General features: G+C 43.9%; 1 protein-coding gene across 1 annotated transcript; it reads right to left on the bottom strand.

The window, feature by feature from the left end:
* Window positions 1–53,604: 53,604 nt before the first annotated feature.
* TRPC6 (transient receptor potential cation channel subfamily C member 6) lies at window positions 53,605–123,814 on the bottom strand. Its single transcript, XM_083609673.1, has 12 exons — window positions 122,545–123,814; window positions 76,680–77,454; window positions 75,453–75,632; window positions 74,108–74,272; window positions 67,938–68,151; window positions 65,278–65,511; window positions 62,311–62,575; window positions 60,563–60,758; window positions 59,731–59,934; window positions 56,087–56,170; window positions 55,477–55,552; window positions 53,605–55,054 (listed from the first exon to the last, which is right to left on the bottom strand). Exons 1-12 carry the CDS (start codon window positions 122,688–122,690, stop codon window positions 54,900–54,902), a joined length of 2,694 nt encoding a protein of 897 aa, XP_083465799.1. The 5' UTR covers window positions 122,691–123,814; the 3' UTR covers window positions 53,605–54,899.
* Between the last annotated feature and the right edge of the window lie 20,365 nt (window positions 123,815–144,179).

Here is a 144,179-nt window from a genome sequence, read left to right as displayed (position 1 = left end):
CATCTTGCTTCCAGATCCCTGGAAAAAGCCCTTCAGGTGACTAATGCCTCAAAGATTATTGTGTTTTTCGAAGTGGTTTAATGTCACTGTGCTCCCAACCTCTTGATGCCTACTACAACTGTTCGTCGGTGAACCATCTTCAGTGTTCCCTTTCATTCCATGCCTTTCAAGCTCCACAGGCCGAATTTTACTTTATTAACTCATTTACAACACAATCCTGCACATATCTGCTCAGAAGAAAACCTCCCTGTGTTCAATGGGGCTTGCTCCCAAGCAGAGCGCAGTCCGACTGCTGCCCCAAAGTGGTGATTTTTTAATTTTTTTAAAAAAAAGACCAATCATGTTTTCCTCAGATGGGCCTTGCTAAACAAGAAAACTAAAAAAAAACACAAGTCTAGCCTAAAGTATTATGTTGCCTAGCAACGATCATCCTGGCCTAGCGAAGTAGCTGCGCTTACAACTGAGGATCAAAGTGTCCCAGGAAAGATGACTGAAAACAATTCAGAGACAAAAGTTCTGCAGCGTTTCGCTGGGCAAAGCAAGAGCAGCATTTTGAAAATTACGGGGCCGCAGCTGCCACAGAATTTCATTTAAAGCCATCCTTTTAAAGGGAGATTTGTAGGCCCATGCTCTCAAGAGGGACTGTCGGAGGAGGTTTGAAGGAAGAAGGGGAGAGACTAGAGTTTCAGCAAAAATAGTGAAATATTCTTCACCATGCCATTATTATTATTATTATTATTATTATTATTATTATTATTATTAAAATCTGTTAGTCTCTTTATCTTACCCAGTGTAACCCAAATATTCTTCACCATGCCATTATTATTATTATTTAATAAATCTGTTAGTCTCTTTATCTTACCCAGCATAACCCAAAGCCACTTACTAACAAACAGACAAAAATCCCCACACGGATGCATCAAAACCAAGAGGAAAAATAAATGGTTGTTGGTATTTCTCTGTCTCAGAAGACAATGAAGGAATGCACCTTTGGGGGGGTGAACCTCTATTGCTATGACAGTAGAGACTGGTACAGGAGAGACGTGTTGTATTGCATCTGGGGAAGATGAAGGCATCTGGTGTGATGCTGAAGATGCACCATTGTGTGTCCACCATTGAGGGCACAAGGAGAAGGGGACGACAGAGGACGAGATGGTTGGACAGTGTTCTCGAAGCTACCAACATGAATTTAACGAAACTGTGGGAGGCAGTGGAAGACAGGAGTGCCTGGCGTGCGCTGGTCCATGGGGTCACGAAGAGTCAGACACAACTAAACGACTAAACAACAATTGTAACATAGAGTTGGTCTGCCAATTGGCCTGGTACCTGAAGCTAGCTCCTTGTACTTCACGTCTTTGGGGATCCTGCCATCTTCCATTCTGTGGACATGACCAAGGGAACATGGTTGTCGCTGAGACAGGAGTGAGAACACGTTGGAGATGTGGGCTTGGGAGGACACCTTTGTTTGAGAATCTCTTCCTCCACGTGGTGCTCAAAATGTTCCTATCGCAGCGCAAGCGGAAGGTGTGGCTTCTAATGGTTGTAAATTGCCCACAACTCACTTCCATAAAGCAGTGTGCTCAACAAAGGTGTAGCATGGAGGGGTCTGTGGGGGTCCATGAACCCAGGTGCAATTTTGTGAGGGGGTGCAAACAGGTGCTTCCGCAGCAGGTTCCTTCATCGGAGCCTGGCTCCACGCAAGAAGGAGCTGCGCCTTGGTTGTGGCGCTCATGCCTGACCTGGGGGAGGGGAGAAGGTGAGTGGCAGCACTGCCTCCCACCCTCCTCAGCTGTGATGCACCTCATGTCCAGCCACAGCAGCTCTCCTGCCAGGTAACGTCTCATTATGTCAGCCACATTCTTACCACAGCGTCACAGAGGTGCCTGGTTAATTAGGGCAAATGGGGCAGTGCCCCACCAACCTCACTTTGCCTTCAGTTAATAATAATAGTAGTAGTAGTAGTAGTAGTAGTAGTAGTAGTTTTATTATTTATACCACGCCCATCTGGCTGGGTTTCCCCAGCCACTCTGGGTGGCTCCTAACAGAATTTAAAGCACAATAAAACATCAAACATTAAAAACTTCCCTAAAGAGGGCTGCCTTCAGATGTCTCAGCTAGTCCTCATCTGCCAACCTTCTAACTCACAACCAGACCAAAGGGTGGTCTCTGTGTTGCCCTTGTAGAACGCAGCAGGGAGCGGGAGGGGGACAAAATTAAAATTCGATGGCTTTTACTTCCATTATCCCTGGCTTCAAATGTTGGTCTTCCTGCCATCTACTCTATCAGTCCTAGTAGGCACCAGCCACTGTTATCAGGGCTGCTCCAAATGACCTATTCATGCTGGTTTGCTTGCACAAAGCTTAAACGGAAGTTAGATTATACGCAGTCTTTACTGAGCGATCATTCAGAGTATTTGGCATTTGATGGGTTTCACAACTTGCTTTTAAGCTCATTGGACCAAAAATGTCACACACACACACACACTGACCTTATGGCGGCAAATTGTAGCTAATGCGAGATCTGATTTGGTATTGTTTTTTGTTAATTGATATAGATTTTGTCATAGTAAAGAGTTAAACATTTTCCTAAATACAATAAAACATATATTGGTGCTGATGGCACAACATCAGACCATGATGAACACAGCTTTACAATTCTATGAACATTCTCCCAGATCAGCTGATTATTTAAACAAACAGTTCACTAACGCGCTCTCTCTCTCTCTCTCTCTCTCTCTCTCTCTCTCTCTGTGTGTGTGTGTGTGTCTGTGTGTGACATTTATGGTCCAATGAGCTTAAAAGCAATTTTTGTTTTTGTGTGCCAACATTTTTAAAATCTTTATTATGACTCGAGGCCTTGCTGGACCTCTGAGAGAGCATGACTGAGTCCAACACACATCATGGCCGCTGAGTCATATATGCACTCTATTAAGATCGACAGTGATTGAGCAAAGAGATTCTTAAAACTGATTTTGCTCCATGTCACATACTAAATAGCCATCAAACGTCTGACAAGGTGTTGGCGAAGATGGAGGGATCGATTGACCATCTAGCATTCTAGCATTCTGACTTGCCTTCAAATAACGTGGGGGCAACTGTGAAACTACCAGATTGCTCAACAGAGGAAAGCAAAGTGAAAAGAGCAGGTAAAAAAGCCCATATCCAAGTTGTCTGACAAACATCTGACAAGCAGCTGTTTGGAAACAAGTTTTTGAAGCCCCCAGTGGTCAATGCATTCATACTCTCTTTATCCTTCATTGCTATGGGGTTGGTATGTTTGCAGGGAGAGGTGATGAATCGAGTAAACAAGGGAACAGGCCTGGGCGGAGTGTAAAACCATTACATTGCCACAAAAATGCACAGAGCCAGGACTTGAGAAAACCCCACTTGCCTGCTGCCATAAAGAGCCATATGGAGCTCTCTCTATGAGTGCAGACCTATGTAAGCGATAGCACATTCTACTGCACTGAAAGAAGCAAAATTTTGCAGCAGCTGCTGAAAAATCGAATGGTGCATCTGCATAAATAATACAAAGAAGGCCCCGCCCTGCCTCTCTCCACCTGGCTTGGGGCGGGGCCTAGAGGGCTGCTGCTGCTGCTCCACAGAGATGGCTCCTTTTTCAAATTGTTTTTGTTTTTTATCAATGTCATTTTAAATTGTTATTGATATTAAGTTTGTATTTTTTAGTTTTAGATTTTAGGATTTATGTGGGAGTTGTTTTCCGTTTGGTTGTGTCCCTTTTGATGTGCTTTATTTATTGTTTATTATTTAGTGTTTATGGGACGCGGGTGGCGCTGTGGGTTAAACCACAGAGCCTAGGACTTGCCGATCAGAAGGTCAGCGGTTCGAATCCCCGCGACAGGGTGAGCTCCCGTTGCTCGGTCCCTGCTCCTGCCAACCTAGCAGTTCGAAAGCATGTCAACATGCAAGTAGATAAATAGGTACCGCTCCAGCGGGAAGATAAACGGCGTTTCTGTGTGCTGCTCTGGTTCGCCAGAAGCGGCTTAGTCATGACCCGGAAGCTGTACGCCGGCTCCCTCGGCCAGTAAAGCAAGATGAGCACCGCAACCCCAGAGTCGGTCACGACTGGACCTAATGGTCAGGGGTCCCTTTACCTTTACTAAAGCCTACACAAATGAGTGGAGTCTCTAAGACAGTTGGATGGTGCCTTGTACGCTACCTTCCAGCAACTCTTGCAGCCAAACTGGTGCCAAATATATTGCTCTGCTTTCCTTTGGACCATATCAGTGAGGCCAAGAAAGTGGTCTTGTCATCTAGGCAGCCCAGGCTTGCGCCCCAGAGAGGTCACTTTGGTGCTGCTAACACAGCAGTTAGACTTCACCCACAGAGGCGCAGTCCACTGCCTCTCGAGAAAGATTGAAGCCATGGACTATGCAGAATTAGATCAATTAACAGGAAGGATTCGAAACCTGCGGGACCAGAGATTCTTAGAAGACTGGAGTAAATATATGAATTATTTGAAAAGCAATTGTAATGAACAGATTATGCTGGTAGGACTGCAAGAAGTTCTGTAAGGAGGACTATTGGAAATAATACAAGAAAGACTATGAAGAGAACTATTAGTTAATGATAATTAAGAGTAATAGAGAAAATAAGGAATGCAGAATAAGTGATAAAGAACGGAAAATCATCAGAGGTGGTTGATGGAAGTCTAAAATATTGTATAAGATAAGAAGTTACTGTATTTTTCACTCTATAGGACGCACCGGACCATAGGAGGGGGAGAATAGGGGGGGGGAGTTTTTTTCCTTGTTCTCTTTTCTTTTCTTTTCTTATTTTTTTTCTCCCCCTCTAAAACAAGGTGCGTTCAAGGTGCATTCACCCAAAGCCTCCGGAGCGCAGCGGGAGTTCCCACTGCGCTCTGGGGGCTTCAGGCATCTACCTTGGAAGCCTGGAGAGCGAGAGGGGTCAGTGCGCACTGACCCCTCTCGCTCTCCAGGCTTCAGTGAAGGCAACCCGAAGCCTCTGGAGCACTGGGGGGAGTTCCTGCTGGGCTCCAGAGGCTTCAGGTTCCTTTCGTCCTGCTCTTTGGGGCTGGTGGGGGGGGGAAGCGCTGCTTTCCCCCACCGCCAGCCTCAAAGATCCCTGAAGCCTTTGGAGCGCAGCGCGAGGTCCCGCTGTGCTCCAAAGGCTTCAGGGATAGCTTTGCGCAGCCATCCCCAAGCTAGAAGAATGAGACGGAGCCCTCCATCTCACTGTTCTGGCTTGGGAACAGACTTTCTAGCCTCTGCAGGGCAGCGGGGTGAAGGCACACCTCTGCCCTGCAGAGGCTTTGCGCGCAGCCATCCCCAAGCTGGAAGAGTGAGATGGAGCGCTCCGCAGCACTCCGTCTCCCTGTTCTGGCTTTGGGCTTAGCCGCGCAGCCTGCATTCGCTCTACAGGACGCACACACATTTCCCCTTCATTTTTGGAGGGGAAAAGGTGCGTCCTATAGAGCGAAAAATACGGTATGTTAAATGATTGTTGGAAATGATATGCAAAACCCCCCAATAAAAATGTATATATAAAAAAAGAGAAAGATGGAAGCCATCCAGCATGTGCCCCTCCTTATGTCATTTATTTGCATTTGTTTTAGTCTGGATTTATCTTCCTAGGCAAGTTTTCTTTTCGTTGCTGTTGTTGTTCTTTTGCAGCATGATAATTGATGAAGAGCCATAGTCCATTATAGATTTTACAGTTATAGCTTTTGGCACAGCTTAGCAGATGTGAGTCAGCTTGTCGCTCTGGCCAAATCACTCGATATGGCTGATCAACCTCCATGAATGACACTTTGCATTTTAAGTGGCCAATATCTTCCAGCACCAGTGTCTGCAAAGCCCTGTTTCAAACTGCAAATAATCCAATAAGTTGGTAAGTATGGTATTTTTTTAAATGTCAGGTGTTAAACCTTAATAGTTAGTCCCTTTACTCTGGAATGGTGGTAATTTGCCAGTGGTATGCAGCCACGATTCTGTTCCGCAGGAGAGAGTCTCACTATTATGAAAGCCATCTATTTCATTTAAGGAAGGAAAAAAACTTAGCACAAAGGCTCTCAACTTCCTCTGACCCCTTTTTCCTGTTCCCAAAGTGGAACTTTAGCATAGAGATTTTCCTAAGAGCTAAGATTTATGGTAGGGTTTAATTAAAACAACAACAACAAGGCATTGAAAAAATCAATAACAGCATCCCTGTGGGTCTTTGAAGTTCATGTCTTCTTCTTTTTTTGTAGCAGCAGTGACAGCACATAACTTGGAATCATAGAAATGGGAGGTCCTTCATAGCATAGGCCATCTCATTCGACCCCTGGCCAATGGAGGAAATCTGCTTTTAAACACCCATGGCAGGGAGCCAGCCTCTCTTTGCTTAAAAATCTCCGATGAAGGAGAGTCTACCACCTTCCAAGTCACTGTGTTTGAGGGATGGGGAGGAAATTCAATCCAATTCATCTTTTAAAAGTGAATCTACTTGATCCCCATTTTCTGAAACAATACGCAAAATGAAACACAACCATCCTTCTGAATTTTGCAATGTAGTTCTCCAGCCGAGCAAATGCATTCCAAAAACATATATTGGGGAAGGCAATATACAAAAAAAAAACACCCCAAAACAAACCCATTATATTAAGGGAAATTGCTTTGCAGAAGTGAGCATCAGGGAAAACTGCATGCAAAACGTGTAAATTAGAAGAAATCTACGCAAAAATGTTGATGGATTTTCCTTTCTTCTTCTTCTTTTAATTGCAAGCTGATGTGCAAATGTGGGGCACCGAGTTTAAGGGTGGGGAAATGGGGAAATGAGAGAAACTGAAATGGACAGATTTGTCTGGTCCTAGTCTGTTCCACTGCCAAACAGCTCATGTCATCAGCAAGTTGTTGTTGTTTTCTTAAAAAAATGTAAGATAAGAAGGATATTGGTTTCCATAACATTTGCACATGCCACTGTATATGTCTAGATGCAGATTTTAAAATAACAGTTATAATTTAGATAGAAAGATAATACATCTCACCATAAAGATAGTGGTAAGGTGAGTTGGCTCAGTCTGCTCTCCAAGTGCTGCTGTCGTTGGGCAACTTCAAAGCTCACCTACTCTCCTTTCTACTGCTTTTTTAAAAAAAAAATACATTTAATCTAGACTTTGACCAGTCAGATCAAACACCCATGGCAGGGAGCCAGCCTCTTTTTGCTTAAAAATCTCCGATGAAGGAGAGTCTACCACCTTCCAAGTCACTGTGTTTGAGGGATGGGGAGGAAATTCAATCCAATTCATCTTTTAAAAGTGAATCTACTTGATCCCCATTTTCTGAAACAATACGCAAAATGACTTTGACCAGTCAGATCATTCAGAGAACATCTTCAAACAGAGGACTGTCCTCATCCTCCGAGAGCAGCAGCCAGTTAGGATGGCTATGTGTCTCTGCAAATGATGATCCTCTGTTTAGACTGTCCTCTGCAAATTAAGACACACACAGAGTCATATACTAATGAAACACCCACCAAATGTTAATGGAAATGTGTCCACAAAGTGGCAAGGCAGATGAATCAGTGTAGGTGGAGGAAAAGCCTCAAGGAAATTCATCAGAATTTTAGTGCATATTTATTTAGTTTATTTAGCGTATTTACTTAGCACGTATTTTTCCTAATATGCCCAATATTTGCAGGCACTTTTTCCTTTTTCCTTTGGCAAGCAGCATTACCCTAACAGAATGCATTTTTCTAATTTATCTTCACTAATATGTGCGTTTCTGCACACAATTCCCCCCGGTATGTGCCTTTTTGTACACATTATACGGTTAGAAAGCTGCATTGCGAAATTTGGAGAATCAAAAGATTCAGTTTGCACACTGTTTTAGGAATTGCAAATGAGGTAGATCCATCTTTAAATGAGAACCGAATCATATTTGTTCTCCATCCTTAGCTCTGAGCAATTTTGCACTGGAGGCTGCATCTTCATTCCCGGAAACACACAGGCCTTTTCTGGAGCTCAGAATTTCCAGGAAGGCTATCTAATAGAGAGAGGGTCAGTACACTCTTGTTTATTTTCATACCTGCCCATCTCGATAGGCTTGGCCAAATGTTTGTTCTGGCAATGCCTAGCTGTAATATGTCACATTGTCCCTTCTCCGCACACATAGAGCCTGCATGGTAATTTTACAGATCCGCTTGGAAATGGCTCCTTTACAAAGAAAGCATTAGTCAAAACAAACAGCAAACCTATAGGTCTCTTCCATGTAAGAAGTGTTCAGGTCCTGACCAGACCAACAAATTGCTAATATACAAATAAATACAGTGGTACCTCAGGTTACATACGCTTCAGGTTATAGACTCCGCTAACCCAGAAATAGTACCTCAGGTTAAGAACTTTGCTTCAGGATGAGAACAGAAATTGTGCAGCGGCGTTGCAGCAGCAGCAGGAGGCCCCATTAGCTAAAGTGGCGCTTCAGGTTAAGAACAGTTTCAGGTTCAGAACGGACCTCCGGAACAAATTAAGTGCGTAACCCGAGGTACCACTGTACCACATTAGTTCTTCTATGGATTGTGGCATTTTATGTTTCTGCTATGAAGTTTTTCCAAGTCTGTGGTTTCCATGCTTTCCAGCTTTGGGAAAGGCTTTCCGCACTAACTCACCTGCTGAGAAGACCCACTGCCCTTGCAACAGAACTGCTCTGCATTGCAAAGGATTCTGGGAAGTGTTCTACAAGACTTGGGCCCTGCAGAGGACAAACCAGGCCTATATGGCCTCCCCTCGCTTAGGAACTGAGGTAAAAGGTAAAAAAGGTGAAGGACCCCTGGATGGTTAAGTCCAGTCAAAGGCGACTATGGGGTTGTGGCGCTCATCTCGCTTTCAGGCCAAGGAAGCCAGCGTTTATCCACAGACAGCTTTCTGGGTCATGTGGCCAGCATGACTAAACTGCTTCTGGCGCAACGGAACACCTTGACGGAAGCCAGAGCACACGAAAACGCCATTTACCTTCCCACCACAGTGGTCCCTATTTATCTACTTGCACTGGTGTGCTTTTGAACAGCTAGGTTGGCAGGAGCTGGGACAGAGCAACAGGAGCTCACTCCATCGCAGGGATTCAAACCTCCAACCTTCTGATCAGCAAGCCCAAGAGGCTCAGTGGTTTAGACCACAACGCCACCCGCGTCTCTATGAACTGAGCAGTGTGTGCAGGTGCATTGCAGCAAATGGAACAATGACCCACCATGCTCAGTCTGCCCCCAGCCAGCCCCTCACTTGCCTGCCTTTCTTCCTTCACAGGAAAGCATCATTGCTGTCCTCTGCTTCAGAGAACCATCAGTGGCACTGTGACATTACTCAAGAAAACCATTACTGCTGGAAATGTAAAGAAAAAGAAGGTACCTTCTTTGGTGGCTGTGTAAGGTAATAAAAGCATTCTGGGAAATGATATATAATGAATTGGGTAAAAAATGTTTAAAATAACCTTTGCTAAAAACAACAACCAGAAGCATTTTTTATTAAGGAGCAGAAAAGACTTTTTATGTATGCAACAGCCACACAGATGCTACTAGCCCAGAGATGGAAAGAAAACAAGGGTCCCTGCCAGGAGGAATGACAAACCAAGCTGTTGGAATACACTGAAATGGCAAAGCTGACCGGAAAGCTCAGGAACCAAGAAGACAAAAACTTCAAGAAAAAATGGGGAAATTTTATAATTTATTTAGGAGACCACTGTAAGCAGATGAAAAAAATTAGCAGGATTCTAATAACACTATGGACAATATGGAGAGATACAAAATATGGATTATGAAGTAATATGCAGTTGAAAATGTTGACAGTAGGACCCACGGAAGGGAGGGTGGGAAGTCTGGAGATTCAGAGAAATCTCTATACATGGATATGTCCTTGCTATTGTTATAACCTTATGCTTGTGAAATCAAATAAAAATTATTTCAGAAAAAAAGAAAGAAAACCATTACTCTAAACCCCACTCTCCTCAGGCCTGTTTGCATGCCCAGCACCTAATACATCTGCTACTAAGGAAAGGGGCAAGTCTGCAAGTAGAAGGTGAATAATGAACGTGGGCATAGAGAAGTGGGCAACTATCAGCTTTTATCCATCTGTCTTGCCAGCATCTGGACACATTTCCATTTCCATTTGGTGGGTGTTTCATTAGTATATGGCAATACCTAAGATTTCCCTCCTTTTATTCTGTTCCAAGGTTTGGGGCCTTGATTAAAAGGTCCTAGAGGATGAAAATCAGACTGGTTCTTACTAGCCCCAGCGTATTTCTGTGTTTTTATTTGAGGGGCCAAATAAAAAAGTACTGTGACTCAGTTCATAAAAACAAGCTTAGTTTTAGATTCTGTAATTGGGAATGGATTCAGGCCTAATATCCATAGTTAAAGCTTGAAAGATAACAAACTGGACCCAAAGTGCTTTATAAAGTTTATTTTATTGCCACTGATATAGGAAATCGGTGGTGTATGATTAAACAATTCTCATTATGTTGTGGGTTTTTTTTTTAAGCAAGCCAAAATTGCTGTTAAGATGCGACGCAGCTGATACATCAAAGATTCACAAAGATTACATCCCTAACTCATCCAAATGGTTTGGGGTGCTTCCAAGCTTTTAGGACAATCAGAAGACTGAATAAACAGGAGTGTTGTGGACGTGGGGTTAGGATGACATGTGTGCATTACGCAAACATTTCATCATTTTAGTGGTGCCCAAAAGCTTTGGTAATGATACAGATGTTTTCTGCTGTAAGATTCCGGGTGCGTTAGTGGCTTAAACCAAGCCCCCCAGCAGGTAAACTTTAAGATTCCTTCTGTGCTTGGGGTTGTGTCCATGCAACTGCTTGTGCATGTAATTAAACTGTAAGGGGGGAAGCATAAACTGAAAACTGTGGATGTGGCAAGTGCATCAAAAATGAACCAATTTTTTTTAAAAAAAAAACCTCCTAAAAACAGTTCTTCTGAAAACAATATCTCAGTGTTGCCAGGAAAAGTATCTTTCGGCTGTCAAATGCCAGGGTAAACAGGAATGTTATGAAATTTCTCCTGAAAGTCAGAGGATGACAGATGCATAGCTGTCAACTTTTCCCTTTTCTTGCGAGGAATCCTATTCAGAATAAGGCAATTTCCCTTTAAAAAAGGGAAATGTTGACAGCTATGGACAGATGCATCACACCAGGAAGGACGTTCCACAAATAAGGGGCCACGACTGAAATGACCCTGTCATGGGTCAATGCCAACCAGGCAGCCCCCAGAAAATTGCAGACATGCTAGTTCAAACCTTAATTTTATATATTTTTCATGTTGGGCCAAAAGGCAGGCAGAGCAGATTATGTAGGATATGAACCCTAGTCTCCCAGATCCTAGTTCAATGGAAGGGGACTAGTTCATGCCTTGTTATTATTGACCTCCAGTAACAGAACCTAAATTCCCCCTACATAGCATGCTTCCAAATTTGTGCATGAAAATTGTACAAAACGTACACTTTTGTACATTTCTGAGGAGGAGGGATGGGACAAATATATCTTCACCATGTTAAGAAGTCACCAGGCTGGAATGCTTTTTTTCTTCCAATTAAGTCTGCTGGCCTTCCCTGCGGAGTTCAGAGACTAGTGCAGCCTAAGGGAATAAATGAAATATAGACTCTGTCACGGAAGGTTTAGAGCACAAAACTCTTGGGAATTTTATTGCCTCTTTGAAACAAGACAGACAAGTTTAAACCAAGAAATTCTCAGTTCCACCTAGATGCAACTAAGCCAACTGCCATCCTAGTGTCTAAATCATATAATCCACATAAATCGTGCACATTTCATTTCCATTAGTGTTGAAATTGCTTGATCTCGTTCTTCCACACAGCCTCCCCCACTTCACACTGCTGGATCACCTCGTGAAATTTAAGTATTTGTTGAACTGGCCAGAAACCTGGAAGGTGGGTCGTGGGACAGGGAAGCCACTTTTTCCGACTGTACAGCAAACTTGAGCCTACAATGGTCAGATGAAAAACAATTAAAGTGGTTGCTGGACCACTAATTGTTGGGAGTCAAGCAACAACAACCCTTTCAATAAGCTGGAAGGAAGGAAATAACCCTCCTTAACCCAGGAGTGTCAACTCCTAGAGGCTGAGCTCTTTTGCTCGCTGCCCCCATGTTGAGAACAAGGGGGGAAAGGAGATTGAGCACAGAGCCAGGTGTGGCGTGGCTTCAATGGCTGGCTCCTCCTGCTGCTGCATCCTTTGCTCAGATGCACCTACCTGAACCTTAAGATCCTCATCTAAGGCCCTGTTCTGAGAGCCCCTGCCAAATGAAGCAAAGCAGGTAACCACAAGAGACTGGACCTTTTCCCTAGTGACATCACATTATGGAATAGTTTTGCCAGAGAAGTTCAGTTGGTATCACCCAAATGGTGTGGGGTTTTTATTTTGTTTTTGGCCTTTCTTGACCTTTTAAACAACTTGCACCTCGCATTCGGGGCCTCTCAGTTTTAGACAGAGGGGTTTTTTAAAACAAAAAACAAAAACACCCGTATTTTAATTGTGTTTGTTTAAAAATGTAATAAATCCTATTGTTTTATGCTGCACAGGCAATGCACGTTCAATTTGTGCGCAACTGTGAACCTGGAAGTGACCAAGGGCAGAAAAAGCCCTAAAAGAGCACAGAGGGGCAATCCCACAAGCATTTGCAAGTGCAATCCCAGAAGCCCTTGCAACCAACCATTGTGGAAAGTTGGAGTTTGAGCAAGGATATTTGGAGGGAGTGATTGTGGTGTTTGCAGGCTTTTTCGATGGGGTTCCCAATATACATGATTTAACTTAAACGCACGGTGCCTCAGAACGTAAATGAGGAATTGACTATATCTTGTTATTATGAATTACTGTTGTTATTTAGCTTTGTGAGCACACCAGAACTGTTGAAGAGGCTCATGTCTGGGCAGGACTCATATATCTCTCCAGGCTTGCAGTTTCATTCCTTGATGCAGCTAATCCATTTGCTTAGCTTGGTGCAAGCTGAGGAGTTATCTTTGTTTAACCACCAGAGAGATAAGCACCACAACAATGTCAAAAGTACTTGAAACGCAGAACACTGGCGTTCATACTATAGAGACTGTAGCAACTGGGCAAATCCTACATCATCCACAAGAGAGATATTTTATCAATGGATCAAGGAAAGCACCAATCGCCATTATGCAATATCATCATGCATGTACCTATCCCTTCTAGACCATTGTCTCAGACTTCCTGTCTCAGCGGGAAGTAGACATATGATTGTTTTTTGAAAAGTAAATAGCAGCCATGGAAGGGGTGAGTTTGATCTGCAACAGTGAATGATTTAATCCTTTTGCTCCTGCTTCAGTCCTGATCCAAATCACTTCACCTTGCAGCTGCTGTCTACCTTATTTCAAAGAACAGCACAACTGCTAACTGGGTGATGACCACCATCTACTTTTGCCTCCACCCTTGCTTATATGCGTGTTCTAAAACTACAGGGGTTTTAGTTCATACCTTCTTGACCTTGCCATCCATTACTTCTCAAGGCCACATCACATGTTACACATTCCCTATGCAAGAAAGCACTCCCATGTAGAAAACAAAGTGTAATTATGTGTGGGTTGCAAGATATGAGAATTGCACATTCATGTACATTGCACATCTGTGTGCACTGTGAAACATTACAAAGCACCACATTTTAAGAATGGCATAGAGTGAATACAGAGGCAACTTACCAGGATGGTGGAGCATCTGGGAACCAAGACCTATGAAGGATAGTTGAAAGGGCTGGCCCGGAGTTTGTCCCAGAGAAGAGGAAACTAGGGGGAGCATGACAGCTGACTTAAAATATCTAAAGGATTCCCCATGCAGAAAGTGCAGCAGGCTTGTTCTCGGTTGCTCCCAGAGAGCAGGAAATTGCAGGAAGCAGATTTTGGCTAAAGATTACAGGGAACTGCCTGGTGGGAAGAGATGTCTGGCAGCAGAACAGATTGCCTTCAGAAGTGATGGATTGTTTTCATGGGAGATTTTAAGCAGAGGATGGAAGCCCATCTGCCAGCAATGCTACATGGTTGCATCCTGCATTGAAGAATGGTTGAGCTCAATGACCACCAAGGTGGCTCCCTGCCAACTTTACAATTCTGTGAAATACAGGCAGTTACAAGAGTCACGAGAGCAGGAAATGTGTAACTTGTGAAATGGCCCTTATTGCACACCATGAAGTAGGCTGGTGAGGGAGTAGCCAGTGTGGTGCTCTACAGAAATTGCTGGAATGTAGGGCTGCCATATGTCTGGATTTTCCTGGACATTACCGGGACTTCAAAGGTGGAATTGATGTCCAGCGGGGAATTTCCGAAAGATGGCGCTTCATCCTGGATCAACCACTTTTGAGGTGTCCTGGTTTTTACTTTTGGAAATATGGCAACTCTTTGAATGTGGCTACCATCATCCCTGACTACTGACCACCCTGGAGGGGGCTGATGGGAGTTTGTCCCAGGAACATCTGGAGAACATAAGAATATAAGACAAGCCTGCTGGATCAGGACCATCTAATCCAGAATCCTCGTCCAACCAACCAGATTCCTGTGGGAAACCCACAAGGTGTACATAAGGACAACAGCATTCTGTTTACCCATGATTCCCAGCGGCTGGAATTCGGAGGCATAATGCCTCTCACCATGGAGACAGAGCCTAACCATTGTGGCTAGTAACCTTCAATAGCCCTCTCCTCCAAGAACTTGCCTAATTCTCTTTTAAAGCCATCCAAGTTGGTGGCCATCAACGCCGCCTTGGGGAGCAAGTTCCATAGTTTAAGTATGAAGAAATGCCACCTTCATTGCCCCTGGGCTACTGCCTGCTAAGGCCACAGCATGTCAGTGAGTTTCTAAGATACCTCTACATATTGTTACAGAAGTTGGGTGTTGACCCCACTCTCTGCCAAGTGGTAGCAAAATTCCAGGGGATTCCAGGCGCTCACCCAGGGTTTGTGCTTCTTGGGAGAATGGAAGATGCAGTTGTTATGGCTTGGGTTTCTAAATATGGCCAAACCTGGCCCATTCCAAACTAGGCTTGAGTTGCAAGCAGGCCCCAATACTGCCTCACATCATGTATCGGAGGAGGTGGCCGTCCATGGAAGAATAAGGCAGGAGACCCAACAGCTGGACCTGCACTTCCAGAAGGCAGTGCAACATTTTTATACTGCAGCTTATTGACCCTACATACTCATATTTGCAAGTCAGTTTAATAAGTGTTTCTCAATAGCTCGTGTTTGTGCTGCAAGGCAAATGGGTTAACAAGACTATAACATTTAAAGTGGGACAGCTATAAAAATGATGATGTATTCTTTGGATTGTTCTTAAGAACAATGAAAAGAAAGAAGTACAAGGAGAGCCCTCCTGGATCATCAGACTAAGGCTACACCCATCCCAGAATTCTGCTTCCTGTGTTGGCCAATCAGAGACCTCTGGCAAGCAGGTTGTGAAGGCAGTAACCATCCCCTGCTGTCCATAGCAGCTGGTATTCAGCGGTATTATTCAGCCTCTGAAACGGGAAGCTCCATACAGTCTTCATGACTACTAGCCTTTTGTCTGATCACCATTGTCAAGCCATCGGAGGAGTCCATGGCGAGTGTCATCTCCTCCAGTGAGTTACCATCCGTGGTGCAGAATTCCAGAGCTTGCTTTCTCCCCACCCCCCCAAAAAAGCCGGAGCGATGACATCATCTGTCAGAGCACCAAAGTTATTAAGGGACCTTTCTTGCTTGGCAAGTGAATCAGAATCAGGAGTTCATCTGTGGCAAGTTATTATAAAGGAGGCTAGGTACCTCTTTCCATTTTTTTAAATGGGGTACCTACGTCAAGCTAACAGTTTACATGGTAACACTTCTTGAACATATAGTTTGCATTTCCAATTAGAGGCCAAAGGCTGCATTTCAGATTTTTTGTCAAAGCTCAGTGTGTTTTACAACTCGAATGTTTGCAGCCAGAAGTAAGAACCACTGGCTTAAATGAAACTTACTCCCAGCAAACCATGCCTAGGTTTGCCGTTACAGTGGAAACTCGGTTTTTGAACGTAATTCGTTCCAGAAGTCTGTCCGACTTACGAAACGTTCGAAAACCGGAAATCAAAGGGATGTTGGCAAAGCGAATGGTTAAAATGGAAAAACGTGCAGTGGAAGCCGTTCAACTTCCGAGACACATTCGAAAATGGAAGCATTCACTTCCTGGTTTTTGGCATTCGGCTTCCGAATCGTTTGGCAGCCAAGACATTAAAAAAAAATGAGGTTCCACTGTATGCTGATCCTAATGAATGAGACATTGTGCTATGTGCTATTTCCAGAGCTTTTTTTCCAGCTGGAACTCACCGGAACTCAGTCCCGGCACCTCTCAGGTGGGTGCCACTGCCATTATAAGAGAACAAGGTAGTTCATGATGAATTCTGACACTTCTTTTTCTAGCAAAATAACATGGATTTCTTTCTTTCTCTCTCTCTCTTTCTCTTTCTCTCTCTCTCTTTCTCGTTACATAACTGGGGGTGGAGGGTGGGGTGTCCCCCTAAACACAAAAATTTATAAATTCTAGGATTTGGGGTTATTTGTGATATGAAGGGAGAATATAAGCTGCAAAGGACTTCCTGGGTAGTTTGGCCAAACGAAGGCCATTAGGAGAGCCATTGTGGGTCGTTAACAAGACAATGGAATTTCTTGTCCCAGGCAGGACCAGAGCCTGGAGAATTGAAAGGTTGACAAGGTAACTGCTCTGGGCGAGGGCATGGGGCTTCTGGGAAGAAGAAAGGGGAAGAAAGGCTGAGAAGGCAAGGGAGAAGGAAAGACTGCTTGCAATGTTTTGGGCCATGCTGTAAGATCTGGACCCCCTCCATGGTGTAAATAGCCAAATAAACCCTATTTCTTAAAGCACAATAGCCTCTGCCATGACTTCTATTCTCAGATCCTGTGTGGGCTCCTGAGATCCCATGCCACAGCTTGGCAGAGAGAGGGGCAGGTGCCAGGTTTTTGTAACAGTATTATAATTTCTCAACACATCTGTCTGTATCTTTGGACTTGCCTTAACGGGCCTGCCATGATTAGTCCCCATACTTCCAAAGTGAATGTTTATGCACACCACTTTGTGACTATTTTTCCCTCTTGATTAGTGTAGAAATGTATGGATAAATAAATAAAATAAAAATTTGCTACGACACCCCTGCACTCATATTTAATTTAATTAAGCCTAGAGCTGCATACGTCAGCAACCCTGACGGCAGTCACCTTTGCGTTATTTGTACAAGATGTGCTGTTCTTATCATGGAAAACAAGGTGTTTTGATGACGATGATCTGCTTTTCTTTCTCATAGGCCTTGAGAATTAATCCCCATTTGCTGACCTTGCTTCCTCGGGGAGCTGAGATCATCCCAAATGCATTGACTTTCATATTCCACTCACTTGGCTGCTGGATTGTTCTGCTTGGAAACTGTTATCTCCAGGGTTAGACTACTCGACACCCACACAGAAGGGTTGAGGAAGGGGCACCCCTTGGCTGTTCACTGCCAGCCAATTTTTGCTCTTTTCTGGAGCACTTAAGAGAGGAAATTCCTGCAATTGCATGGAAGTCTTTTTATAACTCCGGCTCAAATTATTTAATGCTGAAAACTCTGGCATTTGCTATTGTCCTCTGGTCTTCCACCCATATAAATTCCAGAAGGGCTATGATTTTTAACTACAGTGGTACCTCAGGTTACATATGCTTCAGGTTACATACGCTTCAGGTTACAGACTCCACTAACCCAGAAATATTACCTTGGGTTAAGAACTTTGCTTCAGGATGAGAATAGAAATCGTGCTCCGGCGGCGTGGCAGCAGCAGGAGGCCCCATTAGCTAAAGTGGTGCTTCAGGTTAAGAACAGTTTCAGGTTAAGAACGGACCTCCGGAATGAATTAAGTACTTAACCCAAGGTTCCACTGTACTGGAGCCAAAATATAGACATCTACTCAGAAGTAGATTTAGGTAGGTAGCCGTGTTGGTCTGATGCAGTTGAACCAAGTGTGAAGAAGTGTGCATGCACACGAAAGCTTATACCAAGAACAAACTTAGTTGGTCTCGGGACACGGACACAGGTGGCACTGTGGGTTAAACCACAGAGCCTAGGACTTGCCAATCAGAAGGTCGGTGGTTCGAATCCCCACGACGGAGTGAGCTCCCATTACTCAGTCCCTGCTCCTGCCAACCTAGCAGTTTGAAAGCAGATGAAAGTGCAAGTAGATAAATAGGTACCGCTCCAGCGGGAAGGTAAACAGTGTTTCCGTGTGCTGCTCTGGTTCACCAGAAGCGGCTTAGTCATGCTGGTCACATGACCCGGAAGCTGTACGCCGGCTCCCATGGCCAATAAAGCGAGATGAGCGCCGCAACCCCAGAGTCGGCCATGACTGGACCTAATGGTCAGGGGTCCCTTTACCTAAGGTGCTACTGGACAATATTTTTTATTTTTATATATATTTCTACTCAGAAGTAATTATGTTGAGAAGTAATTCTATTGAATTCAATGAGACTTACTCCTAGATAAGTGTGCCTTAAAGGCAGGGGCATTACTCAGAAGGGTGGTGGGAATGGGTGGTTGGCGACTGTTAACAACTGCAATTGTTCATACAGGAAAAAGCAAGGGGTGAGATGGCTAAAAATATTTTTTCCTGTAAGACCAATTGCAGTTGTTAACAGTCGTCAACAGGTTTACCACACCTATCAGCCAATCACCCATTCCCACCACCCTTCTGAGTAATACCCCTCCCCACCCTCTCACTATATATAAGGGTCTGGTGGCTTCTGTTTCAGTGTATCTGAAGAAGTGTGCATGCACACGAAAGCTCATACCAATAACCAACTCAGGTGGTCTCTAAGGTGCTACTGGAAGGATTTTTTTAAAATTTTGTTTTGCCTTCTGGAGGGTCACTCTTGTCCTATAGCAGAAGAAAAGCAGGACTCCCAAAAAAAAAAAGAAAAAGAAAGACCCAGTACATTTGGATATAAAAAGGTACAGGATCTCAGCAGGAAACTATAGGACATGGGCCAAATGGAAACAAATCACCCCAAAACTCTTGCAGGCATAAAAAGCATTGAAAGCTTCCCCGATACCATCATGAGACAAATTGTCACGAATGCACGATAAAAAGGACATTGTAGGGGGCCCTTTGACTATGTATTATTTTAACACATTATTTTGAAAACATTAATGCATATTTTATTATTGCGTTTGTGGAATGCTCTCCCCGGGGGGGGGGGGAGGGTGTTGGCTGGCGCCTCCGTTGTGCATCTTTATGCGCCATGCAAAAACATTCCTCTTTAACCAGGCCTTTGGCCGATTGACGTCTAATGTCCTTTTAAATTGTGTTACGGAAGGAGGGATTATCGGCTTGTTTTTGTTTTTCTTATGCATTTTTGGGGGGTGGGTATTTTCTATTGTAATTTTATATTGTGAACCACCCTGAGATCTATAGATATAGGGCAGTATACAAATGTAATTAATTAATTAATATAGTACTGTAAGCTGCCTATTGAAGGGCATTTTGAACAAAATAAGCACGTTTTTGCTCCAGAGATATAATAATAATAATAATAATAATAATAATAATAATAATAATAATAATAATAATTTATTATTTATACCCTGCCCATCTGGCTGGGTTTCCCCAGCCACTCTGGGCGGCTTCCAACAAAATATTAAAATACAATAGTCCGTCAAACATTAAAAGCTTGCCTAAACAGTGTTTCTGATGAAGGATTTCGAAAGCTCCGAAGACTCGCAGATTGCTTTATATTTGCATTTTCCCAACGAAAAGATACCGTGTTTGCTAGTTCTATTTTCTGCACCCTGAGAAAGTGGCATGTCAAACGTGTGTGTGTGCGCGCGCACACATACACACACGTCTGAGAACGGAAGAGACACGGGAAGAGTTCCCTGCAAAACGCTCATAAAAGTTGCAGTAATAGGATCCGATCCAGATTGTTTATCTATAAGCAGCAGCCAATGTTTTATTGCTGGGAGGGGAAAGTTATAGTGACAGTGGCAGTCTATTTACAATACAGGGAATTTGTACCTGATTTTATTGCTAACTGAATTATGGCTATAAACCTTTAAGGTCATGCTGTTCCATGCGTTTCCTCTGGGAATCACATGCTGGTCATTCGTAGCCAGCTCTTCATATAGCTTCCTAAAAAGACATGCTCATTTTTAGGAATCAACACAGAACCTCCTTAAAACTCCAGTCTTTTGTATTTTGAAACTTGTTCTGTTCCATCCATTCCACTGAATTTAAAACAAAGAGTAGAAGGCAGAGAATCCATGCATTATTTTAAAGAAAATGATTATGGATAATTTTAATGTTGTGAACTGCCGTAAGATCTATGGATGAAGGGCGGAATTCAAATTGAATAAATAAATAATAAATAAACTCATTAAAAGTGTGGTTAACAGAATAAAGCAATGAGAAATCTGTTTATTTCTAGCAGGGAAATGAAAACCATGCCCGTCTTCTCCACTATACAGAGAAGTTTAAATTCATAGAATCACAGAATTGTAGAGTTGAAAGGGGACCCCAAAGGTTCTCTAGTCCAACCCCCTGCAATGCAGGAATCTCAGCAGGCAAACTCCCATCCTATTTTAAACCATATCGGACCCTGTTTAGCTTTGCAAATTACATTAGTTTATTTCCGATTTTGCATCTATACATATAAACTACCGGATGAAAGTTCTGTGTGCGTTCTGATTTTGCTTTACTGACACAATTCCTTCTTTCTTTTCGAGTTGGGTGGGTGAGGTATAAACTGTCATCCTCAGGCTTGCTTAGGAGACACTGGCCAGGCCACAAGACAAACAAACACTTCTGGCTCCCAAAACCTTCACAGCCATGCTGCTTGTTCCCACAAGCTCTACTCATGCAGCTGCCGGGAGTCCAGAGGCCTGCTAGATACCTTCCCAGGTAAGAATGGACAGAACGGTCAATCTCAGTTGCTCGCAGTTTCTCATTTTTCCAATCTTATGTTAAGTGCCCTGAATTTCTACAGCCGTTTGCAGTCTAGTGGTCTGTTCCACCATGCCCAATTTTCCCAGTACAGTGGTACCTCAGGTTACAGACACTTCAGGTTACAGACGCTTCAGGTTACAGACTCCGCTAACCCAGAAATAGTACCTCGGGTTAAGAACTTTGTTTCAGGATAAGAACAGAAATCGCGTGGCAGCAGCGGGAGGCCCCATTAGCTAAAGTGGTACCTCACGTTAAGAACAGTTTCAGGTTAAGAACGGACCTCCAGAACAAATTAAGTTCTTAACCTGAGGTACCACTGTACAACTTCTGATTTGATCCTGGAATGTCCTGGGGTGGGGGGAGCCGCCGGCCCAGATGTTTGCAGCAATGCTGTGCTCTTGCCCGAGGCAGCTGACTTGTGCGGCCCCAAAAGATGCACATCTTGATTTTCATCAGGGGAACGTTGGAGGGCATGGTTCCACGTCGGATGGACTGCAGGGGGAGGGGCAGCACTGACATGATTGAACATTCCCACCTGGAATGATCTCTGGCAGGCAAGCAAGCCCTGGTAAGAAGTAATGACTCTCCGGCAATTTATGTAGGTTTATAAAAAGACACATCCAGAGCCTGGCTTCTCACCTGCTCGCATTTACGTTTGTTGGTCAGTCTGAAGTTTCACCCCTCCCACAGCAGGAAGGACGCCAGACTCCCACCTTTCCCCTCCTGCCCTTCCGTTGCCCCCTGATTTTATCCAGATGCCTAGAATGGGGACTGAGAGGCTGACCTCCCCCCTCCTCCTCACTAGACCCAGACTCAGACCTCTGCTTATCTGCTGATTGCCTAGCAACGCTCTGGCTGCTTTCCAGCTCTTCCTCTTCTTGAGAGCTAATAGAGTCTTCCCTGGGGAGGGGGGGGGGTCAAACTGCCGTTTCCTGATTCTGTCAGCCAGTTCTCATCTGTCAGCCAGAGCCGGTCCCTCATTCACTTAGTTCAATCTCTGAGTCTAACTCATTGCCTGAGCTCGGGGGGGGGGGGCACGTTCCTGACACTACCTTTAAAAGAGATGTAAGTCCCTGGACTGTATATAGTCCAGTGCTCAAATCACAGGGCAGGTCAGACAGTTGGATTTGATGGCCTGTAAGTCTCCCTAAAATTGCATTATTCTGCATGCCCAGCATTATTAACTGATTGATTGATTTGACTGATTGAATGGATTTATCAAATTTGCATTCTGCCCTCCTTCCAGGTCAGCAAACACATGCACATTTTTTTTAAAAACCACCATTCTTTTTCAAATTAATAATGTTTATTCATTTTAGTATAGCTCTGTAATAATAAAATGGAGAAGGGGAAATGAGTAGCAAAGTCGTATTAGGAAGAGAGGGGAAAGACCAGATAGAAATAACACATTGCAATAGAAAATTAAATGCATGTAAATATGTTATATGGAGCTATATCATCTGCCACTTTGTTGTTCCAGAATTGTCTGGGCACAGACCTTCTGATAAATTTGTTTTGATATTATTTTTTAAAAAAAGATTCCTGTTTTATGTTCGCTTTATCTGCAAGACCGTTACCCTGGTTTTCTTCAGCCGTTCTGTAATTGTTGAGGGATTTGTACATTTCGAAGAATAGGCAATACAGAATGTTGCTGTCGTCATTAGAGTTTGCATTAGTCATAATACAAAAAAGCCTGCTAAAACATTTAAAATATTATACAAAGTGTTGCATATAAAATACATTATTTCAGCCAGTTGACACCACTGTTCATTCATAGACATCAGTGCCCTGTGGTCTCAGAGCAATGGTGTTTTGCTCCATTAATAACCAGCCCTTGTGGATGAGGAAAATTGTGCAAAGTGCAAAATACAGGCAAGCAGGAAAATGATTTTAGACACAATGCTTCTGAGGATCAAGCCTCTCAGATTTAAATACGAGACTGTTGTGTGCCATTTCTGACATTAAAGCCTGTTTTAATGACATCGTTAATGTTATAGGGTTCATTTGTTTTCCTAGTGGCGTCCCATTTATCTGGTTTATCAGGGACATAAAAAGCAGGAAAAGAGTGTCTAGTAAACAGGTTCCTCTGTATGTAGTGAGGATGCCATCTGCAATCAACAATTTCCCATTGCAGCAACAATCCCATAATGATTTATCTTGCTGGAAGGATGTCCTTGATATGGCCAATCACTCTCTCTCTCTAAGCCAGAGGTGGGGGAATCTTTTTCAGCCTGAGGGCCACATTCTATCATGGCCAACCTTCCAGGGGCCACATGCCAATGGTGAGTGTGATCAGAGGCACAATTGGTGCCATGGACTGGTTGGACGCAGAGGAATGGTGGGAGGAACCAGCTGGGGTACTGCTGAAGGGAAGAAGGCTCAGAACCCAAGGAACAACAGTGAGTGGTCAGAAGGAGAAGAGGGGGAAGGCAGAGAAGAGGGGGTGTCGGAAGTTGAGGAGGTAATAGGGCCTAGTGTGCTGGGAGAGTCTGTGCCAGAGAGAAGTCCAGAATCAGAGGCAGAAGCAGAAGCAGGAAGGTGGAAGGAGGGAAGCCAAGAGGCAGAGATGAGTCAGGCTGGTGGAGACTCACCTGAGTCTCCCCCTTCTGCTGCAACAAGATCTCCTCCCCCTTTGTCTCCCAGAACCAGGAGAGCCATGAAAAGGGTGGAGAGGAGATGGGTGATGCGCAGATGCAGCCTCCAATTGCTGGGGGGGACGACCCTGGAGAAGATGGGACATAGACAGCTGTGGGAAGGCGGGGACCTTCAGATTCAGCAACTGCTTCATGGGGGCAAGATGTACCAGGGATGAGTTGCTGCGCTCATTAGCTCCTGTGCAGCTTGTGTTTTTGCTAGTAACGAGTTAACTCCAGCTTGCATGTTGTGATTTACTGAGGCTCGTTTCTGACAAATGGTGAGAGGAACGGGTGTGGCTTTTCTCTTTGTACTTTAGGCTACATTCCAGCCATTCAAAAGTCAGAGGTTTCTACACACTCACACCCAAGTCTCCATCAGCCTTCAGCCAAGCAAGCAACAAACAATGTAACACTTCAAACACACATTCCAACAGGGCAGAAGCACTTAAGGTTGTGGAGCAGGATCAGTGAGGAGTGTGACCTAAGGAAGGAGGTGTGGCCTGGGGAGGGCCCTGGGGGCCAGAGAGAAGGCTTGGGGGCCACATTTTAGTCCCAGGCCTGAGGATCTCCACTCCTGGTCGAAAAAGAGCTTCTGCAGAAGGAGGGAGAGTTATAGAATCACACCAAATCATTCTAAGCCTATCCCTTTGCTCATCCAACAAGAACTTTGATCTAGTAATACTTGACTCTCACTCCCTAATTCCCTAACAATCCCCAGCATGACATTGCATTGGCATGATAACCAGACTTTCAGTAGCCTGCGTGCTGGGCACTTGGCTTGATCAACTGGCAATTCAAAGGCTGGATACATATAAACTATTATCCAAAGAGCAGGTTGGTGCATAGCCTGGACCTCTCTTTCCTGCAGCAATAAATGCGCACAAGATGACATTGACATCACCCTGTTTGGCTGACTGGTGGCTACGAATTTCTCTTGCACGAGACTTCCAACCCAGTCATTCGTCAGCTTGTGAGCATTATATAACACAAAGAGTCTTACTAGTCTTCATGGAAGAAACACTTCGTTTCTGCAAAGCCCAAGAAAGCATTTCCAAGAAACCGAAGGCACATTGTTATCATTCTTCTTAAGGCTGAACAATACAGTCTCCTGGAACAAGTAGCATCCTCCCCCCGCCCCCCCCCCCCCGCCAACCAGCAGAGGTTTTCAAATCACTAGAGCAAGGCTACCCAAAAAGCAGTCGGGAAAATGAAGCCAAACTTAAGACAGTAGAGTAGACCAGCTGCTAACATATCCTGTCTGGAGATTGCTTCAGGAGGCAAAACAAGACATGAGAAAAACTTAGCATGCTCAGATGCTGTTAATCTTTAGCTGGGCATCACAGGGCATGTGTTTGTGTGAATCCCTCTGCAATACAAAGTATAGAATTTACACACAGGTCCCGCTTTACAGAAGTTCGCCATGCGAAAATTCACTTACCCAGACATGAGCCAATTCATCTAATTCACAACTTCTGTGGATTGAAACAAAGCCGTCTTTTGAAAATCACACTCCACCAGATTTTGGAATACAGTTCTCCAGCCAAGCAGGAAAATGCATGTTATTGGGTAAGTTTGCCTAAGAATGAATATATGAAAATAACATGCAAAAGTGCATTATACCAAGTGGAAATTGCTTTGCCAAAATGTGTGCATTAGGCGAAATTGCGTATTGAATTATGTATATTATGAGAAAACTGCACTAACATGCTGATAAATTTTTATGAGGACTTTAAAAAAAAAAAAGGCAAAGTGAGATGGAAATGTGGAGACCCACATTTAAGACTAGGGAACTGAGAAACTTAGAGAAACTGAAACGGACAGATTTGCCCATCCATTCCTGGTGATTAATTTCCCTTCCCCCTTTTCCTCTTTAGCAACACATAAGTGGCCACTCAAGCCCCTGACCCCTTGTTTCCTATGTGTTGGCAAGGCATTGCTCTGTTGCCCTGCCAATGAAGTATTTTGAAGAGGTCAAAACCGAAAGAGGGCAAAAGCTATAACATTCCAACAGATTTCAGCAGAGTGATTCATGCAGGCAAGGAGTATTGAATGTAGAAGAGAGTGGAAAGGAAGAGCAGGGTAGGAAATCTTAATGTTCGCCACTAGACACCACCTCTTTTGCAGATGAGGGTGCAGTCGAGAGACCTTGTTTCATGAGGGCAGAAGAGTGCTGGACTTCTGTTTCTTAAAAAGCAGGGTCTTCCCTTCCCCACATGCTCAACAGCTTTTGAAATGGTGGGCAACTTCAAGAGCAGTTTGTGATGCTGTGCGAGAGAGGAGGAGGAGGAGGAGAAAGCTAGACAGAGCAGAAGAAAAATGTGACTTCCTGCTGGATGCTCAGAGCACAGGGAATAATCAGTCCATAGCCCACCCAAATGGAAGGAGTCAGTAAGCAGTGGGAAAGAGTAAGAATGAATGGGAGACAAGGAGTTTCATAAAGGGTGTGCGCAATCAATACCAATCCTTTGCACAAGGAAAGCAGGACTGCAGGACAAGGAGAGTTGGTTCAATAGCTGCAATGTATGACAGAATAAAGGGACACGGGTGGCACTGCGGGTTAAACCACAGAGCCTAGGGCTTGCTGATCAGAAGGTCGGTGGTTCGAATCCCCGCGATGGGGTGAGCTCCCATTGTTCGGTCCCAGCTCCTGCCCACCTAGCAGTTTGAAAGCATGCCAGTGCAAGTAGATAAATAGGTACCGCTCCGGTGGGAAGGTAAACGGCGTTTCCATGTGCTGTTCTGGTTCACCAGAAGCGGCTTAGTCATGCTGGCCACATGACCCGGAAGCTGTACGCCAGCTCCCTTGGCCAGTAAAGCGAGATGAGTGCCACAACCCCAGAGTCGGCCACGACTGGACTTAATGGTCAGGGTTACCTTATGACAGAATAACATTAGATGACTTTGCCATGTGAGAGCCAGGACATTAGTGTGTGTGTGTGGAAGCTCCATCTGTGTATATCTGAAGAGGAGGAGGATAGAATAGCTTTAACATAAAGTGGGGGGATGGAGGGGACACCAACCCTATCCCAGAAAGCCCAACAAGTGCAGACATTTTTTGCAGGGTGTGTCCATTTTCCTTCCTGCAGCCAAATTCCAATGATTTTGAGGAAATAAAATGTCCCGTGTCGTGTCCAGAAGTAGAGCACTTAAGTCTGCTTCCCTGGTTTAGCATTTAATTTTAAGGAAACCTGGGACAAATCTTTATCCCAATACTTTACACTGACTGGGAATAAAAAGGATATCTAGGATATTTTATGTCGGGGACATTTGTTTGCTTTTTTTACAAACAGAAAACTGTAGTTGGAGCCAAACTACATGTGACCTTAGCCACAAAGTTCTTTCCTTGAGTGCAAGAAATTTTTCTGCCACCCTCTCCCCACAAATTGTCAATGTGGGGCCCCCTATTCCAGATTCGGACCCTAGTGTTTCGGGGGTGTATCTTTACAGCTATATCAGACCCCTCTGAGCTTGCCATCTGAATTTTTAAAAATAGAAGTATGCCATTAATTTCAGGCTCCAAACTTGAATTCAGTCTCCCACATTTCCACATCCGTATGTGAGCTGTTTATTTATTCCTCTATTTATTAAAATGCCTCCTGGAAAGTCATTTGCATTTTGGTGTGAATTTCTCTTAACACAGACATAGCGCTTGAGTTCTGAATCCTCTTTAGAATCTCTAACGGCTAATAAAAAGCGAACGGATAAAACTGCAGAAATGTAAACACTCTCCTTTGCCTTAGTAGCTGATGACGACTTGGAAGACAGCTTGATGCAAGCCAAGTATTTCATCACCCTGGTTACAAGCCACTGTTGAGACAGGGAGAGGGGAGAAGCAGCGATAAGTGCTGAAAGTCTCGTTCGTACATCTGAAACCTTGGCAAAGAAGGTAATCCCAGATGTTTTTCTTTAAGATAAGATTCCCTTCACTTAACATGCAGCGGGGGCGGGGAGCGGATATATTGCAATGCAAATTCTTGCGCTTGAATTGCATCACGCAAATCTGACATCTGAAATGACAATATCTGTACATTTCTAGCTATCAGACTGCTTTGTCAATGATCTTAAGCTCTCCATATTTTCAATGTTCATCTCCGGTGTGCAAGTCACAATTAGTCAAGATGTTCAACGCGATTTATAGAGATAATGTTGTCCTTTCCCACTACAAATGTTACTTGTTTATAAAGGATGCACAGTACCTGGAGCTGTGTCCTGCTCCCATTGCTCACTGTTTGAGCTAGATGGACCAAGGATCATCTACCAAAGTTCAAGATGATGTATTCAAGAAAAGAATTAATTTCACACCACAGTGACTACCATAGTATATTTTTATCTCATGCTGAACACAAGGAGAACTATGGTACTTAGACTTCATTGAAGTGCCAGGGAAGTAAAGTGATTGATGTTCCTCCTGGATTGATTCTGCTAGTACAGGGGTAGCCACTGTGGTCTCCTTCGGATACAGCTCCCATCATCCCTGACCTTTGGCTATGTTGGCTGGGTTTGTTGGGGGTTGTAGTCCAAAACCATTTCTCCAGCTTAGTTAATGAATACTTGTGTTGAATTCTATTTGATTTTCTTCCCCTTCATAAATATTTACAGTGTTTCCCAGATGTTGGCTTTCCACATAGATTACAGCGATCTGGTGTGCATCTGGCACATTGATTCAGGAAGCTGGATGCTGCAAATCAGAGAGAGACTGTGGCAATATCCATGTTGATCATTGCTCAACTAAACGTTCTGGCACTGTGGAAAGTCTCCCATCCAAGTACTAGCCAGGCCTGATCCTGCTTAGCTTCCAAGATCAGATGAGATCAGGTGTGTTCAGGGTAGTAATGCCATACACTGGCACAGTGGTAGGTAATGTTCTTAGTCAAGAAGCCCTCTGTAGTTATTGCAAAAGTGGTTTCTTTGCAAATCGATCTCATTAGGCCCAATGGAAAATCACTTGTCCACCAACCAAAGTTCAGCTCATCACCTTTGAAGAAGACATTCCCAGTCCAGAACAGTGAAGCTGGCAACATTTCCTTTGTATTCACTCAGCCTGTGGGAAAAGTTTGTAGCTGGCAGCTCCCAGCTGACTGCAAGCAGGCGTGAACTATATCTCCATCTCTCATGAGATGCTATCTTGGCTGATTTAACACCTTGTCAGAGTGGAATGGCCAGCTGGATGAAAGCAGTTGTGAATGTAAGACTGAATGGAGGAGGGATCATGGCCACCTTTGTGGAGGCAGTTATTAGACCACTCCTAAAGAAACTCATTGGACCACATTTGACTGCAATGACAGCTAACTAGTTAATGGTCTCCATTTTCTGGCCAAGGTGCTCAAGTGGGAAGTGGTGGCCTGACGCCAAACATTCCAGGTTGACGCAGAAGATCTGGATTCATTTCAATCCAGCTTCTGACCTGGTTTTGACTAGAGCTCTACGTAAATATAGCACACCGAACTTCTCTTACTGGAAGATTTCCTCTTGACATGAAGAGATGCTGGCCAAACTGAGAACTGAGTTTGGTGGCCATAGCATGCTGATTGATGGTTGTCGTTTAAATTTTTATTATTTTCCATGAAAGAGAAAAAAGACAAAGAAGAAAAAAGCAAACAAAGAATAAACAAAATTAAATAAAAAGGATATAAACATAAAATTACACCTGTGTGTCTTCCCTCCACCTCAATTCGACATTCTTTATATCATAAAAGCTTGTTATCACTGCGTCCTATACATGATGATTCATCCCAACCGAAGTTTAATTTCCCCAGTTATACTTTAGAGTCAACTTTACATACTTAGTTGACTGTTGTTGCTGTTGGAGAAGTAATGGAATGGGAGGGAATATCCTGGGAAAGGTTATGACTGGCTGGCTGGAAATCTGAACACAAAATCACTCCATATGGCAATATTCTTTTGCAGGGCTTTTGCATTCTGTTCCATACGTACAGCTGTTTTATGATTAAACTGTTGCAAGTGGTTTTTGGGGAGGGAACATGTTTTTAGAATAAATATGTCTATAAATAAAGGCTTGACATTTAATCCACATTTATGTATATTGTTTGCAATTTTACTTTTTTTATTTATGGAAGCCAAAGAGAGAGAGGAGGACAGAAAATCTATTTGGTTTGATTCATTAATCTGAAAGGGTGTGTTGCTTTTCATTTTCATAATTCAACAGGAATTTTAGTCCAATATCTTTATACATCATAAATACATATCTCTCAGGAAAATTGCTGCAGCCATCACTTTTAGACTTTACAGCACCAGAGGGCAAAACGTAATTCCATTTGTGATAGACTTGCATCTCACACAAATACATCTTAATGAACCTTGCTGGATTTGATGTTGAGCCATTCAAAGTTAGTTCTATCACTCACAAAGTTTTATTCCAAACACACACAAAGGCCACCTTTAAACAAAACATCTTAAACTCACATTTAATTGTCATTTGATTAACAGTTTCAAAGTACAGTGGTACCTCGGGTTACATACGCTTCAGGTTACATACGCTTCAGGTTACAGACTCCACTAACCCAGAAATAGTGCTTCAGGTTAAGAACTTTGCTTCAGAATGAGAACAGAAATTGTGCTCCGGCAGCGCTGTGGCAGCAGGAGGCCCCATTAGCTAAAGTGGTGCTTCAGGTTAAGAACAGTTTCAGGTTAAGAACGGACCTCCGGAACGAATTAAGTACTTAACCCGAGGTACCACTGTAGTTCTATAACAACAACAGTAACAATAAATACAAACAGTGTTATTTTTCTAGAGAAAGAGGTCTGGAACTCGTTCACTTACCACAGCAATGGTGCCCACCTGAGAGGTGCCGGAACTGAGTTCCGGTGAGTTCCAACTGGGGGGAAAAGCCCTAGATACAAACATATTAACAACATTCTTCAACCTCAACCAGCATGGTCAATGGTCAGGGATGATAGGACCTGCAGTCTGGCAACATCTGGAGGGCTAAAGTAGTAGACGAAATGTGGAAATATATTGTGTTGAACACAGTTGTAGAAAGCCTTTGAAGCAAATAAGTGTTAGTTACTTAGTAACATTTTGTTCCTTCTGGAATGACTGCCATGTGCAAATTGAAATTCTAGCAGCCATGAACAATGGAGTTTTCTCTCAGGCTTTGTATCCTAAAATGCTCCATATATGTTACCTTGATGCTGCTTCAGTGAGGCCCTCTAAAATTAAACCAGCTCTGAATGGTTACCTGTATTCAGATGGAAAAGCAAAGTCTAGGAACTAGGAAGAACTCATGAAGGCAGAGATGTGATCATGGTTCCACCTGCTGATGTGCTAAATTCAACCCAGCACCTCGCAGGAGAGAGTGAATCTCAAAGAAGATGGAGCGTCAGATGTAGAGAGTCCACATTTTTCACCTTGGGAAATCAAGCCACAAGCTTTGCGGAAGGAAAGGGAGATAAGAATTCTAAGCATTCCGTAGTAACTCACCTCATTTCCTCGAAAAGGTTGACACTGAGAGAAGCCCAGCAGGATTAGAAGGAGGAGACAGAAACAGGGGTAACCAACATGGTTGTTCTGATGCTGCTGGACCCCATCTCCCATCAGCCCCAGTTGGCCCAGCCAATGGTCAAAGTTGATGGCAGTTGCAGTCCAACAACATATGGATGGTGCCATGCTGGGTGCCTAAGCTGGAAGGAGATGGCACAGGTATCTTGGTTGGGAGTTCTGCAGGGCGGCTAGCCTTTTAGGCCAGCCCTCGGGGGGGGGTCACATGCCAGCAGTGGGTGTGGCCCCTGCCAAAGTTGGGGGGTCTTGGGAAGGCCAGAAAAAAATGCTTCTGGGGAGCCTGGGTGTGTAGCAGCCCCTGATGAAACGTGAGAAGGGAGGGGTGGAATTAATGACCTAAAAGGAGGAGAATTCTGGCCCAGAAATGGAAGCAAGAAGAAATACCGACGAAAGAAGAATGGCAGACAAAATTAATGGACTGCGCAGAATTGGATTAAATGACAGGAAGGATTCGAAATCTGCGGGACCAGAGATTTACAGAAGATTGGAAGAAATATACGAACTATTTGAAGAGCAACTGTAACCAACAAATTACGCTAGTAGGACTGCAAGAAGTTTTGTAAGGAGAAATATATGAAATATTGCAACGAAGAGAAAGAAGAGAGACATTACTTATGATATTTAAATGTAATAGGGAAAGTAAGAAATGTAAATTAAGTGAAAAGATTGGAAAAAAATTCAGATGTGATTGATGGAAGTAAAAAAAATTGTATAAGATATAAAAGTTTGTTTAATAATTGTTGAAAATGATATGTTAAAAAACTAATAAAAAATATATTAAAAAAATAAATAAAAGGAGGAGAATTCAGGTATTAACTATTTCAACCCAGTCCTGTGAACTGAATTCAGAAAGGGCTGCCTAAAGTCAAGGGGCATGCTTAAAATGGCAAAGAGGCTAAACTCCTGGCTAAGTATCCATTTCCTTGTAGTACATCCCATGCCAATAAGGTATGTGTGTATAAATATATCAACCATATGAGCCAGGGAAATTTCACAAGCCTTTCATACCCAGTTGTTGCCCAACCAAGAGGAAGTACTACAATTGGGCTGGAAACACACACACACACACACACACACACACACACACACACACTGTCTGTGTAGGTACTTTACTCATAGATTTGACCAGGGGGGAGTTGCTCCCATCCAATGAATGTGAAAGTCACCACAATCTCTCTGCGTCCAGATTCTTCTCTTGTCCTATAATTGTACCACAATTTTAGAGGACACAATCAGTCAGGTGCTCATTGGTTCTGTGCAATGCCACAATCTCCCTGCTTTCTGTGGTGTGAGCTTAGCTCAGCAGTACATCATCTAATTGCTACAATGGCACCTTGGGGAGGGGGGGGGGTTGCCGCCTGCCTCCGCCCCAACTATGCAGTACGATTTGCCTGGTAGGGCTGGAAGAGAAACTTGATTCAGTTCAGCTTTAAAGGTGAACGTAACCCAATTCACACTTTCTGAAACAAGTTGCAAACCAAAACACAGCGGCCTTGCAAAATTCGCACTTCTCCGAATTTTTGCAGTGCCATTCTCCGGCTGAGCAATGTGCACAAAAATGCATTTGCAAGGGAAATGTGTGCATGCGAATGCATATACTAGTGCAAAAATGCATCGCGCCAGGGAAAGCTTTTAAGTCCCATTTGAATAAATGACCACCTAGAATAGCTGCAAGTAACTTGTCTTGCTGATTTCAGCAGGACATACATGGCCGTGTGGATTGAAAAGGACAACTCTCTAACTTAGGAGACTTTGCAGCAGCTTGCATTAAGTCTCATCCTCCTGGCCTATTACCCTTCGTTTTCTAAATATATCTCGTGAGGAATTTGTACTCTGGAACCTGTCCTAACGCCTTTCTTGGCAGGGTCAAATTACTAAGATCAGTCATTCTTGTTCTGGGAAGAAGAAGAAAAACCGCAAAGCAACTTGCAGTGGCTAGAACAGCCCTCACCCACTGGGTCCGCCCCTCCTACAGCACAGGAAGTGGTAGCTGGGACTGATGGGAATTGTAGTCCAAAGCATCTCAAAGGACACCAGGTGAGTGGAGGCTGCGCTAGAGACTATGCATCTCTCTTCCCAAACACTGTGCATGGAATACTTGTTGCAGAATGGGCAGCAAGGGAGTAAATAATAATACATTTTATTTATACCCCACCCTCCCCAGCCAAGACCGGGCTCAGGGCGGCTAACATCAGGTATAAAAACAATGGATTAAGATACAATTTAAAAAGATTAAAATACAACATTAAAATGCAGCCTCATTTCAGTAGAAATTCAAATCCCAAACTTTTTGGGGATGAAAACGTCAAATCTTCACCAAGGCCAATTATCCAGACTGGTCCTACGTGGGCTAGAAAAAAGCCAGGGAATTCCCCAAATAGGAGTTCCATCACAGAAGGAGAAAGGAAAAAGGAAAGGGGGGGGAGAATCAAGTTGATTCCAGTAGAAGTTGAGTAGAAGAGAAGAGTTTGGATTTGATATCCCGCCTTTCACTCCCCTTCAGGGGCCAACAATCTCCTTTCCCTTTCTCTCCCCACAAAAAAAAAAAAACTCTGTGGGGTGAGTGGGGCTGAGAGACTTCAGAGAAGTGTGACTAGCCCAAGGTCACCCAGCAGCTGCATGTGGAGGAGCGGCGGTGCGAACCCGGTTCACCAGATTATGAGTCCACCGCTCTTAACCACTATACCACACTGGAGTAATCTGGATATATTGTAATATAATCCCTGCATTACATTAACATCACATTCTCATAGCTAGTTTGATGGTTTCTTTGACAAAGCTGCAGAACACCTGGTCACTTTCCTCAGCACAATTGGGGTAGGCCAGGGACCACCAACCTGGTGCCCTCCAGATGTTGTTGGACTCTAACTCGCATCAGTCCCAGCTGGGGACAGGGAAGCAGTTCGTTTGCTTCACCTTTTTAATGCAAGCCTACATAATCTGCACTTCCCAAACCAACAGGTTGACTGACACAACCTATTCTTTGAAATTCGCACCTCTGAATTTTGCGCTGCAGTTGTCCAACCCAGAAATGGGTGCAAGATGCATCTATAATAAGGAAGGTGTGCCCCCAAATTGTTCATATGGATTTGGGCCGTTTAAAACACTGCGAGCCCTTGTGGGGGGAAAACAGAGGCTTTTTCGTTAGGCATTTTAGGTACAGAAATTCGGAAAGAGCAGAAAAGACTTTTTATGTACGTGACAACAGCAGCAAGAGTACTATTCGCCCAGAGATGGAAAGAAGACAGTTCCTTCTAGAGAGGAATGGCTGATAAAGATGATGGACTATGCCAAAATGGCAAAGCTAACTGGGAGACTCAGGGATCAGGATGAGAAGAAGTTTAAGAAAGATTGAGAAAAACTTGCAAGTTGTTTAAGAGAACACTGTAAATAATTAAAAACTTTGGCAGGATTAGAGCATAGCTGTCAACTTTTCCCTTTTCTTGCGAGGAATCCTATTCGGAATAAGGGAATTTTCCTTTTAAAAAGGGAAAGGTTGACAGCTATGGATTAGAGCAGGGGTCTGCAACCCGCGGCTCCGGAGCCGCATGTGGCTCTTTTACACCTTTGCTGCGGCTCCGGGGCAGATACTAGCGAGGGGAGGAGGCGCATTGTGCACCCCGACACTCCCCACTGTGGCGGGTGCTGTACTGCCTGTGATGTCGCATGGGGGCGGTGCGTGCGTTAGTCACGCACCGTCCCGACGTCACCTTCCCGCCCGCCTGCCCGCTACATTGTAAGGGGCATGTACACTGGTCACTGCATTGAAAGGGGGCATGTACGCTGGTCACTGTTTTGAAGGGGAGTGAAGAACACACACACACACAAAGGTAACTTGTTAATTTAACGTTTATTTCTATGAGGAGGAGTAATTCTGAGGGGTCAAAGAAATAATAAAAAAGTGACAAAAAAGTTATTTTTATAATGACGAGTTTTGCGGCTCCCAGTTTTTTTTTCTTCGGAAACGGGTCCAAGTGGCTCTTTTTGTCTTAAAGGTTAGAGTAATCAGAGTAATACTTGTAATATAAAAAATATAAAGGAAAAGGTAACAACATTACTAACAAATTAGAAAAATTGGATAAGCGGAATGAAAAAAGGAGTGACAATGGAAACCGAAAGAGGATGGTGGGAAGTCAATGGATTCAGAGAATCCTATATGTAATGATGAATGATATGTTTTAATGGGAATTTTATCAGCAAAACGTAATAAAAAATATTTATGAAATAAAACACTTCGAGCCCATACAAAACCATATTTAAGATTTTGAAAATGTGACTTTTTTGTTTTTTTATGAACTGACTATGAGTCATGGGAGTGGGTAGAGCGTGTATGTGAATTTAGCAGTGCTTAGTTTGTTTTTTGCTTTGTTAGTTTGTTAATAATGTTTTGTGGTTTATGAGTGCTGGAATGCTTTGTGAACTTTATCATATGACTTTTTTGTAGTTGTGCTGTTTAAGCCATTTTTGTTTAGTTAATAGTGTTTTATAGAAGGCGGTTATTTAATTTGATCAATTATTTTATACAACTTACGTTGCAATTAGGGATGCGAGTGGTGCTGTGGGTTAAACCATAGAGCCTAGGACTTGCCGATCAGAAGGTCGGCGGTTTGAATCCCCGCGACAGGGTGAGCTCCCATTGCTCGATCCCTGCTCCTGCCGACCTAGCAGTTCAAAAGCACGTCAGAGTGCAAGTAGATAAATAGGTACCGCTCTGGCGGGAAGGTAAACGGCGTTTCCGTGCGCTGCTCTGGTTCACCAGAAGTGGCTTAGTCATGCTGGCCACATGTACACCAGCTCCCTTGGCCAATAAAGCGAGATGAGCGCCGCAACCCCAGAGTCGGTCACGACTGGACCTAATTGGTCAGGGGTCCCTTTACATTTACCTTACGTTGCAATTATGATGATTGACCATGTTATTACTTATTTATGTAAGCCGCTTTGGGACTCATGGAGGGAAAAGCAGAACAGAAATATAGTAAATGAAAATGGAGAGAAACCCAAACTGACAGATACCTGACGGATTGACCAGCATGGACAAAAACCAGGTTTGGTGGAAGCTGCAGTGCACAACAGCTGGAGGGCATATTCCTTGGTTCCGCTGAGAGGAAATGGGGGGGGGTGAATCTCAATTGAATTTCCTCCCAGGAAGGTCAGGAAAGAAACCAGACACCAAAAAGACTTCTAATGAGAAACCAAAGAAACCAAAAAGACTTCTAATAAAATCTGCAGCACTGTTCCTTCAGAGTTTACAGTTTCGTAGTTCTGACTTCAGTGTGGACAAGAAATGAAGAAGAGGAAAAGCCCAGTACACAAAGTTAATAATATCACATATTTTTTAAAAACCTGAATCTGGTGTTAAGCAGGTAACTGTTTGCTTTTTGCACCTCTTAATGTTAGCTGAATAAATAATCCAAAGGAGGAACACATTATTGTATATTATGATTTTAGAGCTGTTTCTAGATTCTGCTGCACAAAGACACCCACTGTAATACGCCAGCTGTTCTCTGCCTAGAGCGGGGTCAGCAGGATCCGGTTACTCATGACTTGAAATCTGTCCGCTGGCTGTTTCATATAGATTTGAAGCTCACTTTGGTTTGTTTACAAGTTCTTCCTCAATATCCCTCCAAAAGAACTATGGTTTCAATGTGAGGAACTTAAGCATGTTGTAATAAAATTATCTTGCCGGGATATAAGAGGCTTTACAATGTTTACTTGGCAAGATTGCACCATAAGTATATATAACAGCCTTTCTGAACCCGATGCCCTCAAGATGTTTTGGATGACAACTTTCCCCTACCTTCATGACATGTTGCTTTCCCCTGCTTAAGGAATCGAATTGATACACTTGTGACATCAGCAACCAAATCTCGAATTGCCACTTGCACCTCAGGCCTATTAGCACACCAAGCAACCAACATCATTTACACCAGAGGTGGGGAATCTGTAGCCCTCCAGAGGTTGCTGGACTCCAACTCCCATCAGCCCATGGCCAGTGGTCAGAGAAAGTGGGAATTTTAGTTCAGAACATCTGGAAGGCACTGGGAGACTGGTGTATAACCGTCTGGATGGCGGCTAACAGATTGAGGTTGGATCCTGACAAGACAGAAGTAGTATTTTTGGAGGACAAGAGGTGGGCAGGTGTGGAGGACTCCCTGGTCCTGAATGGGGTAACGGTGCCCCTGAAGGACCAGGTGTGCAGCCTAGGAGTCATTTTGGACTCACAGCTGTCCATGGAGGTGCAGGTCAATTCTGTGTCCAGGGCAGCTGTTTACCAGCTCCATCTGGTACGCAGGCTGAGACCCTATCTGCCCGCAAACTGTCTCGCCAGAGTGGTGCATGCTCTAGTTATCTCCCGCTTGGACTACCGCAATGTGACCCGGAAACTACAACTAATCCAGAATGCGTCAGCTAGTCTGGTGACTGGGAGTGGCTGCCGAGACCACATAACACCAGTCTTGAAAGACCTACATTGGCTCCCAGTATATTTCCGAGCACAGTTCAAAGTGTTGGTGCTGACCTTTAAAGCCCTAAACGGCCTCGGTCCAGTATACCTGAAGGAGCATTTCCACTCCCATCGTTCTGCCCGGACACTGAGGTCCAGCTCTGAGGGCCTTCTGATGGTTCCCTCTCTGCAAGAAGCCAAGTTACAGGGAACCAGGCAGAGGGCATTCTCAGTGGTGGCACCCACCCTGTGGAATACCCTCCCACCAGATGTCAAAGAGAAAAACAACTACCAGACTTTTAGAAGACATTTGAAGGCAGCCCTGTTTTGGGAAGCTTTTAATGTTTAATAGACTATTGTATTTTAATATTCTGTTGGAAGCTGCCCAGAGTGGCTGGGCAAACCCAACCAGATGGGCAGGGTATAAATAATAAATAATAAATTGTTGTTGTTGTTGTTACATTCACAGTAAGTGCTAGAAGGATGTAATGTCAGAGGGAGAATCTTTTTTGTACTCCTGTCCTAAACATGCTTACCCAGAAGTAAGCTGCAAGTGTGCAAAGCCTGCAGCTTTGATGGTGCATATTTACAAGGCAGAGGGCCTTCTCAGTAGTGGCACCCGCCCTGTGGAACACCCTCCCATCAGATGTCAAGGAAATAAAAACTACCTGACCTTTAGAAGACATCTGAAGGCAGCCCTGTTGAGGGAAGTTTTTAATGTTTGAGGTTTTATCTTGTTTTTAATACTCTGTTGGGAGCCACCCAGAGTGGCTGGGGAAATCCACCCAGATGGGCGGGGTATAAATAATAAATTATTATTATTATTATTATTATTATTATTATTATTATTATTATACAACCATCGTGGCAGTTTGACAGAAATGACTGCTTCCTGATAATTCTGGGAACTGTAGTTTAGTAATGGTGTTAAGAATTTCCTGACCTCTCTCACACACCTCACAAAACAGACGTTGGAAAATTACTGTTAGAGCAGTTTAGTAAATCATCATAGAGTACCACAGAAAGAGCTTTCAAAAACGGTGTGGACATTATTGTTTGCTGCTCTAACTGGGGTTGAACTAGATGACTTTTGAGGTCCCTTCCAACTCTTTGGGAAGTAGGTTTTACTCACGGTTGACCCAGTGAAATTAATGAGCATGACTATGGCCCCATCTGCACTATGCATATAAAGCATGATCATTTCACTTTAAGCGGTCTTGGCTCCACCCACCCCCTCTGTAGTAGTAGTAGTCATCTTCTTCATCATCGTCGTCATCGTCGTCATTCTGGATTTGTTAAGGGTGCTGTGCAGTGCTATTTTTATAGAAAAAGAGGTGCCAGAACTCACCACGAACACCTCCCTTGTTCTCTTAGAATGGCAGTGGCGTCCTCCTAAGTGGTGCCGGAACATTCTGGTGAATTCTGGTTGGAAAAAAGCCCTGGTACTGGGAGTTGTTATGAGGCCTCAATTCCCCTCACACAGCTGTAATTCTCTGAGTGGTTTAGGAACCAATCACTCTTCCCAGGGAACTCTGGGAATTGTAGCTGTGTGAGGGGCAATGGGGTCTCCTAACAGCTCTCAGTTCCCTTAACTAACTACACTTCCCAGAATCCTTTGGCAGAAGCCATAGCCATGACTGTCTAAAGTGGTATCATACTGCTTTAAATGTATAATGCAGATGTGGCCTAAGTTAGGTCCATTAAGGTCAATAGGTCTACTCTTAGTAAAACATACCACCATATGATTTTATTATCAAAGATGCACTTATGCATAGATATTTGGGGGAATCAGCTCTCCTATAAGGCAGTTTTGCTTTCTAAATGCTACATTTCACATCCTTAAGTAAGAAGAATCCAACCAGGTGAGAGTCCATGTTGGCGCCTTCCATCTTTATCTAGTACACATTTGCAGGATGCAGGAGCTCTTTGCCATTGTTACCAGGGACTCACATACGTTGCATTTTACTTATTTATTTAAAAACATTCATATGTCACTGACTTGACAGAAGACCTGTAAGCAGTTTCCAAACAAAGAATTTAAATATTCATTTCTTTTTTAAAAAAAAGATAAAAGCAAATGTGAAAAACAAGCAATTTAAAAAACCACATACCTAATTATTTATGTATATTACAAGGCAGCAGCTGTGATCTGCATACAGTTATGCATCCAAGAGGCACGGGATCTGGGGTCCAGAAAACTATATGAAAAGATTCTAAGCCAGGAAATCCCTTGAGGATCAGGGCTTTTGGCTGCTATTGGAAAGGAAAGTGAGGCACGACTGCCCCCGTGTGGTGCGTTCAATTCCTTGACTTGCTAAAGTTCCAGGGGATAAGAGGCCTTATGAAAGTGTTTCCAAATGAACAAGAAAACTCTTACTGCTGAAATATGAAATATTTTGTCTCTGTTCGTGATGATGGATGAGCCTCACTAGTTGCAATCCGGAAGCCAAATCAGACGTACCCAAATTATCTTTCCAGACATCCACTGGAAGTCTGCTCCAGAGTCCAAATTGTTCCTTACTATGCAAGCTGCTGTGGTCTGTTATTTAGCATGCCAGTGTTACACAGCTGTGCAAAATCTCAGCCCTGGCCTAAAGAGACAGGCACACCCATTACCTGTCACACAGCCCCGCCGTTGTATCAGGTGCCGAGAATTAAGTATTGTGTCTATTAAATGCATTTACTTCTCTGTTTCTATCACATCCTTGAGGAGTTAGGAAACAGAGCTGTTCCATGTGGTCTCAAGGCTTCCTACCTCAGATTCAGGGGGGGGGGTGCCCCTGTAGCAACCTCTGTGAGAGACTGCAAATGTACGTTTTGAGGATAAAATCACCCAACTTGGTAATGACTTCACCAGGGATTTTTTTTCAGCCGGAACTTGGCAGAACTCAGTTCCGGCACCTCTCTGGTGAGCACCATAGCCATTCTATGAGGAGAAGAAGAAGAAGAGTTTGGATTTGATATCCCGTTTTATCACTACCCTAAGGAGTCTCAAAGCGGCTAACATTCTCCTTTCCCTTCCTCCCCCATAACAAACACTCTGTGAGGTGAGTGGAGCTGAGAGACTTCAGAGAAGTGTGACTGGCCCAAGGTCACCCAGCAGCTGCATATGGAGGAGCGGAGACACGAACCCGGTTTACCAGATTATGAGTCTACCGCTCTTAACCACTACACCACACTGGCTGTGTTCATAGTGAGTTCTGGTAGGGTTGCCATATAAACCAGGAAGTATAAACCAGGAAGGACACCCCGAAAGTTGTTGAGCTTTTATTAGAAAGACCCCAAAATGATTGAGCTGTTGTTGTTGTTGTTGTTGTTGTTACAAAAACGCCGAAGAAACATGATTGACTTGCCTAAGATCCAGGACACTTCCCCCCCAACATCAATTCCAGCTGCCTTTGAAATCCTGGTAATGTCTGGACGAATGGTAGTCTAAGTTCCGGCACCTCTTTTTCTAGAAAAATAGTACTGGACTTCGCTGTCTCAGGCAGTGGTACAGTTCCTCCTTAAAAAGCCAACCATGGAACTAATGGTGCATAACCAGGGCTTTTTTTTTCTTTAAAAAATTGTTTAGGGGTTCTCTCATTTTCCTATTCATATTGAAATACTGCCGCTCAATGAGGCCAAACTTAGATTCACAAAATGTTTAGGGGTATGCGTACCCCTGCGTCCCCCCAGAAAAGAAAGCACTGTTCATAACTATTTGCTAGCCACTAGTACCCCTCTTTTTTGGGGGGTGGGGGAGAGGTAGTAGGGAGAGTAGTGGCAGAAAAACTTGAAGAGTCCCTGGATTATACTGGTTACAGCATGCTGATAACATGAAGCTTGATTTCTGCATAACATCTGAATCTTTAAAGACTGCAAAAGCTCTGGATCTGTGCCTGATTGCAGTGGTGGACTGGAAAAGGGCCAAGAAACTTGAGTTTGAATCCTGTGAAGGTGGAAGCTCTCTGAATAGGTGGTTCCTATATCTAGAAAATAGGCTAAAAGGGAGCGAGTGTGTAGCTTGAGGACACTCCTGAAGACATCTTTGCCATTAGAGGGTCAAGTGGCTAGTAGTAACTTTTACCAGCTTTGCCTGACACACCACCAGTGTGGTCCATGCACTGGTCACCTTGAGGCCGGATTATGGCAGTGTGCTCTCTATGTGGGGCTGCCCTTGGGTATAAAAGGTAAAAAGGTAAAGGACCCCTGGACAGTACACATTATATGGTTAGAAAGCTGCATTGCAAAATTTGGAGAACTGTGAATGTCAAAAGATGGCTGTGTTTCAGTTTGCGCACTGTTTTAGGAATTGCAAATGAGGTAGATCCATCTTTAAATGAGAAACAAATCATATTTGTTCTCCATCCTTAGCTCTGAGCAATTTTGCTCTGGAGGCTGCATCTTCATTCCCAGAAACACACGGGCTCAGAATTTCCAGGAAGGCTATCTAATAGAGAGAGGGTCAGCAAACTCTTGTTTATTTTCATACCTGCCCATCTCGATAGGCTTGGCCAAATGTTTGTTCTGGCAATGTCTAGCTGCAATATGTCACATTGCCCCTTCTCCGCACACATGAAGTTTTTCCAAGTCTGCGGCTTCCATGCTTTCCAGCTTTGGGAAAGGCTTTCCGCACTAACTCACCTGCTGAGAAGACCACTGCCCTAGCACCAGAACTGCTCTGCATTGCAAAGGATTCTGGGAAGTGTTCTAGAGGACTTGGGCCCTGCCCCTCCCCTCTCTTAGGAACTGAGGTAAAAGGTAAAAAAGGTGAAGGACCCCTGGATGGTTAAGTCCAGTCAAAGGCGACTATGGAGTTGTGGCGCTCATCTCGCTTTCAACCCAAGGGAGCCAGCGTCTGTCCACAGACAGCTTTCTGGGTCATGTGGCCAGCCATGACTAAACTGCTTCTGGAGCAACAGAACACTGTGACGGAAACCAGAGCACACGGAAATGTCATTTACCATCCCGCCGCAGTGGTGCCTATCTGTCTACTTGCACTGGCATGCTTTCAAACTGGAGCTCACCCTGTCGCAGGGATCCAATCCTCCGACCTTCTGATCGGCAAGCCCAAGAGGCTCAGTGGTTTAGACCACAGTGCCACCTGCGTCCCTTGGGTGTAGGTAACCAGCAGCATGTGATAGCTCTGCTAAAACAGCTGTACGAGCTGCCTATATGCAACTAGGCTGGGTTCAAGTCTTCTGAGCAACATGGATACTTTCTGAGCCCTGATATCCCAGCTTGATCAGTGAGATTATATGGAGGAATACTGTTAGTTGTCTCCCATGTTACAGACACCTGACTGGCCTCAAACTAGAAGCTGGCTATTTACTGTTGCCAGTCTCCAGCAGATTCATCCAGCAGATTCATCAGGCACCCTCGCTGTTGACTTTGGGTTGACTCTTGAAGACCTTTTTATGGTGACAGGCTTATGCAGCTGCTTAAAACATTTTTTTAAAAATTAGCCAGTCATTTTAATGACTACTTTGTACCACTTTTAATAGTTGTCCATTTTTTTATTGTATACAATCTGTCACACCCCACCCTGATGTTTTACAAGATGGCGGTATGAATACAATACAAATGCAAGGGTGATGCAGAAGATAAAGCTTTCGCTTTTTTTGCAGCCCTTCATGACAAGCTACCTCTAACTGCACAATTTCAGAACTGGCCATTGACAGAGTAATCATCCCATTTCACACCCCACCCATCACCCATCAATCGTGAAGATGCATTTAATGTCGTGTCTATCTTGGTTCTGTTTATTTTACAGCTTAAAGGCCACTAGAGCGGCTTTTAATCGTTTTTTTTAAAAGCCCAGCTCAAGCCTTGGTTTATGCAAGCTGTTTATACAAGGTAAGCTTCTCCAAGTATGCTGCTTATTCTTAAACCGCAAAAAGCAGTAAAATCCCAAGTACAACGACTTGCAGCTTGAACTAGGAGTAGACCAAGTTAATAAAATGGTCGTGTTGATGTTAATAGCTTCCTGGTATGCATTAGGTCATATGCATGGATATGTATAAAAAACGCAGCACTTCATTAATGGCCTTTGTTTAAACCTCCAATATCAAATCAGAGAAATGGAAGCAGTACCTGTATACTGTGGGTACAATGTATTCTAAACAGAGAAGGCAACTGGTCAAGGAAGGTTCAACCGAATGCTTCATTTCTCCAAAGAACTGCTGCTTTCTTAAAACTCTGTTTGTTGGTGGTTATTCATACAAGATGGGAGTGGGATGATTGTACAAATGCATGATCACCAAGGAAAAAGGTAAACATTCTTCATCTTCCCCGTTGCATCCTGGAAGCAAAAGGGGAATGTTTTGGACTTCTTATGTAAATGTTTGTATCAGGGATTGCGAACACGGCATTCACTGCTGCAGTAGCACCCTTGAGGGCTTCCCCCGGCTACTACAAAGCCTCTGAGCACACAACCCCCCATTGCCCCTTTGAGGCGGTGGGGGTGGCTACCATTTTGCTCCTTTGAAAAGTACACAGAGCTTTGAAAAGTACATAGGAGGAAGTTGGAAAAGTGACAGTCTTTCCCACTTCCTCTTTCAGCTCTATGCCCCTTTCAAGGCTCAGATTAATTATACACAAACCAGCTTTGATCTGGATCCCTTGGAAAAGCAAGTTTTGGGTGTGCCTTCTCTTTTTGTGGGGCTGGGCTGATCTGGGGGAATAGGGAAAGAAGTGGCCAAGACTTATGGCCTTTACTCAAAACTACAAATGCGGCCACAGACCTACTCTCTGCTGTCTATCGTTTCCACAATTCCCACCTTCTGCTAACTGACTCAGGTCAGCATTAAACTGCTGCGATTCTACACTGATGGATGGATGATTGTGTCATCAGAGAATACTCCTGGATGCCCTTGCAGGACATAAGCGGGGTTTTTTTTTGCTCCATAGCAGACTGAATAGGGTTTCCTGGGGAGAATCATCAGCTAAAGCATCTGTGACAGTGCTTGTTATCCGTTTGGCCCACATACCACTAATTGTAGTGCAGAAGCTTTTTTAATTTGTGGTGCCTGGTTTAAAAGGAGACTTGCATGGGCACTTGCATGATTAGGTCAACCCATACTAATCTGCAGATTAGGCAGATATAAGAGAACAGGGATACAGGAGTGGGTAGTATTGCCTGAGGTCCTGCCTTCAAAGCTTGGGTGCCAGTTAAAATGATCAAACAACCCCAAGATAAATCTGCCAAGTAGGAATTTTGCCTCCTTCATGGATCACTGTCTTGTCATGTCAAAGGGGCTTGAATAACTCAGAGAAGCTATGAGCTATGCCATTCAGGGCCACCCAAGATGGACAGGTCATAGTGGAGAGTTTTGACCAAACGTGATCCACCTGGAGCAGGAACCAGCAAGCCACTCCAGTATCCCTGCCAAGAAAACTCCATGGACAAAGAGTGCCTGGCGTGCTCTGGTCCATGGGGTCACAAAGAGTTGGACACGACTAAACGACTAAACAAAAACAACAGGAATTTTGCACATACTTTGGGTGCAGGTAGAGGGCAAGGTCCTCCAGGTATTGCTAGATTGCAACTCCCATCATTCCTGACTTTTGGACATGCTAGCTGAAGTTGATGGGAGTTAGAACCCAACATCATCTCGAAGGGCCACACTGGGCAAAAGGGTTATCTGTATCCAACTTGTGTAGACACGAAGTGCAACCACCATCAAATACCTGGCCGTGACTAATGGAAGGTTTGGTTGTGGGTGGTTCTTTCAGTGGTGCTGGGGTTACTAGATGAAAGGCGGTAGCAATACAAACATGTGAAATGAGACAAGGTAGGGCTGGCTTTTGGTTTCAGTTATTTATCATAGGGCTGCACAACGGATCAGGGCCAAGAAGGGAGTAAGGCAGTCAAAGACCAGGCATACAGCGTACCTCCCTAAGAACACTTATGGTTCCAGTCATTTGCTCCTAGACACAAGAGCTTTAAATACATTGGGTTGCATCCCATTGCATTATTCTCAGAGTAAACCCAATGAAACAAATGGACTGATTTTTTTTCAGAGTAGACCCACTGAAATAAATGCCCACTGATTGTGGTGTATCAACTCTATGACTTAGTCCGATGCAACTCGTATTGTATATCTCAACATATAAACATTTGCTAAGGAAAAATTCTAAACGTTGACAAGGCAGATAGTAGGAATTGCTGCTTGGCAGTGGAACGCCTTTCGTTCTCCCTTAAAGAGGGATTGTGGTGAGACCCGGCAAACCGACACCCTGTGTTGTGGGTGGGTACAATTGGTCAGCCACAACACCGGATTGGTAGGTCCCTCAAAGCTGGGTACAATCTGGCCAATGGGACGCAGTCCAAACAGGGACCTATTTATGCCCATGCACGTGACCCAGAGCTTCCTCTTTCGGTGCGTGCATTCGGAACACCCGCCCAGCTCTCCCTACTTTTAGGGCTTTTGCACTTGACCTTGCTATGCCGTCGTGTGTCGTCTGTCATTGGCATAGGGGCTCAGCAGGAATTTTCCCCACTTGGCTGATTGGCTGTTGCCATTTGGGTTTCACCTGCCGCGTAGCAAAATATCAGAACTTGTAAGGTTGCAGATAGGCTCTGGTTCAAGTGATAGGGATGAGAGAATGCTCTCGCCATCCCTATGTGAAGGGTATTCCATTAAAGGAATCCAGGGACTCGATGGTTTGGTCAACCCCTGAGAGGGGGTTGTGCCCATACCTGAGTCTAGGGGGACATTTGGGGGGTGGAGTTAGCCCGTTCCCGGCTTTCCGCTTATCCAGGTGTTCACCCTTGGCTGACCTATGCTGGAATCCTGGGTCAGCACTACCTGCATGGCAGGGAGCTAGTCAAACCAGAGCCTATGCAAGGTTGTGGCTTAAATTCTGCCAAAAACCAAACCAAAATTTTGAGTCATGTGTGGATTTATTTAGGGGGGAGGTTTCAGGGTCTGAAGACGCAAACTGCACTAACATAAGAAAAATGCAAAACAAAAGTGCAAGCAAGCGGGACCGACATTGAACAAGGACTTTTCCTTGCAGGGATGTTAAGGCCTGCTTGCAGGCTCAAGAGAATAAGGAGTTTGAAGGGCGCTCCGAAACCTGATGTCCATGGCTCAGTCACACCTGGCAAAAGTCGTGACTCGGTTGGGCACTGCAGTTATAGAAGAAACAAGCGGTACCTGCAACAAAAGGTTGTAGCATATTGTGCTCCTCCCTTCCCTATAGTCAGTCAACATGATGTAGTCACTGAGCATTGGGATGTCTTAGAGGAGTTTTCTCTCTTAAGAGTCCCCACCCTGCCCAGAAGACCTTTGCACATCGTCAAATTTCAGGTTTCCCCCCAAATCTGCTGATACTTTTCTCCTATGCATGTGTAATACTGTTACGACTACATATAGCACTTGAAGAATGGTGGTATTTATTTCCATTTTATCAAAGAAAATAAAGCATTTTTAAAAGTTATAACACAACAAAGAAAATATAGTTTTTTAAAAAAAGACTTGGATAATTATTATCATTTTGTTTCATTTATGAATCACTTCTCGTGTAGCATCTAGAAGTGGTTTCACAATGCAAACAGATCTAAAAACAACTGCATATATAAACACTGAGTTTGTTATTGGTATATATGACCAGGAAAAGCTCATCTATCTTTTAACCAGACAGGCGGTGGCAATTGTGATTAAGCACTGCCTATAATAATAATAGCAGTGTCTCCAGGATAGGGAGGGATCGCACAGGTGAACAAATACCTGAAATACGTATCCAAATTCAAACCCATGTGTTTCTCTGTCTGCATAACTGCTCTCTTTTTTTGAAGCTACGTCACGGGGTTAAATGCATTCAAGTACCGAGCAGGGAAATCTCTTTTCGAAAGGTCAAAACTTAAAATACACGGCTGAATAATCTGCCCAGTGCTTGCTCTGGGTGTGAGTCACCAGAGCATGAGTCATCCAGGGAGAAAAACAGCTGCTGGTGGAGATGAAAAGTTTATGAGAAGGCCTGGGCTCTTGAATCAAATGGTTATCGGCTGCTACGGTTACTACCTGTTTTCCCTCGGCTGGTTGCTAGGCCTTTAACTGAAACCTGACACCCACAACTGAGGTTTCTCCTGACAAGGAGGTTGTTATACGCCACCTTCCAAGCTCCACAGCAGTGTGAGATTCCAGGGAGTTTCAGACACAGTATATATGTCTCTATGATACATGGTGTCTCTATGATATATGGTTTATTTACAAATATATACAACCTGAACCTGCCATGGAGGGGTTCGGACCAACAGCATTCCTCTGCTTCCCCCAGAGCCAGAATAGCATCCTTGCATTGCAGCTCCCCTTGCTCCCTCAAGGCACATCCCAGCTTCCTCTTAACTGCTGTTCTGAGCTCTAACCTTCCCTAAAACACTGGTGTTGCCTTTTTAAAGTAAACTCCTGGCTGAGGGAGGGAGGAAACCCATCCATGTGCAAACGAGATTTGCCCTTTCATCCTCTGTCTCGCTCATGCGGGAGGCTAGTCCTGATTTCGTTGGCTTTTGCCACGTGGCTTAGCAAGGTCTAGCACATGGTTCAAATATGCATTGGGTCTATCCTGAGTACACATGAGTCTGGCTATTTCCTGGTTTTACTACGCTAAGCCTTAATTAAATTCTAGCACCTACAAACCTCTATCTATATCTATCTACAGTGGTACCTCGGGTTACATACGCTTCAGGTTACACACACTTCAGGTTACAGACTCCGCTAACCCAGAAATAGTACCTCAGGTTAAGAACTTTGCTTCAGGATGAGAACAGAAATCGTGCAGTGGCGGCAGCGGGAGGCCCCATAAGCTAAAGTGGTGCTTCAGGTTAAGATCAGTTTCAGGTGAAGAACAGACCTCCAGAACGAATTAAGTACTTAACCTGAGGTACCACTCTATCTATCTCTCTATCTCTCTATCTCTCTATCATCTATCTATCTACAGTGGTACCTCTGGACGTGAAAGGGATCCGTTCCAGAGCCCTGTTCACATCATGAGCAGAATGCAACCCATGACTGCACATCTGCACGTGCGCGGGTCACGATTCACTGCATCTGTGCATGCATGTGATGTCATTCTGAGCGTCTGCGCATGCGCAAGCGGTGAAACCCGGAAGTAACCCATTCCATTACTTCCATGTCGCCGTGGGATGCAACCTGAAAAGATTCATCCCAAAGCGACTTTAACCCGAGGTATGACTGTATCTATATCATCTATCTATCTATCATGATATATATTATCAAAACAAAACAAAAAAATTTTTCTTCCAGTAGCACCTTAAAGACCAACTAAGTTAGTTCTTGGTATGAGCTTTCGTGTGCATGCACACTTCTTCAGATACAGTGTGTATCTGAAGAAGTGTGCATGCACACGAAAGCTCATACCAAGAACTAACTTAGTTGGTCTTTAAGGTGCTACTGGAAGAAAAAAAATTTTTTTTTTTGTTTTGACTATGGCAGACCAACACGGCTACTTATCTGTAACTGGATATATATTATATACAAGATATAGTCTTCATTCAGCTAGTGGTGTCCCCAGAGGCCAACGATCGTGCTGCTGTGTCGGTCACCAACCTTTGCAGAGGCCAGAAGGCACAGGTATAATTTTGAAGTGCTTGCAGGTGCCAGTCACAAAAATGGCTGCCATGGCATAACACAAGGGCAGCTGCATTTAAAAAGGCGGGAAAAGTGACATGAACATAAAACGAAGAGGCTGGGCTGGTGTAAAGAAGGACTGAGCAGGAAAAGCGAACGGTCTCTGTGCCCGTACGCAGAATATGCACCTCCTGTTCCCATACCTGGAAGAAAGAAGCAAGACACTGGTAGTTGGATAGCTAGAACCGTAACTTTATTTGAACATACAAAAGGAGATCTGCAGTACTCTAGTTGTGTCAGAATTGCTGGAGCTGCTCATGTCTATTTGAAAGGCTGAACCTATCCTGCCCTGGGCTTTGGGGGGTATGTTACTTGCCTCCTTCCAAAGCCAAGGCCTTTATGAGCAGGGAAGGAGGCTCTCCCAACTCACTGCCTCCCAGGGCCGTCTTACCCATAGGTGCTGGGGGTGCAGGGCACCTGGACGCTGGGCTCTCAGGGGCGCCAGGCCAAGAGTCCGGGGCCCAAGAGTTGAGTCCAGGGAAGAGCCTGCCCGTTGGTCAGAGCGCCATGGCAGGCTCTTCTGCTGCAGGCGGCTCTGTGCCGCAAGTTTGGGGGCGACCGAGCCAGCGAGACCCTGAGGCAGCCGGCCAGCTCCACCCTCCTGCACGCCTGGGACTGGGCAACTGGGCACCCAGGCACCACATATGCTTAAGACAGCCCTGCTGCCTCCCCAAGTCCCGCGGCTTTAGGTGTGTGCACTGGTTAAACCCCAAAGGGAGTCCTTTCCCTTCCCCCAAGGGCCCGGCAGTCCTTGGGAATCGTCTACGGTTGAGCCCTTATTCAAAAAGGCCTCATAAAAATTCACCAGTATTTTAGTGCAAATTTATCCTTATACACATTTTTTTGTATGCAGTTTTGCCTTATACACACACTTTTTGCAAAGCTGTTTTCCCTCATGCATTTTCGTATGTACTTTTATATGCAGTTTAGTGCACGCTTTAGCCTGGTGTATGCACTTTTGCACACACTGCTTGGCTAGAGAGCTGCACTGCAAAGAATTTGGAGAAGTGCTCATTTTGAAGGATGCTTTGCTTTGTGTGTTGCTCGGGAAAGTGCAGATTTAAATGCCAGCTGAATCCAACCTCTCCTCCTTCACTATTACAGGCTGCACGCAGAGTTCTCTTAGGCTTAAGCCTCATGCCCTATGTTCCCTTTGCAGCAGGCTCCATCTGATTATTGGTTGAAAAATTTCTTCCTTGCAGGTTTTTTGCTTTTTGCTTAATGGAAAATTTCATCAGAGATTCTAATCAAGAGCACAAGAGAAGTGTGCTCTTCCAACTGCTCTGTTGCCCCCAGATAAAGGAACAACTGATGTAAGGCAAGTTTTTTATTTTATTTAGGATCAATTTTGCAAGTTTTACAACTGTCCTTTCATATATTTTACAAAATAAGCTATATATTCTGTGGGCTTCCTCTGCCTTAGAGAGGCCTTTAAAGCTTCTATACACCCTGAGTTCAGTGATCTTAAGGCTCACAGTAGATGAGTCCATTTCTCCTATTAATTGACTGAGGAGGTGAGGTGTATGCATTTAAGTACAGAACGCTTCTTGACTTGAGAATCCACAAGACGACTAGCTCCAAAACACTGTGACCTCTATGATGTTTATATTATCGCAAGTGGGGCAGAGAGACCAAATGTAGCCTTACCACATATTAAAACTATGCACTGCTTGTTAAAAACATGTTCAGAAAAGCAACTGGCTCTTCACCAGGAAAATTGTCCTTTAGCCAGTGGGCCAAACTAGACAGGATCCTAAATTTGTCATTGCATTTAGTGTGCACATTTTTAAAAAGTGCAGCCATTGGAGGCAGGGTGAGGGCTGATAATTAGTTATTTAGTTATTTATTACCCATCCTTCACCCCAAAGTCCCAGGCACAGCAGGAGGCAAAGACAATTTAACTCTTTCTTCCTTTGGTACAGTTGTGACCAAAAAACCCCAACTAACTCCTCTGAAGCTGCTATTTGCATTGGAGGGAAACTCCCACTGGTGCCAATACAACTTTCAAGGGTATTTGCGCCTTTGAAGGAGTAATTTTCATGGGCGCAGTTGCAGGGGAGAAAAGGGCAAAATTCTCCCTCTGCACCTCCTTGAGATCCTTGATAATTGTCTGCCACACTCCAATGGCTTTTATGTGCATTTTTAAAATGTGCATCAATCGTGAAGATGCATTTAATGCCGTGTCTATCTTGGTTCTGTTTATTTTACAGCTTAAAGGCCACTAGAGCGGCTTTTAATCGTTTTTTTTAAAAGCCCAGCTCAAGCCTTGGTTTATGCAAGCTGTTTATATAAGGTAAGCTTCTCCAAGTATGCTGCTTATTCTTAAACCGCAAAAAGCAGTAAAATCCCAAGTACAACGACTTGCAGCTTGAACTAGGAGTAGACCAAGTTAATAAAATGGTCGTGTTGATGTTAATAGCTTCCTGGTATGCATTAGGTCATATGCATGGATATGTATAAAAAACGCAGCACTTCATTAATGGCCTTTGTTTAAACCTCCAATATCAAATCAGAGAAATGGAAGCAGTACCTGTATACTGTGGGTACAATGTATTCTAAACAGAGAAGGCAACTGGTCAAGGAAGGTTCAACCGAATGCTTCATTTCTCCAAAGAACTGCTGCTTTCTTAAAACTCTGTTTGTTGGTGGATATTCATAGAAGATGGGAGTGGGATGATTGTACAAATGCATTGTACATTCTTCATCTTCCCCATTGCATCCTGGAAGCAACAGGGGAATGTTTTGGACTTCTTATGTAAATGTTTGTATCAGGGATTGCGAACATGGCATTCACGGCTGCAGTAGCACCCTTGAGGGCTTCCCCCGGCTGCTACAAAGCCTCTGAGCACACAACCCCCCATTGCCCCTTTGAGGCGGTGGGGGTGGCTACCATTTTGCTCCTTTGAAAAGTACATAGAGCTTTGAAAAGTACATAGGAGGAAGTTGGAAAAGTGACAGTCTTTCCCACTTCCTCTTTCAGCTCTATGCCCTTTTCAAGGCTCAGATTAATTATACACAAACCAGCTTTGATCTGGATCCCTTGGAAAAGCAAGTTTTGGGTGTGCCTTCTCTTTTTGTGGGGCTGGGCTGATCTGGGGGAATAGGGAAAGAAGTGGCCAAGACTTATGGCCTTTACTCAAAACTACAAATGCGGCCACAGACCTACTCTCTGCTGTCTATCGTTTCCACAATTCCCACCTTCTGCTAATTGACTCAGGTCAGCATTAAACTGCTGCGATTCTACACTGATGGATGGATGATTGTGTCATCAGAGAATACTCCTGGATGCCCTTGCAGGACATAAGCGGGGGGTTTTTTTGCTCCATAGCAGACTGAATAGGGTTTCCTGGGTAGAATCATCTACCTGGTGCTGTGGGAAAAGGGGGGAAAGTTCATAGAATCATGGAAGGGACCAGAGATTCATTTAGTCCAACCCCCTGCAATGCAGGAATCTCAGCTAAAGCATCTGTGACAGTGCTTGTTATCCGTTTGGCCCACATACCACTAATTGTAGTGCAGAGGTTTTTTTAATTTGTGGTGCCTGGTTTAAAAGGAGACTTGCATGGGCACTTGCATGATTAGGTCAACCCAATTGTAAAGCAGAGTTTTTTTTATTTGTGGTGCCTGGTTTAAAAGGAGAATTGCATGGGCACTTGCATGCTTAGGTCAACCCATACTAATCTGCAGATTAGGCAGATATAAGAGAACAGGGATACAGGAGTGGGTAGTATTGCCTGAGGTCCTGCCTTCAAAGCTTGGGTGCCAGTTAAAATGATCAAACAACCCCAAGATAAATCTGCCAAGTAGGAATTTTGCCTCCTTCATGGATCACTGCCTTGCCATGTCAAAGGGGCTTGAATAACTCAGAGAAGCTATGAGCTATGCCATTCAGGGCCACCCAAGATGGACAGGTGATAGTGGAGAGTTTTGACCAAACTTGATCCACCTGGAGCAGGAACCAGCATGCCACTCCAGTATCCCTGCCAAGAAAACTCCATGGACAAGGAGTGCCTGGTGTGCTCTGGTCCATGGGGTCACAAAGAGTTGGACACGACTAAACGACTAAACAAAAACAACAGGAATTTTGCACATACTTTGGGTGCAGGTAGAGGGCAAGGTCCTCCAGGTATTGCTAGATTGCAACTCCCATCATTCCTGACTTTTGGACATGCTAGCTGAAGTTGATGGGAGTTAGAACCCAGCATCATCTCGAAGGGCCACACTGGGCAAAAGGGTTATCTGTATCCAACTTGTGTAGACATGAAGTGCAACCACCATCAAATACCTGGCCGTGACTAATGGAAGGTTTGGTTGTGGGTGGTTCTTTCAGTGGTGCTGGGGTTACTAGATGAAAGGCGGTAGCAATACAAACATGTGAAATGAGACAAGGTAGGGCTGGCTTTTGGTTTCAGTTATTTATCATAGGGCTGCACAACGGATCAGGGCCAAGAAGGGAGTAAGGCAGTCAAAGACCAGGCATACAGCGTACCTCCCTAAGAACACTTATGGTTCCAGTCATTTGCTCCTAGACACAAGAGCTTTAAATATATTGGGTTGCATCCCATTGCATTATTCTCAGAGTAAACCCAATGAAACAAATGGACTGATTTTTTTTTCAGAGTAGACCCACTGAAATAAATGCCCACTGATTGTGGTGTATCAACTCTATGACTTAGTCCGATGCAACTCATATTGTATATCTCAACATATAAACATTTGCTAAGGAAAAATTCTAAACGTTGACAAGGCAGATAGTAGGAATTGCTGCTTGGCAGTGGAACGCCTTTCGTGGGATGGATTATCAAGACTCCTGGCACCTTGGTCCTTGGACATATCTGCAATAGAGACTTAAAGCATTTTAACATTTCTCCCCAATGATTGTTGGGGATTGTAGTTCTCTGAAGAGGACTACTGATCTTAGCACCCTCACCTAGGGTTCTTTGGAGAAACCCTCAGCGTTTAAGCCAATACGGGTTTGTATTGTAGATGCACTCCCAAAGAAATGTTCCAGAACGCCTTCTTGCAATGGAGGGATTTGAAGAAAACACTAACGTCACGGTAACATCATGGCTTTCGGATGTGTTCTATTGAGCCTTCCTCTTGTCCATCCCAAACGCTTAGTTAACGGAACAGAAATTATTTCTTTTCACTTTGATTAAAGCAATGTAACTGTATTTTTGTTGTTGTTTATTTAAAGAAAGACCAGTTCATTTTTTTAAAAAAAGAAAGAAAGTGATCAGAACCTTATTCCTAAATGCTTAATTTGTAAACCTCATTCATCTCAGTGGAATTTACTTCTAAGTGTGCATACGTCTGAAGTGTCAAAATATGTGTGCACGTTAGTGGGAGTGTGAAAGCGAGTGAGAGAACAAGGGAGCTCCCTGGCACCAGTAGAACCAGTAATTAAAGTCTTTAATTGTGCGGCTTCTCAAACCATATTTTACGTCTTTTCCTTTCAATGGTTGAGTTGGCCTCCGTGGATGGGGTTAAATAACATCTAATCAAAATGCCGGTTTTCCCCAGTTAACCAAAAAGAAAAAGAATTGTCAAGATGTATCTACTACTGCTGCAAAAGTGTCAATTATGATTGAAGAAGAATTGCAGGGGAGGGGGAGGGGATGCAGATAGAACTGATATGGCTTTCATTGGACTGCCAGCTTGGAGGAGGAGTGTGCCCCCCTCCAATTTTCTTTTTTCAGAGAGAAGTCCTTTGTTCCTGTTTTGGCTCAATACACAGTTTCTCCCCAAGTTTCCGGATGAGTTCTGCCAGGTCTTCTGTGTTCTGTGATTTTTCTTCAAGGAGCTCGTAACGGAGGCTTGAGATGTCCTGTTTAATTTCTTTCAGCTCACCTATAAGAGAGGGAGAGAGAAGATCAAGGGCTTACGAGAAGTAAAAGGAGAAGCCGGGGATGGGGAGGGGGACAACATTACAAAAAGCCCTGATGAATCAGACCCAAAGGCTCATTTGGTCCGGCAAATAAAACCTTACAACCCCCTGGAGCATAGGGAACTGGCTGGCCTCAAACAGGGCTCTGTCACCATTACCTCTAGCTCCCCCTCAGCACGCCAATGATTATATATATTTTTTGTTCTTGGGAGAGTTATAACCCAGAAGCCACAGCAGCTATTATGCTAGGGTATGCTGCAAATCAAAACAGAAGCATTGTAGCAAAGGTGCCATTTAAGTATGGGATGGGGGAACCCAACAACTTTGGCTAGCCTTTTAATTCTGCTACCCAATATTCCAAACGACATCCATTTTGGAAGCCTACCTTCATTGACTTCATCACTTTCTTTGTCCACCTGAGCTTTCAGTACATATCGCTTGATAAGACGTTTCATAATTTTCTGGGAAAGAGAAGCAGAAAAGCCTTTCAGATACAGTATTGGCTTGTGCATCCTGATCCTAGGCAGCAGTAGCGGCACATGGGGTGAGGCACAGTTGTGTCTGACGTAGACCCATAATGTTGCCGTATTTTGAAAAGCAAAGAAGAGGACACATTTGCTGACTTCTGTGGGGGATCTCTAGGACGACTCTCATTTTACATACCCATGGAAAAGAGGACATGTCCTGGAAAAAGAGGACATATGGCAGCCTTGTCGCTGGCACTGAGGCAGCTTACCCAGATGAGGGCAGAACAGGGGAGGCAGCACAGCTAGAGAATCCTTTAGGGAAGTCTCAGAAGAGGAAGACTCAGAGCCAGGGGAGTGGTGGTGAGAGAGAGGAGACAGGTCAGAGGATGAAAGGAGGAAGCATGGTTGGATGCTGAACAAGCAACAGGCTTGAGTGAGAGAGAGGGGAAGAAGAGGGCTGTGGATTATCCTCTGTTTGACTCTCAAGTTCTTTACGGTTACTGTACTCTGTTAGCATCCAGATCCTACCTGATACTTCCTTTGAGGGTTCCTTAAGCTGTTTAAGTTGAGGTCATCTGAGCTTCTTATACTTGATTCCTTACTTTGACCTAGCTGAAAAACAGAAAGAAAAAAGTACTAAGTGAGGATTGCTTAATAAATCTCTTCTTCCCCCTTTCCCTTCTTACCACATATTTCATTAGAATACTGTACTCCCTCAGCATCGCTCCTATGCACAAGAGAGAGGATTTGGAGATATTTTGGATAAAATAACTCTTAATGGGGGAAGCTGCTGGGGAGAAAATGAAATGTAAATGTTTGCTGAAGAAATGAATGTCTTCAATGAATGTTTAAGGCCACATTCACACCATTCACTATAAACAATCATGGCTTGCCCCAAAGAATTCTGGGAGCTATGGTTTGTTAAAGGTGCTGAGAGTTGTTCTCCTCACAGAGCTACGATTTCCAGAGTGGTTTAAACAACCAATCCGTCTCCACAGGGAACTACAGCCCCCATAATTCTTTGAATCATAGAATCATAGAGTTGGAAGAGACCACAAGGGCCATCGAGTCCAACCCCCTGCCAAGCAGGAAACACCATCAGAGCACTCCTGACATATGGTTGTCAAGCCTCTGCTTAAAGACCTCCAAAGAAGGAGACTCCACCACACTCCTTGGCAGCAAATTCCACTGTCGAACAGCTCTTACTGTCAGGAAGTTCTTCCTAATGTTTAGGTGGAATCTTCTTTCTTGTAGTTTGGAACCATTGCTCCGTGTCCGCTTCTCTGGAGCAGCAGAAAACAACCTTTCTCCCTCCTCTATGTGACATCCTTTTATATATTTGAACATGGCTATCATATCACCCCTTTGGAGGAAGCCCTGAGTGGCGTCATAGTTATTTAAATGTGTGGTGTGAATGGGGCCCAACTGCGTGCTTCAACACCAGGCATTACAGAAATCCCATTGCTCCACGACCAACATGGAAATCCAAAGGACTGGTTAGGGGGGAACAAAGGATTGCTCAACCCCTCCACTACCAATTCACTGGAAGAAAGCTTTTAAATTTTATAACTAGCCTACAATGAAGATGGAATCATGGAGGTCATAGAGGGCTGGGGCATCCTTTCTTCTGCAGCATCCCAGAAACACAGATGATACCTTGGAGCAAAGTTACCTAGTAAAATGTTTTTTGAGGGCTAGCAACTTTTGTGGGTTTATTTACAAGGCTGCCTTGAGGTTTTTGCAGTGCAGCTTTCAGGAAGCCAAGTGCCTGTGGGGCCATATGCAAGAATTCCTTTCTTCTAATTGTGGAAAATCTTCTTTTTAATTACACTACTAACATGAGCAGACAGTTCTCACAAAACATTTGCTTGGAACGGTTAAGACTTGTTACACCAATGTCTGGACCGATTCCTGGATTTCAGTTGTGTAAGCAAGCCATACCAAGATAACTTTATGTTGCATTTCAGAATGTGACCACTTGGTGGCAAGCGATGCTCGGCTTCTAAAGAAGCCTTTTATTCTCTCACAGGAGCTGGAAGGATGCCGTGAAGGTTTATATCAGCAGAATTGGACGGGTAAGTAATAGCCATTCATTTTACCCGCAGGAGTGAATCATCGGATTTGGGGAGCTGATAAACATTCTCTGTGAAGATGCAGAAACGCTCAGGCTGAGCTCTTATTAGAACATCTACACATCCTAACTATTGACTTTAGCCTTTTTTCCTGAAAAGGTGAGGGGGGCGGGAATCAGACAGCAGAGAATAAGAGTTTTTATGGCGCTTATCTTCCTCTGGTTCTCATCCCCTGCCCTTCTCTATTACTTTGGGTTGTATGCATGAGCAGAATGACTTTCATGAGCGCAACAGAACTTCTCCATCTCTTCCTCCTGTGCAACCTGCAAATCTGCTACGAGAGTTCCCCTAAGTCTCTGGAGCACATTTGAGGCAAGTGCTGGTGGTGGTGGTAGGAGAAGTTCCACTGCACTTGCATAAGTTTGCAGGCGTTTTTCTGCTCATGCAATGACTTAGGGGGATTCAACCCTACGCCCCCTGGATGGTTAAGTCCAGTCAAATTCAACTATCGACTACAGAGTTTGACAGTGATACACTGCCCAAAGATTTTTCTGCTTACAGAATGTCCTTTTACTACATCTATTTATAGGGTAGGCGTGTGTCCCAGCATTACAGAGTCCTCTTTTGGAAGATCTGTCAGGGGGCAGTCATCTAGTTGAAGGGCTGTCCACCTCTATTCTGTTTCAAAGATGAAGAACCCTCAGAACATCTATGGTGATACGTTTTGCATTCTGTTTCCCTTATAGTCATTATTTCCAAAATTGCATGTATACACATCAATTAGCAAATGCAAATTCTACGCAAACTGATACCACCTTCTGATTTCTGTGTTTTTGGTGATGCATACATGGCCACCCTACCTAATTAGGAGTCTCCTCCCAATTGTATAAGCTGCAGGTATGAAATAGATATATGTTAACATGGGCAAAAAGGATGCCCTGGTCACTCAGTTTAAGATTTTCTTAGCAGAAATTGTTATCCTGCTGATATGGACAATAATCCTGAACCTTCAGTATTCTACATAATTTTACTTTCCACTTAGCGGCAGAAATGATGGTAAGTTGCACAGATAAACTCCTCTTCAAGTTACTTGGGGGGAGGGATCTAGAGGTCAAATGCATATGTCCATACAGATATGAATGCATGTCGTGAAGTGCAGATCTCCTGTCAGCCCTGCAATATGGGTGGCGCTGTGTTCTAAACCACTGAGCCTCTTGGGCTTGCCGTATGGAAGGTCGGTGGTTCAAATCCCCGCAGCGGGGTGAGCTCCCATTGCTCTGTCCCAGTTCCTGCCAACCTAGCAGTTCGAAAGCATGCCAGTGCAAGTAAATAAATAGGTACCACAGCAGTGCTCTGGCACTCGTCACGGTCCTCCATGTGCCAGTAGCGGTTTAGTTATGCTGGCCACATGACCCAGAAAGCTGCCTGTGGACAAACGCCGGCTCCCTCGGCCTGAAAGGGAGACGAGCAGCGCAACCCCATAGTCGCCTTTGACTGGACTTAACTGTCCAGAGGTCCTTTACCTTTACCTTACTCTTGGGTAATATGCACATTCCAATCCATAACTAGTAAAATGAGTCAGCAGGCAGTACTGCTCTCTGGGATATCTGTGTGTTCAAAGCTAAACCCACAGACATTCCTTCCTGCACATACGACCATTGGTTTAGGTTCCACATTTCCACCACAATGGACACTGAATCAGAGGCAATTCACCCTCCAGACTTCAAAACTGTAATCAAGAGAAATGAAGGATGCTTTTCTCTCTACCAAGAACCCCCCTGGCAGCATTTGCTAACTCAAGACTACATTTAGAAACCCTGCGGCCAGCAGAGCCAGGCTGGGCTAGGCGTTTGGACACCTCCACACTCCCTCCAGCATAGCAGATCCGGAATTTGGATTGCTCTGCCCGTTTCTAAAATTGCAGCCATCAAATTAACTTTGTAGGTTAGGGAATTTCTACCAGAAACCCTTGTAAGAAAATAACCATTTTATTTAGTGGTGCAGGTCTGGCACGAATTGCCCTCCTCCAATGGAGTCATGCATTGCATAAAGTTGTTTACAATTCCAGAATGCGGCGGGTTTACTCCATTGCGAAGTTACCTTATTCATCTCAGCGTCTTCCTGGAAGCCTTTTCTATTGCAAAACAACAACTTAAAAACCCACTTCTTTATTCTGAGTGAGAAGTAAATCAGAGATTTGGGGCTAGGCACTAGGTTGAAGGGCACCGGGAGCGTTCTGCCCTCCTCAAAATAGGAGAACCACAGTTTTGCTCTTGCAAACTTCCATTCCACATCAGCATCATCCTGGAAGGCAAAGAAAAGAGTTAAGCAGTGGTCATGTGAAATGATACGCAAAAGTTGTTTTGCTGGATGCTCAGACTCCAGCTAGACTCCTGCGCTGAACTAAACTGCAGGAAATAACAGTAACACTACTTCATAGGAAGAGCTCGCCTGGATCAGACAACGGGCGGATTGAGGTTCTACTTGTGTTCAGCCCATTTCTGACTGTGATCAGCTGGGTGGCTGGAAGAAGCTCACTGGCAGGTCATGATTCTACGGAATTTGACTTGGACGCAGTCTAATGTAGTTGAACTTAGGTTCCATTGAAATCCGTAGGACAAATTAATACTGGCTTAGCTCAAGTCCTGTTGAAATAATGGCACTTTTAAGCAACTCGGGGTTGTAACCAGTGCTAGTCCTACTGAGAGTTTGTTTTTTGATCATGAATTTAAATTTGTTCTGAAAAATTGTACTGATTTAATAAAGCAGGGATGGAATACCAGTGGCCCTCCAGATGCCACTGGACTATAATTCCTGATATACTTTGACCACTGCCCATCCTGGCTGGGGCTGAGGGGAGCTGGGAGCCCGACCACATCATTACTCAATGATGACTGAGTAAGCTAAAGGTAGTTCAAAAGAGCATTATTACCTCAATCTCTTGGAATGAGCTGTTGATCATCGCGATAAGCATGTTCAACAGAACAATAACCATGGTGACGTTATAAACCCCATAAAGGACATAACCAATGTTCTCAATAAATTTGTGCCTATAGTTTATGACAACTGATTTCACTTCTGAGAGTCCAAATATTGCCCAGAACAAAGTCTTGAAGCTTTCTTCCACTCTGAAAGAAAGAAAAATAAATCCCAGAAACATGAACATAACAGTGGAGTAAAAGATCTGTAAAAGCTGAGTATGGGACCATCCAGGCTTGCCCTTGCCCCACTTTTCCCCCCTGGGGAAACCTGACTATTACCGCTGAATCAGAGCAAACATCAATCGGGGTTTCTCCAGATTGGTGTTTGCTCTGATATATCGCTTAAGACTGGGTTTTCCTGGAGAAAGAGGCAGGGCAAGGGCAAAACCACTCAGACCCAGGCCTAGAAAGCGCAAGAGAAGCGGAAAACCTCAGACCCATGCTTTCTAGGCATGGGACAAGCCCTATGTTGGCACCAACTTGCCTCCAATTCATGATCATAGAATCAAAGTTGGAAGGACCCTCAAGGGTCATCTAGTCCAACCCCTTGCAATGCAGGAATCTCAGCTAAAGCATCCATGACAGATGGCTCTGCTTAAAAGCCTCCAAGGAAGGAGAGTCCACAACATCCCGAGGGAGACTGTTCCACTGTCAAACAGCTCTTACTGTCAGAAAATTCTTCCAGGTGCTTAGTTAGAATCTCCTTTCTTGTAACTTGAATCCATTGGTAGGGATCCTACCCTCCAGAGCAAGAGAAGCAAAGTTTGCTCCAACATCCATGTGACAGCCCTTGAAGATGGCTATCATATCTCCTCTCACTTTCCTCTTTTCCTGGCTAAACACACCAACTCCATCAACCATTCCTCATAAGGCTTGGTTACTAGACCCTTGATCATCTTGGTTGCCCTCCTCTGCACATGTTAATGGTGCAGGAAAATCAGGTATGTCATGATAATGTTAAATATATCCACATTTTAAATGTTCAAACAGGGCATGAACAACCACTGCTTTTCCACAAAAACCATTGGGGAGAATGTGCAATGGAAGTAGCTGCAGTCGATATATACTTTAGGATGCACAAGCATAATTTAAATTTTAATGGACCTAGTGACATATATGGACGCTAGCAACTAAACTATGCAGCACTGACTAAAGATGTCTACATCACACTCCTGTTATGCACAAACCGACCTTGTCCTAATACATCTCGCATAGGAGGAGTGCATTATGTATTTATGCAAACTAAATAATATAAAAGAGGACCTAATCTATAATTCAAAGCAGGTGCTTCTATTTGCTGGTTGTTGCGGCTGTTTAGAGCTACCATAGCCGCTGCTTTTGGGAGTGACATCTGAACTGATCCTGGTAGTCCGTCTGGACTAGTAGAAATCAAAGGATTGCCCCAAAGGGATAACCAGCACTTTCATTGAATGCGCCAATCACCATGAATCCATTAACATGGAAGTGCCTTTAGAATTACTTTATAGTAAATGTGCTTGGCATTTAGATGCATCACTACTGCTAGCTTAGGAAAGATGGTTGGCAAATCAATATTTAGGAATTGCAGACCATAGCTAACCATGGCCATAGTTTGGATACTTAACATTACAACAGTGAATGCGATTAAATCCGACCGATTGCCTTCCAACAAAATCATCTACACTTACTACAGCAAAAGCAGATTTCAACATTTACTTACGTAGTGAAGGCTTCGTTTTGCTTTGCCCCCAGGTAGTAAGAGTAGAGATTAAACATTCCTATCATGAAGGCCACAAAAACCATGATAAATATCACCATGAACTTGAATATGTCTTTCACAGTTCTGCCAAGCGATATCTGTAGAGGTCCGAAGCTTTCATTGGCGGGCAGAATATAGGCGATTCTTGAGAAGCTTAAGACCACAGCAATTGCATACAGGCCTTCAGATATGATCTGAGGGTCGGATGGATCCCAGTCTATTCTTGCTGTAAAAAACAAAACAAAAGAAAACCCACAAGAACATCTGTTTAATGTTTTGATATATGTTCCATATTTAGCTGCCCAAACGTTAAGCCAATGTCTGGAGATCTTGCTGTGCATCCCCTTGCGATCAGAAGTAAAGCGCTTGTGAACAAGAGAGAGAAGCACCATTCAGAGGGATGTCAACACAGAGAGACAACAACAAAATGGCTGCTGCTTTTCAGGCAAATTTGTGACATTACCCACATGCCGTTTCTGTGGCTATTAATGTATGAACTGCAGCCCCTAGTTAGGGTTGGGCACTATCAGCTTTTCAACATTGCAATGTATCACCAGTCAAACATTGAAATATAGTGACACATTGCGATGTTGAAAAGCGGAGGGAGGAACAAACTGCACCGGGCCTGGTCCCGTGAGGCACTGGGGTGAAATCTCCTCAGCTCCCTCAGTGGGAGTGGCAGTGAATTCACCCTGGCTAGGGTGAATGCCAGCTCATTCCTCCATGAGCTGGGTGCTAGAGGGAGTCCCTCTGCTGTTAGTGCCTGGTGCACCGAGGGAAAAACAAGACTCAGGAGAAGGCCCCATCATGCTCTGGCCTTCAAATCGGTCCTGGACAATGTATTGATACATCATTGCCCAGGCTCACTCCTAGTAACGGTTTTGCATACAACTGTATTTTCCCCTCTGGTTTTTGACACTTCAGTGTCTCGTTCTTCTTCTTATTTTTTTTTTTTAAATGTTGTTTCATTTAATTTTATGACTATGCAGTTATCTGGCTTTACATTAAGAGTAATATAAAAAAAGAAGAGAGGCGAAATAAACAAATGAACAATTCTGTTCACAGTTATCTTTTTATTAATCATTCTTTCTTCACTTTGAAATACAGGTAACTTGGCAAAATAAGAATAAATAAATAGAAAGGGAGTGGAAAGGGGGTGGTCATCTAGGAAACAAGACTTTGGGGATCCCACTCATAATTGAACCCAATGCGTTTTGACTATATGCAAATTTGGCTTATGTGCTACCCCTAGAACGTAACCCCTGTGTAAGTTGAGAGTCACCTCTATTACAAAACAACAACAACATACAAACTGCATTGTGAAAGATAGAATCATAGAACTGTAGAATAAGGAAGGACCCCGAGAGTCATCTAGTCCAGCCCCCTGCAATGCAGGAATCTCAACTGAAGCATCCATGACAGATGGCCATTCAACCTCTGCTTAAAAACCTCCAATGAAACTAAAAACCTAACAGCTCTCAAACTCATCCATTGCAACTGCAGTGGGTTCAGAATTATATTGCTTAGGAAGTGAAGAGCAGATCCTCCACTGTTATAAATTGCCATTGCTTCCTAGAAACTGGTGGTGGAGCCTGAAATCCTATACAGTGGTAACTCAGGTTATATACGCTTCAGGTTACATACGCTTCAGGTTACAGACTCTGCTAACCCAGAAATAGTGCTTCAGGTTAAGAACTTTGCTTCAGGAAGAGAACAGAAATCGTGCTCCGGCAGCACGGCGGCAGCAGGAGGCCCCATTAGCTAAAGTGGTGGTTCAGGTTAAGAACAGTTTCAGGTTAAGTACAGACCTCAGGAACGAATTAAGTACTTAACCCGAGGTACCACTGTACACGCTTATCTGAGAGAAAGTCCTGCTGAACTCTGTGAGGCTTACTTCTGAGTAGACATGCAGAGGACTGCGCTGGCTATTGCTTTTCTGTCCAGCACACATCACATTATCTCACTGTGACAACTCCTGATTGTTCATAACCTCTCGATTTTATGTGAAGAAACTAGTTATACAGTAAGGGGGGTGTATAAACTGCAGCTAAAAATGAACATTCCCGTTTCTTCATTTGAATTACAACCTGTTCTATAAGCCCAGAGCAACTTACAGCACTCTTTCTACATATTAATAGTTATGTTCCCAAAGGGGTTCACAATATAAGGAAATCAAATGGTTTAAGGATAAAAAATAAGCTAAATAATTTTAAAAATATTTTTAATAAAAATATTAATAATGATGTTGTAAACATAAAAAACTGATATGTTTATGTATATCTATATAACATTACAACTTGTTGTTGTTGTTTAGTCGTTTAGTCGTGTCCGACTCTTCGTGACCCCATGGACCAGAGCACGCCAGGCACTTCTGTCCTCCACTGCCTCCCGCAGTTTGATCAAACTCATGCTGGTAGCTTCAAGAACACCATCCAACCATCTCATCCTCTGTCATCCCCTTCTCCTTGTGCCCTCCATCTTTCCCAACATCAGGGTCTTTTCCAGGGAGTCTTCTCTTCTCATGAGGTGGCCAAAGTATTGGAGCCTCAGCTTCACGATCTGTCCTTCCAGTGAGCACTCAGGGCTGATTTCCTTCAGAATGGAGAGGTTTGATCTTCTTGCAGTCCATGGGACTTTCAAGAGTCTCCTCCAGCACCATAATTCAAAAGCATCAATACTTCAGCGATCAGCCTTCTTTATGGTCCAGCTCTCACTTCCATACATCATTACAACTACATCAGTCCATAAAGCCATCCAAAGGATAGCGTCATTCCCATCAGGGCATTTTCTTCAAGCAGAAGAAAATTATTTTTATAGGATATATTAGGAAAGAAAATGAATATGAAACCCGCTGCTGCCTTGCCAGGCAGGAGTTGTAAGCTCACTGAAAGTAACTGAAAATCTCCACCACTTGGTTCATAAACTCACCCAAAGTGTAGTATTTTATACTGGGAGGCAATGTCACCGTTTTCAAGTTCTTCATATCCACACCTGCATCGACCATGCTCTGGGCTCTGGAAGCATGCCAAAATGCCATGAACCTTGCAATGAACGAAGCTGCAAAAATAGCTAGCATCCCGAAATCCAGCATATTCCACAACTCAAACAGGTATTCCTTGGGACCTTGGGACCAAATCTCTTTACACTCGGACCATATCATACCTAGAGGAGGAAGGAAGAGAGCACACACAGCATTAGCTTTCCACAAAATGTCATAGAAAAACGTCAAATATATCTGTTTGAGTTCCGTGTCTTGAGAAGTAGAGATACCTGCTTTAAAAAATGAAAGCCACGTTCTTATTTTATTTATACAAGAAATATTCCACCCATTGCTTTGTGGGACATCATCGGGAGAAGAAAAGCCTATGGACTAAACCCTACGCAAATCTGGAGTAGAGAGTCCCTAAGATGGTTGGAGGGTGCCTTGTACGCCTCCTTCCGGCAACTCCTCCAGCCAAGCTGGTACCAAACATATTGCTCTCCTTTCCTTTGGACCACATTAGCAAGGCTGAAGAGTGGGGTGTTGTCATCTGGGCAGCCCAGGACTTCCATACACACTGCCTAGGCTTCTGCACAGGGAGGTCAGTTCAGTGCTGCTAACACAGTAAAAACAACGCAGGAGGCAGCAGTTATGAGTTCCCGGATGCTGCAGCCACAGCAGGCGCTGTGATCCTGCAGCTCTTTGACTTCACCCCCTGGAGGTGCATTCCATTGTCTCTCAAGACGGATACCAACAAATTCTATTCAGATTCCCTATTCATTATGTAAAAATGGTGGGGTGGCAATTGGCTTTGTGGAGAGTTGTCAAATTGCAAGCTGGATATCGGCACTCTAGCTTTGAATTTACCAGTGCAGCAGGAGATGTATGTGGCGGCTATGGGTTTTCATACACCAACAGCTTTTATCAGCACCTCTTCTCTCTCTGGTGAGAGAGGCCAGTTTGCTAGCAATCCTGGAATGGCAGAGTGTGTCACAACCTCCCTCCCTGCTAGATTTGCCAAGGTGAGCTGTGCCTCCCCAGGGATGATCATTCAGATAAGGTTTCTGGTGTAGTGAATTCGTAAAGAAGCGATGTTTAGAGCCTAGCAACTGACCACGCCATTTCTGACTGCTGCGACTTGGGAGCAGAGTTTTGCTGCAGAAGCAGAAGCTGATATGAGCTGAGAGCTAGTGTGTGGAGGGAGGGAGGGAGGGAGGGAGGGAGGGAGAGGGAGAGAGAGAGAATTGAGCAAAGAGGCCAGCCTCTGAACAATGAGTTTCTCATTCTTCTACCACCCTACACTACTTAAGAATAGTGCATGTTTCATGCAGCTGGGATCCCTTTTGAATTTAATATTTAACTCAAGACTGGGCCACCTTGAGCAACTGCACCCTAAAAGCACCCCCTGCTGTTATCATACAGCAAAAGAAGAAGATATCTTAACCAAAGTTGGAAAAGATTTGAGACGAGCTGAATCCGTCTTCTCCTGCAGCTGGAAGTGTAAAGGTGCTGCACAGATCTTCAGCTCACTATGAGTTTTAGATGGCATTTCAAACGAATGAATGTGTGTTATAATTATTATCCTGTGTATGTGATTGTGTGTGTTTCTCCTTCACAATTTATACAGCTTTCAGATATCTACTTGCTCCTTCATGTCCCTCACAGTTCTCGGTTCATTAACTTTTTATTACATTTTATAGTAGCTTCTAATGCATAACACCTAATCAACCAGAAACGCTATCTCCTACCAATTTGGATTTCTCTGATGTTGCATGTTAGTAATCTCCAGTGCTCACTGACAATATCTGAATACCCTCATTAGCATCAAGTTACTGTCTTGCCTGCTAACTATCAACTTTCTTTTTAAAAATTGGCTTTAAAAGATTTAATTCTTATTTTAGATAATGCAGCCAGAAATGATTGGTTTCATTTGATGTAACATGCTGTCACTTCTATAGAACACTTCCCTGAATTTTCAGCACTTTCAAAGTAACATGCCACCTCTTTTTTCTGCATAAGGCTTAGAAGAAGGAAACAGAAGGTGTATTCCTTTTCTTTCTTTCTTTTAGCTATAACAAGAGTAACATGTGTACACATTGAAACTTGCACCCCTTTTTCTAGGCTTCTGATATGTAAATTTTAAATGAATTAATAACAACATGTCATCTGTACGGTTCTGGGTGCTATAAGATGTGACAATCAACTGTGTTTTCTGGGGTGAACTGTCTTCTCTATAACCAAGAAAGTAGGAGCTGGGTTTTGGAACCAGGTTAATTGGCAGAGACTTAACAGATCTGATTCAGAATGCGTTTCCTTGTATGAATAAGTAAATCATCTGATATAATCAGAGCATTCTGAAAATGCACCTCAAATGTTCCTTGTTTGGTGTGCTAACACATAAATGCATGTGTTTCGTGGAAAGCACCAAAGAGGAAAGGAAGGAAGAACGCTGTGGCATTTTCCACCCACAACCTATGAATGAATGTGGAATTCAACAAGACCCTTCACTTTGTGTCTCATACTTCACCACTATAAGAGAAAAGAGTCCTAACAGACACACTGTCCTCTGCTATTGTTGCAAGACACAGGTTTGCGATATGTTTTTTACCTATTACCCATGAGATAATCAGCAACTCCATCCACGAGAAGCATGAAGTTTTCATCCTGAACAGCTGTTTTCCATCCGTTCTGCTTTCATTGGGCTTCAGTTTGGTGCCATCAAACCTGTCTGCCGCATTCATGACCAGCAAACCAAGGAAAATGGTGAAAGAGGCTGCATGTGCCACAAATTTCATAAAGGGTCCGCGCATTATTCTACCCAACTGCAAAAATAAAAAAGAGAGATTTTAAAGATCACATCATTCCCCCACCAAAATAAATTTACCTTGAGAAGGCTGCTATAGAAAAGAAACAACAGTCAGGCACAGCAAAGAAACAGGAGAGAATGCTTTGCATAAAATAATTACCCCTTAATGCTATTTCTAATTAGCCTTCTGCAGCTTTCTGTACTTCCATGCACCCTGTATGTTGCTCAAATTGCCCAGGGACTTCAGGATTACAGCAGTGCAGGGGACAGAGGAATAGAAATGCCAGGTGATGCTATGGCAAAATGGTTGCTGCCACCTTCGAGGTGGGAACCACAGATTGAAGAAACACAGCTGGGGAAGGGGCATAACTGACAGGCAAAGCACATGAGTCCCGTACAAGAGTCCCTAAATGCAATCTCTGGCATCTTCAGGGATGGCTGGCAAAGACTTCTGTCTATAAGCATGGAGACCTGCTGCCAACCAGCATGGACAATACTGATTTAGATGAGCCAGATTTTTGACTTTGTATTAAAGCAGTTTCCTATGTTTCAATGACCACAGCGTGGTCAGGCAGTGGTCCACTTACAGGGCATCCCTCTCCAACTCACGTTAAGGATAATGGTTTAAATTCCTGAAAAGGGAATGTTTACTTATGTTAGATTACTGTGTACTTTTAACATGGGGGATTTTCTTTGGCAGTAGCTCTCAAGTGATTGGCTGACTGTGAGTCACATGAGAGAGGCATTCCATTCTGTTGTGACTTTTATTCCAGTAACTGTCATTTTTTAACTGCTCTCTGTTTTCTCTGTGTGTGTGTGAGGGAGAATGGCTGCTGAGAGAAACTTCTCAGGAATCTGCTGTGGATAGTGTGTGTCTGAGATATGTCTGAAGTGAAACAAACAGAGGAAGATCCCTAAACATTAATAGGGAGAAACCCGAGCAGGAGCTCTCTGTAAGGAACAAAGAGAATACTGTTGAGGTGAAAGTAAAAACCTTTCATAAGAAACGTCAAAAACTTCCATCTACAATTCAAGTGAGAACATACCCATGTTTGACTAAGCATGTGATTGTAAATATATTCTCAGTTATATGTTTATGAAAGTAAACTTCTTTTGAATTGGACATATCAATCACCTAGAAGAGTTATTTAGCTTCCTAGTTGCAAGCTACTCTGTTACTTTGCATATCATCAAATTTTATTTTTTATATACACACAACAACCCAGGAGAGTGCCAGGCTGTGGCACTTGTGTGTGACAGTTTGCATCATGGGAAAACTGCTTCCCTTACCCTCTACCTCAGACAGAGTCCAGACCAGCCTTTCTCAACCTTGGGTCCCCAGATGTTGTTGAACTACAACTCCCATCATCCCTAGCTAGCAAGGCCAGAGCTCAGAGATGATGGGAGTTGTAGTCCAACAACATCTGGGGACCCAAGGCTGAGAAACCAACAATAACTCCAGGAGGACCTTAGCCAAAGAAGTGGAGTGGAACCCTGTGTAGACTTTCAGCACCAAAAACACCCAGCCCCCCAAGAACGCAGTCTGCCCCTGATGATGCCACACACACCAGACCCCCACCTGGACCCCTGAGCCCTCCCAGGAGCAGAGCCCTCCCAGGAGCAGAAGTGTCATTGCTGGCCTGGCAAGAAGTCCAGAGCTGGCACAGATGTACTTGGCTGGCAGTCAGAGGGCTTCACTTCCTGGGCTGTAATTGGGAGGAGCCAGAGTAGGACCTGGTGCCCACTGGGATGCGGCAGATGTCCAGAAAGGGGGAAGAGCTGCCTGAGAAGAGCTATACATCCCAGTCTTTTCAGAGATTACAGTTCCCTGCCAGACTCTGGGGAACTGAAGGCAGACAGCTTCTTGGGTAATAAGGGTGTCAGGGCATGGCTTAAAAATGACAAATGCAGATCAATGTGAGCAAGTGTGAAGTGATTCACCAAACAGCAAAAAGGTCCTAACTCCAAATGTATGCTAATGGAGTCTGAAGTGGCAGAGACTTGGGGTCGGGATGGATAGCCGAGCGAAAATGTCGAGCCGGTGTGCGTCAGCCGTGGAAAGGTCAAACTCCACGCTAGGTTTGTAAGGAAAGGGATTGAAAACAAAACTACCAAAACATAAAGTTGTTTTATGTATCTATGGCGAGGCCACACTTGTAATTCCGGAGATCTGGTTGCCTCACCTTAAAAAGTATATGGTAGAGCTGGGAAAGGCTAATAAAAGGGCAGCAAAATTATTCAATGGGCTACAACAACATCTCTGTGAGTACAGGTTAAAACGTTTGGGGCTAGGGGGTTTTTAGTTTGGGGGAGAAAGCAAGTAAAAGGGAAGAAGATAGAGGTGTATAAAAATTGTGCATGGAAGCAGATAGAGAGATGTTTTTCTCCCTTTTTCATGATACTAGAACCCAGGGTCATTCATAAAGCTGAATGCTAGAAGCTTCAGGACAGACAAAAAGTAATATTTCTTAACACAGTGCATATTTAAACTGTGGCATTCGCTTCTATAAGATACAGCAATGACCAGAAACCTGGGCAGCTTTAGAATGGGATTAGATGATTAATTAACATGTGCTATTAAGGTGAGATGGGGTATGCAGGAGAAATTATTTTGAGGAGATGTGGACGGTGTTTGTAGAATTTGTACTGTTAAAATGGAAAGGGGTCAAACCATCGCAAGAGGTTTTGAAATTCTGGGAGGTTGGATAGTTACAATGGAATAGTCATGGGGGGTGGGATGCACATTTTTATTCAAATTATTTATTTATTTTATTATTACTTTGTCAAAGCTGGAAATAGCAAAAAAAAAACAAAAACAAAAAACTGTAAGATGTGTATAATAAATTTGGAAAATGTAAAAAGAAAAAACAATGGGATTAGACAAATTCATGGACAATAAGGCTATATCAATGGCTATTAGCTTACAAACTTTTTTTGCGAAGTCTACAGGGAAAATGCATGATTAAATTTAAGTGGAATTACTAGGAATTAAATCTATGCCTCTTTCTATGGGAAACAGTTTTGTGCGTATACTTGACTGTGTATGATGGTGTATGTCCCTGTATGTTAAGGGTGTGTCGGTCAGGTGTGCAGTTGAATGTGGCCCTGCCCACTATTCAAATATGGCTCCTGCCAGCTTTCTACCATGTAATGCAGCCTTCAGCCTGAAGAAGACTTCTCACCCAAGGATTAGAGGGTCAACTCAGTATTCTGATCACATCTGTGACTGTCTCCCTCCTCTTGCCAAACCTATTCAATGGAAGCAAATCCCAAGTAAGTGTGCATAGGATTGCAGATTTAGAAAGTGTTTCCCTAGCCACCAAAAAATGTGGAAAAGATGGGGAAGATCCAGGATTCTGTGTAAGGCCTATGGAAAACATGAACCACCCTGTTTGCTCAGTTCTATTGGAGGGTAGCAAATTATATTTTAGAAAGCGAATAAATATAACCATTAGATTGAAATTAGAGACTGTTAGAAATAGTAGGCATTGGAATTTCCCATAGGTTTTAAAATACTTTCATAGTCATCACACCAAAGCCAGATTAGAGAGGCATGCAGGCTCTGGTCAGTTTACACAGGGAAAGGGGTGCATGACATGTTGGAACACAAGACGTCAAAAGCGTCAGGCAGGATGTGTACGGAAAAACGTTCCAGGATGTGGTGAGTCGGCTGCTCATGGGAAAAGCTTTGGGAAGACAAGGAAGCAAACATAATATCTCACTGAATGAGGGAAAGTGTATTTGCAATAACTATGGTTTATATGGTGCTGGAGGAGACTCTTGAGAGTCCCATGGACTGCAAGAAGATCAAACCTATCCATTCTTAAGGAAATCAGCCCTGAGTGCTCACTGGAAGGACAGATCGTGAAGCTGAGGCTCCAATACTTTGGCCACCTCATGAGAAGAGAAGACTCCCTGGAAAAGACCCTGATGTTGGGAAAGATGGAGGGCACAAGGAGAAGGGGACGACAGAGGACGAGATGGTTGGACAGTGTTCTCGAAGCTACCAGCATGAGTTTGACCAAACTGCGGGAGGCAGTGGGAGACAGGAGTGCCTGGCGTGCTCTGGTCCATGGGGTCACGAAGAGTCGGACACGACTAAACGACTAAACAACAAATGGTTTATATGTAAAGGGAGGTTAAATGGTTTTTATTTTTCAAAACAGAGTCAACCACAAATACTCCCAATTTTTTATTTTTCCAGCGACTATTTAATAGGCACCATTACGAAGAGTCTCGAGCTACTTTCTTCCTTTCCTTAAGCTTGTTTAAGCTAGGAAGGAGTGAAAGGCCAGTGGAAAATGGCCAAAGATAAATAAACTGTTTATGAAACGTTAAGTATGGCTGAATCTAATATTAATAAAGGTTGGTAAAGCCAAATGCTAGGCACACTAGTCTGCTAAATTCTTTAGGAAATCTTCATTCCACCCTCATCCTCCAACCAAATAAATAAGTAGCAACACGCACTTTAACTCAGAAGCAAGTCTAATTCATTGAGACTAATGCTCCAGTAAGTTTGTTTAGGGCAGCAGCCTAAAAATAGTTTTGTTTTTCTTTTGCAAAACAGTCTGTCAGTCCCTTCAGAGGCTAAATGACTATTCCCTCCCCCTAATAAAGCTTGTTGTTTATACTGACAAGCTCCTTTTTAAAGCTTCCAAGGGGATGGTTAAAGACAGCAATGATTAAAACACACTTTGTAAATGATAAACGAAATAACTTGGCAGTGTCCTTTCAAATTGATTACCTGCCTGCATTCACAAGTGAGGATGAGGCTGGGAAATAGCATCACTTGAAGGTGCCAGGAAAGCAGGTCAGAGCGGGCTGAAGACAGATGTGGGACGTAATAAGCAGCAGTAAAAAAAAAAAAGCCAGTATGGCTGGCAGTGGCTCTCCAGAGTTTCAGTTGCCTGGGAACATTTCTGCCACAATGGCCTGGTCCACATGCAATGCTAAGCCAAGCTGTGACATAAACGAGCAAGCGCATGGAGTAAAAATCACAGCCGTTTAACTCCACCCAGCACTGCTGCTGCCATCCTGCACAGCGCTAAGCCATAATTTGGTTCAGCATTGCTTCTGAACCCAGGCTAGTGGCTTGTTTTATTCTAGACAAACCACAAGGTTTGGTTTGGCACTGATGGTTTGTCTTAGGGAGCCTGGGTTTGGACATAACACTAAGCCAACCCATGATAAGCCAACCCAGCAGCAAAGTAGCCATGATTTTCAGTCTGTGGGTACTTGCTCATTTGTGCTCAGCCATAGTTTGGCTTAGTGTTACATGTGTACTGGGCCACTGAAAAGCAGCTAGTGTTCAACATGTCACAAATCTCTTTATCTTCTTACTGCCCTGGGCCTGCTCCCCTGGGTCTTCAGTTTAAAGGCAATTGCACAGCAATGTAAACATTTAGCTACTCTGCTCGTGTAACTGGACTGCAGCACCAGCATGGCGTCTTGTTTTGTGTTGATGCTGTCATTGCTGTTGATATTTCATAATGTAATGTTGATATTGGATGTTGGTATTTCATTATGCAATCAGATTTTTCGTTAGCTTCAAGCTGTCCCATTTTCAGTACCAGTACACTAGTTTAAAAGGCTTAAGGCTTCAAATGATAAAATATACACACACAGAGAGAGAAAGAGAGATTATATGCATGTGTGTTGCTAACAAACAGCCAGGCACAAATACAAAAGACATAAATGATGCCTTTCAGCCACTGTTTTCTCCCCCATTCCTGCCACCTTCACAAATGAAAAGCAAATTAAGTTGAACATAATGCTTTCGCTGGTTTTTGTTGAGAACAAGGTGTGTGATCCTGCCTTCACACCATTACAATAAATAACTTGCTACTAAAGCATTGCTAAGTGCCTCTCTTGTTTATTGTGCATGCTTCACTTTAGCCCACTTTCAAATCTGCATGCAAACGAAGTACAGAAACTGTTTCAAAAGGCTGGTGCAACCTTGCACCAACTAGTACCTTACTGCATGGAGCAATCCAATAAGCCATCGACAGGAATGGCAGCCCAACAGCAACAGCAAGAACCACTAAAAACTTCACTGCCATCGTCTGTTGTCGTAAACCTGACAGATTCTCATACCAGATAGAGAGGAGCTGCTGCTGGCAGTTTGGATGTGCTACAAACTAAACGACAAAGGAAAGGAGTACAAGAGAACATTACCACCACTCATTTCATAATTAGCCGCTAGCGAAGGTATTAAAACAGAAACAATGCAGGTAATCTTCATGTGATTATCACAAAGGGAAGAGCAGCAGTGTGGATGAAAGAAGCTTCTGTGTGCAATACATGCCTATATAAGGCAGGAAGTTTCCTTGTCAAGACAACACACTGGGTTTTACGTTTTCTGCAATTTCATCCTTTAAAATGTTTTTTCCCCTCCAGGTTTCCCCAGAAGATTCTTACTGCAAATAAAATCTGCCAGGTTGGGTCAAGCAGATGGTGTAAATTGTGTTCAGACATGGCCTCTGGGAAATTTTTCAATCTAGGCACGGTGGTAGCACCCATCCCCTTTTATTGGATCACAGCATTTTGTAGGAGAGGCCTTGTGCCTCTGAAAATGTGAGGTGCACTTTAGCTACATTTAAATGAAATCTGCACAGCAGGCACCTCGTGGAAGCTATAGAGCAACTTTTTCCAAAGTTGGGTGTCCTCCACTCATGTAGTTGATACTCACATGGACCTCTCCACGCCTTCAAAGGCTTCCATTTCATTGAAATTGGTTTTTTTGAGGGGAAGGGACTGTAATGCAATCAGGCTATATTGTAATTTTGACTGGGGCGGCCCAGGTTTATGCAGAACATGCCAATTTTGAAAGGACTTCAGTGGCAGTCTGTTAGGATTTAGGACTAGTTCCAATTATTTATATTTGCCTTTAAGCTGCCTTGCATCAAAACACTGCTCTGTTGGACTGGAAGTGGCTCTCCAAGGTTTCAGAAAGGGATCTTTCCCAGTCCTACCTGGAGATATCAGGGATTGAACCTGGGATGTGCTGGGTGTAAAACATGTGCTCTACCACTTAGCTATAGCCCTGAAACATGTACTACATGTGGGCTGTATGTCCTGTAGGTTTCCGCTTATGTACTGCAGGATATATAAATGCTAAATTGAATGTCAAAAGCACTTCCAAATTATCCAGAAAGTTCAGGAAGGTTTATCGTCACATGCTGATTCATTGGGACAAGGACAAATGTTCATGGAACTCTGTGTGTTATTTGGATACGTGGTACTTGGATAGGAAGATAAATGGGAAGGAAATTAATGGAAACATCTCTGACGCAATCAGCTGCTTAAACCAGAGCTTACCTTTTTGACTTCATACTTTATGGCAAGTTTTAGGCGGCTAAGGCTAGGGCGTCCGTGCTCCCCGTGGTGCAGCTCAACATCTCCGTTTAGAATAGCTTCTACTTCTTCTGTGTTTCTGCATAAATCAAGAAGTCCAACCACAAAGTCTTTGCACTGCATAGACAATTTTTTGTAATCATTCTGTGAAGGAAAAGAAGCCACAGAAATCGGCCATTTTTTTAAATAAGCAACAAGCATAACATTAACTAGTGACCCATCTAGCTTTATTCAGAGGTGACTGGCACAAGTCCTGCCTGCTCCAAGTCCATTTTAGGAGGAGGAGAAGGAGGTGGGGCTTGCATTTTCCCAATCAGCAGTGATCACCTGCACAGCAGCAAACCAAGCAGTCACATAGGTCACCAGGCTGCAGTCTCCCCCACTATGGTGAGATGCATGGTTAAAATTAAAGTAATTACTTATAAATTTGCACCTGTACATGCAAATTAGCATGCACATGTTCTGTGCAAACTGGCACCCTCTTTTGTCCTCATCTTTGGCAATGTGAAAGTGATCTAAAGGTGGTTCATTAGATTCCCCTTAAACTGGCATGACAATATATATTTTTTCCACTGTAGGCTGAGTAATCAATAACATCCTTAGCTGTGCTTGGCTTCTTAGCCTGTGGCCAAACAATGACAGCTCCACATTTTCATAACTAAATTGACCCCCCACACACACATGCTCTGGGGGGCAGTATACCTCAGAATGCCGGACACTGGGGAGACAAAACTTCAATCCCTATTTGTGGACTTCCTAGAGACATTTGGAGGATAAGGCTATAGCAGAAAGTCCTTCTCTACCACAAAGTCACATGGCTAGAGTGGCCCATGTGTCATTGAAAGGAGGAAAAAATAAGCACTTTGTAGTAGACCAGCTTTGGTGGGTGGCATCAGAATGCCTCTGGCGGGGGGGGAGTGGCAGCAGAGACGGCAGCAGCCACATACCCCCTCAAAAAAAAAAAATCCTGGCAAAAGGGAAGAGTGTTCTTGTGTTCTTGGGTCCTACTTGCAGGTTCCCCACGGTGGTTGACCAAGATGGGGCATAGCCCAGAACCATCAGGATCTTCTTATGTCTTTACATTAACCAATGGAAACAGGAGGCTAAAGTAGATGGCTTGATCCAGCAGTGGCCCCCTGTTATAAAACTAACCCCTAACCCCAGGAGAAAAAAAAACCCAAAACAACTTACCTTGAATTCTTTTTCAATGTTAGCAAGCACAGCCAGCTCATTGCTCAGTTCTAAGGCAATCATTACGGGGTCCTCGCTAGACAAGGAAAGGTAAGCAGGGCTGGCCAAACCTTTGTAGGCATTGATCCTGGACCTGGAATGGCTGAAGGAATCGTGCTTTTGCTTCTCGTTGCATTCGCTGCATTTGCAGAAGTAGTCGTGAGGCCTCTCGATGCGAGCGCCTTTCCTCAGCAAGGTGTGCACGATTTCGTACTCTTGGCAGTGAGCAGCTAGGATGATGGGGGTCACGTCGTGAGAGAAGCGGGTGCCGTCTTCATCGTAGGCATAGAAGTCATCGTGCTGCACCTCCGATTGGCTGGGGCTTGTGGCCAGCCTCTTGCCTTCGGCGAACGCAGGGTGACCCAAGATGGCTTCTACTATCCGGACATAACCTTTGCTAATGGCCAAGAGCAAGGCGTCCCCAACCCTTGACAGGTTCTCCTTATTAAGTAAGAGCTCGGTGATTTCCAGGTGCTCATTCGCGACGGCGAGCTGCAGAGCATTCTGCCCCATGTAGTCCACACAGTTCACATTGAGTGAGGTACATTCCTCCAGCATCTTGCGGACCACAGGAATGTTGCCATATTCTGCCGCTTCCAAAAAACGCTCCTCTTCAATAGATAGGCTGGTTGAGTGGTCATTAAACATATATGCCGGCCCACGATTGGCAAGCCTCCTGCCTTTCTCTCGGACAATAGTCTGCTGTCGGAGGGCATGTCTATTCTCAGCGCCTCTACTGTAGGGAAAGAGAGAAATAATTAAGTCTTCAGCTTTGCTTTGCTTTCTTTTTTAAAGCATTTCTTAGACCTGTGTAAGGGAAGGAGCCAAGGCTGAGGAATCCTTATCTCCACTCACATCCATGGGCTGAAATTGATAGACAGATGGGGACAACCCAAGTGATGCCAAGTGACCTATTTTTGCCTGTGCAGGTTGAAATCAGCAAAGCTCCTTTGCACAATGCTTCCCAAGCACCAATTGTCAGCTGACTGTCAATGCTTCAGAATCTGTGTGCAAGGGGCTTTACAGGCACTACTAATAACCTGGTCAGTGGTTTCTGCAAAGACCCTTTCATCCAAGTCCCAACTTTACCAGGTGTGGGGTAGGTGGGTGCAGCTTGGACAAAATGCATAGCCTTCAAGCGTACCAATTTTCCCAGGGCAATCCTGGAGTTACAGAAGCTGTCCTGGCTTCTGATTTGATACCAGAATGTCCCATTTTCCCCCTCCACTAACACTGTGCTCGGGGAAGAAGATAAGCCAACACTTGCAGCTGGCACTTAGAGTGGTGCTGTGCTTTCATGTGTGTCAGCTGGCTCCAACAAGAGCGTGGCTCCAAAACACATGTGCCCTGATTTTCATCAGAGGAATGGTGGAGGTTATGAAAATGGCTTCACAAGCCAAATGACCAGGCTTGCCATCTGTGGCTTCCCCACCCCTGCTTTGAGCCTTACCTCCAGTTATAGACCGACAGAACCAAATTAACTTAACATTAAAAACAAACTATGAAAAGAACAGGTGAAAGCAGCACCCAATGTGGCTAACAACTATAATAAAATAGCAAAAATGGGTACAATGGACAACTAAGTGGCACTGCACAAAAAAAAGCACAAGCCAAAAAAAAGCTCTCCAGAGTAGCTTATGTAAGGCTAATAAAAGCAAGACAGTTCATGAAATGGGAAAGAAGCAGAACCACAGCTAGAGGTTGGGTCTAGCCTATGACAATAACCAAACCAGGTCACCTATGAGAGGATTCTGAGACTTTTGTCTGCGCTATGAACCACCCCCACTGGGCACTCACAGGAAACTGTTCCAAAACTTAGTCCCATGCCCAGCTGATAATACCTATTAAACACTTCATATTATTATTCTGCTTTTCATTTTTTTTAGGCTTAGGACTTTTCTAGCTGCAGAGGCATAGTTGACCTCAGCCATCAACCAGTTTTCAAACTGAGCAATACCTGTCCGCATCAGATGAAAAGACACAGTTAAAACGTTTACCAACAAGTGGCAGGGAACAGATTCCAGAGCGGCACCTTACAAAACCCACTAGCAGAGAATTCAATCCAAGACCATTGGCTGTACTGCTGGATAAGTGCTTAATGCTTATTGTATTTATTTATAAACCAATAAAAAATGCTGTTGTTTTTTTAAAAAAATAACAGTTCTTGGATTCATTGGTTCATTTATTCATGTTTGGTGGGAACATTTAAAACTTCTTGGAGAATCATGTATTCTCTATTATAACCTGCAGTTACAGGTCAAGCCCTTTCTCCAAATTCTGCCTTAGCCCTGCTATCTTTGGATATAGACTTAAGACTTCAAAGCAGCACAGTTTATAAAATGGGAACTAAAATTAGATGCATGAAATCATAAAACTTCCTCCTTCCCAATAACCCAGCAGAAAAGAGGAAGCGAAGAAGAAGAAGAAGTCATCAGTTCTGTGGATCATCTGAGTAAGTTTGAAAGGATTTGCTTTTGATGCTCTCAAAATAATAATAATAATAATAATAATAATAATTATTATTATTATTATTATTATTTTATTTATATCCCACCCTCCCCAGCCAAAGCCGGACTCAGAGCAGCTAACAAAAATAAAAGTAACACAGCATTCTAAAAACAATTCATTTAAAAATCAATTCAAAATCAAATTAATGGCAACCAGTGGGCTAGAGTTCTGTGAGGATTAACAAAGGAGGGGGTCAGACTGTGCCAAAATGGCCCTGGCAGGCTAAGAAGCAGGACCAGATTCTGACTGAGCACAGGGCATGTAGCAATGTGCCCTTTGCTGGGTCCTCTCTAGCTGTATTCTGCAATATCTTCCATTGATTTGGGGGTCCCCATGACAGGCACCAGTGGTTGGCCCCACTGGGTCTCCACCAACTCCCCAAGGGTGCCCTTATGCTTCCCCCAAGACTGGGAAGGACACATGTGCTTATCTTAACATCTGCTTGCATGAGAGGCCTCTTTTCACATGGTGAGAACCATCGATTTCTATCATGACTCACCACACTCGGGTCACGAAGGGTGCTACTTCACCTGCTATCACTCCCCGAATCTTTCTAATACCGCAATGTATGCAGCGTAAAGTATACTTGCAAGACAGCCTCTCAAAACACTTTCCTGCCAAAGCACTCTGCAGAAAATCCTCGGTAGAAGGAAAACCATTAAACCGAACAATGCTGCTTGCTTTTAAAGAAAAACCCTGAAAGACCTTCAGAGAGATTGCAAAGGCTTTTCAACAATAAAGACACCAACTCCCACCACCACCAAACGCACACACATGCATACCCTGGATAAAATCTGATAGAATTCACTATCTGTTGTCCAAATCTCCTAAGCAAATAAGAGACAAACCTGGGGTGTATAGATTGGCGATGACTGGAGAATAAAAGGACCTCAACCAAATGATAGGGGACACTGAATTCAATTTATTTTCATCCTCGCACAGGAATGCCAATTCAGCATTCAAGGATTTCAACACAGAAACACCAAAAAGCAACTCCAAAAAAGCAGTAAAACAACAAAATTAAGGCCGCTGAACCAGTAGAAAAAGCAGCAACAGCTAAGAACCCTGAAATAATATCAAATAAAACCAGCTTTGGAGTCTGCGATGCTCCACTACACTGCAGTTATGCGGAGCTTTTTCTCTTTCTGGCACAGTCCAGTGATCCCATGCTCAAGTTTATTTACAAACCAGAAAATGGTTTCTTCTAAGATTTGCCCATAAAAACAAAACCGAGTATTTTTCACAAAATTCCACATCCTCAGGAACATAAACAAGGGTTTGATATTTTAAAAGCAGAAATAAATTTTACTGATAGTCAAGTCATTTGATAATTTCAGTTAGATTTCCTGTGAAATAAATATGTTACAAGTCCAAATCTATTCCCATATTTCAGACATCTCAGTCTTGCAGTACCAAGGGTTTAATTAGGGTTGTCAAGCAATTACGAAATTGGGAAAGATTAATCATCCGCCTATTAATGGTTTAAATTTAAATAAATCTGCATACTGTTGAATCCTCAATATAGATGCCTAAAGGAAGTGTGAGGCAACATATAGCTTTAATAAATAATAGCTGTCATTAATAATAAATATCATTTTAATATTCTATTTTTCACTCTATGTTACAGCAACACACCACAATCAAAGTAGCATACAGAGTTACAACAGCCACTATGGAAAATAATCTTAATGCTTCAGAATGAAGCATATTATTATTATTATTATTATTATTATTATTATTATTAAGATTTATATACCACCTTTCCTCACAAGATCTCAGGGCTACTTGTGTTTTTACTTTTAGTTGCAAGACTAAAAATGCAAAGTAAAAACACAAGTAAATAGTTGAAGTGAGGACAACAAAATATTATTATTGATTTGATTCACAAGTATACACTGTGGATGTGATCTTAATCTGCAATGCAAAAGATTTTCCAAGTTTGTTTTGATGCCATGTGGATGACTGCATACAAGACTGCATACATCTGTGCATGTATTTGTCTTGGAGGACAACACTTTCTGCTTGGCAATTGTTTTTTTTTAAAAAAAAAAATGAAAAAGCTAGGAAAGGGGAGAGTCATTTCATCACTTTCCTGCTGTGTTCTGTAACGATCCTCAAATTTAATCGCTTCTGGCTGATGCCGGAAGCAGAATATTTGAAAGAAAGACATTCATCGTGTTCAGGTCTGATGTCAAATCCCACTGGGCTTCAAGGTGGTCAGGCAGGTCAGAAGTTACAGGACCACAGACAGCTCCAAGTGAGCAGCTTGCTTTCACAAGAATCTCTCTATTGCACTCAAAACCCACAAATCCCTCGCACATGTTAGATTGTTCAATCGCCTCACCCTAATAGTGGCTATAAAGAAAGCCCTTCCAGTTGCGAGCCAGGATGGGAGTGTTTGCATTACTCCAGCTGAATGACAGGGTGGAGTCCCAGGATGTTTGCAGATTGAGCCCCAGATCCAAATTATCCAGATAAGTGCATCATCTGGGATGTGACACTTCTAATACGTTCTTATTGCTATTGCTAATTTGATAGGCCGTAAGCCACTCTGGGCACATTTTTGCAGGGAAGTGGCATGGGGAGAAACAGACGACAAATACAGGATTGCTGGGGAAAGACAAGCAGGGTGGGGAAATGGGAAAAAACACAGGTGCAGTTCCCTTCCAAAAAGTCACCACTTTTCTTCCTGCTTCTTATCTCCTATAAGGCTCATTTGCTGCCAGGGCACACGTCTTTCTTCAGACATGAGGCCTTCCACGGCGCCATTAAGTGTCCAAAGAGCATTATTTCACTCTTCTCTAAGGACAGAAAAACGAAAGAGGGAACTCATCTCTGCTGCTAACAAGAACTGACACCATCTTCCTGTAGTTATCAATCCAGATTTAAGCTCTGAAAATCTAATAAATATATGGAATTAATGAAGAGATTGGAAATGTAATTGTTCACCATATTGCTAAAGACAGGCTGTCATGCAGGGAAAAGGTATCGCCAAAGAAGCAATGAATTATGTACAGTTTTGCTTTTCTAATGAAGGAGGGTCTCCACAAAACCAGTTTTGGAATAAGTAAAGGAGTTTGGCATATAGGGGGAAGAAATTATTTGGCATACCTAAGGAATCACCACCCAGTCCAAATATGGTTGTTAGAGAGGCAGAAGTATGCTCAAAGAGTCTGGGTATGACCTTATTTAAGCATCATCCATACTAAGAGCTGAAAAAACATAGGAAACATAGCAAGGTGTGCAATCTTGAAGGGGGATTAGACAGAGCCCTCCTGACCAGACTACAGCATGCATCCAAAGTAGTTGTAAATCAGTTGTTCCTTTAGTGATCTCCCAGCAGCAGCAGGGCTGTCTTTGAATAAAGCTAGAAACTTGTACACCATAATTTAGGGAACAGATAGACATTTATTCCATAAAATGCTCATTGAATAGCAAGGCACAAAGGAGTAACAAGATATGATGTGGGAGGATCTTGTTCAGATCTCTTAGGTGCTGGTTATTGATGTAATTATTTAATGTAAAATATTTATATGCCACACTTCACCAGAACTGATTTATGGAGCTGCTGAAAGGTAAAGGTAAAGGTACCCATGCCTGTACGGGCCAGTCTTGACAGACTCTAGGGTTGTGCGCTCATCTCACTCTAGAGGGCGGGAGCCAGCGCTGTCCGCAGACACTTCCGGGTCACGTGGCCAGCGTGATGAAGCTGCTCTGGTGAGCCAGAGCGGCACACGGAAACACCGTTTACCTTCCCGCTAGTAAGCGGTCCCTATTTATCTACTTGCACTTAAGGGTGCTTTCGAACTGCTAGGTTGGCAGGCGCTGGGACCGAGCAACGGGAGCGCACCCCGCCGCAGGGATTCGAACCACCGACCATACGATCGGCAAGTCCTAGGCGCTGAAGTTTTACCCACAGCGCCACCCGAAGATCACAATTCTAAAAAGTACAGTTCAAATGAAGTGAACAACTGCATAAAATGATTGTTAACGTCCACATTGTCTCTGAAGGGACGTGGCATTGGGAGAAGGGACTCAGAAGGTGGTCTCAAGATAGGGGCGTTAAAAAAGTTTAATGGTATCCAGGGTGGCGTGGTAGTTAAATCCAATTGGGATGGCAAAGCTGTTCCACCTGTGAGATTTTATTATTAAAGGACTCCTGCTGGTTGAAAGAAGGTGATTTCGATCTATTCCACCTCCCTCTACTGTCCCCAGAGCTACCTCAATGCTCCTCCTACCCCCAGGCCAGTGTGGTGTAGTGGTTAAGAGCGGTGGACTTGTAATCTGGTGAACCGGGTTCGCTTCCCCGCTCCTCCACATGCAGCTGCTGGGTGACCTTGGGCTAGTCAAATTTCTCTGCAGTCTCTCAGCCTTACTCACCTCACAGAGTGTTTGTTGTGGAAGGAGGAAGGGAAAGGAGATTGTTGGCCGCTTTGAGACTCCTTAGGGTAGTGATAAAGCGGGATATCAAATCCAAATCCAAACTCTTCTATTAGGGTGTGCAGAAGGAAGAGGGAATTGACAAAAGCCATCTTCTTCCTCTCCCTGCTTCCACCAGTGGGAGACTCCTATGAGTAGACTTCTGCTCCTGGGAATGCAGGGATCCAAGACATTGTTTCTAGTTGTTTGTGTGTCAGTGTTTTGTCTAATGTGTTTTTCAGAAAGAGTTCAAGCAGCACTGCAAGTGGTAGAAAATGAGACATTCCTCTGCCACTTATCATGACACCGTGTAGGCTACACTATTCACAATGACAGCTGCTTCTTATTTAGTATATAAAAGATTCAGTTGTTGTAAGTGTACACCCTGTTGCCATGTGTCCTTGTCTACATGAGCAGACGCCTACACACAAGGAAAACACATTGGGGTCTTTAACCAAAACATGCAATATGCCACAGCAAAAGCTGGGTTTTCTGAGTGGTGGGGGAAAGGAAGAGTTTTGAGTACAGTGGTACCTCAGGTTACAAACACTTCGGGTTACAGATTCCACTAACCTGGAAGTAGTACCTCAGGTTGAGAACTTTACCTCAGGATGAGGACAGAAATCGTGTGGTGGATTAGCTAAAGTGGTACCTCAGGTTAAGAACGATTTCAGGTTAACAATGGACCTCTGGAATAAATTAAGTTTGTAAGCAGAGATACCACTCTACTCAGTTACGCAGTTTATTACCAAAATAGGCATAATCACTGCAGATGGTGACAGCAGTCATGAAATTAAAAGACACCTGCTTCTTGGGAGAGAAGCAATTACAAACCTAGATAGGATCTTAAAAAGCAAAGACATCACCTTGCCAACAAAGGTCTGAATAGGTAAAGCTTTGGTTTTCCCAGTAGTGATATATGGAAGTGAGAGCTGGACCATAAAGAAAGCTGATCGCCGAAGAATTGATGCTTTTGAGTTATGGTGCTGGAGGAGACTCTTGAGAGTCCCATGGACTGCAAGAAGATCAAACCTATCCATTTTGAAGGAAATCAGTCCTGAGTGCTCACTGGAAGGACAGATCCTGAAGCTGAGGCTCCAATACTTTGGCCACCTCATGAGAAGAGAAGACTCCCTGGAAAAGACCCTGATGTTGGGAAAGATGGAGGGCACAAGGAGAAGGGGACGACAGAGGATGAGATGGTTGGACAGTGTTCTCGAAGCTACCAACTTGAGTTTGACCAAACTGCGGGAGGCAGTGGAAGACAGGAGTGCCAGGCGTGCTCTGGTCCATGGGGTCATGAAGAGCCGGACACGACTAACAAATGAGCTAACAAAGACAAATATCTTTGTGTCTTAAATCAACAAGGCCTGAAACTTTACTGGGAGTTGGTATATTACAGGTTGAAGACATCTGACCAGGCATTTTTTAAAAATAAAACAATTACTGACCCTGCCTAAAGATGCTGAACAGTGCTTTATTTTATATTGCATAATCCTACTTTTCTAAACATACGGTAACTGTTAATAATGTTATTTGAAATAACCATATAGAGAAAACTGCATTTGTGGCTGGACAGGGGGGAGTGAGATTCAAAACCAATCACCACCCCAGATCAATATAAGAAATAGGAATACTAGTCTATTAAACTGCAAGGAATCTTTTTTTTGTTTCTTGTGTAATGAACATGCTTGAAAAGTGGATGAGAGCTGCTTCTGCTTTAGAAGTTTCCCAGAGTTTAAACTTGCTTCTGGCAGCAGCTATTAATCTTTGGTTGACTCTGTTGGAATTCGAGCTTTTATGTTGAGCTTCCAGACTTTCAGCATCTTTCAGAATATCAGCTCTCAATCTGTTTTTCCTCTTACTGACTGCTTTTCTTAACAACCACCTCCTGCTAAAAGGCTTTTAAAGTGTCCCATACAGTCAAGATGGAATACCAGAATTAGTTTTTATATAAAGAGAGGAAGAAAAGGGGGGAAATGTTTTAATTATTCTTCCAAGTTTCTAGGCAATAAATGCAATGAGTAGGAACAGCTTAGTTCCTGGATCTAGGCTCAACATGTTTAGGTTTAATGCAACTTTCTGCTATATGCACAGTCTGGCCTTGCAATGGGACCAACATTAAGAGATTAATACTATTCATGCATCCTTCAGCAGCCAGGTGCCCTTTGGACCAATGCTTTGGACTAAAGCTCCCATCAGGCCCAGCTACCATGCTTGCTGGGGAAGACGGAAATCCAAATCACCCAGAAAGCACCAGGTTGGCAAAGACTACATTAGAGAATGCAGAAGGAGGAGGAGGAGGAGGAGGAGGAGAGAGTTTGGATTTGATATCCCGCTTTATCACTACCCTAAGGAGTCTCAGAGCAGCTAACAATCTCCTTTCCCTTCCTCCCCCACAACAAACAATCTGTGAGGTGAGTGGGGCTGAGAGACTTCAGAGAAGTGTGACTAACCCAAGGTCACCCAGCAGCTGCATGTGGAGGAGCAGGGATGCGAACCCGGTTCACCAGATTACGAGTCTACCGCTCTTAACCACTACACCACAATGGCTCTCAATGAATGAAGCGACAGAGTTGTAATAAGAGACCAAATCACATCAACTCACTTGGTTCTTTGGAAGTCCAAGCTACTTCATCCAGATGCTGGTTTGTTTTTAAGGCCATAAAAATGTGGGGTAGGAACAAAGGTAGGATCTGGACATCAAAACCACCTACTGATCCATGTCCCGCAACTCACCCACAGCTAATTTACTAAATTCAGGGCAGTCATGGGCCAAGATCCAAAGAGCTACTTTAGGTTCCCCAAGACTTGAGTGTGCCTGTTAAGATTTCTTTGGCTTGCTTACTTTGAACATCAGACATACACACCCCATGTCACTACAACACAACCTGCTTTTGAATGTCCCCCATGTTTCAAAGCAAATTTGCTATGTGGTGGTGTGAACTTTCAGCTCAAGGAATGCAAGCAAGTCCTTGGAGTATGTGGAACTGATGGGTTGGGTTTTTGGGTCCCAGCCATCAATTTGCTTTTGCCTTCTAAGCAATACAGTCTTACATTATATTAATAAAATGAATTTGTTTTTAGGAGTTGAGCTTAATAGGCTAGCATTGATCTGACTCTACGCTCAACTGGTTTGCATTGTATGAAATCAATGAGTCATCCCATTTCACAATTTTTATTTAACAACATTTATATACTGCTTAATTGTAAATAACATTTGTAAGTATATGCAGAATGTATGATCCATTACAAACAGAGCTGGTTGTGCACCAAATCTCTTGTCTCATTTTCCTATTCCTTTCACTCTTGGTGAAACAGTGCAACTCTGACGCTGCACGGCAAAACATGCCAAGGTAGTATGAAATGAAACCATCCATCTCCATTTGAAATGTCAGCAATGCAATTTAACTTCTGGGTGGAATAAATTGGGTGCTCTGCTTTGAGCCGCCAAAGTAAATGGATCCAACAGCTTGAGATTCCCTTTAACTGGATGTGTTTCCACACAATGCGGTAAACAGGAAGCTTGACACATTCCAGCTAAAACATTAAACACTCATTCCCTTTGCTTTATGTGAAATTATATAATGGGCACTACCATGGCTTTCTCACCCAGTTAGAAAGAATAATTACATTAGGCAGTATCTGACAAAATACTTCCACTTGTGCGATGGAACTTTCCCTTCCTACCCTCTTCCTATGCATCTCCTTGCCCTCCCCAAATCTTCTCTGAAGGGCTTGGGGGAACCCTGGAACAGATTCAAGAGGTGCACAGAGAAATGAGAAGGAAGGAAAGTTCCATTATGCAGCCCTAAGTATTGTGCTAGCAGATCTACTTTGTTGAGTAGCACCCATTTTAAAGTCCTCATAAAGATAATGGAGAGAGAGAGAGAGAGAGAGAGAGAGAGAGAGAGAGAGAGAGAGAGAAAGCTCCAATATAGCTACCATATAAAAAATACAGAAAGGACAATAAGTACCATTTTCTCCTGGCTCTACTAAGGATTCAATGGGGCATAGACAAAGTATGGATGGTTGGAGCCAGTCTACATTAGTTGAACTTAGTTGCTATTTAAATCAATGGGGACTTACGGTAAGTCATTAATAAATTATCCAATTGATTTCAATGGGACTGAAGTTCAACTAACTTGCAGCACAACTCTTATCTGTATCTCATTGACTTGAATGAGGCATACGTCCCAGGTAATTTATATGTTTGCAGGCTTCGTTTGTATCCAACCAGGAGCCAGGAGTGGCGTGGCAGAGTTCAAAACACATAATTTAGGTAAAACCAATCCATGTAATTAGATTGATGTAATTAAACATTGTAAGGCATTTAAAATGTGTTGGAGCTATTGGTTTGCTTTTTATGATGATTATGTATTTTGTGTTCTCATTTTGTATTTTTATGTTGTGAACTGCCCTGTGATCTTCAGATAGAGGGTGGTATACAAATTTAATAAACAAGTAAGTAAATAAATAAAATGTAACAGAAATGTGCTTGCCCTTGTCCTGTTTTATGATGCAATATTTTGTTTTACGTTTCCCAACTCACATCTCTGCTTCTTGAAGCAGAAAATGGCCGACATTTTTAATGGTAGCAAGGAAAATTAGCTATTATTTCTGCCTAATTGGGCATTTCTAATAAATATTTATCTGATAGGATGTGTTTAGCTTATAATTATTTAGAGGCCTGATGTTGATTGCTGTTTGTACTCAGAAGGAAGAGAAGAAGAAAAAATCCAGTGCTGGCTCCAGATATCAGGGGTAAACTCGCCATAAAAACAAAACCAAAGCACTCATCTATTTCATTTGTCTTTCAGACAAGATAGAGCAATTAACCCGCTGCCAGAAAGAAACCATTGCTGCAGCAATTTATATTGCAATGCATTGAGGGATTTTGTGGCTATGGTAGTGTTCATGATGCCTCTGACTGATGTGACAGAAGGGCAGGGAAGGCAGAGAGAGGGATGGAAATGCAGAGAGCTCAAAGAAGTAGGGAGGTAGAAACCTGAAAATAAGAGAAGCAAGCAACTGATGTAGCAAAGGATGGTTGGCACTGAAGTCATCGCTGATAGAAATGGAGATATGAATTTTGAGCTAACAAAAGTCAGGGTAACAGCAGATCCATGATGTTTTGTCCCACAGAGCAAATATTGCAATATCTGAAATATTAGCATGCTTACTACTGGAGTTTTCAAACAATATGTATGCATTTAAAGGTAAAGGTAAAGGGACCCCTGACCATTAGGTCCAGTTGTGACCGACTCTGGGGTTGCGGCGCTCATCTCACTTTGTTGGCTGAGGGAGCTGGCGTACAGCTTCCGGGTCATGTGGCCAGCATGACTAAGCCGCTTCTGGCGAACCAGAGCAGCGCACGGGAACACCGTTTACCTTCCCGCCAGAGCGGTACCTATTTATCTACTTGCACTTTGACGTGCTTTTGAACTGCTAGGTTGGCAGGAGCTGGGACCAAACAATGGGAGCTCACCCCGTGGCGGAGATTTGAACCGCTGACCTTCTGATCGGCAAGCCCTAGGCTCTGTGGTTTAACCCACAGCGCCACCAGCGTCCCATATGTATGCATTTACGCAATAGCAAAAGCTTACAATTCTTTCCTTAATATATTTCGGAAGGGAAATCCCACAAATTCCAAGACGATGCTCAGAACTCAAGTCAAGGATGCAGTCCTGGGAGGACTAGAAAGCTTATCAGCTCCTTCAAAATCAAGTCTGAAAGAGTTGTCTGTAAACTACATACAAAAATGGGTGGCTTGTTAGTGGTATGTGACAAGAGTCCGTATCTTCAAGTGCATGTATGAGAGGGGGAGCAGATATTGATGGGTGTTTGAAGTTTCCCAATGTTATGCAACTTATCTATTGCAGGGGAACTAACTGTTGAAAGATTTCAAATCTGAAGAATATCCTTAGCACACACATGGACACACCTTTTATATATTTTTTTTAATTTTTCAGAAGTTAGAGCTTACCAGAGCTGACACTAACTGTTGGACCTAATTCGGGCTGAAGGTCAGACATTCCCCACTGCTGGTTTAGCATGAGGGTGAAAGAGGAGAACGCAAAATACCAACATCAAAAAAACTAAGATCATGGCCACTGGTCCCATCACCTCCTGGCAAACAGAAGGGGAAGAAATGGAGGCAGTGAGAGGTTTTACTTTCTTGGGTTCCATGATCACTGCAGATGGTGACAGCAGTCATGAAATTAAAAGATGCCTGCTTCTTGGGAGAAAAGCAATGACAAACCTAGACTGCATCTTAAAAAGCAGAGACATCACCTTGCAACAAAGGTCCGTATAGTTAAAGCTATGGTTTTCCCAGTAGTGATGTATGAAAGTGAGGGCTGGACCATAAAGAAGGCTGATCGCCGAAGAATTGATGCTTTTGAGTTATGGTGCTGGAGGAGACTCTTGAGAGTCCCATGGACTGCAAGATCAAACCTCTCCATTCTTAAGGAAATCAGCCCTGAGTGCTCACTGGAAGGACAGATCGTGAAGCTGAGGCTCCAATACTTTGGCCACCTCATGAGAAGAGAAGACTCCCTGCAAAAGACCCTGATATTGGGAAAGATTGAGGGCACAAGGAGAAGGGGATGACAGAGGATGAGATGGCTGGACAGTGTTCTCGAAGCTACCAACATGAGCTTGACCAAACTGTGGGAGGCAGTGGAAGAAAGGAGCGCCTGGCATGCTCTGGTCCATGGGGTCATTAAGAGTCAGACACGACTAAACAACTAAACAACAACAACAAAATGAAAAGTTCTGGAGAACTCAAGTTTTGCACACTATTTTGTGATGCTTTGGTTGCCCTAATAAAGTTAAGGTAAAGGTAAAGGGACCCCTGACCATTAGGTCCAGTCGTGACCGACTCTGGGGTTGCGGCGCTCATCTCGCTTTATTGGCCGAGGGAGCTGGTGTACAGCTTCCGGATCATGTGGCCAGCATGACTAAGCTGCTTCTGGCGAACCAGAGCAGCGCACGGAAACGCCGTTTACCTTCCCGCCGGAGCGCTACCTATTTATCTACTTGCACTTTGACGTGCTTTCGAACTGCTAGGTAGGCAGGAGCAGGGATCGAGCAATGGGAGCTCACCCTGTCATGGGTATTCGAACCACCGACCTTCTGATCGGCAAGTCCTAGGCTCTGTAGTTTAACCCACAGCACCACCCACGTCCCTAATAAAGGTATTGGCCCAGTATTGATTTGGGATGTAACCCAGGATTTACCCAGGTAGTTCCATTGAATTCAGAGGGCTTACCTCTGAGGTTACATGCACAGAATTGCCCTGCTAGTGTTGTTATTGACAAAATACTGAATCTGAAATTTTATGGACAATCCTCAAGAAGGAATGGGACCGTTGTCTAGAGTATGCTGTCACTTACTTCAACTGCACCAATATCTGAGCCTGAAAATAGAAGAAAACTATTAAAATTTCATTAGCAGCAGCTTCATGTTTACTCCAAACACTGCATCATCCACTATAAATCAGAACACAGCAGAGAACTCAAGAAGGCACAGAAGCAGAAAAAAATCACTGCCATGAAGGACTTTTAATTGCAAAGACTCCCACAGTGGCATTTGGAATTATTTTTCCAAGAAGACATTGAAGTCCAGAAGCAGAAGACCTCATTTTGATATATTTTCCTACTCCTAAGGCTCAGAAATGATTATTTGGAACCAAAATACTAAAACAATCTGCTTCTCCCATGTTTTTATATAAAAACAAGCATCTTACAATGGATGCAAACATTCCTAAGAGAGTTCCAGTTTCTCTTGAATGAGACGGATTTTCTAGATTCATTTCAATCAGGGTTTAGAGCTGGTTTTGGCACAGAAACTCCTTTGGTTGTGACCCTGTTGATTCTTCCAGAATTGGTGAGGGTTTGTTTGACAACAATGACAAACCAAGCCATTAGTGTCATCAGCTGTCAGGGCTGGAGTCAGACACATGTCAGCAAGGAAAGAAGCAGATCTCCGTTGTCGGTGAATTTAACTCTCTATTCAAGGAAACAAACATACAACTCGGACTAGTGGTCTAAGCACACTTTCCAGTAGGTCTTGCCCCTATGGAGCAGTTGCCAGGACGGAAGGTATCTACCACCCACCTTTTCTAAGGATCCTCCTCCCCTGGATGTTTCCCAACCAGTCTCAAACTGCATCTGCACACCTCTGGCCTCCGTTCTGCTCTCCTCATAATTCTGCATGTTCTTGGAGACCAGGGTGGAGAGGAGCTTGTTGCAGCAGGAGAGGGAGACTCCCTGGATTCTTCTGCAGCCTCTTGACTCCCCTCCTCTGCTTCAGCCTCCAAGTCTGAACTATTCCCTGTCACAGACTCTTCCTGCTCACTAAACCCTGTTGCCCCTTCAGCATCTGGTACTTCCTCCCCACTCTTCTCCATCTGGCCTCTCCTCAGAGTCCCGCCACCAATCTCCTGGCTCTGAGCCTTCCTCCTTTGGGGTTTCCCTTGGGGGGTTTCCCTTCTGGTGCCTCCTACCACTCTTCTTCATCCAGCCAGTCCCTGACATCAGCCAGTCCTGTGCAACACCCTGCCAATAGAGATTCAACAGGCACCTTCTGTGCCAGCTTTTAAATACCTCCTGTAAACTTTTCTATTCCACCAGAGTATATCCCCTACAATGGTTTGTTAATGTTTGCTTGTAATTTCTTTTTAACTTTTTGTGCTTTTATTGCCTGGTTTTACTTTTTTATATTGTTGTAAACTGCTGCGATATATTTTTATGATACAGCAGTATGTGTGTATACACACACACACACACTGCTAAACATCTGGAGGGAACCACATTGGCTACCCTGGCATGTAACTTAACACATCAGTATCAAAACCCAAAAAACCCACACTACAGTAAAATCTCAATTGCTACCAATACATTGCTGCAGCCAGTTACCACCAACAACTGAAGCAGAAAGGCATTTGGATCAATGATTTTGGTTTTTTGTTTCTATCAGGCAAGTTTCATGGGGAAGAAAAATCCATTCCTAGAATTACATCAAAGACTGATGCTGGTAGATTAAGGTTGAATCCATAAGGCCACATAATATCTAATTAGCAACAAACCCCCTTGAGTTCAATGGGAATTCATGCCAGCTAAGTGAATACAGGACTGCAGTCTTAGTGAGGATTTGTAAAATCTTATCCTTAAACGCTTATTGTGTTCCCATGATCACACTGACTTAAAAAAATCCATATTTACAATTTTTCTTTTCTTTTCTTCTGAAGTGCATTTAAACGGGTAAGTGGCATTAACCTCCAACACTGTCAAAATATGTTGATTGATGTGAGGTAAACCACAAACTCCAACAAGTTTGTCAGCCGGCCCCATTTGTATAGTCAAGTCCCTCTTACTCTTCAACAAGCACCTATAACGCTACTCAGAGTACACCCATTGAAATTAGGGTGAAAAGTGAAAGAAATATAGTAGATCAACAGAGTATTTCAGCTTGCATCTTCAAGGGGAATCTGGAGGGAAGGTTCTGTTTAGTGTTTCGGGGCGTCCCATTCCACTCTGCAATTCATGCCTCAGGAACCACCTACATCTATGATTATGAAGCATAAAAAGCAAAAGCAGCAAGTGGTCTCAAAAGTCCACTACATTTTGCAATCCAATCTAGAATAAACCCAAAAGCATGTCTTCTTTGTGAATTGCTTCCCGCTCTCTTTGCCCCTGGTTCAACTTTGTGGGTTGCAAGTTGTATGGCTTTGATCTAACCCAAACTTTGGTCTCCAGCTGTTTGGGGGCTGCTATTCCATTATCCCTGACCACTGGTCTTGCCAGCTAGGGATGATGGGAATTATAGCCCCAGAATAACTGTGGAACACTGGTCTAACCTAACTGGCATTTATTATGTGGCTAAACATGCTTCTCTGATCTCCTTGGTGAAAAAGAAAGCTATCCGTGCAAGAAACAAATAAATTTAGTGCTGCCCTATGACCATTAGCAAGCATATCGGTGTTAACCCAAGACATCTCTTAACTAGTTCCCTAGTGACAGACATCCACAGAGACAAATGGGCATTAAGGCTTTCCATTTAAGACTTGAGACAGCATTATCACTGGCTCACAAATTGTTTTCATGGTAGAAATATGACGGAATTGGATGTGGAGAGGATCTATGCTAAAAGCCTTTATGTTATTAACTTTATCTTGAAGACATTAGTAAATCCCAATGAGGGAAAACTATGGATCTGCCACTAAACACACTGTGGGGTGTAAAGTGAGCTTCCCTGAGCATATCTGCTTGCATGTTTCAGCCTCCATAACACTTCCAGCTGATAATAATAAAGAACCTGGAGAAAAGTCGGGAGGTTATATGTGCTATTTAGCCACAATTTCCCACAATCCTTCCATTTTTCTTTCAAGGTGGATAGTAGAAAATAAACCATGAAAGGCATCATGTGTATGGATGTCAGCAAAGATACATGTCATGATTTAAGTACCAGGGTGAGTGTCCTGAGTGACCCCAGTTATAAGCAGTAAACTGAACAGAGACGCAGAGTAAAAGGTTGGGTAGCCAGTGATGCAGGTTTGCAGAAAGGAATTCAGGCCCAATTAGAACTAAGGAACAAATCATCTCTTTTGTGATCTGTCTAGGGTGCTGAAAGACCTGCTGCCCCTGACCACCTTTGCTCTCTGCTCCATGATTCCCAACCTCGCACAGGACATTCAGATCCCTGTGTACCAACAACCCACTGACATCGGCTCAAGATAACTTGCTGAACCTCGCTTTTCCCAACCCTTCTATGGGCTCTGCCTCAACAGAATTGGGCATCGTACGTGCACTAACCCAACGTTGCTGGATGAACCAGCATGAGAAGCAGACCCAAATTCTCACATGTACTACTATTATCACTTGGATAACTGCAACATCAAGGCATGAACTAGACAGTGTGAAAGTGTAATTACAAAGGGCACTTCACATCTCAGGAATAACTTCATATCACCTTGTCTGGGCAGGTACACCTTTAAAAGCTGGGTGAGTTGTTACCAACCTGAGGGATCCTTCCATGACTTTGGCCCAACGATGGGCAGCAAAAGAGTTAAACAAACAAAGTCTGGCAAAACCCATTTAGAGATGTATGTGTTACGAAAAAGGAGCAATGCAGAAGCGAGCTCCAGGTGGCTGGAATGGTAAACAGGAAACTGATGTTAGTGGATTGTACCGTGGGAACCAGGGACAGTCTGTAAAGTGCTCTGAGAGCCGGATGTTAGCCCAGAGTGACACGCTCTGAAAGAAAGGCTTGCATACCAGAAATTCCTGTGGTGAGATAAGGATTCCCGTCCCGGGGAAGGTTGCTAAGCAACGACAGTCGGACAGTGGAAAACTACTGACACCTGGGGCTGGCTCAGTCAGAGCCGGGAAAGCGAAAGTTGTTTTGACTGTAAGACTGTAAGCTTGGAGATTGCCTGAGAGAGAGGCAGAAAAACAGCTCAAAGGAGCTTTTGGATTTTTACTAGCTCGAGGGTGCAGAGCTGAGACTTGGATTCAAAATGGATGCCAAGGACAGGGGGAGGGAAGAACGGAGTTCTAATTCCTCCACTGATGTTGCTACTGGAGAGGATGCTGTAGCTTTGAACGTTGTCCAATGCTACAATTGTGGACAGGCTGGGCATCTTCAGCGGAGCTGCAAGAAGCCACGCCAGCCGAAAGGAGCGAAGGGCCGCTCAGCAAAGCCTGAGGCGTCAGGCAAAGGTCATACCAAGCCTATGGTGGAACCTGCAAGGGCTTTGATGGCGAAAGGAACTACGCCAGTTGTTGGGAACGCGTTTATTATCGACACTGCAGCGACGGTTCATATGTCCCCACACAGAGGACTCTTTTCGACGTTTAAGAAGCAAAGCTTCGCTGTGGAACAAGCCAACGGTCAGAAGCTGGAGGCGACTGGGGTTGGATCTGTGTATCTTAAGAGTCTGAACTTGACAATACACAATGTTTACTTGGTTCCTGAATTGAAGTTCAATCTGCTGAGTGTTTCGCAGATTGCAAAGAAAGGACTGAGACTGTCCTATGATGATAGGAGCTGCGAGATCTTCAAAGATGGAGAGTTATATCTTTCTGCCAGACAGAAAGGTGGACTGTATTTGTTGGACTTTGAGCAAAGTGATTACATGGAATGTAATTCTGAGTCTAACATGATTTCTCTTGCAGGTGTGACCAAAACAAGAGCCAAGAAGGTGGCCAGGGTCGACAGAGCGTTTCAGCGGGTGTATGCTGATGTGATTGGTCCTCTAGAACCATCTAGAGGCAATGCAAGATTTTATCTTGTGTGTGTGGATCATTTCTCTAACTTTGTCTGGGTTTATGTGTTAAAGAAACCACAGGAAGCCTTAGAAAGGTTTCAGGAGTTTTGTGACAAAGTTAAAGATATGCATGATGCTAACATTGATTGTCTTTTGACAGATGAGAAGCAGATTTTTCTTTTACAGGATTTCCAGAGGTTCCTGCAGAAGAAGGGGATCAGACACAAGATTGCTGTTTCAGCGGAAGCGTGGAACAGGGGTGTCTGTGTAAAAGTGAACAAAGAATTGCAAAAGGGAATGAATGCGCAATTGCTTAGTTCACATCTGCCACATGAGTTCTGGGCGGAGTCACTCATGTCGTATTGTCATGCGTGGGTGAGAAAGGTTTCGAAAGAGTTGGGAAGTTCTCCTTTTGAGAAACTGTTCCAGAGAAAACCTTCTGTTGCCCATTTCAAGGTTTTTGGGTCTCATGTGAGGACAGAAGCTCCAGGTGGAGTAAAGAATGCCAGAGGCATTTTTGTGGGATATGAAAAGGGTCTCTACAGAGTAATTTTGTCTGAATCTGGTCAGGTGATTCTCACAAAATTTCTAGAGAGTGCTCCTGAAAAGGAGAGAGTGATAGCACACACATTTCCCACAGAGGACGATTCAAATGATGATGATGATTTCACAGAGTACAGTGGTACTGAGAGCGACAGTGATAGCTCAGAGAGCTCTGTTGTCACAGTCATTGAGAGGAAATCTCACACAATGGATAGACCTTCACAGGTGAAGGTTGAACCACTGTTTACCATTGGAACTGGTTCTCCAAAGAGTCCTGAGACTGGACCAATGAGCAGAGAGGATCAGCACCTCATACGTAGGTCTGAGAGAGTTACAAAGGGTCAACCACCTAAGAGGTACTCAAAAGAGTTTGCTAACTTAGCTGTTGCATGTGTTGCTGTTGTAAACAACCGAGGACAGGTTGGAGCTGTGTCTAAGTCAGAGACAAAGACACAACAGAGAGTTGCTAGCCAAGGGAGTGCAGATGCACTCGTTCCTTGGAAACCAGACAACCAGAGAGGTACACTGGGGAAACCAGTGGCGGGGAGTTCCAAGGGTGGAACTGAAACAACAGGGGAGTGTTATGTGTATAACAACTGTTTGTTTTCTTCTCTGGATCACGCTTTGCTTGCCGCAACACGCATTGATTCTTTTGGGGGAGGATGTTACGAAAAAGGAGCAATGCAGAAGCGAGCTCCAGGTGGCTGGAATGGTAAACAGGAAACTGATGTTATTGGATTGTACCGTGGGAACCAGGGACAGTCTGTAAAGTGCTCTGAGAGCCGGATGTTAGCTCAGAGTGACACATGACCCTGTACTGGAAGTACATGGGTGGAGTTATTCTCTCTCTGCAGCTGGGTATCAGAGAGTGCAGACATGTTGTTCTCTGCACTGAGGAAAGACAGAAATAAAGGCATGTAAATACATTTCTGTCTGTCTCTTTCCCCTCCCTGGGGATGGCAGGGAGTGAGGGAGAAGGAGTGGCTGTGTTCTTCTCACGTTTGAAGAAGGATCGGCCGATAAAGACCTCGCCTTGTCTTGCCGGGAGTCGTTGACGGGGGGGGGTCAACATGGAATCAAGCCGGGCACCTGGAGAGTGGCCAAATTCCTCTGACTGACAAGGCTTGAATCAACAGTATGCTCCCTTCTTCCTGTGTGCTCTAAAGGACTGCTACATGGAAGAAGGAGTGAGCTTGTTTTCTCCTGTTCTGGAGCATAGGACTCAAACCAATGGCTTCAAGTTACAAGAAAGGAGATTCCAACTAAACATCAGAAATAACTTTCTGAGAGTAAGAGCTGTTCAACAATGGAACAGACTCCCTCAGGAGGTGGTGGGCTCTCTTTCATTAGAAGTTTTTAAACAGAGGTAGGATGGCCATCTGCCATAGATGCTTTAGTTGAGATTCCTGCATTGCAAGGGGTTGGACTACTAGATGATCCTTGAGGTCCCTCCTTCCAACTCCATAATTCTATGATCTGACGAGCGGGCAAAGGCATCCTTGACTGCAAACTAGCACTATGTACAAGGAAAGAAAGGGAATATTGGAAGGCCGGGTAGCTTTCTGCCAGTGCTTAGCTAAGGGACACCTGATTAATTCAGAAGCCACCCTGTTTTATTACGCTGTGCCCATTCAAGATAAACCTAGCAAAGTGCTAATAGAAAAGATCCCACTTTGTTGGCAGGAAAAAATACAAGTCATGCTCTGCTTAAAGCACTATTCAATTCACAGGAAACAAAGCCTAAGGTGTTTGCTCAAGCAGGACACATTTTTATTAGTCGTATGGAAAATGCTCATATTTTATGCCGCCTAGGATGCTCTGCAAGCTTCAATCTTTAGAAAAGTATCAGAGGGAACCTAACTGACTTTTCACATTGTAATATATACTGTAGATCAGGAGCGCTGTCAGGCTTGGGCAGGGTGCCTTTTTGCAAGGTGGGGACTGCATCACCTCACCCTCTGCTGATCTGTCCCCACCCATATAAGCAGTAGTTGGATGGCCATCTGTCATGGATGCTTTAGTTGAGATTCCTGCACTGCAGGGGCTGGAATACACGATGCCTGGGGTTCCTTCCAACTCTACAGTTCTATGATTATATGATTCTACATAGTCCTGGATTGGCTGCTTTGCTCTCTCTTTGCCTGCCATCCCCTTGTTCTGCTCTCCTAATAAGCTTGCTAGATGGGAAAGGATGGCTTTTAAAGGGTCCTTCCCCTATATGCTTAGCAAGCAGGAAAGAGTTCTTAGATAGGGAGGCTGGGTCACAAAGAGCTCACTGCAAGGAGTTTCCTACCGGCAGATGCTCCTCCAGCTCCCTGTCATCTTCGTTTGCTCACAATGTCTCTGAGCCTCATGGCTCAAAGGCATTCTGTGCAAGTGAAGACGATGGCTGGCTGGAAGCACATCGACTGCCACTTCTGCTTTGCTCTGAGGCCTCCTGCCAATGTCCTTATTATTTGCCATCATTCACTCTGGGAGCCCCTTCATCTGTAAGGTCCTGGACTTCTGCCCTGAAGCCCATTCGCAACAACACCACCGACTGTAAACTCAACCTCTGAAGTAAAAGATGCTATATAAGCTAGAGGAGCATTTCATCCTTATCCCAATCGCCTTCTAAATCCGGCCCACATATGGTTCAGGAATCAGCATGTTTTTACATGAGTAGAATGTGCTCTTTTATTTAAAATGCATCTCTGGGTTGTTTGTGGGGCCTGCCTGGTGTTTTTACATGAGTAGAATGTGTCCTTTTATTTAAAATGCATCTGTGGGTTATTTGTGGGGCATAGGAATTCGTTCATTCCCCCCCCCATATAGAGTCTGGCCCCCCACAAGGTCTGAGGGACAGCGAACCAGCCGCCTGCTTTAAAAGTTTGCTGACTCCTGCTTAAGAGGGAGGAGAGATTAAATCAAGAAAGAAAGAAAAATATAAATCAAGAAATAATTAAAGTTGCTGTAATAGTATCTAGGGTTAAATGTAAAATCTCTTGGTGGCCCATGAAAAGTTGCAGGTATTGCCTTGGATTCAATTAGGGATGGTGAACATTTTATTAGCTGTTAAGACTTATATTACAGTGCATGAATAAAGAAAGTGACTGAATATGACTGAAAGTGACTGAATAAAGAAAATGACTGAAGTCATCACAGTCTCCAGAGAAAAACTATTACAGTCAATATTAAATATATCGATCTATGTTTCTGCCCAGTTATTTATATTCAAGTATTTTGCTGCTGCTGCTACCTTGTTTCCAGCCTCTCCACAACAAAAGGAATTATCTATATTAGGTAAAGGTGGAAGGTGGAAGGGTGAAAATGAAGATGGATACAACCCTCTGAGAAAAACAAACAAAGCAGGCCACTGAGTCATTGGCAGTCACTGGTGGGGACAAGGAAACTTTTGATGTCAGCAAATAACACAGTGAGTTATACTGGATATTATGGTTGCAAGGTAGAGCTAAATCACAGGGGGTGCCAATTTCCATGAAAAGTGTAATATGTGAACAAGGCCACTGCCAAAGAGCTTATTTCTTTGAACACTGTCGAGGAGCTTATTTCTATTTCTATTATATTATATCTAATATATAAACAAGTAGTGAATGCAGTCCATGCCTTTCCCCACTCTGAGCAGTTCTGCAGTCTCCTGTATCTCAATCACTGCAACTCTCCCCTGTGTAGCTAGGATGATGTTTTCGTCATTAGTGTTGAATTATTTGGTGTCTGTAGCCGTGCATTACACATTCTGCAGTGATCTGTGTAGCCTTTGATCATCTGAATCAGACACAAGCGCCAATAAAAAGGAGGAGAGGCCTTTTACTTTTCTTAATGATCAGGCTGCCCAAATTTCTCGAAGTCCTGGGTTGCTGACATTTACACCATAAATTTATCAACAGTTGCAGCTTACCGCAAGTCAAATGTCTATCGCACTGATCCTCATAGCTTGAACTAACATTTGTCTGTTCTGCAAGTTGCTGTTTATAAGCTGAACAGCCTGCTTACGCAGTTATGAGCTTGCCATGCCTCAAAGGCTGTCTTCAACCTTTGTCAGAATTGATTTTACCCACCACATTACTGTCTTGTTTGCCACCTTTGTGTTGAGCTTTAATCTTACAGTACAATTGTGAGGAGCATAGATGTGGAACCTTCAGGCATTCCTGCAGTCCCCCATTTCCCCTGCCTCCCAGCTGTTTCCCATGGATCAGATGAGGAGGAGATTGTGAGAAGAGGATGCTTCAACCTCCCACCTCTACTATCTTTCCCACATGATCTACATGAAGCACCTACATGAAGCAACCTCACTGAGTTACAGAGCCAAGCAGGCAAGGGAGCAAGATTTGTCTCTTCCTGCATCAACAGCTTGCTGTGTTTCCTCAATGTTCACACACCATCTTAAGATGGAAAATAGAGTAGCCTGCTAGCAACTGAACTAGCGAATATTTATAGAGGTTTTACTGATGTTTCTACAGGTGTCTTACTCATAATGTTGCATGTTGTATACTGCCTTAATATACTTTTATTGAAAGTGCGGGTTAAACATATTTCAATAAATAAAACAAAATAGAATTTGCCCAACTCCCTTTTAAAAGCATCTGTGTTGATGGTCACCGCCATATCCCGTAGCAGCAAATTCCAGATTAATTATGTGCTGAGTGAAGGAGGACTTCTGCCTTGCATTTCCCAACTTTCAGCTTCTGCTGAAAACTGGAAGGCTTGGGTTTCCCAGGACTTGACCCTGGGGAGAGAATTGTGAGATGTTTCATATATTATGATGTCATGAACAAACTGTGATGAGCCACAGACTGCATACAAGGAGAGAGGTGAATCTACACCTCTTCATTCACCAGACCATGGTGTTTGCTGTCATGTCTGAACTGGCAAACAATTCTGTCTGCTTGCCATGCAACCCAGGACAGGAGACTACCCAGTTGGGCTTCTGTGTGCCTCTAATATCAGAAAGAAGCACAGTGATATTTTCCTAAGCTTTAGAGAAGTACAGGACATCATCCCTTACATGCTAGGCTTTGGACCTAGAGCCTGGACTCAGGACCTAGAGCCTGAGAGAAGGGCAAGGAGTTGTCCCTGATAAGGTGTGTGCTTTGGGGAGCCTCCTTGCTTCCACGTGCCTCCAAAATGACTCAGGAAGCTCTGACTGACAGCAGGTGACCTGCCAAGGCTGGTCTTAGCAGGTGCCCAATCACATAGACCACTAGTGCTGGACTTGGATGGGGAGGGAGAGGGAGCACTTAACCCAGGAGTGGAGAACCTGTGTTCCTCCAGTTGTACACCATTTTCCATAGCCATTGGCTATGATGACTGGGGCTGGTGGAAGCTGGAGTCCAGCCAGATCTTGAGGTTCCCCATCCTTGTTTTAACCCTTTCCCCACAAATGGTTGAAAGAGGAAAAACATACATTTAGGGCAAAGCCATTGGGGAAAATATGTGGGAACAGAAGCCAACTCCCACCCGCTTTTTGCTAAATGTATATTATCACTTCTCACATAACGTGTACTTTGTCCCTGAGAGGGGGAGGAAAACTGAGAGCGAAAATGGACACAGAGAGGTGCAGTAGGAACTGCAGATGTGAGAAAAGCTGAAGTTCACATATAGTTTTCAAATAACCAGCCAAAATATTTGGCTGCAGGCTTCTTAACTCCATTCAGCAGGGATCCAAAGGGCGGGGGGTGTCATGGCATTTTCTCACCCCAGCTTATTCCAGAAAACCATGAGAATTTGAGTTTTCTATCCTTCTTCATATCTACCTATCTATACATCAACTTGATAAAACTGTTTGATTTTCAATTTTTTCTCACATTTAAGAGCAGGCAAAATGAGCTGCGGTGAAGTGTAACTGAGAGGTCCGAACAGTGTAGCCGGCTTGAAAACTGGCAAACACCCAGTTGAGCAACCAATAGCCATAGAAGGAAATTTTTGCTATGGGAGGAAGGTCAGATTGTAGCAAGCCTGAAGTGAATGCGCTTGGGTTTAGACACAGCTTTTGTGGCGGAACAATTGCTTGAGTAGGCGGAAAACGACAGGGAGTGGTGGAGATTTAACAGGACAAGCCAAGGTCCAAAACAGGTGAGCAGGACATATGATGCCAAACCAGGTTTGCCTTTTGCTGGACTCTGGACAGGTAGAATGCTACAAATGAACCTGTATTGGAGAACATGCTACCTTATCTTGTAGAAATGTCTTAGCATAAGGCAAGCAGCGTGAACATTCATTATCTCTATTTGCATCAGGGACAAGTAATCACTTATTTAATTTTGGGGGGGTACAGGTTTTGGTGGGTGGGTGGGTGTATAACACCATTTTGAATCTTCATGTGTTAATGCCAAAACTACCACACACACACACACACACACACACACACGAGAGAGAGAGAGAGAGAGAGAGAGAGAGAGAGAGAGAGAGAGACCTGCAAAGTACACCACAAGTGCAAAAAACCTGCAATAAATAATGCAATGGACAATAGCCCCCAAAAGCATCTCAATAAGAACTCAATGCACAAGAATACTGAAAAACTTGCAGAGAGGACTGACAACTGGGTGGGAGTAGACTGGAGTGGCTGGAAGAGGAAGGTGCAGAAACAGTCATAAAGCCATAACTTTGTATGTGTGTGTGTGTGCATGCATGTTAGAAAGGACCATGGTCTGGCTAGGTCACTTCCTAGTTCACTATTTTTAAATGTCTCCAGGGATGGAATTGAGAATGTCCATATAAATCCATGGAGAAATCTAAGAAGTCCATGTAGCTGGGACTGACACAAATGTGTCTTCGTTTCATTTCACTTTTATTTTGTATACTGCCTTTATACAAGGTGGTTTGCAAGCTGAAAAAACAACAAAACAGACCACAAGGATCACACACCTAATAACAATCAGATCCAATACAAAAAAAAGTCATAAGAAAAACATATCTTTAAAATAAACAGCTTATTTCAAATAAAGAATATTCAATAACCCATTAGAATATATTAGTAAACAGTAAAATTAAATATAATCAAATAATAACTAAACAGTTTACACTTAACAATTACAATAAATAATTGCTAAACAATAATCAATAAAAATAACGGAAATTCACAGTGCATGAAATACCAAAAAAAACCCATGTAAAAGGATCCAGTTGTGAAAACAAGGACACACAACTTATAAAATTATTTTTAAAATATTTAAATAATGTCTTCCAACCCACCAGGGGCAAGAACAACCTCAAAGAGAACACAGGACTTGTCATATGCCTAGTGTGGAGAAACTGAAGAAAGAGAAATCCTTCTCATAATATTAAGGTAAAAGGTAAGGTAAAGGACCCCTGGATGGTTAAGCCCAGTCAAAGACAACTATGGGGTGTGGCTCTCATCTCACTTTCAGGCCAAGGGAGCCAGCGTTTGTCCACAGACAGTTTTCCGGGTCATGTGGCCAGTATGACTAAGCCACTTCTGGTGCAACGGGACACCGTGACGGAAACCAGAGTGCACAGAAACACTGTTTACCTTCCTGCCACAGCAGTACCTATTTATCTACTCACACTGCCATGCTTTCGAACTGATAGGCTGGCAAAAGCTGGTACAGAGCAACGGGAGCTCACCCCATCACACTGATTCAAACCACCGACCTTCCGATTGGCAAGCCCAAGAGGCTCAGTGGTTTAGACCACAGCGCCACCTGTGTCTCTCATAATACTAGAACTCAAGAGCAACCAATGAACCTGAACGATGGACTATCCAGAATGGACAAAAGGAAGTACTTACTCACACATCACACAGTTAAACTATGGAATCTGCTACCACCATGGGTTCTCTATGCCTGGTTTACCTTTGAAGTCTGATGGGGCAAGGGGAGTTTACGTGCAATCCTATCCCTGTTCAACAAGAATAAATCAAGATTAGGATGGCACTGTTCCTGGAGTGCAGAAATATACGCAACAAGTCAAAACCCACAACCCACAATTTCCAAACCATTAACTATAATCAATTCGATATGAATCAGATCACATACCCATAAGAACCAAGAGCTCAGGGACCAATAGGTTGTGGACTTGCCTGGAAAGGGGAAAAAATGAAGCTCCTCAGAAGTCATTAGCCCCTGTTTCTTGCTTCCCTGTCGCCAGACTAATGCAATTATCATACTCAAAATGCCAAAGTTTGCATAAGTAGGAACAAAAATGAACTTTATTGGTTTAAGTAATACTGTTCTAATGTGCACACTGCATTACAAGGCATGACTTATTTTCGAAATGACCGAAGCAGTGTTTTCTGCAAGGACAGTGGAAACTGATTTTACGAGCAATTAAAACAAATAAATAAAAACCCTTCCAGTTCATTGCGACGGCAGGACTACAGTGTAAAATGTGGTTTCTAAAGTTTTATGTGGACCTTTCTGATACAAAAGCAGTGGAAGAACACTTGCAGTTTATGCCAGACCTGTTCTGCTCTAAAAGCATCGGGAGATCTAAGTAGCAAGAAACGATCCTATGATGTGGCTACCACGTCCGTATTTCCAACTTTAACCTTGATATAGCTGTCTATGGCATGTTGGTGGCAAGGAAAAAAATAGATATATAAAAGATGAATTCCTGGATGCCAAGATTCAAGTTTGGGGCAAGTACTCTTTGGTGAGAGTCACAAAATCACAAACATGCAGCAAAGTAAAGCATGGAAATATAGGCTGTTAGACCTTTAAAATATACTCTTCAAAGTTCCTTCCAAGGTTCCCCACTTCCTTTAGCATAGAAAAAGACACATATTTGGTAAGTTAAAAATAGGTTCACTTACAAACTCTTCAAGGGTCCAGTTCATGTGCATTTCCTGGGGGGGGGGTCACTGTTTTGTTTTTGTTCTTGTTTATATTATGTGTTTTATTGTTTTTTGTTTTGCTTTTTTTATCTTGTGAAATCCATGGATGAAAGGCACCATACAAATTTAACAAATAATAAATAAATAACTTTCCATATAGCCATCAGAACACACAGGCAGTGAAACCCGGCTTAGTTACAGTGATGAAAGTTCCTAAATTATTGGTATAGGAACATAAGAAAGGCTTGTTAGAGCCATGTGGCTAAATTGCAGCTTGCAGCTTAGCCTCTTCACACACTGAGCTTCTCTGGTAGACTGAGGTGAACAAACGCCTTGATTGCCTTCCTCCCAAGGTGAGGGGGAGTAGCCTAGCTAAGCCTAGCAGGACAGCTTACTCTATGGCATTAACCCCTTCATGCACTAATTAGACTTAAGCACGTTGGTTATATGAAGCTGGTGGTGTTGTGGTGAGATTACTAGAATGCACTTTATGTGGGGATACTTGCAAAGACTCTTTGAAGGCTGCAGTAAGTTTCAAGCACAAGTGCTTGGCTGTTAATCACTACTCACCCTTGTTAAGTCATATTTCCAAGCCCCTGTGTTAAAAGATCATCACTAGATTAAGTATCATCACAACCGAAAACATTGGTTTTAACCTGTAAAGCCCCAAACAAGGGACCATCTTCTCCTTTATGAACCTGCTCTTTGTAAATTTATCCTTTGGCAGCGAGACAGGTTTCTTTCAAGGAAGGAAAGGCCGTGTGCATTGTTTTCTATTCAGGAACTTCAGAGTCTCGAGTCTGCTTAGCTTCAGAAAGGCTGCCAAATCCTAGACTTTCAATGATTAAGTGCACGGGATTCTTATCCAGCACTGAATATTGCAAGAAGGGTATATGGATCAGTGCTCATAATATTTTGTTGTAACAGGGTTTTTTTTCTAACATCCATGTTTTCCTTCTTCACAACTGAAACTGTTCGTTTTAACAATGCCACAAACAGTTTTCTGATGAGGTCTCTAAAGACTTGTTCCACAGACTGGAATGTTTCTGGAAATGTTTTTACCCTGTGAACACATTTCCCCCCCAAACTAGTTTTAGCATGCTATTTGAAAGAGATGAGAGAACAATTAAAACCACTTAGGGGTAGGGGTGTGTGGAAAGCAACGTTATTAAAACTAGTTCAGAAAACTCAAGAAATGCATATACTGTACTGGGGAAAGAACAGAATGCCTCAGTCAACAATCTAGAATAGTGCAGTGGAAAGTGCTCTCCATCATTGCTTCCACTAGTGATGGAACAAGCGATCAGTGCTGTGGCATTAATAGCAAGCAGATGCTCAGCAGCAGGAGCCTCACTGTGAAAACAGCATGCAAGCATTTGCAGATCGGAGGAAGCTAACTGCAAGGCTTGGCAGCTTATAAAGTGCATCCACAAGAGCAGAGAGGGAGGGAAAGGTACTGAAATGTAAAGGGCAGGAGCTCAGAGCCAATCACAATGGGAGTGCGCCTTTAATAGCAGTGCAGGATTTTAGCAAATGTTGATATTTAATATTTTTTTATATCTCACTTTTCTTCCAAGGAGCTCAAGGTAGCGTACATTGTTCTTCACAGCTACCATTTCATCTTGACAACCCTGAGGGAGGCTGGGCTTAGAGAAAGTGGAAAGTTGCCCTAAGGTCACCCAGTAAATGTCATGCATAGAATGGAAGAACTGTCAAGTTGGAAGGGACCCCGAGATCATCTAGTTGAACCATCTGCAATACAGGAATATGCAGCTGCCCCATACGGGGATCGTACCTGCGACCTTGATTTTATCAGTACCATGCTCTAACCATCCTGTGTACATTTGAACCCTGGTCTCCCAGTGTGGATCTACACACGGGCAGGGGGATGCTATAAATAAGTCATAAATTCAATTGTTATAGCAAAAGGGGGGGAAACTGTATGTAAAATCGCATAGAAAAGTTTTGTGCTCTACAGTGCCATCTGGTGTTGCAAGTGTATAACGCATTTAAAACGCTGGGTTTTTTTTTTACTAATGTAGCTGAGTCCTAGTCCAAAACCCTCACAACACTGCACTGGTTCTCACCTGTATGAGAACATTCAGTTGCCCAAATCCTCTTGTCTGCAGAAGAGTTTGAAAAGTACAAGAGGAAGCATAACTCTGCACAATAGACACTGAAGGCAACCAACAGCCTCTGCCGGGCACTACTGGAAAACTGCAGTATTACTCTTATATTCCTCCTCTGCAGCCATTCCCCTTAGCCAGACATGAAATACAGTAATGAGAACTATGGATACGCATTACAACAAGCAGGGTTTATCGTAACGTATCATTTCATCGTTCATTACAATTACTGTGTAAAACTATTAAAAACTCCTCTAACAGGCTTGCTAAATTTGCCATAATGGCCTTGCCAGATTTATTAAATTCTATTAGGGTGGGTGGTCACACAAACAACTTGCGACACCGAAAGCCATCATCAGCACCCAGCTCCCTGAAGAATTATTATCTCGGGCATGCTCTTTCAATAAGGTCTCCTGCACCAAACCCTTTCGAAATGAATGGGGTCTGTGCAAGATTCAAGTATTGCAGGCTTGAGTGAAAATGTCAAGCAAAATATACAGAGACAGAGGGGTGAGGGGGGGAGAGGCCACTGTATGATAACTGAAAAGGAACACTGGCCATATTTTCTGAACAAGCTAATTACATTTTCTGCTCAAAGTTGATTCATTATTTTAGCATTTATGAGGAAATGAAAGTCAGCCATGCAGAAATATGACTACAAATTACTGTTGCTCCAGACAAGTTTTTCAAGTTGTGCTATAAACCATTTGTGCATTAATGTTCCACAGAGTTTAGCAGGGCACTATTCAGAGAATGTAACTGCAATTAGCAACACGCTTTCGAAATATCTGAGATTCAGAGTATTGCAGCATTTTTTTGATTAACTATCGATCTCCTCCTTATATTGTAATATACAATTGAGGGCTTGTTTTATAGGTAAAGAAGACAAAGAGAAACAGCTATCCCATATAGCTAAATACTCCAATCTTGACCATTTTCTCACTCTCTTAGGTATTCACAAGCAGGTTTCAGGTAGTTTCCATGTTAAGAATAACATGAATCTGTAAGGCGGCCCTTAGCAGAGTTTCGGATTAATAGCTGGATCCATTCCTGACACTTACATACATAACTGAGGATCTCCAGGGAGCACTAAGCCTTCTGCCCCTTTCTTGACAGCACTTGGATAGCATACTACTAGCACAGGTAATGAAGGTGCAGCTCTAAGGAGGGATGGGACGTCTGGAGTTGTCGATGAACCAAAAAGATGCCTTTTATGAGGACTATTGGTCACATAGCCTAGTATTGTTGATGCTGATAGGTACCAGCTTAGTTCTCACAGCAACCTTTGTGTGAGTTATGTCAGGTGGAGAAACAGCTAGATGCCCAAGGCCACTGAGTTTGTTGAGAGATCCTCCTGACGAGGTTTGCTGTGCCCTCCAGATATTGTTGGGACTACAACTCCCATCAACCTCATCTTACATGGACAACAGATGATGGGAGTCATAGTCTAACAACATCTGCAGGACACCATTTTGGCTATTTCTGCTCTAGGCAGACCAATGGCTATTGAGGGGTGAAACCTGCAGTGTGGGAGGTTGGACTGCTGAGATCTGGGTTCAAAGCTTCACTTGAAAGGCTTTCTGGACAAACGACTTCCAGCACATGGTAAAACAGTTCTCAAACTATACCATAAACTAGAACAGGATGGCGGAATATACTCCTAAGAGCATATAGTGCTTAGTGCTGCAAAAATCTGCAATCAGCCAATGGCAGAAGGTGTGGGATTATTGTGGAGTTTTTGAGCATCTGTTTCATGGCAAAGTCCTACCCATTAGTTTGGGATTATATGCACACATATCCATTATATATGTTAGCAATCATTAGCCTATGGAATTGCCCCATTACGTACAGAGAGAGAGAGAGAGAGAGAGAGAGAGAGAGAGAGAGAGAGATTTATTTCATGCCCAACTGAGGCTATGGTGTAATTTCAGTACTGGAAGATAATATAATACAGCTGTTGGCCAGTAAGTCACTTACAGGTTTTTCTAGTCCTTGGGAATTTATGCAATTTAGTGAAATGATGAACTGAGAGAGGATACTGGGATTGTATGGCAGGCAGTTTTCATCATCAAAATAACTACTGGATTGTTTACATCTTTCTGTTTACATTTTTCTTCTTTTTGTATCACCTTGGCTCCAAGCATTCATTTGAAACCCCAGCTGTACTACTGTAGTGTTTAATAAAAAATGTTAAACCAACCTCAGCTGGGACCTTTACTTATTTTCCTATATGAATTGAAGCTTCTGTTTGGCAAGAAAATGAAAAAGAAATGGAATAAGAAAATAAAGACAATTTATGGAATTATTTAAAGAAAGGCAGCGGTGTCACTTCTCTCTCCTGATTTGTTAATTGCAATTAATGGAGGGCTGATGCTGACATATCATGATTCAGCCAAAGTTAAACATTGAGACTGATGGACATTGAATGAATGAATGAATATAGGATTGCAGCATAAAGATGGTTCCTGTTTGAAGGCCTGTACTCTGATTGTTTTGTATTGCAAACTAGGCTAGTTCTTTAAATTGTCATAGCAGACAACAGTGAATGATGGGAATTGTTGTTGCTGGCATCCATCTGTCTTGAGAGACAATGGAGTATGCTTCCAAGGGTGAAGTCAAACCGCTGCGTTAGCAGCACCAAAGTGACACCCCCCCCACCGCTGGGCGCAAGCCTGGGCAGTTTGTTTGGAGGTCCTGAACTGCCCAGACAACAAAACCTCCCTCTCAGCCTCACTGATGTGGTCCAAAGGAAAGCAGAGCAACATGTTTGGCACCAGCTTGGCTGCAGGAGTTGCCAGAAGGAGGCGTACAAGGCACCTTCCAACCATCTTAGGGACTCTATACTCCAGATTTGCGTAGGGTTTACTCCTGAGCTTTTTCTTCTCCCTAAGATATCTCACAAAGCAGCGGAGGTTTAGGGTCAGAGTTTTCCTTCTCCTAGATGGGCTATCTTCCCAGGTTGACAGGCCCCATCTGCCCTTCACTTCCCTCTGTTAGATTTCTGTTATGCCACTGTGCAGTTTTTGGAGTCACAAGACTCTGTTTACATTCCAGACTGTTGGAACTCTCATGGGAGACAGGAGACGGATGTTGGTTTCTGGTTTCCTGTTTCTTTCTCCCAGTTCTTCACTGACTCTCACAGAGAGCAGATGTCTATTCTTTTCTGTCCTGCATAGATAGAAATAAACCTAGCATATATTTCTCGCTCTTCTGCTGCTGTTTGGATACTCTGCGTAATGAGGGAACGTGCCTGAAGCCTCATTAAAGGCTTAGGTTGTTAATCACCATTGGAAGAGAGCCTCAATGGATTCCGACGTACATCGTGGGGGAGAGCCATTTCAGCTCGGTCGTATGGAATCTCCGACACCCTCTACACAGCATGTGCAGAAACCGCCTTCTTGACCGCTGGATCCAACCATTGGTCCCGTCCGTTCAGTCCAAAACTGAGTGGTTGAGCAAAGCTATGCTAAAGTATGGTTTATTGACATGAGAATTTAGCCTCTGTATGCTGAAAACAAATCCCAACAGCAAATGAAAATTTATTTCTCGGAATGAAAGATTTCAGTATCTTTGAATGCAGCGACTGTAGCATTCATGGATCCCACCTTTTAGCATGGCTTATTTTGAATTAGCTGTAAGAATGGCAGAGTTAATGGGAAGCTTTTTCCCCCCAACAAATTTTATGTTGTGGCTGAACGTGATTGCAGAATGCACTCATCTGTGCTGTTACCATAAATTACAGCATCCATTCTATTTTTTTCTTTTCTTTTTGAAAGAAAACCAAAACACCAAGATTAAAGCTGAGCCTCAGCATTAAACAGATGGCGAAGCTGCAAACGCTAACAGCTCTGATCACCTGCTGGAACGTGGGTGTGGCTGCAAACAACCTCCCTGACTCCAAACAGCTGATTAGGGTACATCACTATTTTTCTCTCTCATTATGGATGTGCAGATGTCTCTGGCAGCCCCTGGATAGCTCTATATGGCATCACAAATGGAGCCAATCTGCTCCATTTGCACCCCTGTCACTAGGGTAGCTTCATTTTCTTTCATAAAGTTTTTTGGAAGGGTGTGTTTTCTATGTGGGTTTGTTTGCTAAATCAGGCACAACACCTTTGCTGTATTTCCTAGCTTCACTGGATGTGAATTGCTGCAACGTGCAGCTCATTCAGCAATACGGTCTTCTAAAAAGCAGCTGGAGAAGGACTCACAGGAACCATTGGCTCATCTAGCAAAGCTCTGTCTAATTCTGTACACAATATCGAATCACAGAACTGTAGAGTTGGAAGAGACCACGAGGGGGTCTAATGCAACCCCTTGAGATGCAGGAATCTTTTGCCCAAGGTGGGGCTCAAACCACCATCACCCTGAGATTAAGAGTCTTATGCAGCGGCTCTCCGGGGTTCCAGACAGAAGGTATTTCCTACTATCTGGTGATCTTGGGACATGAACCTGGGAACGTCTGTGTACGAGGTCCTCCCCAACATTTAAGATTGGCACTTAAGATTTAAGAAAGGAAGATGCTTCTGTAAAGGTTGGTGACCACTAGAATGTGCACCTTCCTGTCCAGTTGTTTTTGGGGGCGAAGGTGCATAGCATATGTTCTCCCAATGGTCTATGGCCCTTCTCTTCTCTGGAACTGACTCTGTTCAATTCCACACAACCAATTTTTTTCAAGTGCCAAAGCAACACTTCATCCCTCCTGAAAAGGCAATCACATAACCTCTTGCCATGCAGCAATCTCTACAGAGCTCCTTTCCGCACATGGTGCTCTCCATAATCGTAAGCAGCCCTCCGTAATGTGGAGGCTGGCTATAACACTGCCCTGGATTTAAAGAACCGGTGGCGCAGTGGTCTAAACCACTGAGCCTCTTGGGCTTGCCGATCGGAAGGTCGGCGGTTCAAATCCCCGCGATGGGGTGAGCTCCCGTTGCTCGGTCCCAGCTCCTGCCAACCTAGCAGTACAAAAGCATGCCAAAAAGTGCAAGTAGATAAATAGGTACCGCTCCAGCGGGAAGGTAAACGGCATTTCTGTGAGCTGCTCTGGTTCACCAGAAGTGGCTTAGTCATGCTGGCCACATGACCCAGAAGCTGTACGCCGGCTCCCTTGGCCAATAAAGCGAGATGAGCACCGCAACTGGACCTAATGGTCAGGGGTCCCTTTACCTTTACCTATGTAAGTATGCATGACATTGCAAGCGTAATCTAGGTTTCATGGTATCGCGCCGGAGAACTTAGCAAAAACGGCACATTTAGTACAACTGGGACATTTGGCCCAACTCATTTGCTACCTAAGCATCCTAGCTGTTATTCCTCTTCAGGGACTGTTCCATTTGTATGAATTTGAATTTCTCCACTTTCTTGTTTCATGCAGTATTAAAAAGTACCACCATTCACCAGGTTGCCATCAAGGGATTATATATGTTTGGCCTTAATAAAGCATAGAATTGCAGTCTGCAAACACAGGTAAAATTGTATGCTTGGTGGGCGTAATTAAATACAAAGGCCAGCTGGCTCTCTGGGCTCTTAAATAAAAAGGAATTTAATCTTAGTTTAACAAGATATAAAGGAAACACATTTGTATAAGAAAGCCTCGGGATTTGCCCTCCTCTAATTACTACTTCACCCTCAAATCCTTTCATCCTCCCTCCCTAGTGCCTGGGGCACTGGAAGTATGTTTTGCAGGCAAACAGCACCCTGTTTATCATTCATTGCAGAATGAAACTGCAGTGTAGAAGTGTCTGTAAAGGTGAATGTAGCCAGGAACTTACTGTATTTTTTGCTCTATAAGACTCACTTTTTCCCTCCTAAAAAGTAAGGGGAAATGTGTGTGCGTCTTATGGAGTGAATGCAGGCTGCGCAGCTATCACAGAAGCCAGAACAGCAAGAGGGATTGCTGCTTTCACTACGCAGTGATCCCTCTTGCTGTTCTGGCTTCTGAGAGTCAGAATATTTTTTTTCTTGTTTTCCTCCTCCAAAAACTAGGTGCGTCTTGTGGTCTGGTGCATCTTATAGAGCACAAAATATGGTAAGTTTGAAAATGGGGAAAGCTGCACTTGCATGGGGATTCCATCTTTGCGCATTTTGACAATCCTTGGATTGTGCAAACAGCGTTTGTGTGTGCTGTGTGGCAGCCAGAAACATTTTTGTCTTGCAGAACTGCAGGCTACTGTATATTTACTGGGACACATGTCTGTGACTTTCTGGTGTTAACTAGGGAAGTCTTAAGACAGCTTAATAGAAGTGCTAATGGTAAATAAATGTACAGGTGATAAAGTTTTTCCCTTGATCCATCCAAAGGGTTGTGTAACTAAATAATTGTCCCATTAACAGGATTGGCAGCAACAGCAGCAGATATGTTCTATGCTTAAGTAATATTATTTTAGGGTCATTTGGTAGTCAATATCCATCTAAGCGAGGAGCTGGGCTTTGGGAAGGAGATGCAAGACTCTGGCAAGGTCCTCAAACCCTCCAACCTTTTCCCCAAAGCTGGGAATGTGCTAACTAGGCTTTGGGAAGAAGGAAAGAGAACTCTAGGACCCTGTCAGAGTCCTCATACATTCCTTCCCAAAGTCCAGTGCCTCGCTTCCCCAGCAGAGTGAGAGCTGGGGGCAGGGCCTCAGATGTTGCTGAGGGCCGCTAAAAAACATCTTGAGGGCCACATGTGGTCTGTAAGGAATGAGGCAACTTTTCAGTATGGCCAGGGAGTCTGGGGTGACTGGAGCTGGAGCCCAACCACAACTCTGCCTGAGACATGTGCACAAACTTATAAGCAGTTATTTTAGACTTAATAAGAAAACTATAAAGAATTTATGTGGAAACATATGGTTATGTAGGAAGTCTGCAGAAGAGAGAAAATGTACATTTGTATGTCATGTGATAAATTGGGGTGGAGGAATGACCCAGTAATCTTTTACTTCTGATTAACTTGGTTGCTTTACACATTTAAAGTGCTAATCATTCGACACCCACAAACTTTTATTATTCCTACAACTTTGGTGAGAAGTCGTTAAGATTCTGCGTCTGAGAAATGATGAGCATTTGGGTCAAACCTAAATTTATTTTCATCTCACTCTGAAAATAACATATTATTATTATTACTATTATTATTTCAAAACAGGCATAATGATTTCACTACACGTTAAAGGTATATTGGCTCTGAGAACCAGGCCCTAGGATGAATGGATCTCTTCCCTCTTGAAGGATGTTCTCCTCGATTAGGAAAAAAAAGAAAGGATATGAAGTGAGGCAGGTCATTTTGACTCAGGCTTTCTCTAAGCAAGCACACAGCAACCTCCTGTTAGCAATAGACAATGATCAATGGCGCGCACCTAGAGACTCTGGTAAAAAATGTGTTCCGTCAACTTTTGCTCAGTTTTACAATCTAAGAGGGTGTGTTGCAAATCACAGTGATTTTGTGGCCCGAGAGTTGATTTTGTTGAGTTCAAGTCACATCCTTGCAGTGAATTAATTTATTGGCTACTGAAGGCCATTTATTTCACAGCAGTTGCCTACAATTCCCAAACTGTGGGACATAAGTCTGATAGACAAGTGCGTACACCTTATTGTTTCCAGTAAGTGCAAAAAAACCCCCCAACCCTTTTTTATTCCTGCAAAATCATCTACCTGTGCCTATTTTATTTTATTTATTAGATTTATATACCACCCTCTGCAATAATATCAGGGTCGTGGGTTTGAGCCCCACATTGGGCAAAAAATTCCTGCATTGCAGGGGGTTAGTCTAGAAAACTCTTGTGGTCCCTTCCAACAATAAAGCTCACCAAAAACCAACAGGCTACTATTATAAGCGCTTATGCACCAACACTGGATGCCAATGAAGACATTAAAGAAAAATTTTACTCTCAGCTGGATGCCGTCCTATCTGAGACGCCTAAGGAAGATAAAATTATCCTCCAGGGTGATTTTAATGCAAGAGTCGGGCAAGATTTCGATCTGTGGCCTGGGACTATTCGGAGAGAAGGAGTTGGCAACAGCAACCAGAACAGAATCTTACTTTTGACGATATACGCAGCACACAACCTTGTTATTACCAACACACTCTTTCGACAGGAAAATAAATTTAAAACTTCATGAAGGCATCCTTGGTCAAACCACTGTCACCTTTTGTTGTTGTTTAGTCGTTTAGTCATGTCCAACTCTTCGTGACCCCATGGACCGGAGCATGCCAGGCACTCCTGTCTTCCACTGCCTCCCGCAGATTGGTCAAGCTCATGTCACCTCTTAGACTATGTTATTGTCCATGCTAAAGATCGCCGTGATCTTAGCAAATCGTCTCTTAACAATATCCGAGGTGACCCTTCCTGAATCCCAAAATGCTTTTCTGCCTTCTAGGGGGACAGTGGACATGATTTTCACCACTCAGCAGCTTCAAGAAAAATGCAGAGAGCAAAACCAATCCCTGTATATGGCGTTTATTGACCTGACTAAGGCTTTTGACACTGTAAATCGTAATGCCCTGGGGACTGTCCTTCTGAAAATTGGCTGTCCAGATAAATTTGTAGACATCATTCGGCTCCTCCATGATAATATGATGCAACAATCGCAGATAACAATGGCTCTCAAAGTGAACCATTCACAGTGGGATCAGGTGTTAAACAGGGTTGTGTTATTGCCCCAACTCTATTCATTATTTTCATTGCCATGATCCTACACTTTGTCAAAGGGAAACTCCTCACTGGAGTAGAAATCATATATCGAACAGATGGAAAGCTCTTCAGTCTGAGCAGGCTGAAAGCAAAGAGTAAGGTTACCGTAACTCCCGTCATAGAGCTTCAGTATGCTGATGAAAACGTAGTGTGTGCACGCTCAGAGGATGACCTCCAAACCATCCTAAATATCTTTGCAGAAGCTTACGAAAAGCTTGGCCTATCACTCAATATCCAAAAAACCAAAGTGCTGCACCAACAAGTACAAAATAACCCCTCTACTGCACCACAAATCAAACTCAATGGTGTAACATTGGAAAATGTCGATCACTTCTCCTACCTAGGCAGTTATCGTTCCACAAGGGCCAACACTGATGCCAAAATCAAACATCGCCTGAGCTCTGCGAATGCGGCTTTCTCCCGATTGAAGTGTAGAGTTTTTGAGGACTGGGACATTTGCAGGGAAACCAAAATGCTAGTTTACAAAGCTATTGTACTACCAACCTTACTATATGCTTGTGAAACATGGACCACTTATAAACGCCATCTCCAACTCCTCGAAAGATTCCATCAACGGTGTCTCTGAAAAATTTTACACATCACTTGGGAAGGCAGGTGAACTAATGCCAATGTACCAGAAGAAGCAAAGATCACCAGTGTTGAAGCAATGATTCTTCAACATCAACTTCGTTGGACTGGTCATGTTGTGCAGATGCCTGATGATCGTCTTCCAAAGCAACTACTCTATTCCGAACTTAAAAATGGAAAGCGTAATGCTGGTGGTCAACAAAAGAGGTTTAAAGACTGTCTCAAGGCAAATCTAAAAAAATGTAGTATAAACACTGACAACCGGGAAACACTGGCCTGCGAGTGCTCCAGTTGGAGAACAGCCTTTACCAAAGGTGTCATGGGCTTTGAAGACACTCGAACTCAGGAAGCAAGGGAGAAACATGCTAGGAGGAAGGCATGCTTGGCAAATCCACACTGTGATCAACTCCCGCCCGGAAACCTATGTCCCCACTGTGGAAGGATGTGTGGATCCAGAATTGGCCTCCACAGTCACTTACAGACTCATTGTTAAAACCGTGTTTGTGGAAGACAATCTTACTCGGCTACGAGTGATTGCCAAAGAAGAAGAAAATCTATGATTCTGTTTTTATTGTTGGTGTCTTTTATTGTTAGTCACACCAATTTTTTTGTTAAGAGTTTGTTTTCATATTCATCAAGTTTCTTTTATGCTATGTACTGTATGTATGTATGACCATCTTGGCTGTCTTATAGTGAAGACCCAGGTCACTGAGCCTGAGCTTCCACAGCCGCCATGAACCCCCATTGGCAGGACTGGCAGCGGCAGCAGCAGATACGTTCAGTGTTTATAATATTTCATCCTCTTGCTAATTATGCTGTTTTAAATGTGCATTTTGTATTTGACTTCCTTTAGCCATGTTTTCTTTTGAAATGCTGAAGTTAAAAAAAAAGTTAGCCATGTGTATTCTGTACTTGACCTCCTTTGCAAAGATTTATTTTGAAATCTTCAAGATAATATTTTAGTTTCCTGTTACCTATGTTGTTTTGAATGTATACTTCACACTTGACTTTATTCAGAAATGTTTTATTGATTTTTTTTTATGTAGGCTGCAACCTGTTCTCTCCCCTTAAAAATATATAGTATAGAAATAAAACGAATAATAGTGATAATAATATGTAGACTTATAGCCACTGAACTCCTTAATCTTAATCCTTTCCTATTACTGCTGCCTCCTACCAACAGTCCTATTCTGTGCCAGGCTGTGTTAATTGGTTTTGGCAAGTTTAAGTGGTATAAATCAGAGGAGGTGGATAGCAAAATGACTCATGTTAAGTAGTTAAGATACAAAGGGAAAGCATTAGCGAGGAAGAAACTATGCCTCTTACAGCCATCACTGAATGTTTCAGATTCTTGTCATGTTACATAGTGTAATCAGTTCTTATTCTGTACAGGGGAATGACTGTACCTCTCAAACGCATTAACAAGTTAAAGTTGTCACCATCAAATCAAGAAACAGAAAAACAGGAAGCACAGCATGTAAAGTTCATGTAATTTCTCAGAAACTCTATTCCTTTAAACATCTGTATACATTTCTATGCATTATTTTGAATGTATATATTCTGGATTTTTTAAAAAAAATAGGTAACCAAACACAAATGCACCATTTAAGATAGCTTCATTAATTTATTTCTAATTTGGCTACACTGAAAGGTGCTTTCAGATTTACTCATCCAGAGGCAAAATTGATGAAATCTGATTTTCCTGGCTAACCCAGAATGTACCAGGTTTGGCAGCTCAGGAGGCGTGGAAAAGTGAGGTGCTGTGCTCAGTTTATTTCACACAAAAATTTGCGAGAAGATGTGACCTAAATCCCAAACTAAGTGTCAACATTTCCAAGGAATTTTGCATATTGAGCTGCAGTCTGCAACAGCTTGATGTCAGCAGTCTTTAACCTATGCGGAGATTATTCTGTTTGGAAATACCAGTGTGTGTGTCTTGCTATAACTAGAGTGTTGTTAGGATGGATAGCCAACTAAAATCATCACACTAGGGTGAGGGAATATGCCATGTAGATTAGCAAAATAAAATTACTGTTGCAGATGGTAGTGGTTCGTGGCCAAGTTTCCCTTATATTCACAAGGCATGCACAACTGGTTGTGACCCATTCATGTGTGGCATGGACTCCTGATGTTACCCCCTACTCCTATGGGGGGAAAGAGTTGACATGTTGGTTGGAAGGGGAAGGGAGCAAAAACATCTGTCGCATAACTGGATTATGCTTCAGGGGATGTTAATAATGGTCTGCTGAAATGAGAACTCTCTGGCAAGGACCTTCACAGATATTCCATGCCAGAGAGCGCTCATCTCTCCTTCTCAGCAGACCCTTATTAACATTCCCTGAAGCATAATTCACTTACCTGACAGATGGTTTTGGTTCCCTTCTCTTCCCCACCCCCATTCCCCCCAAAATACACATTTCTGCTCCATTTACACACACACACACACAAGGCCTTCCTACACATATGTCGAGTCCAAGACGGACTAGCGTTACACAGCAACTCCTAGTTCTGACACTTGAAAAGAGATGCCTCTTTATTTTCCTTTTGCATCTATCATTTCCTTTTTCCTCTCCACTTCCTGCACTGGGCTGTAGGCAGGAGATAGGATTACTCACTGCATCTGGAGAGAATTTGTCAGTTCTTCAAATCTTTTTCAAGTATGTGTGCTGCAGTAGAGTGGGAGGCCAAAGACTCAGGTTGGCAGTGCCTAAAAGTGCCTCTCAAGAATACAGTACAGTGGTACCTCGGGTTACATACGCTTCAGGTTACATACGCTTCACGTTACAGACTCTGCTAACCCAGAAATAGTACCTCAGGTTAAGAACTTTGCTTCAGGATGAGAACAGAAATCGAGGCCCCATTAGCTAAAGTGGTGCTTCAGGTTAAGAACAGTTTCAGGTTAAGAACGGACCTCCGGAACGAATTAAGTTCTTAACCCGAGGTACCACTGTAACTGAAAATACAGAGTTCTCAATAAAGGTACTTCTGGGCACCCTCCCTTTCTTTTCCACCTTCCTGGTGGTGTCCCCCCCCCCCCCCACGTTTTTTTCCCCTTTGGAAGAAACCACTGAGTGTCAACCTGGGGGGAAAGAGGTCTCTGCATCATTACCAGCAGACATAATGGGGTGGGAGGAGGGGAAGCAGATAGTTTGAGGTTTCAGAGAGGCATCTGGGTGACCACAATGCCAGCTGAGAGATCTCTCTTCCAGCTTCCCTTGGCCAGAGTGCAGGCTTCCCCCAGGTCACCATGAAGCAGCAATGGTCTCTTCTCTCACCACCCCTCTGTGAGCCATTAATTCTTCATACTGCTGGCAGACAGCAACCCAATCACACACTCCTGGTGCCTTGCAGCCTTCCTCCAGCATGCAGCAGGTAGATCAACTCACATCTTTGCATCCTGTTCCCTTAGTTTGTACTCGCAATCATTTGTGGACATTAGGAGTCTCGCTCCATGTGAAAATGCACGAGGAGAGAGAAAAATCTGTCCCACCCCCACACACCCTCCCTTATTTGTAACTGCCCTAGTTAGAAGGAAACTGTTATTCATTTCATTCCACTGGAATCTTTTCTAGCCTACAAAGGACCTCAGGATGTTTAACGCTAGTACAGTGGTACCTCGGGTTAAGAACTTAATTCGTTCTGGAGGTCTGTTCTTAACCTGAAACTGTTCTTAATCTAAGGTACCAGTTTAGCTAATGGGGTCTCCCGCTGCCACCGCACAATTTCTGTTCTCATCCTGAAGCAAAGTTCTTAACCTGAGGTACTACTTCTGGGTTAGCGGAGTCTGTAACCTGGAGCATCTGTAACCTGAAGTGTCTGTAACCCGAAGTACCACCGTAATGGAACTGCACTGTAGGATCTCTAGAGTAGCTACACAATCCCTCTGACAGCAGCCCCTGACAAACATCCTGCCATAGTATAGGAGTTCCCCACATTCACCTTATTCCCCCTCTTCCAAACACACCTGTAACTGTAACAAAAAGCTCACGGCCAATCCTGTGCAAGAACTATTGCTTTCTCTATGCACCCTGCCTTGTTAAGAGCAGGGATGGGGGAACCCGCAGCTCTCCAGATGCTTCTGAACCAGAAATCTCACCCTCCCTGACCATGGCACATGCTGGCAGAGCCTGGTGGGAGTTGGAGCCTGCCAACACCTAGAGGACCCTACAGGCTTCCTCATCACAAGAGAGAAAGCACCTGCATCCCTGTGTGTCACCTCCCTCCTTCAACATACAGTTTACATACATTCTCTTCCTCACATTCCACTTCCCACACAAATACGCTGCTCACTTACAGCCCTCGCCAAAATACTCCCCGCAGACACACATCCCTAAACTTGGGCAGGAAGGTGCATGCTCAAATGGTTGCCAACCTCGATGGAAGCTGCAGCAGCGCTCAGAACCTCAAATCTTAAAGTGTTGAAGAAGAGCTGTGGCTCAGCGGGAGGGCGCATGCTTTGCATGGGAAAGCTCCCCATCATCTCTGCGCAGGGCAGAGGAAACCCCCGGCCTGAAATCCCAGACAACTGCTGCCAGCCAGTGTAGGCAATACTGAGCCAGGTGGAACCCATGATCGGATGCAGGATAAGGCAGTGGCGTAGCGTGGGGGGTGCAGGGGGGGCGGGCCGCACCGGGCGCAACATCTGGGGTTAGGGCAAATCCATGGGTTAGGGGGCGCAAATCCACGGGTTAGGGGGCGCAAATCCACGGGTTAGGGGGCGCAAATTACTTGCCTTGCCCCGGGTGCTGACAACCCACGCTACGCCACTGGGATAAGGCAGCTTCCTAAGCTTGTAAACAGGCACTACATAAGTGTGTTGGTGTAGGTTTTCCCTTTGCCTGTTCATTCAACCGGGCTGGGAAGCAGCCAGCAGCTAACAGTTCTGGAGTGCCAGGCAGGCAGGAGCCCTTCCCGTGCCACATCCAGCCCACAGGGGCCTCCATTCCTATGCACGGGGTGCCCCGAATTCTCCTCTGCTAGTGGACAACAGGTTGGCTGCCTCTGCCCTTTGGGCATGGCATCGGCTACCTTCTACAGCCCATCATTCCCTCAGTTCCCACGCCTAGAGAGCTGGGCAGTGAGCTGCCCACATCTTTAATTCTTAGCTGTAGCTAACGCCACCCTCAATCTCACACACCACCCTGTGATGGAAAGAGGGGCTGCCCCCCCAATCAATCAACATCAATACAAATCTGAGATTCTGCACCCACCCCCAACAAAAATCCTGGCTGCACCCATGGGGATGCCTCTCTGGAAGAGAAAAACACACAGACTCCATTGCACTAGAGAAACCACTAGCGCCAGCCACCTATTCCCTATCTTCCCTCCACGGGTGCCGATTTGAATAAAATATTGAGGGCGGGGGCGCCCCAGGTAAGCCCCGCCCTGCATGGTCACATGACATGGAACACCATTCGAATGGCAATAGTCATCAACTTTGGGGGGGGCCTCAGATATTTTATTGTGGGGGACGAAGGGGGCCTCGCCCCCTAGAAGTTGGCTCCTAGGCTTCCTTCAAACCCCACGGCGGAAAGGCTCCCTAGATAAGGATCGCCCTTATCTCCCTCCCACATCTTCCCGCGCTTTTCCCCTTTCCCAGCGGGGGAGGCTGGAAGCCACAGGTGCAGCTCCGTGAGGGGAAAAGCTCCGCGCGCCAAGAGGAGCTCCCTGAAGTAAGCTCTCTGGATCCGGGAAGCGAGTCAGCCCGACCTCATAGCAGCCCCGCTACTGTTTCACACGACCCCCTTTGAACTCTTGTGTTTCGAAAATGAGAGAGAGAGAGAGCAGCTGGCTTCTCTCTGCCCCATTCCCACACCGTCGTCGTCGTCGTGAGGGAAAGAGACGCGCCTGACTTTCCACCCCTCTCCAAAAAGCGGCGCCCACCCCCTCGCTTTAGCGGGAAAAAGCCACTCACGCGGGGTAGTAAGCGTAGGGCGCCGTGCAGTTCTCCTCACACGCCTCCGAGTCCATCAGCAGGTAGTCGCGGCTGTCGTTCCTCCGCGCCCCGCTCGCCGCCGGGGAGCAGCTCGGCCCGAAGGGCGGCTGGCCAATTTGGCTCATGGCGCTGCTGCTGCTTCTTCACCCCGGCTCTTGGTTGGGGTCGTCGTCCCTGAGAAAGCCCCTCGTTTCCTTCTCGAATTATTATTTAAAGGATGACCCGCCCCCCCCAAAAAAATAAAACCTGACACACACACAAAGGGGGGGGGGAGAGCGGGGCGCTCCTCGCACTCGGGGCTGCTGCTTTTCCTTCAGAAATAAGGAGAAAAAGTGACCCCGGGGTTCCCGCCGCCGAGGAGGAGAGTCGCCTGCTTGGCGCGCCCGCCGCTCGCAGCTACGGGCAGCGCGGTGTCCCCATGGCGAAGGAGGAGCCGGGGTCGCCGGAGCTCCAGCGGAGGCAGCGAAGCCCCGAGCAGCCCTTCGCCTTCGCTTTGCTGCCGGGGTCGCTCGCTGCAGTCCATGAAGGTAGCGGTGGCGGCGGCGGCGGCAGCAAGCGAGCAGCCCCTCAGACACCGACTGAGGCGAGCAGAGAGAGGAGTTACTATGTCAACCAGCGAGATCCGCCGCCGCCGCCGCCACCCCTCCGAAAGTCGTCACGGCCCGCAGCCTTTGCCAAAAAAAGGAGGGGGCTTTAAAAGTTTGCGCGGCTCCCGCTGCCGAGGAAGAAAGAAGGGGGAAAGGGGTGGAGGAGAGAGAGAGAGAGGGGAAATCACATGGCGCAGGAGGAAAAGTTCTGGCGCGCTCGGCTGAGATGCGAGGCGCACCTCGGAGGCCACACCCCTCGGTTCCGCCCGCCCCCTCGGAGCCGTCGACGTTCCCTTGCTTTCCCCTTTGTGGTAGCGCAGGCACGTCCAACAGGTAGATCGTGATCTACCGCTAGATCACAGGACGTCTGTGGTAGATCACTGGTAGATCACCGGCTCCCCCCATAGAAGCTCAACAACTTTGGCTCGCCTAAAAAAAAGCTCAACATTTTCTCCCTGCACCCACATAAAACGGAGCTTTCCTCCTCCCTGAAAAAGAGCCCAACAACTCTTTAACCTGAAACCCCCAAAACGGCTTTCGTTCCTTAAAAAAAGCTCAAGAACTTTGACCTGAACCCCCCCCAAAAGGGGGTAGATCACTGCCAGTTTTTAACTCTGTGAGTAGATCGCAATCACTTGGGAGTTGGCCACCCCTGTAGTAGCGCATCATAAGGAAGCATCCTGTTTACAAGCTGCCTTCCGGAGGGTCTTCTCCTCCTCCTGCGTGCGATCCTATGCAAAGGCATCGAGGCGGCCCAAGAGCTAGGATAGTCCCGCTTCTGGTTTAGACTCGCCACCTCTCTCCATCGCCAAACATCGTGGCAAGGTGTAGCTCCGTCGGTAGAGCAGGAGGCTATTAATCTCGGGGTCCTTGGTTCACGCCACACGTTGGGCAAAGAGATTCCTGTGCTACAGGGCTAGATCAGTGGTTCCCAACCTTTTTATTTTATTTTTTTTTGCCATGCCCCACCTAAGCATCTCTAAAATCCTGGTGGCTTCCCCCCCACCCCCAATATAATTCTTATTATTCAAAAAATGAACTACTCACATGGAGGAAGCCTAAATGTCATTCACTGTTAATAACTCATTCTCGAATTGCCCCCCTTAAAAATCAAATTGCCTCCCTGTAGGGTGGGTGCCCCATGTTGGAAACCACGGGACTAGATGATCCTTAAGGTTCCTTCCAAGTTCCAACACTATGATTTTATAATAGGTAAAAGTAAAGGTACACGGAAAACTCTGGGGTTGCGGCACTCATCTCGCTCTATGGGCCGAGGGAGCCGGTGCTCGTCCACAGGCAGCTTCCGGGTCATGTGGCCAGCATGACTAAGCTGCTTCTGGCGAACCAGAGCAGTGCAAGGAAACGCCAGTTACCTTCCCGCTGGAGCGGTACCTATTTATCTACTTGCACTAGTGTGCTTTTGAACAGCTAGGTGGGCAGGAGCTGGGACCGAACAACAGGAACTCACCCCGTCATGGGGATTCGAACCTCCGACCTTCTGATCAGCAAGCCCTAGGCTCAGTGGTTCAGACCACAGTGCCACCCGCGTCCCAATGATTCTATGATACCCTCAGCCAAAGAAGGTGCAGCTGCTCCAGTGTTTGCCTTCCTCTTACCCTCTCATTGCTTTTTAAAAAAAATCCAGTATCACGATTGTTAGATAATGAGCCTGTGGCAGAGACTGCCTTATCCTTTTAATATCTGCACAGCGCTTAGGAAAGTTTTGACACACTTTATAAGTGTGCCATCCATCTCTTTTTCACTTTGGCACAATAGCTGGCCATTAATCTGTCTTTTCAGGAAATACATTTGATAAATATGTTCTACTCATCTTTTATTTTTATTATTTCTTTTTTTAAAAAAATATAATAATAATCCACAATGGCCTGTAGTCTTTTTTTCTTTCTTTTTTTTAAGCAGGAGGGAAGAGGCATAAAGGATAACAAGGGCTTGTTACAGGATGACTTTCATGTAAATAAAATGGATGGCTTGCATTACCAAAATGCATTTCAGCCCCATGATAGGCGGCTGACTGGAAATTGTGTTTATCTGACACAGATGCATCCGTCTTCATACTTGGCATGGTGCATGCCTTGCAATTAGGCATCTGGTTGTCTATTCTGGACAAATATCTAATTCACCAATTTCGCATAAGGGCCACAGAAGAGCCTGCTGGATCAGGCCAGTGGCCCAATCCAGTATCCAGCTCCCATAGCAGCCAGCCAGATGCCTGTGGGAAGCAGGCAAGGCAAGGCACAAGAAGGTTCTGGCTGAATGGTTATTGGAAGCAACACAGCTCTGCTGAGTGCAGAGTTAAAGGGTAGGGGGAGGAGAGCTTCAGGGTGCGAAAAGCTAGGAGGAAGAAAACAAAGCAAAGAAACTCAAATCACACATCTACCACACTAACTTTAACTCACTGCTGTAACATAACATTGGGGGAAAGGGAAAAGTCAGAGCTGGACCATAAAGAAGGCTGATTGCCGAAGAATTGATGCTTTTGAATTATGGTGTTGGAGGAGACTCTTGAGAGTCCCATGGACTGCAGGAAGATCAAACCGATCCATTCTGAAGGAAATCAGCCCTGAGTGCTCACTGGAAGGACGGATCGTGAAGCTGAGGCTCCAATACTTTGGCCACCTGATGAGAAGAGAAGACTCCCTGGAAAAGACCCTGATGCTGGGAAAGATGGAGGGCACAAGGAGAAGGGGGTGACAGAGGACGAGATGGTTGGACAGTGTTCTCGAAGCTACCAGCATGAGTTTGACCAAACTGCAGGAGGCAGTGGAAGACAGGAGTGCCTGGCATTCTCTGGTCCATGGGGTCACGAAGAGTCGGACACGGCTAAACAACAACAACAACAACCACACTAGCTTTAACTCACTGCTGTAACGTGACATGGGTGAAAAGGGAAAAGTTATCTCTACGTCACGTCCAGTTCATTAGACGCCACATTTAAGGTTCACAAGTAATTGCAATCATACTTGAAAACGATACAGCATTTTCCAAACTCATTCGCTGTTGCAAAGAAATACTAATTGGATTGAATTTATTCCACTTAGGCTTGCCTTCCTTATTGTAAAATTGCCATCTTTCAATAAGATTTTTAGGCAAGTATGCTCAATTTTGTAGGGATTTCAGTTTCTTTTACTAGCTGATATCAGTGCACCGAGTTAAGGATATTGTGCTGAATATCAAAGGCTAGGAGTACTTAGTGGTTGTGTTTATTTGCTTTGGGGCTCAAGAAAGACAGAAACATAGGATTAAAAAACCCAACCGAAATACTCTGTAATTGCTTCTCCCTGAATTATAGCTATTGAACATGTTGAAAATGCTGCTATGGACAGATCACAGTTTTGTGTGTGATGATTATTTTTAATTCTCCCCACAATTCAAAACATTGTGATTGTTCCTTTATTGCTTAAAGAAGGGTGTAATCAAAACATTATTCAGCCTACTGACACAGTACTTATAAACAAGCTTCAGCAGATTTTTGCTGCTTCATTGCCCTCCAAAATTTATAAACAACTCATTGAAAAGAATGAAGGAGTGAAAGAAGCGCATTTGGTTTCTGTTGCAAAATGACATTGTAACCCAGGCTCAGTTGTGGTAAAATTATTAATCTGTAATATTAATTATGAATTTGGTTAGTCATTGTGTACAATAAAAGCTCAAAGTGTCCTAACAAAAATAAATACCAAATATAAAATAATTTTTACTTTTAACTATTAAGTTTACTCACTTTGTTTTTTATAAACTTGTTTTTAACCTTGATTTTTATTTACAGTGTTAATATATATTGTATATCCTTTGTAAACCATTTGGAGGTTTTATTTAAATTTAAGAGGCATACACGTTTTGTTAAATATAATAATTTTTATTAAATATTAAACAGCAATAATAATAACAACAACCAATAAAATTAGTATGGTATGAATATCATTGGGTCCAATCTAACTCTGTGGCTTTACTGTAAAATAGTATTCTGGAGTAAAGGAACAGCTGAACTGCTGTTAAAGAATCCTTTTCAACATGACTAAAGAGTTGACCATGTTCCCACCACATAGTGATGCTTCCAGAATGACAAGGCATTCTACACCCCCAATCTGGCTGAATGCCACATCATCCTAGAGATTTTCAACATTTTTGAGTCCACGGCTCCCTTGACAATCTACATTCTTTCTGCAGCACCCCTGTGGGGCTCAGGAGCCCAGTTATGTCACCCCTTGCCTTCAAAGCTGGCAGCCTCTCACCCTTTTTTGAACACCCTCTCTTGTGGAGTGTTCCCTCAGCCTCTTCTGTTCTCCCATCTCTTTATAGCTAGGGCTTCTGCAATAAACAGCTGTGCAAGCCTTTTGGAGGCAGAGACGCGAGAGGGCATCAGAGGAGGGAGGAAAGGAAAGAGGGACAGGGTTGCCTGCGGCACCTCTGACCATCATTCAAGGCCCCCCAGGGTGCCACAGCACACTGGTTGAAAACCACTGTCCTAAGGGTAGAAGAATATTAGACCAGGGACTAGTTAGAGCTAGTTTAATCTGAAGCTGGGAAGACCCAGAGACTTGACTTGACTATGCTGGAACCCAATTGTGATGACTTTGGGAACTCCCATAGAAACCTAAGTGGGAAGTAAGATCTGTTGGAATGTTAATGCTATATGAGCCCTGTCCTCTTTATGTTCAGCATATAGGCTCAGTCAATTGAGAACGGGATGGAGATGGACCACTAACATGCTCCAGAAAACTTTCTTTATGTTATACAGTGGTACCTCAGGTTACAGACGCTTCAGGTTACAGACTCCACTAACCCAGAAATAGTACCTCGGGTTAAGAACTTTGCTTCAGGATGAGAACAGAAATCGTGCTCCTGTGGCGCAGCGGCAGTGGGAGGCCCCATTAGCTAAAGTGATACCTCAGGTTAAGAACAGTTTCAGGTTAAGAACGGTCCTCCAAAACGAATTAAGTTCTTAACCAGAGGCACCACTGTATATGTGATACCATACATCACAAAGTCACTGCAGTCAAATTTAACAAAAAAGATGAAGGGTCAAGAAATCTCTTTGTTAACTCCCCTCTTCAACCATGTGAATCCAACTAGGCAGTATGTATGAGCTGATCAAAGTCCTAACCATGTGCTTAGAAATGTTTTTACCAAGTTCTGTAACTGCGTTTTTCTTGCTGTTGCATGGAAAAGCACATGAATCTGGCCTTTGAAGTTTGTAAGTAAAACCATTATTTTAAACTTACCAAATTGTGTGGTCTTTGCCGTGATGAAGGGAAAGAAAGGGGACGCTCTTAAAGTAACTTATAAAGAGGATATTTTAAAGCTCTAACAGTGTGCATTCCATGTTTTACTTTGCTGCATGTTTTGTGTTTTAAAACCTCCGCTGGGGCTTTCTCTCACTGGAGAGCATTCTGCCCCATGTTTGGATCTAGGGATCCAGAAAATTCTTCTTTATGAACTAAAACTATCATAAACTGACACAGACCGTTATTATTATTTTTTTTCATTTTCAAACTACGGTATTTGAGAAATTTCGGCTGCTTGTAATCAGAATGTTAAGAAAGATGTCAAGGTGTCACCAAATCTGGAATAGATGAGGGGATTCAGATTTAATGTGTAACTTTACACCAGCTTAATTCACACTGGTTTGCTTTATGCCAACTTTCTGTAAATAGGGTTGATCCCTGTGGCAGCATGCTAAAATCCTGGGATCCACTAAGAGCTATGTTGCAGATTTTAAATTTTATAATGAAATATAAAGGCCAGGGACTGCTAAAAAAGAAACTCCTGGTGGTCTCATAATTTACCCAGTTTGAATGCTAAAAGTTTCTCCTTTAGCACTCATATTTCATAATGGAAGATCTAATATACTTGGAAGCTTTGCCTTATGGGAGGATTGTGGTTTTATTAAAATGATGGGTGTCTCTTTTAATGGAACCGTGATAAATACAATTGGATTTGTATGAAAATGAAAGCTCTGAGAATTTTGTTGTATAAGGTTTATTTCATATCAGACATTGTGTAAAAAGTCATAATATTCCTCAGAATTTGACTACATGTGAGATATTACTCTGTGGTTTGAAGGAAACCAGAAGCCTGTTAATGAATCTTTATAACGTCTTGCAGGAATCAGAAAATGTAGAATTGGGTTTTGAGATACAATGGCAGCAGAATATCAAGTGCAATGTTTCAAGGAGGAGATTGTGTTGCCGTTTTCCCCCAGCCAGGATTTCAAAACACCATTTATTGACACTTAAAAGGGGGGGGGGACCCTTCAAGCTTTTATATGACAAATCTCTGCTGTTCTGTCCTCCCCACTCCATGATACATCCACACATCTGTCTGGTATGTAGAATGGGAAGCTGTAATCCTTTCCCTCCTTTACTAGGTCAAGGAATGAAAAACTTGGAGCTCACATTCCTTGGCCAAGCGAAGGGGGATGGCGAAGGAGAGATATGGGGAGAAGACACTGGACTGCATGTTGAGATTCTTGCATTGCAGGCGATTGGACTTTGATGGCCGTTGTGGTCCCTTCCAACTCTATGATTCCATAAAGTCTTCGTAGATTCAACAAACCAATAAGTAGTGGGCTAAATCTTTAGGCACATTACCACCCCACCTCCATTTAGCAAACTCTCTTCATAGGGGTTCCAGCGATAGCATCCTTCAACAATGGCAGAGTGCATGCACTGGAGCCACAGAGCTATAAGGGCTTTTCTCCATCTGATATTTTTGTCTCTGGTTACATAGTGAGGGCGAGGAGTCTGAATTTTTAGTTTGGCACCGCTTCTCGGCCTTTGGGCTAAGACCTAGAGTATTGTGAGCAAGTGTGTGCTATCATGCTCATAATCCTGCTTTCCATGAGTATCTGGCTGGCCACTGTGAGAACAAAATGGCGGTTGACACAGACCTTTGGTCTGATCCAGAAGCTCTCTTCTTAGGTCCCATCACCCCTGACTGTTAGCTATGGCTGTTAGCTGGGGCTGGTGGGAGATTGAGTCCATCAGCATCTGGCGAACAACTTGCTTGCCATCCATATATACCCTGTAAATCATGGGTTGGCAAACTAAGACCCAGGGGCCAGATGTGGCCCAATCGCCTTCTAAATCTGGCCAGTGGACGGTCTGGGAATCAGCGTGTTTTTACATGAGTAGAATGTGTCCTTTTATTCAAAATGCATCTCTGGGTTATTTGTGGGGCATAGGAATCCGTTCATTTCCCCAAAACAAATATAGTCTGGCCCCCCACATGGTCTGAGGGACAGTGGACTGGCCCCCTGCTGAAAAAGTTTGCTGACCCCTGCTGTAAATGGATCCCTGCATTGCAGGGGGTTGAACTAGATCTCCATTTGGGTCCCTTCCAACACTACAATTCGATGATTCTATGGAATTAGTAAGCTCAGGATTCAAAGAACTGTATAACTACTTCTGTACACAAGCAGGTTTGTGATTCTCACATTGCAGCCCCTGTGCAATATGGCAATCCTCCTTTGAAATCGAGGATGCATTAATTTCTAACTCCTGTTCTAAGCCAAAAGCCATGGGGCATGCCTGGAATAGCGAACTGGAGCCAGACCTCTGTCAAAGTGAGAAGCATTAACTGTTTCACAACATGCCCAGAAGAAAATATTTTACAACTCTCCTCCTATGTACTAACAGTTAATTCATTCTCTGAGTGACAGACCTATGGAGCTGAAACAGCACAGACCATGTGCAAGGGATTGGCACTGGCAGAGTTGGAGGAACCCCAACGTTTGCAGCTGCCCATGCATGCTGCTGTTGCAATGCCTTGGTGGTGCTATGCTACAATAAAGTGAGAAGATCTATTTATGTAAAAGGAGAGAGAGAGGCTTGCATAAGTCCAAAAGTATGCAAAACATCAATTAATAAATTCAGGCTGGAATCCAGGATAAGATTGGATTCATATTGCCATAGCATACACACACACACACACACACACACAACTGCAACAATAATCTGACACAGGTCATCTGAAGACTGGAAGAAATGGCTGGGGCAGTTTGCACGGTAAGAGACAAATAACATTCAGATGGCTTGTTTATCTAGCCATATAAAATCAACTTAAGATCTCTAAACATGACAGCACTGGCATTTAAGGATGTCCCTATAAGGCCACAACCCTACGCTCATTTGCTTGGGAATATAAATCCCACTGAAATGAGAGGGCCTTACCTCTGGATGAGCTGCAAAGGCAATCTCTTTGGTTTCAAAACTCAGCTAGATGAAAGCATGAAAATGCCGAATGTCAATTCATTTGGCGGCAGTCAGGGGCGGAGGAAGGGGGGTATGGTGGGTGCAGGTGGCCCTGGGTGTCACCACTGAGGGGGGTGACAAAATGCTGGGCGGCACTCACCGCAGGGCCTGCAGCACGCCTGAGCCACATGTCTCTCCTGGGAGAGACGTGGTGGCTTGGGCGCATGCAGAAGAAGAGTTTGGATTTGATATCCCGCTTTATTACTAGCCGAAGGAGTCTCAAAGCGGCTAACTATCTCCTTTTCCCTTCCTCCCCCACAATAAACACTCTGTGCGGTGAGTGGGGCTGAGAGACTTCAAAGAAGTGTGACTGGCCCAAGGTCACCCAGCAGCTGCATGTGGAGGAGCGGGGAAGCGAACCTGGTTCACCAGATTACGAAACTACCGCTCTTAACCACTACACCACACTGGCTCACAAATGGTCCACCCGCTGCCTCCCCCCAGCTCGCGGCTCGCCCCATCCATGGGGTGCCGCCCCAGGCTCCCAAGCAGCTTCCTCCACCACTGGCTGCAGGTCAGTGGGATCAAAAAGGAGCCATGTCCATCTATGTTTGCAAAGCTCTTCCCTTCCTCCATTACTCCCAATGTGCATTTCCACTGCTTTTAGAGTGGAAGGGATTTCCTTCCCTATTGCAGCACTGGAAGGGTTGTTTGAAGGGAGAAGGTGGAACCCTGCCCAGTAGCAGATCTTTTCCCACCTAAGCATACCCTTCAACATTTCAGGAGGGCATATCTGGACACACACCCTGCCCGCTAACTCACCAGCTGCTGTCACCCACCCACCCACCCACCCACTCCTTCGCAACTTTGCCACAGACTCCTCCTCCTTCTCCAACAACACCACAGACATACTTCCAGAAGCTGGCAGGAGAAGGAGGAAGGAGGGTGGCGGCACGGGGGAACAAAGTAACTTTTACTTCCATTTTTTGGTCCTGCGCTCTGGCGTGAGCCGACTGACTTGGGCCACAGGGTGGGACGAAAACCGGCCAGTGCATGGGAGCCAAAGCAGGACACCCTGGATTGGGACCAGAAGCCGAGGCAGCTTCTGTCAATCTGGGATATCCTGCTCAAAATGAGACACTTGTACGGTATGCATATGTTCAGGGGTGGGCCAAGGTTTAATTAGTGTTTTAAACACACAGTCAGGAGAGGGTACTCTCGTGTATCCTTCTCCCTACTGTTGAACAGAGGGGGCAATCCTAGGGGTTTCCTAAAGTAAAGCTGCTAGCAGAGCATCACCTGTACTTTGCAGGATCGCCCCCTCTGATCCACAGCTGTTGAGTGGAGGTAGGGATCTAGGGAATCACCCATCCCTTGCAGGATCACCCCCTGACGTTTTCATTTCTTCTTTTTTTCCATTTCACTTTTAATTTGCACAATGCCTTTCTATACGCAAGGCGGTTTGCGAGCTGAAGAAACGACAAAGACCACACACCTTATAACAATCTGATGCAACACACACACACAAAATAGTCATAATAAAACAAATCGCAGTAACAGGGACAGAGTGGGACCTGATAATGTGTATCTCAGATGCCAAAGGCCAAGATAAAGAAACTACGTAATGCTGGGAACTGTATGGTGAAGGTTTCAGCTTTCAGTCGTGATTGCAGTCGTATGGGTGGTCACACTGGAGAAGCAAGCCCTTAGGAAGAACAACTGACAGAGTGAAGCATCTAGAAAGAGACAGAATCGCATTAAAGTGGTGCATGCCCTTTCAGTGAAACGGAGGAGAAGCGAAAACTCACCTGGAATAAAAGAGGAGAGGAAGGGTAGAAAACACTATGGAAAGGGGGAAATCAGAGTGGTTTAAGGGAGTCACCAAGTGTTCCTAGGATTGCCTGGGTAAATCTGAGCCGTGTTTTGAGACACTGGTGTTGCATCGCTGCAGGGGAAATGGCAGGACAAAGACAAGAACAGCCAAATGGATGTAGCCCCAAGTCCTAAGTGACCAAGGAACTGAAAAGGTTCGAGATGAGCAGCACAGCAGAGACAGGGTGCGGGAACTCTCAACATCGCAAAAAAAAAAAATCAAAGCTTGGGGGAAGCGGGAAGGAACGCTTAATTCTCTGTAGCCAACGTTTTTATGGCTCCAATAAATTGAGAGGGTTTAATCAACAGCATGTTTTCCTTCGTAGCAGATTTATGTTTTTGCGGCATCTCACAACTGTGAAATGGCAACTGAGCAACTGCTGTAAATTCTGACAACGGCTAACTTAACGGCTCAAGTTTTACAGGGGATTTTGGGGTGAGGATGAAAGCCTCCTCATAATTTAGGAACAAGTCATAAGAGTGGGGAACCTGTGGTCATCCAAATGCCGCTGGACTACAACTCCCATCAGCCCCGAGGTCAATGGTTAGGGTGATGGGAGTTGTAGTTTGGCAACATTTGGAGGGAAACAGTTTCCCCATTCCTGGAGTACCAAGATTTAGGCTGAAAGGCTAACCATGTCTACTCAGAGAGAAGTTGAATGGTGTTTGCTCCCAGGTAAGTAGTGTTAGGATTGTGGCCTAAACTGCTGTGTGTGAGAGAGAGGGAAAGGGAGAGGGAGAGGCAAGATCACTGGGCACCTACAGAGGTACACATCTTGCTGGGCGAGACTGTACGCATATAACATTAGTAACAATAATAATGTTCTTGTAACTAGGGTGGGTTTCAACAGTTTAAACTGCATCATTAAAAGCAGTTTTAAAAGCTGGCAGCTGCAAAAAAAAAAAAGCCATCACGAAAATTAACTTGTCGATACGACAAGTTAAGAGCCTAGAACTTGCCGATCGGAAGGTCGATGGTTCGAATCCCCGCGACGGGGTGAGCTCCCGTTGCTCGGTCCCTGCTCCTGCCAACCTAGCAGTTTGAAAGCATGCCAGTGCAAGTAGATAAATAGGTACCACTCCGGCAGGAAGGTAAACGGTGTTTCCGTGCGCTGCTCTGGTTCACCAGAAGTGGCTTAGTCCTGCTGGCCACATGACCCGGAAACTGTACGCCGGCTCCCTTGGCCAATAAAGCGAGATGAGCGCCACAACCCCAGAGTTGGCCACAACTTGACCTAATGGTTAGGGGTCCCTTTACCTTTACATGCAAGATGAAAGCAAACTGAGGTCCGATTTCCATCTTTGTGCACAGAACTCTGTTTTTTTAAAAGAGATTGTTCGTGATGATGGGATTGGCACTGGAAAGGAAAACATTCTCTCATGAGTTTACCCATCCCACATATTTTTCCCTGGGTGGTTAAAAGGCTTAAGAACTTTTCCAGTGAGCATCTTCAATAGACATGTATTTCACATGCACACAGAGATGTTTATTGCACACACAGAGAATACAAATATACACATTTAACACTTCAGGGGGGAATAGCTCCTCAAACAATGCGTTTCTATTGTTATACACCACCTCAACCTCTGAGTGGTGCAAGATTCCAGGGGTTCCAAGCTTATCCAGGGTTCGGTTTCCTTGGAATAAGGGACAGCAGAGACTGTGGCGTGTTAGGATATGTGGTTTGTTTACATATATATAGAAGAAGAGTTTGGATTTGATATCCCGCTTTATCACTACCCGAAGGAGTCTCAAAGCGGCTAACATTCTCCCTTCCCTTTCTCCCCCACAACAAACACTCTGTGAGGTGAGTGGGGCTGAGAGACTTCAGAGAAGTGTGACTAGCCCAAGGTCACCCAGCAGCTGCAGGTGGAGGAGTGGGAAACCGAACTCGGTTCACCAGATTATGAGTCCACTGCTCTTAACCACTACACCACTACGTGGAGAGACCAACACCATTAACACCCCAAGCGGGCCTTGCTTCTTCCATAGCTGCAGCCTTGGATTCCATCAGAAATCAGGCATGGTTCCCTCTCCCAGCTGCTCACCCCCAGCCTTGCTTCTAGCTTGCAGACGCAACTCTCCACTCTGGCCTTTGTCTTTCTAACTACCAGCACGTTGAGGGTAGGAGGCCCATACATTTTTTATCTGGCACAGAGCCATTTCCTTTGTTACCTTAATGGCCCATACTTAAAAAAGCAATTACCTCACCAGGAAGCTAGCCTGGCTGACTGGATCCATACTGTATCCAGGGAGGGGCTCAGGCATACAGCCTACCACCCTTCCCCAACCCTCTGAAAAAATGTGCCTGGGGCCATCGCCGCAGCAGCCCCCTCATGCTACGAATATATATATATATACCACCTATAGATCATTTTCATAATGTTCTCTCTTAAGGCATTACATGCCGTAAACTTTATACCGGTAGTCCATAACTGTTCCCAGTCAGCAAACATAATGTCATGACCAATGTCTTGTGCCCATTTAATCATAGCTGATTTAACCGTCTCATCCTGTGTATTCCATTTCAACAGCAAGTTATACATTCTTGACAGATTCTTAGTATTGGGTTCCAATAGCTCTGTTTCTAATTTTGACCTCTCCACCTGGAAGCCAATTTTCCTGTCCAATTTGAAAACTTCATTTATCTGGTAATAATGAAGCCAGTCTCTTACTTTGGACTTCAATTTCTCATAACTCTGCAATTTCACTTTTCCCTCCTCATGTTCTATAATTTCCCAATATTTTGGCCATTTGGATTCCATATTAAGTTTTTTCACTTCCTTGGCTTCCATTGGTGACAACCACCTAGGGGTTTTGTTTTCCAACAAATCTTTGTACCGAATCCAAACATTGTATAGTGCTTTCCTAACAATATGGTTTTTGAAACCTTGATGGGTTTTAACCTTGTCATACCATATATATGCATGCCAGCCAAATCTGTTATTGAACCCTTCCAAATCCAAAATGTCTGTGTTTTCAAGAAGCAGCCAGCTCTTCAGCCAGCAAAAAGCCGCTGATTCATAATACAGCTTTAAGTCCGGCAGGGCAAACCCCCCTCTTTCTTTTGCATCAGTTAGTATCTTAAATTTTATTCTGGGCTTTTTGCCCTGCCAGACAAATCTAGATATGTCTTTTTGCCACCTCTTGAAACAATCCATTTCATCCAAAATCTGCAATGTTTGAAACAAAAACAACATTCTCGGCAAGACATTCATCTTAATAACAGCAATTCGGCCTAACAAGGAAAGTCTCAAATTTGACCATACTTCTAAATCTTTCTTAACTTCTGACCAACATTTCTCATAGTTATCTTTAAATAAATTCACATTCTTAGATGTCAAATTAATCCCCAGGTATTTCACCTTCTTTGCTACCATTAAACCAGTTTCACTCTGGAACTTCTCTCTTTCAGCAACTGTTAGGTTTTTATCCAATACTTTCGTTTTCTGTTTGTTCAACTTAAATCCTGCTACTTGACCAAATGCTTGTATTAGCTCTAAAACTCTTCTCGTACTAGTGTCTGGCTCTTGTAAAGTTAATACTAGGTCATCTGCAAATGCTCTCAATTTATATTGTTTAGCTCCGACCTGAATCCCTTTAACCAGCTGGTCCCCTCTGATCATGTTTAATAAAACCTCCAAGACAGATATAAAAAGTAATGGGGATATTGGGCACCCCTGTCGTGCCCCTTTTTCAATAGCAAATTCTTCAGTAACCACATTATTTACAATCAGTTTTGCTTTTTGTTCAGAATAAATTGCACCTATACCATTCTCAAAACCTTGGCCTACCCCCATCCCTTGGAGATTCTTCTTCATAAAACTCCAAGAAATATTGTCAAAGGCTTTCTCCGCATCCACAAATATTAATACTGCCTTAGTATTAATATTAACTTCCAGCAACTCCATAATATCTATTATATTTCTCACATTGTCTGACAAATGTCTTCCTGGAAGAAAGCCCGCTTGGTCTTTATGAATCTCCCCCACCAAAACTCTCTTCAATCTTTTTGCCAAAATGTCTGCAAAAATTTTGTAATCCACATTAAGTAATGATATAGGGCGGTAGTTCTTAACCTGATTCTTCTCAGTCTCTGACTTTGGTATAAGTGTAATATACGCTTCTTTCCACGATTCCGGTGCCTTCTTCCCCTCTAAAATTTCGTTACAGACCTCCTTCAACGGTTGTATAAGCCATTCTTTCAAAGCTTTGTAGTATCTGGAGGTCAGTCCATCAGGTCCTGGAGATTTTCCCAATTGCATATTTTGAATGGCTCCCTCAATTTCTTGATCAGTTATCTTCTGGTTCAAAATCACTTTACTTTGTTCAGAAATTTTTTGTAATCCATATTTTTTAAGGAATTCTTCTATTTCTTTCTCATTCACTGGCCCTTGTGCATAAAGTCTCCTGAAATATCTCTGAAATAACTTCTAACTACCAGCACGTTGAGGGTAGGAGGCCCATACATTTTTTATCTGGCACAGAGCCATTTCCTTTGTTACCTTAATGGCCCATACTTAAAAAAGCAATTACCTCACCAGGAAGCTAGCCTGGCTGACTGGATCCATACTGTATCCAGGGAGGGGCTCAGGCATACAGCCTACCACCCTTCCCCAACCCTCTGAAAAAATGTGCCTGGGGCCATCGCCCCAGCAGCCCCCTCATGCTACGAATATATATATATATATATATATATATATATATATGCACACACACACATATAAACACACATTTATTTATTCACAAGATGTAGGATGTATCATCAATCGTATATGAGTCACCTGTTCATTTCATGCAGGCAAGATACAGGAATCTTCAAGAAAATATAAAGACAATGCTTACGCCATTTCTTTAAAAGCACTTTATAATGTGATCTCTATAGTCGACTCATCCAATTGTAGCTGCCAGTTGAGCAAAGGATGTGCTCGTGAGGCTTTTATCACACAAAACAAGCTTGTGTTCAATGGAGAGTGTATCCAGTTATCATTGCTGGATCTCAGGAAATATGATTGATAAGTCTCGCAGACAGTGTTTCTCAGAACCTGAAATATTTCGCAACTGGTAGCTCCACGTTTTTGGTCAAAATTGAAGATTTGTAGTTTCTAAAATGTGTGCGCAGGTCAGCTGTTTACTTACGTACTGAATATGACATCTTTTTTTGCACTCAGTGATATGGATAATATTATAGGACCTGATGATATACATATGTAGATATATAAAGTGTGGTTTTAATCCTGCATCATTCCATCATCTGTCGTATAGCTTAAATCGTTTCCAGGAAGATTGAAAAATCTCTGTTTATATGCCATTAAGAGATGAACAATAACATTTTCACTCTGTATGATAATCTGACGGTAGCATGATACGGACGTTTCCTATTAGGGGTGAGAAACAATATATGGAAGGAGAAAAGCACATATACTGCATATAGAAATGTACTTTAAAAAAACATTTCTGTGACAACTGAAGCCACAACTAAGTATTAATTTCTAGTAGGAAATATTGGGTTTTATTAATTTGTTCGTAGCTGTTGGGACATGGGTAGTGCTGTGGTCTAAACCACTGAGTCTCGTGGGCTTGCCAATCAGAAGGTTGGCAGTTCGAATCCCCGCGACGGGGTCAGCTCCCGTTGCTCAGTCCCTACTCCTGCCAACCTAGCAGTTCGAAAGCATGTCAAAGTGCAAGTAGATAAATAGGTACCACTCCGGCGGGAAGGTAAATGGCGTTTCCGTGCGCTTCTCTGGTTTCACCAGAAGCGGCTTAGTCATGCTGGCCACATGACCTGGAAAAACTGTCTGCGGACAAACGTCGGCTCCCTTGGCTTGTAAAGCAAGATGAGCACCGCAACCCCAGAGTCGTTTGCGACTGGACTTAACTGTCAGGGGTCCTTTACCTTTTTTTAGCTGCACAGAGTGGCTGGGTCAATCCAGTCAGATGGGTGACATATAAATAATACTATTACTATTATTACTCAGAATAATCCATATAAAAATCCAAGCATTTTTTATCTTTGATTTTTTGATCTGCGTCCTTGGGTCACTGAAGAAGATCTTTATCAAACAGTTCATCCCTCCTGGATGAAACACAAATTGTTCAGTGTGGCGTGTGCTCATGTCTTGGCATGTCTAAGAGCCTGAGAGTGGGGTGCCATGGGCTGAAAGGTGGGGATGACGACTATTGAGGGCCTGGGTTGTGGAGCACACTGAAGATGCTTATGCAAGGTTACTTCTCAGTGCTTTTTATCTAGAAAAAAAGGTGCCAGAACTCACCACGAAGTTGTTACAGTAAGTGCCACACTTTTAACCAGCACTTTCTTTCTAGAAAAAAACAAAACAAGGTGCTGAAACTGCACTCTGGCACGCTCTTGCTGGGGGGCGGAGAGACACTGCTTCTCCTGAACTCGAGGCTAGGGGTGTAAGAAGGTATCATTGCTCATTGTTCGTGTACACCACTGTTTTCATTCCACTGCCATCCATCCACCAAAAAGTATGTTACCCATTGCACTTTCAGTGGGTCTACTCCAAGTAGCACTAGCATACAGTGGTACCTCGGGTTACATACGCTTCAGGTTACATATGCTTCAGGTTACAGACTCCGCTAACCCAGATATGGTGCTTCAGGTTAAGAACTTTGCTTCAGGATGAGAACAGAAATCGTGCTCCAGCGGCGTGGCATCAGCAGGAGGCCCCATTAGCTAAAGTGGTGCTTCAGGTTAAGAACAGTTTCAGGTTAAGAACGGACCTCCAGAACGAATTAAGTACTTAACCCGAGGTACTACTGTACTGGAAATAGTCCTAGGTATAGAAGACCTAGCTGTCTATCAGATCAACACCTTCTTGGGTGAGTATAAGGACTGGATGAAAAATAGTGTCTCCATGGTGCTATTTTCCACTGGCAGGTTTTCGCTAAATCGGGTCCTCCTCACAGAGGGCACGTGTTGTGGTGAGATCATTGGGACTGACCTCATTGTTGTGTGGGTGGGAGAGATTGGATAGCCACAACCACTCGATTGGAGGTCCCTCGGTTGTTGGGCAAATCTGGCCAAGGGAATTAACTGTATTAACTGAGGGATCTTTATATACCGCAGCACGTTGCGTAGAGCTTCCTCTTTTCACTTTGTGCACCGATTCCCCTCCCACCCTCCCTATATTTAGGGTCTTGCTATGACCTTGCTATGCCGACGTGGGTCATCTGCTGTTGGGGCAGCAAATTGTCACAACTTTGTAAGGTTCGGCGGTTAGGCATTGGATAATGGTGATGTGGAGGGGAGGTTGAAGAATCTGGCCCCTCCAATGGCAAAAGGTATTCCGTTAAAGGAATCCAGGGACTTGCCATGCTTTTGTCGACCCCTTTCGGGGGGTAGGACCACACAAGAGTCCCTGGGAGCATTTTGGGGTGAGCTTGAGTCACGTGACCGTACCAATGCTCCCCCACGGTGTTTACCTGTACAGTGGTACCTCGGGTTAAGTACTTAATTCGTTCTGGAGGTCCGTACTTAACCTGAGACTGTTCTTAACCTGAAGCACCACTTTAGCTAATGGGGCCTCCTGCTGCCGCCGCGCTGCCGGAGCACAATTTCTGCTCTCATCCTGAAGCAAAGTTCTTAACCTGAAGCACTATTTCTGGTTAGCGGAGTCTGTAACCTGAAGCGTATGTAACCTGAAGCGTATGTAACCCGAGGTACCACTGTACTGACGATATGGTGGGGCCCAGTCGTCAGTGCTGTCCTGCTGAGGTCAGGTGCAGCTAGTCAGGAACCAATGCCTAAACAAACCACTCACTATCTGTAATCAATAAAGTTGCGGCCAAAATTATTCCAATAACCTAAAACTAAATTCTGTGTAATTATTTATGGGGTAGCTCCTGGGGGTCTTCATACACAATAAGTCAGCTGCAGGCCATTGTGTAAGAGCACTGCTGTATACGGTGGTGAAAACGTTTTAAAAGTTATTCATAACATTTTGACGGCATGAATTCACCTAGAGATTTCAACCAAAGATGAGGATTTATAAATATTGATACTGCACCACCCCCCACCGAGTTGTTTTCTTATCTAAATTCTGCCTTGCTTCCTCCTTTCTTCCATTCCCTTTCACTCAATCCAAATAGGGCTATTTTAATAACAAGTGTCGAAGTGAATCAGATAAAACATTTTTGAAGGATATGGAATTTGGAAATAAGATGGATATCCATTTTAAGCGTGAGGAATTAAGAGCTGAATGATAACATATAAATTAGAATTGCTATGCAGGGAAAATACTGCAATAACTTTTACCACTTTTGCAGAAATATTAGACCCTGTGGGCAATGTTCACTGAGTTTTTAACATTTATATTTGAAAACATTTTATATTGCTTTCTAATATGTTTTATTTATGCTTGCGTGCATTTCTGAGCTGCCTCTCTATGGGAATACTCAGCGAGGCCTCCCAGTGTACACAACTGAATATCATTTTTGCTTATTATAGTTACATTGCACCACCCTTCCAAACACAGGGTTTCCAAATCGTCTCACGTCCAAAATGCAGACCAGGTCCCGGCCTATTTAGCAAATGTTTTGCAGCACACAACTGTCAGGCCACACTCCGAGACACAGGAAATAAAACTGCAAAAGCCATGCGGTCTGAGCCCTTGAATGTTTGTTCAGGAATCCCACTATAGCAAATGCCTCTGACTCACAGCTGTATATAATTGCACATACATTGAAAAGTACAAGCATTGAAATAAGCACCAATGTTTTAAAAGGTCACTGAAAGAGTACAGGATATCACAAAAAGGGATAAGCATTTAGATTTATTTATTTTTTTAAAAGGCATCTGTCAATGTAAGATTGACACTGATGAGACCTGACTTTTGTCTATGAGCAGAGTTCCACACTGCGTGCATTACAATTGAAATGCCCTTTCTGGCATTGTTTGCTATCTTTGCTAGCAGGTTTTGGTATCTTAAAACAAATAATGCTCTTCAAAAAATAATAATCGACCTCTTGTCAGCACCTACCCACAAAATATTATGTTCCCCCACATTATCAAGCATCTTGGCTCTCTGGCCTGTTTATATGGTTGTACCAAGTTCCCTGAGGCTTTCTAACTAGTCCATAATATAAGCCAGACAGAGAGACCAGAAGGCCATTTTGGACTCCTGCCCTAAGACAAGACAGGAATGAGTGGGATGAGGTGGACTGTATGGTTTTTACCCAAAGGTTGATGGTCAAAGTCTTAGCACTGTTTTTTCCCCCAATGTGTTGATTCATAACCTCTCATAAATGGCCATTTCTGGGTGGCAGGGGTGGCAGGAGGAGGTTCTGTATGTTTCTAGGGACGTGGGTGGCACTGTGATCTAAACCACTGAGCCTCTTAGACTTGCCAATCAGAAGGTTGGCAGTTCAAATCAGTGGCGTAGCTTGGGGGGTGCAGGGGGGCCCGGCCGCACTGGGCGCAACATCTGGGGGTTAGGGTTAGGGGGCGCAAATCCATGGGTTAGGGGGTGCAAATTACTTGCCTTGCCCCGGGTGCTGACAACCCACGCTATGCCACTGGTTCAAATCCCTGCGACGGGGTGAGCTCCCGTTGCTCAGTCCCAGCTCCTGCCAACCTAGCAGTTCAAAAGCAGGTCAGTGCAAGTAGATAAATAGGTACCACTGCGGCAGGAAGGTAAACAGCGTTTCCATGCGCTCTGGCTTCCATCACAGTGTTCCGTTGTGCCAGAAGCGGTTTAGTCATGCTGGCCACGTGACCCAGAAAGCTGTCTGTGGACAAACGCCGGCTCCCTTGGCCTGAAAGCGAGATGAGCGCCACAACCCCATAGTCGCCTTTGACTGGACTTAACCATCCAGGGTCCTTTACCTTTTACCGTTACCTTTGTATGTTTCTAACCTTTTAAACCTTTTTTTAATTGTAGATTGCTCTGATACAGTTGTATAGATGATGAATAAATTAACAACAACAACAATCCTTATATAATGTGGCTATAATATTCTATTTCTACCACCACAACAATACAATCAACAACAACACATGCTAATGAAACCATGTGACAGGAAGCAATGTGATATTGGTGAGCTATTCCTAAATATTCTCTTTTCTTACAAGTGAACTTTTTAAATACTTTTCTTTTCTATCTCATGGATGAATATCTCAAACTTTTTTTCTTTTGTGGGAAAAAGAACCCACCCCCAATGAACTGTTCATTCCAATTTTGTTTGTTACCAGTGCAACATCACCTAACATTGCAAGCTGTTATTCTGTGGCATTATGAATATTGCCAAGCTGAATAATTTGTTGGTTTTTTAAAAAAATGAAAACGTCAAAAAGAAGTTCCCTCTCCCATCCTGTTTTCAACACTGCAGCAAAGGCAATTTTTAGGGAGTGTAAATGTAACTAACACCTAATCTATAGTGCTACAAAATGACCTCAGTGCAAATAGATATCAAGACTATGGGGTGTAAGTACAGAACTCTGTAACTTTGTCTCGGCAAAAAAAAAGAGAGAGAGGTGTTTTTTCGATGTGTGGAGATGCCATTATGAAAAATTCCTGCAAAAGCTGCAGTTTGCTATCTGTAGGTTTCCAATTTGATGATAAGTCTGAGACAGTATGTAGCCACCTTCTGAATCTTGAAAGGGTGGGAAGCCAGTGACCCTCCAGGTCAACAAATTCCTACTATTACCATCTTATTGTTTGTTGTTTAGTTGTTTAGTCGTGTCCGACTCTTCGTGACCCCATGGACCAGAGCACGCCAGGCACTCCTGTCTTCCACTGCCTCCCGCAGTTTGGTCAAACTCATGCTGGTAGCTTCGAGAACACTGTCCAACCATCTCGTCCTCCGTCATCCCCTTCTCCTTGTGCCCTCAATCTTTCCCAACATCAGGGTCTTTTCCAGGGAGTCTTCTCTTCTCATGAGGTGGCCAAAGTATTGGAGCCTCAGCTTCAGGATCTGTCCTTC

The sequence above is a fragment of the Podarcis filfolensis genome (assembly GCF_964270895.1).
Source record: "Podarcis filfolensis genome assembly, chromosome: 4".
Lineage (NCBI taxonomy): Eukaryota > Metazoa > Chordata > Lepidosauria > Squamata > Lacertidae > Podarcis > Podarcis filfolensis.
This window is presented reverse-complemented; position numbering and strand designations above follow the sequence as displayed.

What these genes read in the sequence shown, in the direction of transcription:
- TRPC6 (XM_083609673.1), bottom strand. Translation starts at nt 122,690, where the DNA reads ATGAGCCAAATTGGCCAGCCGCCCTTCGGGCCGAGCTGCTCCCCGGCG. An exon ending in TAAAGTATGAAGTCAAAAAG is followed by an intron (nt 74,273 to 75,452) that starts GTAAGCTCTGGT and finishes TTTGTCGTTTAG; the next exon opens with TTTGTAGCACATCCAAACTG. An exon ending in GCTCATTCCAAGAGATTGAG is followed by an intron (nt 59,935 to 60,562) that starts GTAATAATGCTC and finishes TTTGCCTTCCAG; the next exon opens with GATGATGCTGATGTGGAATG.